Below are 132,904 nucleotides of genomic sequence, written 5' to 3'. Positions count from 1 at the left end.
GCGTCTAAATCCAAGCCTGTGCTGTGGCCACAATGCCACTCCTTCCCAAGGGGGTAAGTTGAGCTGGAGATTCTTGTGGCCATTCTTACAGACCACATCCTCCAGGATCACCAAGAGGTTGAACTTATCTTGAGGAGCACTGATGTTTATATCATGAAGAGTTGAGGAAAGGCACGTTGACCAGCCTGGGAGATAAGAATCAAGAGCCTGAGTTTTTGAAAGTTAAGGGCGGGGGTGGGAGGGGTGCCAGTGGTCGCTGTAGGAATCTGTTTAGGAGGAGATTAAGGAAGGTAATCAAGTCAGAGGTAAAGGCTGGAGCCCTGTCTTGACCCTGGGTTTGCACCGCGGGCATGCCGCTGCTGTATTTAGATTATATATGTATTTGGGAGGCGGAAAGAGGGTGCTGGTGGAGATAGTGGGTGTAAATGCCCCCCAGACTATGCCTTGGAAACGTTTGCAGTAATTCCCAAGATCAGAAGCAACAGAAACGTAAAGCTCAATGAGATTTTTGCAGCGTGTTGCCTTTCAGGATGCCTTTCCGCCCACTGGGGGAGGCCACGGGCAGTAAGACCTCTCTTCCAAATCCCGGCATGGTGACCACAAGTCGTATGTTATCCTGGAACCTTGAGGAAAAACGATCTAAGTCAAGAATAGTCTGCAATGGCATCTTGGGGGAAATGTGCCTGGGGCTAGGTAGGTCTGAAAAAAACGCCCAGGACAGTTGGAAGGTTCAAAAGCCCATTTAGTTAGGAACATTTCAGCAGAAGCCGAACGGCAACATAAGCGTGCAGAACTGTCTTGGTTAATGTGGGGTTGCATGGGGGCTCCTTCTGAGAGTCGCTGCTTCCATCCTTTTCTCCTTACTGTCCTTTTCTCTGCCAGCTCGTCTTCTTTCCTTGTCAGGCAGCGAGTGGCACGCCTGGGCGTCAGGCACAGATGGAACAGAGCTCTCTGCTGTGATCCAGAAATAGTCATGCAAATATCTGGCTGCTGGGGCTTTATATTTTCACCCCCTCCCTTTCCTACTCCTACCCCCACCTCAATTCCTTCTTTAAGGCACCCGATTATTGTGTCCACAGGGATCCAGCCTGGGGCTACTGGGCTGTGCTCACTTCCTGGAGGGACAGCTTCTGGTGGGAGAGAGAAATCTCCCCAGATGCCCTGCGGCTGCAGCCCAGACCCATGGCCTGAGGTCAGACAGGGTTAGGTCCATCTACAGTGTGACACTGTGCCACAGACCTTTACGGCGCCGGCCCCCCTGTGGGGCAATACTGTCGTTTGGGTTTGATGTTCCATATTTGTTTCACTGACACTCCTACCCCTGGCCCACCAGTACTGACTGCTGTCCGGGGCAAGGAGAAGACCACCTACTTGGACTTCACGTTCAAGGTGGGGGTGGGCTACTTCCTCCTGAGCCTGGTGGAGCCGCACCATTTGGGCTCTTTCCCCTCCTTGTGGCCTGCGGCAGGTGCTGCCACTTCTGCGGGTGGCCTGCCCATCCTCCCCTACTCCACTCTGATGAGGACAGGACTGGGCTCCAGGTTCCGTCCCGCTGGTCAGTGGTCGGCCTCAGCCCGACATCCAGCATCGTCCATGAGCCAGCCCAGACCTCCCTTTCCAACCAAGTCGCTCTTTCCCATTCCTGCCACACCAGGACCTGTGCCCCAGACCTTCACCAGATCCCTCCTCCCCTTGGCTCGTGCCCCTCCTGGGGAGCTCCGCCCTGGTAGGCTTCAGAACCAGACTAGCTGGCCCTGCTCGGCCACTTGCGGCTGCGTGACCTTGGGCCAGCCGCTCGGTGTTTCCAGGCTCAATCTCCTACTGTATAGAGAGGGACTCATAATACCACTTTACAAGGTTGTTGTGAGGATTCAACAAGACGATGTGAGGAAAGTGGTGGGCCCCCACCGTTCCTCGGCAGGCGGTGGGTGCCGTTATTATCTATTCTACGATCATGGACTCAAAGCCTACCCTCTTTCTGTGAAGACTTCCTTGACCCCATCTCTCGTCTTTTCCTCCTCAGAGCCCCCATGAGGGTTCCGTCATACTGAGTCACGTGCTGTTTTGCGACTTCCCCTTTGCTGCCATCTCTAGCTGTTACTTAGATCCCCCCTCCTCCTGCCATTTGCCAGCGTCTCCAACTGGTCTTTGCACCCATGACAGACGGGATGGCGAGGGTGTGCTTGGAATAGGGGCTCCCTCGTATATACTGATTTCATTTAGTTCTGACGTCTTCATGCCAGAATTAGGAGTGGGTCCAGACAGGGCATGTCAGAAAACCAGACGGATGGACATTCCTCCACCTCCTTCCACGGCTTGGACCAATTTTAACGATCCTTCAACAGCTAAGTTCTTCCCAAGGTCCAGCTAGAGTCCTGCTTGCTGCAGTGGAAGCTGGCCTCCCTGGGCCTCAGACTGTTGGTGTATAGGTCCTGAGAAGAGAAGGGTCCAGTTGCCTTTTGGGTTATGCTAAGAAGCGTGGGTTCTATTCTGTAGGTTGGGGTTGGGCAAACTATGGCCCTCAGGCCCCATCTGGCCCACCACCTGTTTTGGTAAATTAATTTTTTTTTTATTATTTATTCGACAGAGATAGAGACAGCCAGCGAGAGAGGGAACACAAGCAGGGGGAGTGGGAGAGGAAGAAGCAGGCTCATAGCAGAGGAGCCTGATGTGGGGCTCGATCCCATAACGCCGGGATCACGCCCTGAGCCGAAGGCAGACGCTTAACCGCTGTGCCACCCAGGTGCCCCTGGTAAATTAATTTTTATCGGAACACCGGTCATGCCTACGTGTTTATGTCTTGTCTACCGCTGTTTTTGTGCTACAGTGACGGAGTTGCGTAGTGGAGATGCGCCTAAAGCCTAAAATATCTGCTATCAGGCCCTTCCTGGACAAAGTTTCTGACCCCTGTGCTAGGCCATCTTTGGGAGCCTTTGAAGAATTCCAAGCCAGGGCGTGACGTGATCGCATTTGCGTTTGCGAAGGATCCCTCTGGCAGCCGTCTGGAGGGCAGGCTGGAACGAGGTAGAAGCAGGTGACCGTGAGGGGCTCTTGCAATTGTCCAGCCGACAGCTGACGAGGCCTGAACCAAGGCGATGGGCAGTGGGGTGAACGAGTGGTGCAGACCGGAGAGAGAGTGGAGTAGAGCCAGAAGGACTCGATGCTTGAGTGGGTGGGGGCAGAGGGAGGAGGAGGAGGAGGAAGGAGGGCCGACTGCTGGCTTCACCGAAGGTGAGGGTCACCCACTAAAGGAAGAAGTCGGTGAGGAGGGTTGTACCTTGGGCTCCGGACACGAGTCATTTGGGATATTTGCAAGAGATGGTGAAAGTACCACGCTAGCTCTAGAGTGATGTCCGCCATGGATATTTGAGACTTATCCGTCGTGTGGGAGTGTTTATTGTGGTAAAATATGCATGACAGTCTTTATCGTTTTAACCATTTTTAAGTGTACAATTCAGTGGCATTAAGTTCATTTACGATATTGTACACATATCAACACTCTCCATTTCCAGAACTTTCTCATCATCCCCAATGGAAACACTGTATCCATTAAATAATTACTCCCCATTTCCTCCCTCCCGCAGCCCCTGGTAACCTCTATTCTACTCTCCGTCTCTATGAATTTGCATATTCTATGTACCCCGTGTAAGTGGAATCATACAATATTTGTCCTTCTGTGCCTGACTTCTTTCATTTAGCATAATGTCCTGAAGGTTTGATCACGTATGGCTGAATAATATCCCATTGTATGTAAATGCCATATTTTGTTTATCCATTCACCTGTGGATGGATGGATTCTTTTTTTTTTTAAGATTTTATTTATTTATTTGACAGAGAGAGAGAGACAGCCAGCGAGAGAGGGAACACAAGCAGGGGGAGTGGGAGAGGAAGAAGCAGGCTCATAGCAGAGGAGCCTGATGTGGGGCTCGATCCCAGAACGCCAGGATCACGCCCTGAGCCGACGGCAGACACTTAACCGCTGTGCCACCCAGGCGCCCCGATGGGTTCTTTTTATATTCTTGCACTTCTAGCAAAGACAGTCATATTGCTGATGCCTTAAAGGGTCATTTCAGAGACAACGGGACATTACGTGCCTCCCGAGGAAAGAAGACTGTACCACCTGTGAAGTATTCTTGCCAAAAACGTAAATTCAAATCCCTTCGAGCCTCTAGGTTTATCTACCAATTTATAGGAAATACAGAGACCGGAGAATCATTTTAAACTATGCCATGGGGAGGCAATCAGCAAAGTCCAGACTGTGAAAAATATGCAGAATAAAAGACCTAGTTTCTTCAATAAATAAATTGCAGAGGGAAAAAAGAAAACACACACACACACAAAGATTAAAAGATACTTAAAAGTTATATCAACTAACTGCACTGTGTAGATTTTGATTCAAACAAGCAAGCAGTTTAAAAAACATTTATAGAGACGATTAGAAATTTGAACGTTGATTATTTGATGATATTAAGGAATGACTTTAAAATTATTAGCTGTGACAATGGTATTGTGGCTTCGTTTTTAAAAAATAACCTTATCTTGGGGCACCTGGGTGGCTCAGTCAGTTAAGCGCTGGCTTTTGATTTCATCTCAGGTCATGATCTCAGGGTCATGAGATTGAGCCCTGAATCCCTCTCTCAAATAAATAAATCTTTAAAAAATAAATTAAAAAATTTTTAAATCTTATCTTTTAGAGATAAACACTGAAATCTTTTCAGATGAAATGATATGCTATCTGGGAATTGTTTCAAAACTCTACTGGGTAGGAGAGAGGTTAGTTGAAACAAGCTCTCCTGGGGCGCCTGGGTGCCTCAGTCGGTTAAGCGTCTGCCTTCAGCTCAGGTCATGATCCCAGTGTCCTGGGATCAAGCCCCACATAGGGATCCCTGCTCAGCAGTGAGTCTGTTACTCCCTCTTCCTCTGCTGCCCCTCTGTCTGCTTGCAATCACTCTCTCTCTCTCAAATGAATAAATAAAATCTAAAAAAAAAAATAAAATAAAAAAGAAACAAGCTTTCCATGGGTTGGTAGCTATTAAAGTTGTGTGATGGATACTCGGGGTTTGTTATACGATTTGTTTACTTTCACATGTGTTTGAACTTTCCTCAAATAAAACTTTTTAATGTCATAGCAGAGACGTGCTCCTTTATTTTGGACTAATTTTCGGCAAGTATTCTCTTCTAAGAATTTAGCTTTGAGTTTCCTGGAGAGCATTCTCCACCCACACTTCAAGCTACTACGCAAAGAAATAAAGAATCTGAAGTTAAGAAATGCATTTTGAGGAACAATAGTCAAGGTGTGCCTTTGTCATCTGAGCACGCGGGTCATCAGGCAGATTTGCAATTCTGTGGGCTTTTAATTTTTTTTTTTTAAGATTTTCTTTATTGAGAGAGAGAGCACGTGCACGTGCGCGAGGGGAGGGCAGGGGCAGAGGGAGAGGGAGAAGCAGGCCCCCTGCTCATCAGGGCTCGATCCCAGGACCCTGAGATCATGACTTGAGCCGAGGTCAGATGCTTAACTGACTGAGCCACCCAGGCGCCCCTCCATGGGCTTTTTAAAAAGCGGGCTTGCGTATGTGCAACCCTTTTTGGAGGGTCATGGTGTGGCTGCTTGCCACGTGGCAAGTGTCCTCTTCCCTGCCGTTGGCCGTTTCTCGTAAGCCTCACGATCCCTCTGTGATTACATATTATTATCAGCCCCCATTTTACAGATGAGGAGGTGAAGTTCAGAGAGATTCATAAGGGCTCACATCTGTTAACCATTTACTATGTATCAAGCACTGGGCTAATTGCTTTCAATGAATTCGCTTGTTTTATCCTCGCACACCCGTATGAGGTAGGCACTATTATTATCCCCTTTTTATAGATGAGGAAATTGAGGCTTACAGAGGCTAAGGAATTTGCTAGCAGCTGCTAGACCAAGCGTCCTCTCAGGCTGTGAGGCTCTGAAGCTGCTGTGCTCTCTGCTCCCCCCGGGACCCAGCCCAACGGAGTGGTTCCGAGCAAGCATTCCGGGCTCTGCTGTTTATTGGTCACGTGGCCTTGGGCACATTATTTCTTCGTCCTAAGCCTGGTTTCTAATTTGTAAAATGGGGCGAATAACAGCACCTCCCTAATAGGGCGACCGTGCAGACCAGATGAGACCATGCCTATCAAGGGGTTTAGCCCAGTGCCTGCCCGCATCGTAAGGACTCCACTGATGGCAGCGACTTTTATTATCACCAGGTTTCTCTCGGAGGGGGATCCTTGATTAAAGTCAGATTGCTTTAGAAGCTCAGGAATCTTCTGAAAAAACTGGCCATTCCACAGTCATCTGGGCTATTTTATGCGGACACGGCTCTGACATTTTTCTATGCGGAGGAGAGAGGCGCTTTACTTAGAGGCGGGACAGGGGTTAGTCTGACCTTTGGGAAGTTAAAGACCAAGAGCCGAGAGACCATGAACCAACCAGACACTGTGGGTGTCGCCCTGGTGTTTCAAACCAGCCTGATCCCTGAAACTGCTTCCCGGGTCAGGCTAGAGGAGCTCTTAGGAACCCTCCTTGGTGAGACCCCAGGAGTGCCCTAGATGTGCGCACGCGTAAATAAAACATGCTAATATACTTGTTCGTTCCCTGTCACGTTGTAGGGGAAGGACATGGGCTTTGGAGCCCTGGGAAGCTCAGTTTGAATCCGGACTCTGCCGCTCACAGGCTGTGTAAGTCACGAATCTGTCTGTGCTTTAGTTTCCATAGCTGTGGATTAGGAAAGGTGTGATAATAAAGCAACAGTTGCAGAATGCTTACTATGTGCTCGGCCCTGTTCTTTTTCTATATTAACTCATTTAATTTTTTCAAACTTAAGAAACTTTTTTTTCTAATTTTTTATTTAAGTTCAATTTAGTTAACATAGACTGTATTATTCGTTTCAGGGGCAGAGTTTACTGATTCCTCAGTTGCGTATGACACCCAGTGCGCATATGAAACTTTATTTTCATTTTTTTTTAAAGATTTTGTTTATTTGACACAGAGAGAGCACAAGTAGGGGAAGGGGAGTGGGAGAAGCAGGCTCCAATCCCAGGACCCTAGGATCATGACCTGAGCTGAAGGCAGACACTTAACCGACTAAGCCACCCAGGTGCCCCAAGAAACTATTTTTTTTATTATTATTAACATATAATGTATTATTTGTTTCAGGGGTACAGGTCTGTCATTCATCAGTCTTACACAATACACACAGCTCACCTAACACATACCCTCCCCAATGTCTATCACCCAGCCACCCCATCCCTCCCACCCCGCTCCACTCCAGCAGCCCTCAGTTTGTTTCCTGAGATTAAGAGCTTCTTATGGTTTGTCTCCATCTCTGGTTTCTTCTTGTTTCGTTTTTTCCTCTCTTCCCCTGTGATCCTCTGCCTTGTTTTTCAAATTCCACATATCAGTGAGATCATATGATAATTGTCTTTCTCCGATGGATTTATTTCACTTACCATAACACCCTCTAGTTCCGTCCATGTCATTGCAAATGGTAAGATTGCAATTTTTTGATGGTTGCTTAATATTCCATTGTTTATATACACCACATCTTCTCTATGCATTCATCTGTCGATGGACATCTCGGCTCTTTCCATAGTTTGGCTATTGTGGACATTGCTGCTATGAACATTGGGGTGCAGGTGCCCCTTCGCATCACTACATTTGTAACAAGAAACTATTTTTAAAAGCAATTTTAGGTTTCTAGCAAAGTAGAACCGAAAGCACAGAGTTCTGATATACCTTCTGCCTTCCCATATACCTTCCCACACATACACAGCCTCTCCCGGTATCGACGTCCTACACTAGAGGGGTACGTTTGTTACAACTGAGAAACTGATACTGACACGGCACCCATCACCCAAAGGCTGTAGTTTACATCAGGGTTCACTCTCGGTGTTGCACATTCTATAGGTTTGGACAAGTGTATAATGACAGGTATCCATATTGTATGGTTTCACTGCCCTAAAAATCCTCTGTGTTCTGCCTATTCACCTCTCCCTTCCCCCAGCCCCTGACCACCACCGATCTTTTTACTGTCTCCATAGTTCTGCAGAAACTTTTCCAGAATGTCATAGAGTTGGACTCCTACAGTATGGAGCCTTTTCGGATTGGCTTCTTTCATTTAGTAATAGGTATTTAAGGTTCCTCCTTGTCTTGATAGCACATTTCTTTTTAGTGCTGAATAGTATCCCCTTGCCTGGATCTGCCACAGTTTATCCATTCAGGTATTGAAGGATATCTTGGTTGCCTATATATATATATATATATATATATATATATATATATATGCAGGTTTTCGTGTGGCTGTAAGTTTTCAATTCATTCAGGTAAATAACAAAAAGCGCAATTGCTGGATCATATGCTAAGAGTATGTTCCGTTTTGTAGGAAACTGCCAAAATGTCTTCCAAAGTGACTTGTACCATTTTGCATTCCTAACAGCAAGGAATAAGACTTCCTGGTGCAGACCTCCTGAGAGGTCTGGTGTTGCCAGTGTTCCGGATTTTGGCCATTCTAATAGGCGTGCGGTGGAAGCTCGCTGTCGTTTTAATTTGCATTGCCCTATGACATCCGACACAGAGCATCTTTTCAAATGCTTATTTGCCATCTGTGTCTTCTTTGGTGAGGTGTCTGTTCAAGTCTTCGGCCCATTTTTAAAGAGGATTATTTGTTTTCTATTGTTGAGTGTTAAGAGTTCTTTGGATATTTTGGGCAACAGTCCTTTATCAGATGTGTCTTTTACAAATATTTTCTCCCAGTCTGTGGTTTGTGATCTTTTAGTATTGTCTTTTTCAGAGCAGAAGTTTTTAATTTTTAAGAAGTTCAGCTTATCAATTTTTTCTTTCATGAATCATGCCTTTGGTGTTGTATGTAAAAATCATCACCACAATATCAGCTGTAGCAACATTTTTCTAGATGTGACTCCTGAGGCAAGGGAAATGAAAGCAAAAATAAACTGCTGGGATTACATCAAAATAAAAAGCTTATGCACAGTGAAGGAAATAATCAACAAAACTAAAAGGCAACCTACTGAGCGGGAGAAGATAATTTGCAAACGACATAACCAATAAAGGCTTAGTATCCAAAGTATATAAAGAACTTATACAACTCAACACCAAAAAAAATATAATACAATTCAAAAGTGGGAAGAAGACATGAACAGACATTTCTCCAAAGAAGATGTCCAGATGGCCAACAGACACATGGAAAGATGCTCACCATCACTCATCATCAGGGAAATGCAAATCAAAACCACAATGAGATATCACCTCACACCTCACACCTGCCAGAATGGCTAAAATCAAAACCACAAGAAACAACAAGCATTAGCAAAGATGTGGAGAAAAAGGAACCCTCGTGCACCGTTGGTGGGAGTGCAAACTGGTGCAGCCATTCTAGAAAACAGTATGGTGGTTCCTCAAAAAATTAAAGATAGAATTACCATATGATCCAGTAATTCCACTACTGGGTCTTTACCCAAAGAATATGAAACCACTAATTCGAGAAGATATATGGACCCCCGTGTGTACTGCAGCATTATTTAAATAGCCAAACTATGGAAGCAGCCCAGGTATCCACTGATAGATGAATGGATAAAGAAGAGGTGGTATGTATATACAATGGAATATTATTCAGCCATAAAAAAGAATTAAATTTTGCCATTTGCAACAACGTGGATGGAGCTAGAGAGTACAATGGTAAGCGAAATAAATCAGCCAGAGAAAGACAAATACCGTATGATTTCACTCATATGTGGAATTTAAGAAACAAAGCAAAGAAAAAAAGAAAAAGAGACAAACCAAGAAACAGACTCTTAACTATAGAGAACAAACTGATGGCTACCAGAGCGGGGGGGGGGGGGAGACGGGGGAATAGGTGAAGGTGATTACAAGCATACTTATCGTGATGAGCACTGAGTAATGTACAGAATTGTTGAATCACTACATTGTACACCCAAAACTAAACAGAACACTGTATGTACATATACTGGAATTAAAAAAATAAAAACAAAAATTAAAAAATCATCCCCAAACCCAAGGTCATCTGGGTTCCCATCTATGTTATTTTCTAGCAGTTTTATAGTTTTGTACTTTACATTTAAGTCTATGATCCATTTTAATTTTTGTAAAAGGTGTAAGGTCTGTGTCTAGATTCATTTTCTTGCCTGTGGATATCCAGTTGTTCCAGCACCATTTGTTGAAAAGACTACTCATTTAATTTTCAAAATAAGCTTTGAGGCAGGCACTGTTATTTATCTCTATTTTTCAGATAAGCAAACTGAGGCATAGAGTGGTTTTTATAAATCACCCAGGGTAACACAGCTAGTACTTGACAGGGATTTGAACCCAGGTAGCCTGACTCCAGAGTCCATGCACTCAACCCCTATCTATAGTAATAGTCTCTTTGTCATAGGTCTGTTGTGAGGAGCAGAGATCGTGCCCAGCGCGTGGTAGGTGCTCAGGAAGCAGTAATGAGGGCGCTGTCCAACCCAGCCTTCAAGGTCTCACTCAGTACCATGTTCTCAGAGCAGCTTTATTTCACTCCTCCAGCCAAACCAGCCATCCATCATAGTGCTCTCTTACCCTAGGGATGCCAGCATGGTGTACCCTGCTTACTACAGTCACAGCTCGCTTCCATGGGAGTTCCATCCAGGGGCTCCATGTCTGATTTCTCAGTATCTCCCAGAGCGCGGGGTGCTGTACTGGGCAGCCTCTCCGTAAAAGTTTGTTTAATTGAGTTTGGGTGGCCCGCTATTCCTTTATCCAAAATGCACATCTTGGGTGTGGTCTATTCCTCAGGATCTCTGAGCTCTTACTCAGCTCTTTGCCCCTGAGCCCCCCTGCTCCAACCTTCCCTGATCTGTCAGGTTGCCCCGCCCCCAGCAGAAATTCTCAGTCGGGCTAACTATGGAGGCAGCTGCCTTTCTTCCTGCACCACCCCACTCAGGTTCTCTCACATTCTAGGGTACGGTACTCCAGTATGGACACTGCCTGTAGAAGTGTCCACCTCTCCCTCCCCAAACTCAGGACATAGCACCTATCTTGGAGGTCTGGTCTCTAAACAAGTCTGGCCTCTCCCAGGCCGTCTAAAATCCCTTCTTGGTCGGTAAAGCAGTTCACTGGATGTTTACAGGACATGAGGACCCGGGGCAGACCTCCTTACAAAAAGCTTCTGAAAGGTGTTAATTGTTGGACTCCTTTGGGGAGTGAGTGAGTGTCCCTGAGGGCTGTCTCCTGGGCCCTGGCACACCCCTCAGGCAGCTCGACTTGACCAGCTACACAAGCCCGTGTCCACCTTGGGGAGCACATCCCGCCGGTGCCACCTTGGACTTGCAGGCAGTGCCTGCTTTGGCCCGAGCCATCCGGCACCATCCAGCAGCGCCCTTTGTCCGCCTCCGCAGAGCCGCCCTGGGAAGATGTGCCCAGCAAGACTCAAATGCTTCCCCCGGACAGCCCTGCCCTGGGCAGCACCCTCCTGGACACAGCCCACGGGGTCCAGCGCCGGCCCTGGAAGGAACCTGTTCTATCCGGGCGGGCACCGTGCCGGCCCTGGGCGTGCCCAGCGGCCTCCGGCGCCCCGCGCACACAGGAGCTCCAGGCGGGGCCTCTCGGACGCGGACAGAGCGCTCCCGGAGCAGCGCCCGGTGCCCACATGGCCCGTTCTGGAGGCGCGCCCAGCCGCTGCCAGGAAGGCCGGGCGTTTATCCCCGGAGCCGCCAGCAGGGAGCTCCCTTTCGGCTCGGCTCGCGCGGCTACGGGGGGCGGCGCTGCGCTGCGCCGCGCCGCGCTGCGCTCCTGCCCGGACCGGGCCGGGGCCGCTGGATGCCGCGTCTCCGCTTCTGCTGCCTGCCGGGCGGGCTCCGGCGGCGGGTGAGCGCGGGGCGGCGGGGGCGGCTGCTCGGGGGCGGCCCGGGCCCGCTGGGGCGGCGGGGCGGGCTCGGGCCGGGAAGGCGGGCGGGCGGCGGGGCCCGCCGGCTCCTCCTCCCCCACTGTCCCCTGGAAGCGGCGGCCCGGACTCCCGGCTCCGGTCCCCGGCTGCGCCGCGGAGCTCGGCGCCCAGGAGCGGGGGCCGACCGGGAGGGGCGGGGAGGGGAGCTCTGGCCCCTTTTGCCAGCTCGGGGGCGCACGGAGGCAGGGCAGGGTGGCCCTCGGTTTGGGGGGGGAGTGAGGACTGGGGGGAGCCCAGGTGGCCCCGAGCTGCGGGGTAGAGGCTGCAGCCTCCGGGATAGGGGGCTTCACCGGGCCAGGCCCAGGCCCCCCAGACCGACCGAGCGAGCGAGGCTCCGAGGAAAGCAGCGGGGAAGGCGAGCACCTCCACCGAGCCCTTTATCCCTCCCAGCGGCCTTCACCCTTTCACTGCCAGGCCGACAGCGGGCTCCTCTCAAAGGAGCAGCTGCTAGACAGCTGGCAAAACAATGGAGACCCCGCTTCCCCAGACCCCCTCCCCGGGGACAGAAGATGGGGGTGAGTGAATGGTAGGCTTTGGAGATTAGGGAGTGCTGGCTGGCTGTCCCCTGTGACTGGCTGCTCACCTCACCTTTCCCTGCAAAGGGGTGGGGTGTGTGTGGGAAGGTCGGACAGCCTGCCCCAGGCCTCTGGGAGAGACTGCCCTGACGCCCCGCCCTGCTAACCTGTCATGCCAGTTGTTTCGCCAATGGGAAGGGGAGGTGGTAAGGTTAGCAGCTCCCCACCCCCGTGTTGGGGGGAGCGGGGTGCTGCTTGGTACCAAGCATGGTGAGGAGTGGGTCATGTTCCTGGCTGAGATAAGGCCTGCAGGGACATACCACACATTGGGGCTTTGTTGGGGGCAGGGAGGGGGGATGGGGATGTCACCCTTTTGCAAGGCACATGTGTCCTGCTGATTAGTTAGAAAGGCTGCCAGCCAGAATGAACTGGGCAAGGGGGAGGGGGTGTGTGGATGGGGGTGGGGGAAGGCAGACGGTATGTTTTTCAAGTGGTACTCCTTTTGCCTGGTCACTCGGCCAATAGGGCATGTGTTTGGCAGTGTCCTCTTGGTTTGTGTTTGTGTAGAGAGGCCCGGGACAATACTTCCTGGGAGGAGCTCTCCTGCCTAGAGCCTTCCTGCCCTCAGATGGACCCCCAAAATTATGGAATCCGATTCCCTCCCCCTTCACCTGGCCAATGACTCAGGCTGGTTTGTGTGGGCTCTTTGGTCTTCTGGAGTACCTGGCATGTCTGTGGCTGTGGGGCCTTGTAAATTCCCCCAAGGAGAGTGAACAGTTGTCCGAAGTATGTATGCGGTGGGTCCATGCTGGAAGGGAGGGAAGGTCAACCAGACAGTTAAGAGCAAGATCACCTTAGTGAGACATTGAATCCAGAGGGTCAGGCTGCCTTTCCCTGTACTTATGAGATCTGGAGACCTTTTCTTGGGCAGGTTGGTTTCCTGTTGTCATGGCAATGGGCCAGGCCTTGTCTAGCTTTCCCCACCCTTTTGGTTCAGAAGCTACTTTCTATTTGGGGATATTGAAAGTTGCTCTCCCGAGGTCTCTGGCTTCCTGACAGACCTCACTGGCTCTTTGTCAGTGGCCTGCCGCCTCCTCAGCTTCCCCTCCGTCCTTTTGTGATGAGGGCTTTCCAGGAAGCATCCTCCTAGTTGCTGGACATGACTAATTATATATAGCCTCGGGCGGAGGTGTGCTGTCCATTCGGGGTTGGGGACTTTGGGGTTGGGGCCTCAATTCCAGGAAGACTATGGGGGGAAGCTATTGTATTAGGAGGTTAGGGCAATGAGAAGGGTCGCAGGTGGGGGTGGGAGGGAGAGAATGCCGGTGGTCACTTCCTTTGAAAGCTTTGAACTTGGAACCGTTGAGAACCTGGTGCCTGGCAGCTCTGAGTATCTGGTTTGTTTACGCTCTCCAGGCCTGGCTCAGGTGCCAGGATGTGTGCCTGAGGGCTTCCTCGGGTGCCCCAGGCTCTCCTCAGAAGCCCTCACGTGGATCGTGCCCTTCCTGACTCCTTCCTGGTCCCTCAGCCTCACTCCCCGGCAGTCGGGGCAGCCAGCCTCGTGCCTCGAGCCCCCTTCACCGGCCCTGGAGGCTGCTCATTAAGGGGTGCATGTATCTTCAGAAATTGGGCCCGAAATCTCCAGGGTCCCCCAGAGGCAGGTCCCCGAAGGTGGACTGGGCGGGGCAGAACTGGGGCTAGCGTGAAAGGGAGAATCCACCCTACTCGGGTGGAGCAGGGAGTTGCTGGAACTCAGGAAACCTTGATCCGCACTTGGTGTGTCACAGGTCTCCAGAGCAGCAGGGCTGTTCTTGTTCCTTCAAACCCGAGGTCTGTGCCCAGCCAGACACCCCTCACCTGAAGCGGACGCCACGGACTAGAACTCGATCATCCATGTGAGCCGGGTCCTGCTGGTGGCTCTGGGCCCCAGGCCTTGTCCCAGGCCTCTCCTGGGTTTGGTGGGTAAAGCTGAGGGGCTCTGGCCTGGCGTAAAGGTTCAAGGGTGTGCGAGTGGTTCCCCCAGGACTGGGGCTGGGGGCTTGATGGAGCTTTGAAGTTCTACTTTGAGTCAGGCTCCTGGGTGCTTGAAGATCTGCTCACTCTGCCCCTCTCCCCCCATCACCACTGGTCGCCTGAACTGGAGAGTGGGGTTGGGAGCTGGATTGGGAGGGGTGGGGAGCAGAACTGGAAAGCCTCCACTCCTCTCCCCACCTCACTTTGCTTGAGGTGGGAACTGTGTGGCTTGTAAATTATCCATAGTCCCTTGATGGTTCAAATAGCTTACAGTCAGGCAGCTGTTTAAACCTCGGACCGAGGATTTTACAGGGCCCAGGGCCCTTTCTCTCTGGCAGGTACTTTACCATCACTTACAAGGGATTATTTTCTATTATTCTCGGATATTCAGAGATGTTGGATGATGGGCTCAAGGTCACACAGCAAGTCAGAGACCCAGTGGGATTAGAACCTGCAATTTAGAGTTGAGCACACTATCCAGCAAAGGCAAGGGCTTGGAGCCAAGGCGGAACTCTCAGGCCCACGGAGATTTTATAGTTGAAATAGTTGAGGCCTAGAGAGGGGCCAGGACTCGCTCAAGGTCACACAGAAGGTTGCTGGAGGGGGGGGGCAGTGTTAGCTGAGTTTAGCGCCCAGCCGGCTGCGGCAAACCCCGCGGGAAGCCGAGGAGGTGCACCTGGCAGAGCAGCGGGGCGCCCGGCCGCGCCGCCGGCGCGTCTCCCGCTGCCGTTCCTCCCGGGGCCTGCGGGACCGCTGCGTTCCAGGGGAGACGGTATCGCGGCGGCAGGCGCCGCGGGGCTGCCCCTGCGCCGGCCGGCTGCCTGGAAGTGCTCGGGGCCGCGGCTCCGCGGGAGCGGGAGCCCGCGGGCGGGCCGGCTGATGTCATGTGAGAAGCGTGCAGTCGGAGCGAGCACACCTGGAGCCGGATAAGCTCCGTGTGACCTGGCAGTGAGTCACGGGGTGCTGCGGCGCTCTTAGCACGACCGGCCGGGACGAGGCTCGGCGGCGGCGGCCCGCGTCCCCCTGCGCCACTCGCTGGGGCGGGCCCGGTGCCGTGCGAGCCGCCGCAGGGTCGCCTTTGCAATCCCCGGTGCGGGGCCGCCGCCGAAGAAAGGCCTCTGGGCTGTAGGAAACGGCCGCTTAGGGAGGTCAGAGGCCAAGGGAGAGAGGCCCGCTCTCTTGGGAAAGTATTTCCTTTGTATTTATTTATGAGTGTGGTCTGGGAGTGGGGTGTGGGGGACTGACCCTTTTAAGTGTCCACCCACAGCAGCCAAGTCTGGGCGCCTTGTCTTGGGATTCTAACGTTATAGTTTCCATTTCCTGGGGTTTCTGCTTTGCCAGCTGCAGGGTGACCCATTTAAATCTGTCCCCTCTTAAAGCCACAAGACACTAGTGAGATCTATTTTAACCAAGTCCCCCAATTCACTGAAACTTTTCCGAGGCATGAGACGGCAAATCTTGAACTTACCATTGCAAACTTGGTTTACAGCCTTCATGCTAAAAGGATTGTCAAGGCTTTCTTTTTCTTTCTTTTTAATCTTTAAAAATCGCAAAAGTAACATGCTGGGAAAAGGTTTAATCCTAGGAAGTCTATTAGGCTAAAGTGGCACTACCCCTGTTTGCCCCAACTCCATGAAAACCACGGATAAAATTTTGTAATGGATATTGTAATTATGGATATATATAAAATACATATTTATTATATATTTATATATAATATGTTACATAAATACAATTTAATATAAATATAAAATTTTTTTCTGTAGGAAATAAAGAGCGTATGAAAAAGTAGAAGAAATATGATACATAATCCCTATCTAAAGCCCCTAGGCCTAGATACACATACACACCCCCACCAGCTAAATATTCTCATTGTAAAAAGTTAGAACAATATAGATGAAACACAAATCTGCTTTGACTCTTCTAAAATCCCTGTCTCTTCCCCAAAGCATACATCTTTCTATGCATATGCAAATATTGCACATACATAATGTGCATGGATATATACACACACATATACATAGTTTTAAAAATATGTAAGTATAAAAATTATATATTATCCAGCAACTTGGTTTTTTCACTTAACAGTATAGTATTGAATCTTTCTAGGTCAGTATGTACAAAAATCTCCTTCGTTCTTTTAAATAACTGCCCAGTTCTATAATTTAGCTATTCCCCTAGTGACAGATCTTTATATTGACAGAATTTTGCAATCACAAACAGTGATGCAAAGATTAGCCATGTTTATCGTGTGAGCCTATCTGTAGAGGTCCTATATGTGGAATTGCCCAGCCTAAGAATATGTACATTTAAATATTTTCATAGATACCACCAACTTGCCCTCCTTACACCAATTTATACTCCCAGCAGCATACATGAGCTACCCTGCGTCCTATCTTCTATTTGATTGACGTTATTAATAATGGTAGGTTTTACTAAACTGTGAAGTGAACAACAGTATACCTCTGTGTTCTTTCATGTGTCTGCGGGTATGACTGAGGCTGCATACCTGTTCGTGTCTGTTGGCCATTCGTATTTCTGCAGCTGTGAATTGCGTGTGCTTAGTCTTGGCAGTAGCTACATGGGGCCTCTGGACTTCAGCCCGTGTGATCCGGCCTGACCACGTGCTCACAGAATTGCCTCCACTTCTTTGAGCTGTACTTTGCATATACAGAGGTTCTGCCCAGCATTAAGATTTTATGTTTGGACTTATTTTAGTCACACTTGGACTGCGGTACACACTTCGTCTACCTTATGCTGTCTGCTGTCCCATTTAGATGATAAGAATGTGCCCTGCTGCAGTTGGTACCGTTCTTGAGTGCCTACTCTGGGCTAGGTGTCATATGGAGGGCTTATAGACCAATTTCATTTGGTCCCCATGTCGTATGTGGTAGGGGCTGTTATTATCCCCATTTTACAAGTGGGAAAACAGAGGCACAGAGGTGTGAAGTGACTTCCGAAGATTGCATAGCTATTACCTGGATTTGGTCCCAGGTTTGCTACCTGACATCTGGAAGCCTAAGCTCTTTCATTAGTTTCATTTATCTTTACTTATTTAGTTTATTTTTTTGAGGCAGGCGAGAGGCAGAGAGAGAGGTAGAGAGAGAATCTCAAGCAGGCTCCACACTGGACCCTGAGACTTGACCTGGACACGGGGCTCCATCTCATCACCCCAAGGCCATGATCTGAGCCAAAATCAAGAGTCAGGCACTTAACCAACTGAACCACCCAGACATCAGCATATCTTGCCCCAGATACTTTAGTATACATTTCATTAACCAGACTTTAGTATTTACAGTTCGTTTTTCTTTTAAGTATTTCACGTAATGAAATGCACAAATCTTCACGTGCGCTCTTTGGTAACAGTTGAAAAACGTATATGCCTGTCAACCCAAATCCCTGTGAAGATAATGTAACATGAACATTACTCCAGAAAGTTCCCTCATGCCCTTTTTCAGGCAATTCCCACCCCCACCCCCATCCTCACCATCCAGAGGTAATCGCTGTTCTGATTTTTTTCACCGTAGGTTAGTTTTATCTATACACATCTTCCGTGGCTTACAGTGGCTTTACCTCCTGCTAAATCCATCGTAACTTGAAAGTACCCTAAGTCGAAAATGCATTTAATACACCTAACCTAGCAAACATCATAGGTTAGCCTCGCCTACGTAGCTGAAATGTGCTCAGAACACTACTATTAGCCTACAATTGGGCAGTATCATCTAGCACAAAGCCTATTTTATGATCAGGTGTTGAATATCTCGTGTAATTGATTGCACACTGTACTGAAAGTGAAGCCAGAATGGTATAGCATGGGTCTAGAATGGCTGGAAGTGTATCGGGTGTTTACCCTTGTGATCACGTGGCTGACTGGGAGCTGCGTCTTGCCACCGCCCAGCATCCCGAGAGAAGCCTCCTACTGCATGTTGCTAGGTCAGGAAAGGATCCAAATTCACAATGTGAAATATGGGTTTTACTGGGGCGCCTGGGTGGCACAGCGGTTAAGCATCTGCCTTCGGCTCAGGGCGTGATCCCGGCGTTATGGGATCGAGCCCCACATCAGGCTTCTCCGCTATGAGCCTGCTTCTTCCTCTCCCACTCCCCCTGCTTGTGTTCCGTCTCTCGCTGGCTGTCTCTGTCTCTGTCGAATAAATAAATAAGTAAATCTTTAAAAAAAAAAAAAGAAATATGGGTTTTACTGAATGCAAATTGCTTTCACATATGCATGTCGTAAAGTCGAAAAATTGTTAAGTCGAACCATTATAAGGCAGGGACCATCTGTACTAAAACTTCACGTAGAAAGTACCATACAGTATGTACTCTGTTGTCAGAGCCTTCTTTTGCTGTCACTTGACCTAATGTTTTTGAGATTCATCCCTGTTGTCTCTATCAGTAGTTGCTCCCTTTTTCTTGTCGAGTATGAATATGTAAATTGTTTACAGAAGCAATAAGGCAGCTGAGTTGACCAAGTCGATTGTACTTGATTTGGGGAGCAGCCGGGTCAAGATGATGTAGGTACGTACCCTAATTTATATACATACCTTTCCTCCATGTAAAATTAGGAAAGGCCTCCTGGAGTAGGGTGAGGGGAGAAAGGCAGTGAAGAAGGTCAGAAAACTGTAAGGTTCCCTTCGTGGGAGAGGGTAAGAGATGAAGGGGAACCCAGAATGAAGAGTGGGGAGGTGCTGATGTCATTGCTGCTGGAGTCTTTGGACCCGAGGGCAGGAGAGGCTGAAAGGTCCAAGGTCTACAGGAAGGTGATAGAGCCCTGTGTCCAGCAGGGTGGGCCCTGAGGAGCAGAGGAGCCCCCGCACCCACGCTGGGGGTCTGACCCTGGACACGGAGGTTGCAGGTGGCTCCAGACAGGTAGCACAGGAGAAAAGCCAGGCCACAGCCAGGCAGTTGTAGGGATGACAGCGGGGAAGGGGTACCTTGTGAGCGGTGTGCATGACTATGGCAGGACAGAGGTGACGAGGGGAGGGCTGAAATGGACTAAGTCTCTGAAGGCCCCAGAGTTGGGATGAGAGGGGTAACTTTGGCAGAAAGTTAATAAATAACCTGTGTCCACAAGAGAATTAGATATTTGGAATTTTCGAGCTAGAAGAGACCTAGATCATCCAGTCCAGCCTTGAGCAAAGTGACAGGCTCAAGGTCCCCTAGCAATTCATTGGCAGATCCAGGCCTAGATAGCAGACCCGCTAACCTTCCCGGCCAGCAGCTACCCCCCGCCCCCATGCTGCTGCTGGGGCAGTGACTGTGTGTGGTTCCTGCCCATCGCAATGGCAGTGAGGGGCAAGCTTTTGCCAAAACAGGGATTTCCACTTCTCAGGGACCTTTCCAGCCCAAAGATTCTAGAATTCTGGGGCCTGTTTTCCGTTGATACTGCTCAGACGTCTAGCCCCCGGCAAAGAGCCAGGATTGGGTAAGGATTGCAGAGTAAGAATTGAAGACCAAAAGACGTATCTTGGTGGGATAGTGTGGTAGGCAGTTGGGTTCTCATGGTTGGGCTGAGGCTGAGGCCAAGAGACTCATTTGTCCCCTTCCAGTCCCCAGGGTGGGTTTCTTTCTTCATTTCCCACACAGGAGCCGTCTTCTAAATCAGCTCCTCTTTTTTTTTTAGAGAGAAAGAGAGTGCAAGCATGGGGGTGGGGTGGGTAGGGGGAGAAGAAGAGAGAGAATCTTTAAAAAAATTTTTTTAAAGATTTTATTTATTTGACAGAGAGAGACACAGCGAGAGAGGGAACACAAGCAGGGGGAGCAGCAGAGGGAGAGGGAGAAGCAGGCTTCCCGGTGAGCGGGGAGCCCGACGTGGGGCTCAATCCCAGGACCCTGGGATCATGACCTGAGCTGAAGGCAGACGCTTAACGACTGAGCCACCCAGGTGCCCCAGGAAGAGAGAGAATCTTAAGCAGACTCCGTGCTGAGCCTGGAGCCTGACACAGGGCTCAATCCCATGACCCTGAGATCATGACCTGAGCCGAAATCAAGAGTTGGACGTTTAACCATCTGAGCCACCCAGGCACCCCTAAATCAGCCTTTTAAGACAATGCAGGTAGTAATGGGTGACGGCAGTGACCACCAGAAGATCCCACATGCTGGTATATGGTAGCTCGGTGCCAAACCCCATCAATATTTGGGAGGAAAGAGAGACTCCCCAGGTCACAGTAGAGCCCTGAAGAGAGGGTGCCTGCTGTAAGGTACTCCCCCATCCCCAAATCAGTCCAGACTCAGCTGGACAGGCCTGCCCTGGCTTCGCACTTCCTGGGCCCTAGATTTCCTGTCTTCCTGCTCCCAGGTACTGTGCATGGAGCATTTTAAACCAAAAAGTTCAGAGGGAACTTTGTTTTACTAGGTAGAAATAGGTCAGAAGGGGCAAGGGGTGCCTGTTAGGTCCACAGGGAACTAGTAACTGGGCCAGATTCCCCACCTCTTTGGATATGCTCTACAATTAAAGATTTCTCTAGAATTGCACTGCCCAGTTCAATAAACAGTAGTTGTCGAATACTTGAAATGTAGTTAGTCTGAATTAAGATGTGTACTAAGTGTAAAAATCACACTGGATTTTGAGGACTTAATATGGAAAAGAGAATGTAAAATATCTCTATATTGTTCATGTAGATTACATGACAATATCTTGGATCTATTTATATGAAAGTATATCTTTAAAGCTAATTTCACCTGTTTCTTTTTACCTTTTTTATTGTGACTGCTAGAAAATTTTAAATCACACGTGTGACTTGAATTGTATTTCTGTGAAGAGCATTGCTCTAGGAAGGATATACTGATCTCTCAGGAGCCACGTGGGTCAGGGTCCTGGGTGGGAAGGAGGCAATTAGCCAGGGCCACCAGGATCCTTGGGAGTTCCTGGCCTTGATGTCTTCCTAGGCATTGTATTGGCACTAGGGTTTCCTCTCAGGAGGTTGGGGAGCCTGGAGGGCCTTGCCTGGTCATGGCGGTGGGGTACACAGACAGGAAAGGCCTCTCCAGGGCCTTGCAAAAGGTCGTTGCTGGAAGGAGTGAGCTTGTTTGTCCTGTGTCTTGAACTCGGAGGGGGGGGCCTTCTTGGAGAGAGAAAAAAATTGCACTTAATTTCTAATTAGGTGGTATGGCCTACTTCTCCTCCTCATTCCCTGCTGGTTAGAACTTGTTCCCTGGCTCGCAGCTCCACCCCCACCGGGTCTTTCTCAGTCCTGTCCCCAGTCGGGTGCACGCCGGGGTAGGAGTAGGCTGGCACTATGGGTGCAGGTGGCCCGGAGCTGGCTTGTCTCTCAGGCTGCCACAACTTTCTTCCCGAGGCTATATTTAGTTGTTGGTCTGGGGAAAAGGATATGAGTTTTTCAGGATCCTGTTTATCCAGCAGAACCCACCCCCACCTCTCAGCTGTCTATCCTCTGTTCAGTCTGGAACTTCCCCTTTGCTCTCTGCTTCACTTGGGGCGCCAAGGTCCCAGAAAGAAAACAATATTTGCCGCCGACTAGCTGTGTGACAATTAACATATACTTAATTTCCTGCGGCCTGTTTTCTCATTTGTAGAGATAATGATACCTGCCGTGAAGGGATGCTGTGGGGCTCAAACGAGTGTGTGTAACGCGGCTAGCAAGTGGAAATTATGAAATAAGGGTTGGTGCTTTGAGGTCTTCTGTCAGGCCGTGGCTAAGGCTGCTTCTGTGTACCTTTCCTTCTTCCTTTGTGTTGAATCTTAAGTCAGGCCCCAGGTCGGCTTGATGGCCCCCTCCTGCCAGGAGGCCAGAGCTCCCAGAAGCCACCTCGGTGCACACCTATCAGGGATGAAAGGCGATGACAGACTTTGGAGTTTGCGCTTTCACAACCTTATCGAAACCTCAAGTTTCCTTATTTGTAAAATGGGGGTAATCACAGACCTTCCCGTAGCAGTGTTATGAGGATTAACTTAACAGAGCTGGTATTGTATCAAGCCGAGCACCTGGCACAGAGTAAGCCCGCTCTCAGTGAGGGGGAGCTGTGCTCATGAGTTGGCCTTGTCTGGACTGGAGACACAGGAAGAGGCTCTGCTGGAATAATCTCTCTCTCTCTGCTTCTGTTTGCAGCAGCAAGGTGGGGTACAAGGGCCCTGTGCTAAGCACCCGTGATCCTCTGGGGGTGCCACCCCCAAAAGCAGTACCCCACCATGTTTAACCTAATGAAGAAAGACAAGGACAAAGATGGCGGGCGGAAGGAGAAGAAGGAGAAGAAGGAGAAGAAGGAGCGGATGTCGGCGGCGGAGCTGCGGAGCCTGGAGGAGATGAGCCTGCGTCGCGGCTTCTTCAACCTGAACCGCTCCTCCAAGCGTGAGTCCAAGACACGCCTGGAAATCTCCAACCCCATCCCCATCAAGGTGGCCAGTGGCTCCGACCTGCACCTGACTGACATCGACTCCGACAGCAACAGGGGCAGCGTCATCCTGGACTCCGGCCACCTGAGCACCGCCAGCTCGAGCGATGACCTCAAGGGTGAAGAAGGCAGCTTCCGCGGCTCTGTGCTGCAGCGGGCGGCCAAGTTCGGCTCCCTGGCCAAGCAGAACTCGCAGATGATTGTCAAACGCTTCTCGTTCTCCCAGCGGAGCCGGGATGAGAGCGCCTCAGAAACCTCCACCCCTTCCGAGCACTCTGCGGCCCCGTCCCCGCAGGTGGAAGTGAGGACTCTCGAGGGACAGCTGGCGCAGCATCCCGGCTCAGGCCTCCCTCGGCCAGGGCCCCGGTCCCGAGTCCCTGAGCTGGTGACGAAAAGGTTCCCGGCCGACCTGCGCTTGCCCCCCGTGGTGCCCTTGCCGCCGCCCGCCCTCCGGGAGCTGGAGCTGCAGCGGAGGCCCACTGGAGACTTTGGCTTCTCCCTGCGCCGCACGACCATGCTGGATCGGGGCCCCGAGGGCCAGGTCTACCGAAGGGTGGTTCACTTCGCGGAGCCTGGCGCGGGCACCAAGGACCTGGCCCTGGGGTTGGTGCCGGGTGACCGTCTGGTGGAGATTAATGGGCACAACGTGGAGAGCAAGTCCAGGGATGAGATCGTGGAGATGATCCGGCAGTCTGGGGACAGCGTGCGGCTCAAGGTGCAACCCATTCCAGAGCTCAGCGAGCTGAGCCGGAGCTGGCTGCGGAGTGGCGACGGACCCCGCAGGGAGCCAGCTGATGTGAGTGTCCCCTGGGCAGCCGGGCAGGAGCGGGGATTGGGAATTGTGCTTGGGCGGATGACTGGGGTACCCAGGAGCGGTGAAGTCGTGCCACTCTTGGGCCCCTGGAACAACTTACCTGGCCTGCAGGGAGGAGCCACCTTAGCAGGGGGTGGTCCCTGGTGATACAGGCTTCAGGATACAAGGGTGAAGGGTTTGGGCACCAAGTTACCTGAGCCCTAAATCGGGGCACGGAGGCTCATGCGTGTCCCTTCAGATGAGAGAGAGTCTGGACTACTAGTCCAGCCTGGCATCTGGACACAAATAGAGGATTCCCATGTTATTTAGGCATTAGATTTGAAAGAAAAAATGAATTATTTCAAATCAGGGTTGCTGTGGAACATCTGGGCTGTGTAGCTGTTTTGCTAGCTCTTGGGTAAGATGACTTCAGGACTCCTCTTGCCCTTGAATGAGGAGTTGAATAGGAGGTAAGGTGGCAGAGATAAGCATGGGCCAGATCATGGAGGACCTTGTAAGTCATGATAGGAGTTCAGATTTTTGTCCCAGTGAAACAGGACCATTGTAGCGTTTGAAGCAGGGGAGTGACTGGACCTGATTTATACAGATCACCTGGGCTCTAAGAGTATTTATTACCTCTCCTAGAAGAAGAAAACACCCCGGAAACGTAACAGATATCAAGCCTACAGAAATAGTATGACCCGACTATCCCTGAGACCCCAGCTGTTATCCTGCCCACACAAAACAGCAGTGGAAGGGATGACATAGGAGCAGAAGAGATTTAGATTCTATGCATGAGAAGATCTCCAGGGGGACAGTGATCTCTAACCCCAGGGGTCTTTTGATAGGGTGGCTACGTATCACTTTGGAATCTTCCACCTGGAGACAGAACATGAAGGACAGGTTGGCCCCTGGCCATCCTGTTTTAGGGTTTTAGGATTGCCCGGATCTGGTCCAGTGCATAGGCTGGCCAGGACCGTTCAGCACTAAGTGACTGGCCAGATGTGTCAAAGTCAGAGGTGGGAGGAAATGCTAAGGAAGCAGGCAGAGTCCTGGTGCTAGCTTTCTCCCCGGGAGGGGAAGTCGATGCTCAGATGGTGGCTCAGCCTAGCAGCATGGAGGGCCCAGAGGGCCTGGGAGCGGCAGGGTCAGAGTCTGGTAGGAAGCACTGGAGGTGGGTTCCAGATCTGCCTTTACCCGGGGCCTGGTGGAGGTCAGGTGGTTTTGCTAGTCAGGAAGGAGGGAGCCTGGTGTGGAATCCAGGGAAGGACCTGGACTCATTTGTTCCAGAAACTCACATAGAACACCTACTGTGTGTCAGTCACCAGACTAGACTGAGCTCGGGGAACCGCAGTGTAGAGGGAGTGGTCTTTATCTTAGAACCAAAGCCCATACTATATTGCCATGTCTGTCTACTTTCTCCCAGGCTAACATTATTTTTAACAGAAGGAATTTTCTTCTTCAAGAATGAATCCCCTGGGGGGGTTGTTGCCAGCTCCCGCTGAACCACAGCGCAGGCCTCTGTGGGGCCCTGGGCCTGGCATCCCAGATGCTATTTCGTTTTCTCTTTATAGCCTGGGGATCATCCTGGCATCTCAGATTTCTCAGCCACTCTCCCTTCCCAACAAGCTGCTGCTGCTCTATCTCTGGGGAATGGGATGGTTCGGCTTTGGAGGCCCTGGTAGACGCCACACTACAGCTGGAGCCGGTACCTCTGAAATGCTGGCTGGCTTCAGCCCCCGTGGGGCAAGCCCAGCGCTTCTTCCCCAGGCTGATGCGTAGGGGATCTGGCAGGGGACCCACAGCAAGCTCCAGCCTCGGGAGTCTCTGAGAGCCATCAGAGAACCCTGAGAAGCACAGGGCTGAGCAGCCCCGCATCTTTTCCTCCCTGGCAGGTGGCAGGGACTCAGGCCTCAGCAGAGAGGAGCGGAGTGGGCCCAGCCTCCTGGCCTCCTGGAACAGACCCAGAGCTGGTGTGGGAGTGCTGCGGCCTCCACTGCAGCTCTCATCCTCCATCCCCTCCTCTTCCTCCCGCTCCCACTCCGGCTTCTTTTCTTGGCAGCCGTTCTAAGCTCAGTTCCATGCCAAGAAGAGTCTTCCCACTTACTCAAGGCTCCTGGGCGGGGTACCCTGACAACTCTGGCCCCACGAGGACGGCTCCTGGCGGCCACCCTGCCCATCAGGTCATCCATCAACTGTGTCCACACACTGCCCGTCCCCAGGGAGCTCTGAGGGAACCAGCTGGCCATCTGTTCTCTCTCTGCACACAGATGGGGACCAGGTCTCATGGCTCCTCTCTGTGGCCTCTTTGGAAGGCCCCAGGGAGAGACAACCCCTCGGGTTTCCTTCTCACAGGATGTGTGTCCAAAATGCTTGGCTCACGCCTCCGTGTGTCCCTGTAGCTGCTAGCAGGGTTCTGTTGGGAGTAGGGGTGAGCCACAGTAGGGGGGTAAACAGGGAGCCCCAATAGAAATTGGGAGAAGCAACTCTTCTTCTGCCATCTGTTCCACTCCACTCATTAAACAGACATTCATTGAGCACCAACTGTATGCTAGATCCTGGGAGCCATAGTCCCAGCCTCTAGGAACTCATAGTCTAGCAGAAGAGATGGCCAAGTAGCAGATGATGACAGTGCCGTTTTAGAAGCTCCCCAGCCCGGGGGGCAGGGGGTCGCAGGGAGCACAGAGGAGGGACTTGAAGTATAGTCTGGGGAGAGATCACAGGGAAAGCTGCCATCTGGGTGGGAGATGAATGCAGGGGAGGCAGGAGGAAGGGGAAGGCTGTGAGAGATACATACCAAGACCTAGAGGTTGGAGAGAGAAGGACACATTTGGGGGGAATAAGGCTGGGGGGACAGTGCATGGGGAATGACGATCGAGAGAAGCAGCAGAAGAGGCCAGCAGGGGACAGGTCACGAAGGCCTTTGTGAGCCAGCCTAAGAAATGGGAACTTCGACCAAAGGGCAAGAAGCCGTTTAATCAGGGAGTGATAGGAACAGATATTAGAAAATCTGGCTGCTCGTGGAGAATGCTTTTGGGTGTAGCAAGGGCAGCCATGGGGAAAATAGTGAGGGCCCTGTCATTGTCATCCCAGTGGAATGGAGGTCTGTACTTGGGTAGAGCAGTGGAGATGGGGAGAGATTTCAGACGTGACTGACTGGTGTGTGGGATGGAGGAGAGGAGGGCCAAGTGCGATGCCAGCTTTGCAGGAAGTTGCTGAGTTCCTTCCTTGGCTCCTCAGGGGAAGTGTCTTAGGGTATCTGGTTTTGGATCAGTTACTCTTAAATTGTCTGAAGGCAAAGCATTCCCTGAGTCTGGTGAGATGAAAGGGGGTGTTGGTACAGACAAGGATCTTAAAACCCCAGTTGGATCAAAATGCCTTTCTCCCGCTCCGTGAATCTGAGTGGGAAAGTCAAGGGCCCACTGAGAAGGACGAGGGCCTGGGAGAGAGGAGAGCCAGTCAGTCCTCTCTGTTTGTATCCTCAGCGGGCCCATCGCGGGGAGTAGGGCTGTAGGATGTTTCTGCTAAGCTCAGAAAAGCTCACCTAGCTAATGTGGTTGTCCCCCTGCCGCCAGGAGCCTGGAGAAGCTGCCAGCAGGGGAGCTCCACCCAAAAGCGCTGCTTCCCTGAGCTTCCGCGGTTGTGGTGGGAGGGGCGAGGTGGGGGTTTCCAAGAAGGCACCCACTCTCTGCCCGTCAGGCCTGCTTTCCTGGGCTCTGTGGAGCTGTCAGGCCTTTCCCGGAGATCTGTGATATAGTTTCTTCTCCCTTTGGACCGTGGGGCTTGGACTCAAAGGCTCTAGGGCTACGAGGTTCCTTGAGGGGTTGTCACGTCTGTATAAGCCACCTGCTTATGTAGACTTGTGTAAGCCACCTCTCATAGATTCCCGTAGGTAGTAAATGTCTAGGAAGATGATCGGTACCTTTCCCTCTGCCCGGTCTCTAAAGCCCTCCAGGGAAGGTCATTCTGCTGCTCCCTTGATTAACCCGTCCTGATGTGCTTTCCCACTGTTGCTCCTGGTAAGGTTTTCTTTCTAAGGGGAACGTGTGATGCTTTTGTTCCGACCCTTTCCCTGTAGCCCTGTGTTCAGAGACAGCCAGCTGAAGGAAGGGCTGGGATGCCGGGTGCTCCCTACTTATTCCCAGCATCTCAGGCCTGCAGATGGGAGGACACCAGTGGCCTGAAAGGAGACTGGCAGGTTGGGGTTGCCTGCATTGAGAAGGGCAGGGGCCCCTATGCCAGGAAGCCCTAGACCCCTGGATAGAAGCTGTATGAGCCTCACCAACCTTGTCCCCGGGACCCTGGGACTTACAGGAGTGGGACCTGCAGGATACCAAGGAGAGATGGAAGACTGTCCTGTTCCGGGTCTGCTGGGCCAGCTTCTGAGCAATAGGCGGTCCCTGGGGCTTCGGGTGGTGGTGGAGCTGCTGGGTGCTGCCGGGCTCGGTGTCCTAGAACACCTCTGTTCCTAATGTGACTTTAGAGGATCCTTGGAGGGGTTTTGGGTTTTGTTTGCTTGAAACAAAATTCTGACTTCATTTTGTGCCAAAGCTCTAGGCACTTCTGACGTCAGTCTCACCACGTTGAGAGCTCGGCTTGCGGGCTCAGAGCAGAACCCAAACTCAGTTGTTTTGGTGATGAGGCGGCCAGTGGGTGGGTGTCAAGGGCGTGAGAGCTGGTGGATGAAAGGTCTTTGAGAGCATTTGGGGGGTTCTCTATCCTGGATTAGTGGGGTGTATGGGACCAGCAGGATAGCGTGGTGGACAGGGTCATTTCTATTCCGCTGGGTCTCCCTTCTCCGTCCTCAGAGGCACATTCTGCCTTCTTCCCGATGAGCCGCTAGACGAACTGCAGCCCGAGAGTGCCCTGGCCACCCAGTCTGTGGGTGGTGGGCACGGTGCCCAGGCCACATTGAACTGGGTGTGGGTACATGTCATGGTCATTGGTTGTTTTTGCAGGCACTGCTTGGAGCCCTGGTGTGGGGGCAGGGCCTTGGTTTGAAGTGGCCTGCACTGGCCCCTTCTGGCCCCGGTCAGAGCCCCCCCCCCCCCCCGCCCCCGGGGCCCACACTGCTACCCCTGGCCACCCCAGTCCTCACTCCCTTCTAATCTCTTATTTACGTTGAAATGGTTCTGGAAAATACCAGATATGCAAACACCCAGACTGGGGGTGGGGTGGGGTGGGTGAGGAGTGGGGTGAAGGGGGGTGTGTGGCGGGTGGGAACACAAGTATTTTAAAAATGCTGCAGATCTCTACAGCGTTTCCCAGAAACCACAAGCACGCGGTCCGCCTGCCAGCAGCGCTCCCGCCACCCCAACACCGCTGAGCGGCTGGGCTCTCCTCGCTGGAGCCGGAGGTGGAGAGCAGCGTCGGCGGGGGTGGGGGCTGGTGACCCAGCTGGGGAGGGGGCTCCCCGGCCGCCGGGGCTGCCTGGCGCCTCCATTGTCAGTCCTGGGCAGCGGGTACGGATGAGCCCCAGGCTTCCCGCAGCACTGTGGGCGCCCACCGTGCCAGACGGCGCTGAGGAGGACTGGAGTCTTCGAGGCTCCCCACCTCCTGCTGTGCAGTTTGAGGGGGGTGCAGCTCAGAGTCCTGCGTGGTGTTTGGCAGCCGCTTCTGTTCTGTTAAATACAGGGAACAGTGTCGGCAAAGCTTATTTTTTCAGTTGTTGCCTCTAGTTTGGTTGGGAAACTATTTCCCTAGACCGGGGTCCCCACTGTGGCTGCCTGGATCTCCCGCCACAGGTCCCTCAGAATCAGCACATGACATGCTTCCCGGGCACAGCTCCGGCCGGCCGCTTTGCCTGGACTCGGGGGCAGGGAAGCAGGTGGGGCGTTGGCCCAGGATTCTGTACGGCGCCTGGGGTGGCACATGGCACCTGCGTGCTCCCTAGGTGGTGTTTCATGGATCTGGTAAAGACTTAGTCGAGCAGAAGCGCCGTGGGGGCAGGGCACAAGAGGTGACAGCCGGGCGTGGGGGGCGGGGGGGCGGGATCACGGCAAGCGTGCCCTGTACGTTAGGCACTGCTCTAGCTGTTTCACGTATATGAACTCATTTCGTGGGCCCAGCAGCCCTTTGAAATAGGTGGTGTCATCTTTATTTCACAGATGAAGATAGCGGGTCACAGAGAGCTTAAGGGTAAGTCTGTGGCGGAAGGTTTCAGGGCTATTTAAAGGAACTTGTTGGGAGTTGAACTTCTGGCTTCAGCTCCTTGCCCTTCACGAGTGTGCTGTACCGGGGCGGGGAACACGGTATCCGCGCATCCTTATGAATCCACGGGGCGGCCCGGGCCTAGGTCCTTCTGAGTCCTGCTGCCCCTATCGGCCTCTCCTCCAGAAGGGAAGGGGAAGCAAGGAAGGACTGGCCGTTCTTGCTCTTGCTCTGTGGATGGGGAGCCCACGTGGCAGCAGGTGGGAGCTGGGAGAGGGACTGGGAAGCATGGCCAGGAAAGCCTTAGGAAAAGAGGCAGCATCTGTCTCCGCAGTGTTTGGGGGTGGTCCCTTGGGGGCGGTGCAGGGGCACACTTTGCCCCTTACACGTCTCCCCGGCTAGGCCCTGGAGGGTGAGGATGGTGCCCCTGGCCTGTTTGGCCCTTACTGTCATGCTAGTACAGACCTCTGCAGCACTTGGCATGGCAGGAGCCCCAGAGAGTCACCTCTGACTGAGAACAGGTCCTCTTCTGTCACATGGGGGCTGCACACTGTTGCTTCCTCGTGCACACTGTGGGGAAAAGGTGAGGAGCACAGGCCTGGCAGAGGGCCTCGCAGGGAGTGGGTGTGCAACGAAGAGTTCTCCTTGGCTTCTGCCATTGAGTCCATGCTGTTCCTTATGTCTGTCATGCTTGTCCTTGCCCATCCTCATGCCCTCCTATGCATTGGCCCCAGTTTGAATGTCACTTCCTCGGAGAAGCCTTCCCTGACCCTCCGAGTCATCACCTCCTTCTCCTTCACACATTCATGTTTTAAGTTATCGTACTTCTCCGGCCCTGAGGGCTTCATGATACCTGTTGGATGTTTGCTGAGGGAAAGAAGATGGTTCTCTGGTCAAGAACTGGTTTCCCATTCTCTCTCATGGTTTTCCTCATTTACCTCACTTTTGATTCCTAGAACCCACCCCCCCGAATCGCCTTGGTGACTTGTCTGCAGTACGTGCCCCACCTTCACCCCTGACTCTGCTTCTGTGCCTGGGCACTCGGCAGCCCCCACAGGAATGGAGGAGACGTGGGCTCTAGGCATCCAGGAGCAGGTCGTGGGATGGCCTGCCTCCTGGCCCCGCGCTGGCGTCTTTGGGATGGCACCGGGCTTGGGTGAGAAGCAGATTTGGGGTTATACGGGGTCACACAGTGTGCAGTCCAGGGGACCTGGGAGCAATGTGCTTGTTGTCCTGACTGCGGGTCTCTGAGGGAGGAGGATATGGCCCAGCAGGGCTCACAGCTCCCTCTTTCCTTCGGCTGCTTTCCCGCTTTGCCTGTGTGCTGGAATGTCAGCAGGCTGGGAATTTTCACAGCGAGGATTTTTCCCAGTCAGAGCAACAGATTCCAGCTGGAGCCCGGGGACAGCTCCCACATGGGCAGGGGCTGCCAGAGAGGACCAGGGTACATGCTAGGGCACCCCAACTGCTGAGGCCCCACTCCCATCCTCCACGGGAAATGCAAACATCTGTCTCTCTCCTGGGTCAGGCAGAACCTGGGCTTCTGGAGCTGTGGAGCTCAGGAGAGGCAGTGGGAGGCCTTGGGCACCAGAAACTCCCCCTCAGTGAAGAAAGAACAGGGCTGGCCATATCCCACAGGCCTCACTACCCCCACCCCCGCCCACCATGAGTGAGTCAGGAAGGGGCGCTGCCTTGGATTCCAACCTCAGGTGCGGCTGTGGCTGCCAGACCCAGGTTCTCTGGCCTGTGGGGGCCGCCCAGTCTTGGCAGGAGGTGGCCCTGCTGAGTTTGTCACCCTAATCTGTCCCCTCTCAATGGGCCCCATAATGTCTCCAGGGCCTGGTTCCCTCTCTTAGTGACCCTTCCGGCCTCTGTGCCCTTTGCCCCTTGATCTCAGTTCTGCTGGCCCCTCCCTTCCACTCCCATTTCTGCAAGGAGCTGACTCACTTCCTCTCTCCCTCCCCAGTTTCTCTCACTGCCAGGCCCTATGGCGTACAGGGTACCCACGGGGGGGGGGGGGGGCCGGGAGATTTCTCACAGGGTGCTTCCTAGGCTCTTTTTCTTGGCAGTAAGACTGAGGCTGCCCCTGGCTCTGGGCAGAAGAGGGCTGGGAGATGGGGGGGTAGAGGGGCATGGCTCTGGGGTGTAGGAAGGGCCAGATGTGAATGGCCCTGGAGCCTTAGCACAATCAAGGTGGGATGTCAGGAAGCCTTGAAGAGCACCTGCCCCATGTCACCCTGTTGGCTCGGTTCTGTGGAGGAGAAAGGCTGAAGATGCCATCCCTGTGACCAGGAGGGCTGTGCTTTCTCTAGAACAGAAGACATCTGCAAAGAGATAGATCTCAGCCGAAGTGGCATGGGCTAGAGGCCAAGCAGTGACAGCACTGTCAGGCAGCATGAGACAGTCATGACTCTCCGTGACAGCCAGTTTCATGCCCAGCGTCATCTCCTCATGGAGAAAGTGTCTGCAGATTCCAGCGGCGCCTTCCAGGGCCAGGGTGAGGAGCCCGGTCTGCTACTGTCTCCCCGCTGGTTCTTCCCGCTGGGAGCCCTCATCCTGCCTCTCCTGGCCCCTGCCTCTCTCATCTGTGGACTGCCCTGGTTGCAGAGCCCCTTGCAGAAGCTGGCTTAGAACAATGGAAGGTTTCCTCCCCAAGTGGCTGGCATCATCTGGCTTGCCCTCCTTGGAGCCATCCAGGCTGGGGAAGCCTGAGGGCCTGGCACTTCCAGCACCGGGGACTCAGCTAGAGCTTGGCCTGGCACAGCCTGGGATCCTCCCCGCAGGCAGCCTAGGTTACCCAAAGGGCACAGGCACCGGGTAAGGTCGAGTCCCCAGCTCACTTGGCCATGCATCAAGTTCAACAGATGCTGAAAGGAAACGGGGCCTACTGCCTGAGAAGCCTGGGGGACTGCTGTCGGCTGTATTCCTAGAATCAAGTGACCAGCAAACATTCCTGTTCCCCACTGCACGGGCGGCCTGCCGTGATCCTGAGTTTGGCCTCAGGATTTCTGGACCATGACGGGTGTTTCTTGTTTAAATGAGGTTGGGGTGGCAGGCTGGAATGAGGCCTAGGCGTGACAAAGGTAAGGGGTACCCGCCTGACCACCCCACCCAGAGTACTCTCAGCCTCTCTGGTGGGAGGTCACCACCCCCCACAGGCGCAGGTGCCTGTCTGCGTTCCTCTCCTAGGGCTTCTTTATTGCTGCCTGCCACCACCCGTCACTACCTGGCCTTGTGAGCAGAACCAGGCTCTGTGACAGGACACCCAGTTTGGAAATGGCTTAGGACACATACACACACCCTGCAACATTTAGTCTGGGTGTCTTTGTCTCTCAGACTCTTCCAAAGCATTTCTGCCACCAGCCTTTCGGCCTTCCCCTTCTCTGTCCAGACCGGAGGACTTGGTCTCCAGGGCAGGGCACGGCAGAGTTTTCTGGCTCCCAGCAGGCCTCTGCATCTTCCTTCACACACCGCTTTTCAGGTTTTTCTCCTGTGCCTCTGAAAGAGGGACCCGTGCTATAAAGAGTCCCTTCTTCTTCCTCCCTACTCATTCTCTTCAAAAATCCCCAAACTGCAGATCTTATTGTTGCTATAGGAACAGATGCTTGGCAAATGTGAAGTTGGATGGAAGGGCTGGTTTTGGCTGTAGGAACTGCTTTCGGCTCATTTGGGGAGGAGAAGGAGGAGGCAGGCCGCATAGGCAGAAGGGCCCACACGTCGGAAGATGCGGATGATGATGTTTATGTTGTGAATACATTGGTGCATATTGGGCACAACATGGACGCTGGAGCTGGACTCCTCGGTCCAAAGCCGCACTCTGCTGCTTACTAGCTGTGTGACTTGGGCAAATGATTTAATTTCTCTGTGCCTCACTTTCCTCATCTGTCAAGTAATAATTATACTTTCTTATAAGGTGTTTTTAAGGATTAAATGAATCAATACCCGCCAATCATTTAGCATAGCATTATCCTCATCATTAATCTCTCTGTAAGATGCTGGGAGGTACTTGGTGCCTGGGAGCTTGATGGGCTTTCTGCCTACGAATGCCACAGGCCTGTTAGTGACTCAGCTCTGCTGCTGGGCGGGGTGGGGGGGGGGGGTTGTGCAGGGCACTTTACTCTTGTCCCCAGAATGGTGCTTTTCCCCAAAGGGCCCTCCAGGTGAAGACAGGGAAATAGGCCCAGATTGGTCCCCACGTTTACTCAAGGCCACATGACAGGCTCCGAGTCTGTCCAAACTAGTCCGTAGTTCAATGCATCTTTAAAATTGTGCTCCTTTTCCCATGACTGCCTCCAGTCAGATTCTTGGCCGATGCCAACAACTTTGGAATACCAGGCGTCCTTCTACCTATTTGTTTTCCAGTTGAACAGACTCTGTCCTTTTTTGTGGTCTCTCTACAACATATTTTGTTTCTTCATGCCTGTCTTGCTTCTGGATGAAGGGTAAGCAGGAACTGAGGACAGAATGGAGGCACAGAACAGAGAGGCAACCCCGACCTACCCGTTCTTGGGTCTGTTCTCTGCTCCTTCATCACACATATGAGCTCGCCCGGACACAGATTTCAATTTTCTAAGTACTGTGGCAGAACCTTTCATATGAAGCACCAGTGAGAGACTGGTAGCTGTCAGATCCATGTCCTTCCTGTTCCCTTGTTCCTCCATGGATCCTGGGCTGGGGGAGCTTGTTTGGGCCTCTCTAGCATGGTGAGGCCCGAAGTCCTTTCTCCACCAAGTCCTCCTCCTCTTCTTCCTCATTTGGTTCATAGAGCGAGTGACGCAGGGAGGGGGCCAGTTATGGTCCCCATTGCCCCATGGGCAGAACTCCTGGCATGCTGCTCAGAACGAGGCTTTATTGGCCTTATTTGCCCTTGACAGTTCAGGGTTCTGTTGGGACGTCTCTCTCTGGAGCCCTAACATCAGATGAGTCCAGCAGCGGGTGGTGTGGGGAAGCCCTCAGGCCACTACATTCCAGATGTCTTACCCATGCATGGTCCAGAGACTCTGCAGAAACAAGGAACGATTGTGTGGCACTAAGGGGCTTTCTCCCAGGCCTGGGATGCCTTGGAGTGGGGGCTGGCTTCCATTCAGCTTTGCCTTTTCAGCCCCCTGCATCTGGCTTCTGCTCCCTGTTGTTAAATTGTGGCTCAGTGGTGTCCCCCTCCCCCACTTCTTTCTGAGGCTTGGGGTCATGGCAAGGCACAGGGGGATAGGAGCCCCAGCAGACTCTGGGGCAGGGGGTGGGAGAGAACAGCAGGGGGTCAGGGGCAACACCTGAGGGAGTCTTTGACAAGGATGACCAGGACAACCTGAAAGGGACTGTCTGGATCAGACCTGTCCAATAGGACACTCTGCCAAGATGGAAATGTTCCATAGTCTGTGCTTTCCAACTTGGTAGCCATTAGCCACATATGGCTCTTGAGCACTTGACGTGTGGCCGCCATGACTGAGGAACTGAATCTTAAAAAAAAAAAAAAAATTTTGTTTTTGTTTTAATTTAATCAGAGTATTCCCATTGTTTCGACTTAACATAGATGTAAGTAGCTATACGTGGCTCGTGTCTACCGCATTGAACAGGGCGGCTCCAGACAGCTCTCAGAAAAAAATGGCAGGGTACTCTTGAAGGCTTCTCACCTCTCGCAGCCCCCCTGGTGAGGCTGGGGATGGCGCAAAGCCTCGTCCTCTCTGGCAATTTCTACACTTCACCAGCTCTGGAATCCTGATGCCCCAGGGCCGACAGGTCCCTGGCTGTGTGCCACCACAACTGGGGCAGTGCTTCCCCACCTTGCCAAGCATGTTTTCTGCCCAGCCTTGTAACGCGCAGGTGCTCACACGCCCCAGTGGATTTGGCCAAGGCTGTTAATGTGGAGGCGGTAGGTTGGTAGGAAAAGGAGAAGCTTTGACTTCATCCTTCCTACTTCTATGGAGATTGAGTTTGAGCTTTATTTTTACTTTAAAGGGTTCTAGAAACAGGCCCAGTGAGGGCCTCCAGAGGTGAACACACAGATCCTCAAACATATAATGAGTGTCCAGTGTTTGGAGGAACCCGAGGCTTGTCTAAAGCAGCCTCCCTGACTTGAGAATAAGCACCACGGGTTTCCAGTTCTCACACCCAGGAAGACCTTACTGATGTTTTATTTAAATTCATGTGGCTGACCCTTAAACTGGCTTTCCTTTTTTTCTTCTCTGGAAATAGAAAAGAGTTGTCATTTATGTGAAAAAGAGAACAATAGTTCATTATGCTTATTCTCTCATGTCTGCCAGAGGGGGTTGGGGATGGGAATATTGTGTATGTGGTACATTTGCTAGACTCAGAAGTGAACCAAGTCTGCGTGGGATTTGGGCAGGGGTCTGGAGGGTTTTGTCAAGGCTGGCCCTTGGCTTTGGGCCTTGTGGGAGCTTGGCGAAGCAGAGGCAGTTTGGAAATCCCCAGGGGCCGTGAGGAAATCCCCGCAGATGAGAGTCCTGGGGAGCAGCAGACCTACCGGAGTGGCCGGGATCTGACTCTGAGGGGACAGACTCCTAGTCACCACTTGTGCTCTGTGCCCATGAGATGGTGTGGTGTGACCAGGCTCTGAGCAAACCTTTGGGTGTGCTAAGGCAGGGGCTGGAGGAGTGCCAAGCCCTAAGCCTCAGTGATAGTGACGGTAGTGATCTGGAGCTGCCCCCCTTCCCCAGACTTTCCTAGACTTCTAGTCCCAGACCTCCCCCAGCACAACGGTTTACAGCGTCCCCGGAGTCTTCTGTTTACTCGTGTATTCATTCATTCATCCATTTTATTCCATCAGTAAGCATTTATTGAGTGCCCACTATATGCACGGGCTGTTTGGGGTTTGGGGGATGGAACCGTGATTGAAACAAAGGCGGCGCCGAGCTCCACGCTGCCCCTTCTCGCCGTACCCTTCCAGGATAAAGCGAGAGGCCATCTTGCCGCGGCAGCCCCCTCTGTCTTGAGCTCCCGGGGGACGCCTCTTGGGGGCGTGGCCTGGACGCCTGCCCTGCGGAGGTGAAATCCCGCGGGTTCGGCGGCCCGGGCGGGCGAGAAGGCGGCGGCCGCCCTCTGCCGGGCTCCGGAGGAGCTGCAGGGCGGGTGCGTCCTGTGGCTCCGGGCGCACTGCGCGTGTGCGGGAGCTGGTCCCTCCCTGGCTCCGCCCCTGCGTCTGCCGGCTGGGGGGCTGGGCCAGGAAGGACGGCCGGGGCTTGGACCTGGGGCTGGGTGGGCTCCCAGCTCCCACCCGTCACGACCGGCGACCGCCTCGACGGCAGGAATGTCTGGGCCCAGTCCTGGGCTTGTACTTTTCAACACCTTGAAACGCTGCATGCCCCCTAACTTCCCTAAATAAGGAGTTCTATTAGTGACATTTTATACATTGCAAATTAGTAATAGTACAAGTACTATATGATAAGTATCCATTTGTGGAGACTGTTTATAGACTTTTTTTTAAAGGAGTTTTGATTTAAAGAGGAACTAGAGAGACAAAAAGGGTCAGAGGAGTATTCTTTTAAGATGTTAGGTAGAACGCCAGGCTCAATGTTTTTCAAGCTATCTCCTGAATCAGGCTCCATCTGACATTCCCGTTTTGGATAGTGGCTTCAAACTGTTCTCTTGAAATCTTGACAGCTTGAAACCTTGGAGGCTTTAGATCTTCTTCCCAACTACCACCCCCTCCCCCAACTTCGTGCCCATTTCCCAGCCTCCCCCGTAGCCACCAAGTCTCTGTCTTGCATCACCTTCTCTTCCCCACTGCCAGAATAGGGCAGACCCCTCCCCCATCCTTCCTCTGGCCATCACCTTGACTTCCAATGGTCTTTCAGCTTCCAGCCTCCTTTGCTTCCCAGCATCCTTCTGTTAGATCAGCATTCCTAAAGCGAGGGTTTAATCATGCCCCTTCACTCTCCAGAAACCTCCTAGGACTCCCACTGTTTTCCAGGCAGGAGGCAGAGTGGAAGGAGCAGGGCTCTAGAGTTAGAATGCCTAGAGTTCTAACCCTGGCCTTGCCAGTCACTATCTGTGTGGTTGCAGGCTAGTTACTGAACCTCCGTAAGCCTCAGTTTCCCGAACCACCATTCCTCTTTGGAGCACTCACCTCCCAGGGTTTTGTGAGGAAAACAAGTGGCAAGGTCCCTGACCCGTGGCTAGTGCTCAGAATGTGCCTGCTTTGTCCTTTGGCCACTTACCTCCCTTTTGTCCTCAGGTACCGGCCTTTCAGTTGCAAGTGACAGAGCCCAGCTGACCTGGTTTAAAAAGGAGAAACGTGCCAGGGTCTCAAACATCTGAAACTCGCAGGGGGTAGAACTGGTTATAGGCTCGGCCTTATCTAGCACCCAGGCCTTTTCTGTCCTCAGTTCATCTTCCCTGATGGCTTGGTCCTCAGACAAATGGTGGCAAAATGGCACAGCACCGGGTTCAGGTCTTGTGGGAAAAGAAATGTGACTCTTTCGATAATCCCGAAGTCATTCTATGGCCTTGATACTGATTGGGTCATATTCCTTCCATGAACTAATCCCTGTAGTCCAGGGATATGACACACTCGTGGGCCAGACTCAAGTCACCTGCTGGGGTAGGTCCCCACGGGGACATTGGGGTGCTGTCAGCAGAGGATGGAGGAACGAATCATGGGCAGCTGAAACCACACCTGTCCACTGTGGCATACAGGCCTTCTTGATCTGGCCCCACTGACCTTTCCAGCTTTGTCTCTCATTGTTTACTTGTCTGTGTCCTACACTTCGCGTTTCATGCTTTCCCAACTCCTTGCCTTCTATTATTCTAGTCCTTTACCCTGGAATTCCCTACTCCTTCATCTCCTCATGACAGACTTCCTTCCATCCTTCACCGCCCAGCCCCAAGCTGCCTGTAAGCTGTCTGCCTCATTCCCCAACAGGAAAAGATCTCTGCCTCTGAACTTCCCTAGAACATTATCAGTGCCCCTATTGGAGCGTGGAGCAGATTCTAAGTCAAATTCTAATTCTTTGGGTACATTTGTTATCTCTTCTGCTGGTCTGTGTGTTTGCTGAGGTCAGGGACTGTGTCTGCTTCATCGTGTTTCAGTCGCTCACTCACTCACATGTCAAGCACTGTCTCTGAGCAGGGCCCAGTGTTAGGTGGGTGCAGGCGACACAACCGTGAACAACAGACATACCACCTCTGCCTCAAGCAGCTCATAGTCCAGTTGCGAGGACAGGAAAGGAAGCAGGCCTTGTGCTTCCCTCGAGGTATTACACGTAACTGCTAGAAGCCTTCCGTGTAGCCACCACGCACTCTGCTTAGCCACCCTGCCGGGCCCAGGGCCGGTCACAAAGCTAAGGACCTCTCGCTCACCCCGCACCACCACCAACGTGGGAGAGCAGAGTAGTTAAAGTTGTGACTCTATCTGGATACCCCTTTTTTCCTATTGTGTTCAATCCCCTGTATCTCACGGTACCTTCCAGATGAGTTAGTTAAATCCGGTGGATACTTCCCGAGCGCCTACTATGTGCCTAGTGACTTTAGAATCTAATCCCACCCAGTATCTGTGCGGCTTCCGTTGTGTCTAGCAGAGCACAGCATTGAGTATGAGAAAGGACCACCCTGTGTACGTGCTGATATCTAGGTATAGACAGTGAGGACTGTGGGTTTTGATAATAATTTAATCACTACCTCCAATTTGCCAGGCCTAATGCCAGGTGCCTTATGTGTACTAGCTCTTTAGATTCTCACAACCCCATGAAGTGGGTATGCCATTATAAGGCAAGGAACTCTTAGAAGCTGAGTAACTTTCCCTTAGGTCAGACAGCAAGACAGACACCAAGCTGGGATTGCTGGAATTCAGACCTAGGGGTGCCTGCCTGCGAGTCTGACTGCACTGTGTCACCAGGCCTGCCTTGGGGTCTAGGGAAGGCTTCATAAAGGAGATGACACTGGAGATGGACCTTAACAGATGGGAGGGGTGGGCAAGGAGGAGAGGCATTTATAACAAATGCGCTTGTGGTGATGAGGACTTCAGGAAGATCTGCCCAAGAAAGTGAGAGCAAGGTGTGCTGGGGAGAGGGAGATGGAGGGAGAAAGGGGAAGTGCCAGGAGGCAGGCCCAGGGGGCTGGGGGTGGGCTGGCGCGGAGTGACCGCTCAGCCCCCTGGGGTCATAGGTTGGGCTTACAGAAGACACTGGAAGACACGGGCCAGGCCCTGGGGCAGCAGAGGGACTGTGTGTGTGTGGCTGTGTGTGTGACGCTGAGTGAGTTACCAGGGCCTCAGGTTTCCCCTCTGAATGAAGAGGCCTGCCCTGTCACTGAGGGAAGAAACTGCTTTGGGTGATCTCCATCAGTAACACGAGTCAACTCAGAGACAGAACTGACAGGATCTAGTCGTCTGGATAGAAAAGAGGTGCGGAAACACACATGGTGACTAATAATTCAGAGCGGGACTCTGAGGGTAAAGTGACACCTCGGTCACCCAGAAGTCATCTTCCAGAGCACTGCTGAATGGAAGGTAGGCCTAGAAGGCTCTCAGACAGCCGAAATAGAGGACAGCAAGTCGCAGGTGAGAACCCAGGCCCTCCTCACAGGGGAGTGGCTCTCCGATAGTCGCTTGCTCTGCTCTGGACTCTGTCGTATCAGGCTTGGTTATCTGGTTTTCTAGCCTTTGGCAGAAACTGCTTCTTAGAAGGAAGTGAGACTGTTAGGGACAGGCCTGCTGACAGGCGGAGTGACAGCTGATGGCCTGACGGGAGAGGGGACAAAAGAATTAAAAAGCAGATACACGGACACAAAGGGCATCTGGCCTTCCCCACATGGGCATGGAGTGAGGCCGCAGGTTGACTGCTGTGCCTAGGACAGGGCTGGTGGCCTTTGAGCAAGTGGCCAGGGGCATTGGTAGGACAGGAGCCAGGCTGGGAAGTCCGGAGTCCTCACAGTGGGAATGATGTGCCCCTCAGTACAGGATGGAAACGAGTTGGGTTCAAGAGAGGAAGCTCAGAATTTGACATGTTTGAGATGGGTTCGGAGTGTTTTACGTAGAAGAGACTCTATGAAATGTATATTTTTATGATTTATAAATTAGTCATAGAATTTAGAAAACTACTGAAAATAGAAAATATTTGTCCCTTCAAGAGGGTAGTCTTCAGTTACCTGGAAATTTCCCCCCCTAATGATCGCAGATAGATAATAATAGTTAACACTGTTGAAAACTTTTTTTCCAATAAGTTTATTAAAAACTTTTGTGTTAGACACTGTTCCTAGGGCAAGCACTAATTCATTTAATGCCTCCAATAACCCTACGTGGTAGGTTCTATCATTGCCCCCCTTGTGAAGGTGAAGAAGTCACAGCACAGGGTTCAGTCGTGTAGTTTACCACACGGACAAGCCACAATTGAACCAGGCTGGCTGGACCTGGAAGTCTCACTGTTGACCATGGTACACCATGAATAATTCCTCTAAAGCAGTGGTTCTCAGAATCACCAGGAGGGCGGCTGAAGCACAGGTGCTGGGCCCCATATCCAGCGTTTCTGATTCTGTAGGTCTGGAGGGGGGAGGGGTTGCTGGTCTGCGGACCGCACTTTGAGAACCAAACCCTTTCACTCACTGAGATTTTAGCGGTCACATACTGACCACGCCAAAGAGTCACTGTGGGCAGAACCCTCGTTTTGCAGATGAGGGCCGTGTAAGTCACATGCCCATGGTCGCACAGCTCAGTTCTTCCTTCTTTCCTTCCTTCCTTCCTTCCTTCCTTCCTTCCTTCCTTCCTTCCTTCAGGCACTCAGTGATTTAACAAAGGGACACCTCTGCACCGGGCCTTATGCTGACCTCAAATTGAGCAGTGCTCAGCCTTGGCTACCTATAAGAATCACCTGGGGGGAGCTTTTACGAATCCTAGTGCCCAGGCTTCCCTCCAGGACCAATTAAATCAAAGACAAGGGATAAGGGGTGGGATTCAGGCATCAGTATTTTTGGAGTCCCACGGGAGATTTCAGTCTGCAGCCGAGGTTGGCACCAATGTGTCAAGAAGGCCCTGGGGATGTGAAGATCTCTGACACAGCACATGCCCTGGAAGGGCCAGACGATCTCCCTGGGAAGACACACCAGTCCCTAGAAAGCAGAGGCAGGAGGCCCACATCCTCATGGTCTGTGTGGTGGGGGGAGGCGGCGCTGAGCTTTGGTCCTCTCAGGCAGTGCTTACCAGCCTTTTCTCAGAGAAAGTCATGCTGTTTACATGACCCACTGGGCTCACAAGACTGGCCGGAGTGGCAGGCCTGGGGGTCTCTAGCCACCCTCTTTGGACACAGGTTAGGTGACAGCTCTGTTCCAGGTACCTTCCCACCCCACCCCACCCTTTTTTTTTCCTGGAGAGGAAAAGACAGGCCACCTCCTTTTTTTTCTGCAGAGCTGACAGCTTCTGGGTCAGCTTCAAAAGGCCTGTCTTTTGGCTCCTTCCCACCTGCCCCAAGCGCCCCTTTCAGCCTCTTGTGGGGTCCCCAGCCCCGGTCTGGGCATCCCGTGGTACTCCCTGAAGAGCAGGGCCAGGCTTTCTCTTCACGAGGAGCACTGGCTTTTCACCGGCAGCCCTCGCTCATTGGCCAGACGCCCACGATTTCCTCTGCAGGGCCCAGGCCCACCCACCACACCCTCCTCGGTGCCTGCAGTCTCTGGCCGTGTGGGCCGAGGACATGCACACAGAAAGTGTAGTTGATTCCTCGCATGTCCCCAGTGCATTTCCGGCGAAGCAGCCACAGTGGGCCTCAGACGGATCGTGTGGGTCTCTCTTCCTGCCAGACTTTTCCAGGATGGCTGCACGGCTGCTGTTGGGGCACAGCGTGCAGCAGGCCCTGCATACTGGATTGGATGTGACGTTAGTGGTTTTCTGGGCCTCTGCCGCAGTAATTAGATGGCTGGGGTGAGCTTATGATTTGTGTGTTCTCAAGAACACTGTGCTGTGATTGAGTGCTCATGCATGGTGGTATGCTCGTGTGCGTGTGTGTGTGTGTGTGTGTGTGTGTGTGAACGCGCATGTGCTTGTGCTAATCCTGGCCTGTGGGGCCGGGGGCTGCAGGTCTCAAATTCCTCTGCTATTTTTAGGGGCCATATCAGCTCAGCTGTCCAGGAGCCCGGGTATATGTCAGTAGGAAAGTCCCACCCTCCCTGTCCCTTGCCCCTAACCCTTCAACACCTCCTGCCCCCCACCGTGCCCTCTCTCTCAGTGCCTCCTCTTCCCCTTCCACACATACTGTATTTCCCTCTCCATCCCCGCATACCTGGTACCCGCGGTCCTGGAGGCCACTCAGTGTCTGGGACCGGCTCTGGCCAGGGTTGGGCAGCTCCGCCAGCGGGAGGGGCCTGGGAGAGGGAGGGGAGCAGGGGCGGGGCTGCAGCCAGTGCTATTTTGAGCTGCTAACGGAGCAGCATCGGAGAGGAGACTCCTTGCTCCTGGTTGCTCCAGGCCAGGCCATGCGGGTGAGTGTCCCTCTGACCCCCCACCCCGGAAATGTCCCAGGCTCCTCATGCCGGTTCCTCATTTCCGAAAGGAGGGGCCTTTTTGTTATTTCCCCAGATGTGGCTGAAGGAGGTGGGGGGAGGGAGGTGCCTTGGAGCCCCTCTCTGAGCTTCTTGGTGGGGAGGGAATCCTTCAGCTCAGGCAGCCTTCCAACGCCTCAGAGGCAAGGCCCTCCTGGGCCTGACTCATGACTTTGGGAGTTTGGGAGGGGGCTCCATTTTCTAAAGCTCGGTGTCCTGCGACTGTATCAGCTTGTCCCCAGGCTGTGACACGCCTTCCCCACAGACCATTAGCGCTTGAGGCCTTCATTCCTTGGAACGCTATTTTCTTCTGAGGCCTGGAACCCCAGTACCTCCCGGACCTTAGGAAGTCTTGTTCCTGCTTTGTGTTGCCAGTGTGGCCCTCCTTCGTCCCCGTAAACAAGAAAAAGGCGCTAGAGAGGGGTGGTCCCTTGAGTTGTCAGGGGGACCAAGAGTGGACTCAGCATGGCCTCCTGCATTTCTGTGTGTCAGACCCTTGGAAGGGGCACAGATGGCATCTCGGGGATGCCCTGACTGCGTGTAGGTCTCATTTTCAGCAGAGATCACTCCAGAGGAGTAAGTTCCTTAAAAAAGCAAGTGAGGAGAGACATAGCTGCCTCCCAGTCGTTCCGTTTCTCCCCCACGCCAACCTCTCCCAGCCACCGAGGGTCAGGTTTTCGGTCGTGTCAGCAGTTGGCAGCATGTGGGCTGGCCCAGTGCGAAGGTATACCGAGAGCCCGAGACGTGCCCCAAGCCTGTGTCTCTCCCTGTGCCCCGTCCCAGCCACAAAACTGGCGCCACTGCTGAGGTGTGTGGGGGTAGCTGGGGGTGGGGCCAGAGGGACTCCTCACCCTGCGAGGTGGGTGCTTCCTGGTCGGGTCTCCTCCCCACCCCACCCTACCCAGGGCCCCTGCGCCACCAGGACTAGGTCGAAGATTGGGGGGTGTGCATGATGATGGCGAGGCAGATGGCAAAGGGCCCGGCAGAGGGCCAGCAAGTGTCCCTGGGGAGGGGGGCAGGGAGGGAGGCCTCCAGCAGGTCCCGCTGTTGGAGGAGGAACCCCGGGCCCGTCTGCAACTGCAGTGGCAGCAGGAAGCCATTCCAGTGCACCTGCTTCCTCCGGGCTGGCCGGCAGTGAGTGCAGGCGCTCTGCCGCTTTCTGTTCCGCCCCGGGGGTGGGGGAGGGCTCTCACTGGAGGCTGGACCGAAGGGGCCAGGGTGGCCCTGCCAAGCTCTTCTCCCCCTCCTCCTCTGGCTGGCAGCATGGCCTCAGGCCACTCCCTGCAGAGACTGCTCTGTGCAAAGCCTCTTCGGGTCATGGTAGAAGGGCAGGTCACGTCTGGAAACCCCTGCTTTCTCTCCAAGCTGTTATTCTGGCAGATGATGTCATGGAAGTTCAACCGTGCAGGTGGACCGAGGGAGACGGGGGCAGGGCTTGCTTCCATCCCTTAAAGTGAGCCTGGGAGGTCTTATTGGAGGACAGACCTGGGTGTGAGTTCTAATTTGCCGCTTGCTGCTCTGAGGCCTTGGCCAGGTCATTTCTGAGCTTCCTTTTGCTCATTTGTAAAGTAGCAATCATATTAGTATCTCCGTCAGAGGACAGTTGTGGGAATTAAATGAGATCATGCGTGCAGAGGGTTCAGCACGGTGCCTGGCACTTAGGACATGCTCAGTAAAGGTTAGTTGTTTTACTGTTCTTTCTTCCCTACGCCTTCATCCCCCACGCCCATCCTTAGATAAGTACGTGCTAGGGTGGGACTGGTAGGGAGCGGGTCTCCTGGGAGCTACTCTCTGCGCCTCAGAACGGGAAAGGAGAGGGAGGAGGATTCCATGCCTGTTTCTCCTCCAGACATGTACCAGTGTTGGCAGAGGGAAGAGGTGCCACGTTCCCTAGGTCACAGACAGCAGGATCGCCTCTTTCTCTTCCCCCTTCCCTTGGGGGCTCCCGGTGTGTGGCTATCTGCAGGGACACGGGAGCCTCAACGCATTTTCCCCAGCCTGGGTAGCCCATGCCTGTGGGGAGTCACAGCCTGGTCCAGCCCCTTGAGTGCTGGAAGCCTTCCCAGGCTGAGCATCGATGGGTCCCTCAGCACATTTCTTGGATTTCTCCTCTTTGAGAACAAATGCTTTCAGCTATTATCTCCTCTGCTTTTTCTTTTTTATTGACTATTTAGCCATCTTTACAATAAACAGTAAGTAACAAATACAAAACAAAATAAATACCAAATGTCTCTATTGTGTCTAATTTACGCAGTTTACAAGACTATGATGATCACTGTTTGCATATTATTTACGTCCTAGTTTCTTTGATTGGTATTATTTTAGGTGGAATCTTCCCTATGGTTACAGTGGTCACCTATTTATTAGTTTAAATGGCAACATAACTGTGCATTGGACACAAGTACCATAGCTCACCTACCCCTTCCCTAACGCTAGGCAATTGGGTGGTTTCCAATTTGGGGTTCTTACATAGAGTGCATCTTTAAAAGTCTCTGTATGGGTTTGTGGGATTTTTCTTTTTCTTCCTTGCTTGAAATCAGCTCATTGCTTAGACAGTCCAGAAGATGGGATGGCCAGGGCCAGAGGATGATGAGTTTTATGGCTGTGTTGCTTCCCAAAGAGCTACTCAGCAATTTCAGTGTCCCCGCCCTCCCCTTCCACCCCGTGGCTTTGAGTGTACTATTTATTGTTGCTAAGTTTAGCGAGTGTACCTCCCTTGTGTTCCCCTCATCCCCGGGAATCAGGATTGGCAAATGTTATCCCCTTCGTTTACAGTTGAGGGAAGAGACCAGATGGAAGTGAGAAGTTTGCCAAAGAACCCCCATCGCCACGCTGTCACGCGGCAAATGTTTATTTACTAAGCGCCCACAGTATGATGGGTAACATCGCGTCCTGCCTGTGAGGAAGCCACAGTCCAGGGAACGCTATGGACGCATAAACAGCTCACAGCCTGAACCCCAGTGCTGCCACCAACTGGCTCTGGGGCCCTCGGCAAGGCCTTTGCCTTCTAGAAAGTGGGGTTTCGTGAGGGTGAAATAAGGAGCCTGCCACTGTGCCTGGCTCCTAGTAGGTGTTCAGTGAGCGCTGGTGTCTCTCCCCTTCCCTCCAGAGACGCGGCCAGAGGGGCGCCTATGTGGCGCAGTTCGTTGAGCATCGGACTCTTGGTTTTTTGGCTCAGGTTCTGATCTCAGGGTTGTGAGTTTGAGCCCCACATCAGGCTCCCTGCTCAGCACGGAATCTGCTTAAGTTTCTCTCCCTCCACCCCTCCCCCAACACACACTCTCTCTCTTTCTAAAATAAATTAATCTTAAAAAAAAAAAAAGGGAGACAAGGCCGAAAGTGCCTGAGAGGGTGGTCAGAGAGGTGGTCGGAGCCTCAGAGGGGCAGGATCGTGGTGCGGTCTCCCTTTGTAAGTCTAGAAACTTATCCGGGTACATTGAACACTAGTCAACACCTCACTGTCGATCCACGCTTCAGCTGGATCCAGACCTCTCCAGACCTCCTGAACGTTGACGATGGCACAGTACGTTAGCCGGAATTAAGGACGGCTCAGCCCCTCTGACCTGGCCGAGCCTGGCAGAAGTGGTGGGCCTCTGTGGGAGCTTTGCAGTCAGAGCAACTTGGGTTCAAATCCCAGCTCCACCACTTAATAGCTTTGGGGCCTAATCTCATTCCGAGTCTTTTTCCTCATCAGTAAGATGAGAAGAGCAATAATTCCTATGTCGTGAGGCTGTTGTAAGACTTATATTCAAACATATGTGTTAAATACTTTTGCAGGGCCCATCGCATTGTAGGTGTTCCGTATTCAGTCATGAAGGAGGTTGTCAGAAAGGGCTGAAATCCCTAGAGGGAGCAGGGCAGGGAGGACAGGCCTTGGCCCCCGTGCTGCACGGAGCCGTTCATTCCCAGCTCTGGCAGTGACTGTGGTGGAGACGTCGCCACCATCTTTGGGGCTGAGTTCCTCTCCTGTTCTGTATTGGCTAAACATAGGTTATTCCGCGTCCTAAGCAAATCCTTAAACTCTGTAAAAGCCAGTGATAAGGAAGAGAGGAGAAATAGCCAGGCGATTCCTCACAAAAGCCACAGAGAGAATTTCCTCTGGGGAGAACCCCACACTTGGGTTCAGAGTGATGATATCCCTAAGGAAGGGCTGGGGCAGAGGCTCAGGCCCGGGTGGCCTAGTGTCCCCGCAGCCTGGGAGGCGGGGACCCCTCCCTGCACACACACAAGAACTTGAGCTGGAGATCAAAGACCAGAGGAGTTCGATAATTAAAGTCTAGCGCATGGACCGGATAATAAAATAGGCAAGTCAACAAAGACCATTAAAAATAACTCTCTAATTTTTCCCTGGTCATTCAGGATAAGCAGTAATCAGAGTGAGCCAGTTCTTTCACTTCACTGAATTGAATGGGTTCTTTGGATGAAGCCTCTCCCTAGGTTGAGGCAAATTCTGTCCGTTCCCTCTCAAGAGCACCCGTTCTAATTTCTCACCCATCAATGGGGCGGCTTTACCGTTCTCCAGGCCTCCTGCTCCTGGCGGGTAGTGGCGTGCGGCAGGTAGAAGGCAAAGTTGCCAGAGTCCTGGAGAAACTTTGTTAATGCCAACACAGGCACATACCTTTGGTTCATGGAGTTGAGGGCTAGAGTGCCTCTCCCTACCCAGACCCCGAGGGTACAGACCCGGAAAGGACTGTAGCCATGATCTACCCTAGTCCATCCCCTAATTCTACAGAGAGGCCCAGAGAGGTGAGCTGGCTTATTCAAGGACACACAGCTTCCAGGCGCAGCAAGTTCTATGGTCTGTACCCCACCTCGCCGTCTCTTTCCTCCAATGTTTTATTCCTTGCTCCTCCTCTGATGTCTGAGCTTTGCCATCTGTCTCCCCCACTTCCTCCCTCCTGTCCCCTGTTGCCCACAGTGTTTGTCCCGGCAGGTCGTGGCCTTTAGGAAGACTCCGATTCCCTGAGCGACCCTGCCCACCCCGTGTCTTCTCTGACCCAGGGTGCAGGCTACCTGCGGCGTCATGGCCTTTTCATCAAGGTTCGCCTTCTGGGAGCAAAAGGAAAGTTGGGTCTCAAAATCCTTGTGCTTTTCCTATGTGCTTGGCATGGTGTGTGCAGGCAGGAGTCTGGCTTGTGGGCAAGGGAGCTCTGGGAGCTAGAGAGAGACTGGCGCATGTGTGTGTATTGGGGGGCTGGGGAGAATGACCCGAGGGCCGGTAACTCACTCTTCTCTCTGGATGGGCTTCTGTGCTGAGTCACGCTCTTCCTCTGAGCTCCACGTCTGGTAAGCTGAGCTGCCTTTTGTCTTACTGGTGCCCCTCCAAGTTAACCCCTGCACACCCTTCCCTCCCCCCTGCTGCTCGGACTCACCCCTGGGAACGTGGGCTGCTCTGGGGGGGCCTCTGGGAATGGCTTTGGCTCTGAGGCCTCTGGAACTGGGTCTCCCCATGTCTGGGGTCTGTGGTGAGTAGACGGACAGGAACCAAGAGTTAGGAGCCAGGCCAGCTGGCTGCCTGGGTTCCAGAGGGTGATTCAGGCTGCAGCCCTGGGCGTGCCTTTGTGCGGTGCACAGTCCCTAGCTGGGCAGTGACCTATGACAGACAGAGCCCTTGGTTGGGGGGGGGGGGTGGGGAGGGGCAGTGAGTCAGCCTCAGGCTAAATCCAGAGCTGAGCTCAGAGCCGGGCCTGGTGTCCCAGACATTTCGGGGGGCGGCCAGGGTTGCCCCCAGTGCTTCACCACTGGGCCAGGACGCTTGGGGTCCCCTGCTCGCATCCCTGGAGGGAGGACAGAATTGGAGCTGGTGAGGGACGCGGAGTGGACTTGGAATCTGGGCCATCCCTGAGGCTGAGCTAACGGCACTGCGTGCAGTAATGAGCAAGTCTGTGTGCTTTGTGAATACTTGATGTTCCTCCGACCTGTGTGCGCCGGGGCTAATGCATGGTGTGATCCTGGGGGGCGTGGGGGGTGTGAGTGGTGGGCTTTGGGGGGGGCCGTAGGCGCAGACCTGGACTCCGCCACTCCTCCTCATTCCCTCCCCACCGGCCCCTCCCTTCTCTTTATCCGCTCCAATCCCAGTTCCTAAAGCAGTGGAGTCCACTCTGAGGAATAATTGCCATTTTCCCTCTGTCCGCAACAGTGTGAACTAACTCTGAAGCTTCGGCCCGTTGACAGTAGCTCTATAGACAAGACGCAGCTTGAGAACCGCAGCGGCCACCCTGCTGGTCAGTGCCCTAGGCGCTGCTAATCAGAGCCCAAAAGTAGCCAAGGACCCTGGTTCCAAATGGAGAGTCCCCCCGCCCCCAGGTGGATAATTATTGTGATTCTGGATGAGTTTCTGAGGATCTTTTCCATTAGGAATCAAGGACCCCTGCCAGTGCACCCAGCTCCCCCTACCCCCACCTACTGCCACCTACCCCCACCTACCCCCACCGTGCCTGGAAGGAACGGCACACTGAGGATGGCCCGCGCTGCTCACAGACCTGCCTTTTTCCCATCGTCCTAAGTGACTGGGGAAAGAAGAGAAACGAAATCCATTAGGACTGTCCAAGCTTTCGGACGGAGAGATGCCAGTGAGGGGCGGGCAGAGGGCTCATTCCGACAGAGGCCTGGCCCCTCTAGGACTGGCCCCTGGCAGTCTCAGAACCAAAGCACCTTCAGAGCATCCACATTGTCTGCTCTTTTCCAGATACGTTGTGGTGGCTGCCAGTGTCCCGACTCTGCACCTCCCCTCTGACATAGGCCTGCGAGTGCAGAGGCTGAGGACAGCCCCCTGGCCAGAGTGGCCTGAGCTCAGACATCTTTCCTTCCTCTACACTGTGCCCCAAACTTGGGGTTCCCTCCCTCAGCTGCGTGGTTAGCAGTTTTGTGGGTCTGAGGTTGGCATATGTCTGGCCTCCTGAATCCCTGCCTCTGCCCCATCTCCTGCCTCCAGACGGAGCTCAGCGGTCTGGCTGGGAAGGCATTCGGGCTCTGGGCTGGGGGAAGTCACAGGGACCTAGAAGCAAATTGGAGCCAGCCTGGTAGGAGTCTCCTCCAGCAGGGCCCCCACACTGGGGTCATTCCCTCCTCCTTAGTCACTAGGTCAGGGGACTCTCGTTCAGACCACTTCTCGTCTGAGCCAGGAATGACTCTTGTCGTTTAGCACGAGTTGAGTTGTCTGGCTGTTTCTGTCCACCCTGTAACCAAGGCCATGATGGCACTCTCTTTAAACAGCCCAAGTGGAACACGTGACTGGTGACTGAGGCCAGGGTTTCCCCGCTCCGGGGAGACTATTCATTCTTGAAGTTGTCACTGGACGGTTTTGACTCCAGCACGGGCCAGCAGTCGCTCACGTCCTTCACCCCAGTGTTCCTGAACACGCGGGAACTCTGCCTCCGAGGGAAGAAAGGCCCCTTGGAGGTTTTGCTCCTGTGCTTTTGATGCTGAGTCTCCTGCCCTGACCTGCCAGTGACTTCTTTGTCTGCTCCCTCAGGTTAAAGAGGAGGACAAAACTCTGCCGAAGCCTGGCCCTCCTGGCAAGGAGGAAGGGGCTGTAAGTGCATCTCTGAGCGCCCCCTGTGTGTGTGCCCGGGTGGGGGTGCCCGCCAGCCCTAGCCTAGTCCTCGAGGCAGGTCCCCGGAGCAGGCAGGCGTGGTGGGGTGCCCCTTCCTGTCTGGGGCGGCCAGAGGGGATGCCACCACCGAGGCAGAAAGTGCAGCATGTGTGATGCCAACTTGGGGTGTGCGGAGGAGATGGGAACCCAGAGGCGCTTCGGAGACCTCCCCCAGGCCCCTCACTTTAGTTTTGACCTATAGTTCTTGCTTCCTGAACCTTGGGGGGCCGGAGAGGCCTAGTTGGGCAAACTCTGAGATTGGGAAGCACCAAATGAGAGCTCAGCTGTTGGGACTTTTCGTCCTGCTCTGGGTGGCACAGGACCAGCGCGGGGACGGGTTTCACTGCAGCTGTTCTGTCTCTTCCCAAGACCCCGTCAGCTGCTCGATGTGGGTGACCCAGAGGCCGGCTCTAGCTGCCCAGGGCCCCCAGCTTCTCCCCCAGGTCATTCGCCTTTGAGATAGGGACCCTGAGTAAAGCAGGACTCGTTTCAGGCAAGAGAGAGGAGACAGTTCCAGAATAGCCAGGTCTAAAGGTGCGGAGTTGGTAGAGGACTGCGGTTGGCACAGGGTGTGGGAGTGCCAGGGGATTTGGGCCAGAGCTGGGTCACAAGGCAGCTCCGTGCTTCGTTACCCCGGATGGTGCCTGTCCCAGCTCCCCCACTTCCTTGGATGGAAGGTTCGATCAGCCAGACATTGTGGCTTCCACCTGATCTGTAGTTAATCCTGCAAGGGGAAGTGTTTGAGATATGTGTGGGGGAGGGGCCTCGGAGTATCCAGTTAGTTTGTGAAAAATCACACGTGAAGCGCCTAGAGGACTTCCTGGCACACAGTAAACACTGTACGAGTGTCAGCGGTTACCGTCATCATTACCACCATCTTCAGCTGCGGGGGGATGGGAGGAAGGCCAGGAGGGGGAGAGGGAGGGGCCGGGAGCCTGCGGCTAGGGCCACTAGCCAGCTCCACAGTGCCCTGGCATGCCATGGAGCACTCTTGATCCAAGAGGTTGAGGAAAAGGCACCTTCAAGCCCTTCTCTCCCCACCCCTGCAGCAGAGCTACCCACAGCTGAGGTGACTTGGCTCAGCTCCACTCAGGATGTGAGGCAACCTCTCCCTGTGGCAGCCAGAGGCCTGCCCACTCTGAGCGTCTCTCTGCGTCCAAGCAGAGATGATAGCCAGACTTTCAGGGCCCAGAGCCCAGGTGCGTCCTGGAAGCAAGGTCATTGTTTTGGGGAACAGGGACTCAAACATGGCCCCCGAGTGGCAGGGCATTGCCTGACCAGCAAGGAGCCCCCCCCAGGGTTGACCTTGCTTACCCAGACAATGTGGCTAGCTTTGCAGGAAACTCTGCCCTGCTATTAGCCAGCCTGGCTTTCCCCAGTGGCTGTCCCTTGGGACCGTAGGCAGTTGCCACCAGTGTTGGGGAAGGGTGGGTGCCTCAGGCAAAGTGTGCCAGCGTACTCCAGTCAGGTGCCCAGAGCCTGGGAGGCTGGCTGAGCCAGGGCCCCAGCTCAAGAGCAGAGTAGATCTATGGTCACTTCAGTGCTTGGCCCTCCATGGGCCCCAGCTGCCTCCTCTTCATCCTCTCATCTGTACGCATACTCTGGGGGCTAGGAGGCCTCCAGCCCTGGAGAGGTTTGCAGGAGGAAAACTGCAAAGAGACTGGCAGAAAGCAGGCCAAGGTGGGAGCTTCCCGGGCCCATACTGGTCTCCGTAGCCCCTGAGAGCACGGGTGAGGGGTAGACAATGGCCACAAGCCAGAGGGGCAGGAGGGAAGGAGCTTGGTGCATCCTGGGGCCAGGAATTGCTCCCTGACCACTGGTTTTGCTGGGATGGGTAGGTTTGGGGTCCGACTGCCCAGAAAGCACAGTGAAAGAGCGGGGACCACAGAGGCAGGAAGCCCCAGAATGAGGCCTAGGATGGATGGCAGGACTTGGTGGTTTGGCCTCTCCATGCTCCCTCTCAGGTGTGTTTGGGCTCACCTGGGTTGGTGTTTGGTGGCTGCCCTGATGTAGGCCAGTGACTCTGGGACACCTCAGGGGCCTCCGGGCACATTGTGCTGGCAGCTCACGGCCCTGTGCTAAGGCTGGGGATAGACAGCAGGTAACAGCACTACCTGGCTTGTGCTTTGTGGGGGAGAGAAGCCAGACTTGTAGATGCAGTTGTCCTATCTGGAAAATGGACTGAGGGCTTCCTGGTATAGCCTCTCGGAGTTCTGGATGAATGGAAGGTCTGTCCCAGGGCAAGGTGTGAGGTCGCACCTCTCACTTCGTCTGCACGGGGTGGGCAGGGACTCAAGGGCTGGTGCTAATGTCTGCCTGTATTTGTGTGACTGCAGCCAGAGGGCAGCGCAAAGGACAGCAGTGGCCCATCTAGGAGTCCTCAGCCTCCCACCAGCCCTGTACCCTCAGAGACGTCCCAGAGAGCCAAGAGCCCTGCACCCACACTTGCCATGAATGGCCCGGGGGCTGCCTCCGCAGAAGGCCCAAGTGAGGAGGCCCAGGGCCTGTCCCGGAAGAGAGTGGCAAATGCAGTTAGGAAGGTGGTGAGCAAGGTGCTGCCTGGCGAGGAGCCTGGGAGTGCCAAGGAGCCTTCAAGCAGAGGGGTCAGATCCCCTGAGCACCCAGCTCGAGGCAAGAGGGGAGAAAAGGCGGCACCTGGTCCCAAGCCACCACCTCCTCCACCCCCCCCGCCTCCCCCCGCCCCACCTAAGCCTGACGCAAAGAAGGAGACCGCCAAGGATGAGCTCTCTGTGGGTCTCCGGAGCCTGATGTCTCGGGGCAGGGGCAAGGACCACAAGCCCCGGGGCAGGCAGTCTCCGGGGAAGGGGGAGAAGCCCTCCAGCCAGGAGCCGGGCTCCTTAGGGAAGCCAGGCTCCCCAGCCAAACCTGAAATCCCCGAGAAGCAGTGTTCCCCAGCCCCACCGGAAGAGCTGGCGGCCCCAGGCTCCACCGGCCCGACGTCGAACCCCCCTGGATTGCAGCAGTCCAAGTCACCGGTCCCTGGCGTGCAGCAGGAGGTACCCGAGTGTGTCACTAACCTCCCGTGCCCCTGACCACTCTCGTGTGACGGCCAGGCACCCTCGCAGCCAGCTTCCCCACACCTCGTCAACACTCCCGCACGGCTGAGACGCTGGGCCCGGCCAGGTGCCAATGGCGGAGCTGCATGGCTTTCCTCAACCGGGTGCCAGAGCCCGTGGCGGCCTCTGCGCTGGGACGGGCCCCACTAAGCAGCATGTGGCTGTTCCTCAACACTCTTGTGTGTGGTTGGGGCCTCTTCCCAGGCTGCATGGTGTTGGCTGGAGGCTCCGGATCCCAAGCAGTGGTTCAGAGTCTTAGCAGATCAGTGCTAGGGTAGAGAGAGAATTTCTGGAGTTGGGTGACCCGTGGTCACCTCCCCAGCCACTCACCCTGTGTGGGATCTCAGCAAGGTCCCATCACTGAGCCTTCATCTGCCAAGCAGGGACGGGACAGGTCTCTAGTCCCTTCTCTGAAGCCCTTGGGGCCAGATGTGTTTTGTAAGTTAGTGATTTTTGTATTTTAGAAAGTCCTACATAATAAGCAGCAACCTGTAAGCAAACATAAGTATTTTCACGGCAAAATCTATGACCATTCACACTGCAGGGGGATAGACTACAAACGGGTTTTGCCACCAAAATAGTTGAGAAAGGATCTTTTGTTTGGGGGAGCTTTTGGATTTTGGAATTGCAAACGAGGGATAATCCCAGCTTTGAAGGGCTGCTGTGAAGATGAGGAATGGTACCCACTCTGAGCCCAGTCCCTGGCATGGTGGGTGCTCCACAAATGGTAGCATGGATAGTGATGCTAGTAACGGCAGTTTTAATGCCACCATTGCCATCACTACCTTCTTCAAGCCTGGCCGGCAGTTCCCTCTGGCAGCAGGACTCTTGAGGAGCCCTATGCCTGGGTGGCAAATGTGCACAGTGGGCCCCCTTTGGATCTGGGGCCCCATCTGTCCACAAAGTACCCTCTAGGTGGGACAGGAGGCTGAGAGGCAGAGGGAAGGACCTTGGAAGGTGATGCCTACATGGCTGGTCCTTTGGTCAGGGACAGTCTCTCCAAACTTCCCCATTTTATGGAGACTTCTGAGGCCTCATGAGGTTTGGCAGGGGAGGAGTCAAGTTTCACCACTGTTTCTCCCAGGCTGTTGCATGCTCTTCTGGCTGCAAGGGCAGGGTAGGGAGGAGTGGGGGGTAGGGCACAGCCTAGAGGCCCTCCCTGACTCCTACGTCCTGGGATTCCTAAGGTCCCAGAACCTGCCTTGTTCCCTACTCTGTTCTTCCTGGATTTTGCAGAACTTAGAGAAGAGCAGGCTGCAGACTTCCCGGCCCTGCTGGCCTGCTCTGAATCAGGGAAGTCACCTCCTGGCACCCGGGAGTTGGCAAGGGGCATTTTGGCCTGATGGGCAGGCCATGAGGGAAACGGTCAGCCCCTGAGTAGAACCTGTAAGTAGCCAGAGAGTGTCATGTGCCTGTTCCCGGGCCTGGCTACCCTCCCTCTGGCTCTCTGGCTCTCTCACCAGGGTGGAATTGGGGGCTGAGATGTGCCCTGACCTGGAGTTCACCCACCTGTCACCTGGGCCTGGGGTGGGGGAATAGGGCCATCCCGGTGCTGGAGTGGTTAGGACTATTAGAAGGAAGAACCCCAGAATTTCCAGGCACCTGTTCTTTTTTTCTCATCCGATAAACTTTAAAAACTCACGTTGATGCCTGGCTTGCCTCCCTGACCCTACTTCACTTGCCCACTGGGTCCCAGCAGCTCCCTAAGCCAGAAGCTTGGCATGCTGTGCCCCCACTCCCCCTCACCCCAGGCCAGGACTAATGGTGGTTTAACCTCTAGGCAGGAGCTGCCCCTGAGGTCCGGCTGACCCCCGCAGAGGAGGCCCAGCAGCGGCTTGAGAGGATCTTCACAGCTTCTGTAATGCCACCTCTCGTGTATGGTTCCCCAGGCCCTGGTGCTCCTCCTGGCAGCCAGACTGGGGGTGTCAGGGGGGTGGGGGGGGGCATCCAACTATGGAAGGATGGCCTCATGGCAGTGTGGGGGCCCTCACGTGGCCTTCTCACCTGAAGAAATAAGAGAAGGGCTCTGTGGAGGGTCTGAGCAGTGAGATCTGTCCCTCCAGGGGACCCAGAACCCTGTGCCCATGGGAGGGAACCTCTCTTGGCTGAGGATCCAGCCCCTTCTCTGGCCCCATTCTCTTGCCCTGGAGGACATGGCTTAGTGCCAGGGCCTGGTGGGTGGTGAGGTAGGGAGCTCACTCTCCCCTCTTTTGATACACTGGCTCTTCAGACAGGTTGGGGCCTGTTAACTCCCTGCTTATTCCTTATAGGCCAGGTCCAAGGCCTGACTGACTCCACTTCTCCTTCAGAAAGGTCTTTAAGTAATCGGACAGAGACAGGTCAAGTCTGGCCACAGGGCCTGCCCACAGTCCTTTGGTTCATGGGCAGGTGGACCCAGTGGCGTGGTGCCTCTGCTCGCCATGGGGCGATGTGGCTGTCTGCGAGCGGTGCAGGGCACAGTGGGGGATTGAGGAAGGGGTCCTGGACTTGGGGCTGCTAGTGGTCCTGTTCTATGAGACATGCTCTGTGATGTTGTTCTGCGCAGGGGTGACAGCTCTGAAGGACAGCCTTTGGCACTGGGGGTGGCACCTTTGTGTGTGTTTGGAGACCAGGGACAGCCCCGTTCTGGGGTCTGCTGGCTACAGGGGAGTCAGGTTGACCAATGCCCTGGAGATAAGGCCAGAGCCATGCACGGGGCCAGGCCCTGGTTGTAGGGAGGTGGCCTGACCTGGCAAGCTCATAGAAGAGCTTAGTTCAGGATGCATGGGTTGTCCCACCCAGGGGAGACTGTGGCCAGAGGCAAAGAGGCACACTCCTGCCCAGGCCACAGTGAATGACTTAGCGGAGCGTCTTCTCTGAGACATCTGATGATAACAGGTGTCTCTCCGGCAAGCTGGGCCTCTCCTTCAGGGTCTGGCCTCTCCTGGACAGGGCACAGTTCATCTGCCCATCCTGGCACTTGAGTCCTTCCAACCTCCGCCCTCCATCCTGGGCAGCCAGAGAGAGCCCACCCACCTAGCTCAGAGTACTTGCTGAAGGGAACATGCCAACGGTCTGCTTGTCTTCACCCCTCTCTCTCTCTCTCTCTCTCTCTCTGTTCTTTGCTTACTGCTGGCAGCTGGACCCTGAGGCCGCCTCTCCTGCCCACAGCCAGGTAGGGTGCTCCTGCCCCCCTCAGGAGCCCTCCGCTTCCTCCAGCGACCACCCGCCACCCCTGGTCCGTACCTGGGCTGGCGTCTGTGCTCGGGCCTCGTGCTGGAGTGTAAGGCCTCTTTCCCCTTCTGGCTCCCACCGTGTGTCTGGGGGGGTCCTTGGAAGAGGCAGTGCCAGAAGTTTGAGATGGGGCAGTTCTGTGTCAGGCCCCTGGGGAGTGTCTAGACGGGGTGTCACCACTCGAGTTTGGCCTTGTGGCACATGGTTTTTAACCACTGGAGCCCAAGGGCCTGGCAAGAGTTCTGGTTTCTAAGTGTTTCGATTCTGCTCACTCTGGGTAGAGAAAGCTGAAAGGCTGAGCCGCTCTCACCTCCCCACCCTCCTTCCCTAGCCTGAAGATGTGGCATTCTCTGGCTCCACCTGCTGGCCAGTGTGGGAAACCTATCTTTGAATTCATTCTAAAGGATTGATTCTAGGCCAGGACCCTTTGATTTCCCCTCGTTTGTTAGGTTCCAAACACCTGACCCACAAAACGTGTCCATTCAAGACAAAGGTTTTCACCTGTATCATGTGATTTGAGAAAAAAACAATGTGGTTTTTTTACAAAGTTACATTTCTTCAAATAATAAAGAAATTAGCTTTTTTTAATTTTAATTTTTATTTTATTTAAGATTATTTATTTTAGAGAGAAAGAGTGGAGCGAGAGTGAGAGAGCACAAGCAGGGCCAGGGGCAGAGGAAGAAGCAGGCTCCCCGATGAGTGGGAAGCCCGACGCAGGGCTCGATCCCAGGACTCTGGGGTCACGACCCAGGCGGAAGGCAGATGCCTAACCGCTGAGCCACCCAGACACCCACCCCCGTTTTTTTTTTTTAATGTCTTCATTTAACAATTTAAAATGTTGCCAGCCCCATAGCGATCGTCCTGTTTGAAGGGTGGTTTCACTGGTCATGATTCCCAGAGCCCGGGGACCACGTGTAGTCCAGGTTTCTCTCTTGAGCAGGGAAGGGCCATCAGCAAGGGAGAGGGAGTTACCTGAAGCCCGGATCCAACCTGGGAACAGAACCCGGGTCTCTCTTTCTTTTGGCTCCAAGAAATGTGACAAAGAAAAGACTTACTATGCTTCCTTGTCCTTCCCGATCCCCCACCCAGAGGCTCAGTGACACAAAGCAGTGTCTGCGCCTCGGCCTCAGGTCCCCTCTCAGAGACTGACGGTAGCTCGCGGCCACTCCAGTGCCCATCCACGTGGCACGCAAGCCTTTGCTGTGCCCTTCCCCGCCCCCCCTCACGTATCTGGCCATGCTGTTTCATGCCCTTGTGTGGCCTTCTCCTGTCCTTCCGAGGAGGCCTGAAGGAGGAGTGGGGAGGCTGGTACACATCCAGTGCAGCGTCCTCTGGGGGGAAGGCCGGGCCGAGGCTAGGACTCAGGACGCACACACCACGTTGTAGCCCAGAGTCCTCCGTAGACACTTCTCTCCTCAGGTCTTGAGGAAGCGCCCTTTCCCAGCTTGGTGAAGGAGGGCCTGTTAGTCGGCTGAAGGCAGAAGCTGGGCATGAGAGGTCACAGTAGCCGTGGGCGGCGGCCCAGCGGGCAGTGTGTGGGCTCAGGACACCGACCCTGTGGGCTCCGTGGGGAGGTGGGGAAGAGGGTGGCTGAAGGTAGAACCTGGTTTGCTTTCTTGTGGTCTGGTCTCTTCTGGGCTCGAGTTCTGAGTGTCCCCGTCTTCCAGATCCTCAAGGCTGGCATGGTCCCTAACTGTGTCCTCGTCCTCAGGGCTCCTCAGGACCACCCCCATTCCCTGCTTCCCCACCTTCTTCCTCTGACACCTCGATGTCTCCTGTTCTGTATCTCCCCCCCACTATCCCCCTTACCCAGTGGCTCATCTGGAAGCACTTCCCCTCACGTGTCTCCTCTCTCCTGACTCTGTTTCCAGAGCAAGGACTGACTATGTATCCCCCCCCCCACCCCGATAGGTGAAGACAGAAGAGCAGATTGCCGCTGAGGAGGCCTGGTATGAGACAGAGAAGGTGTGGCTGGTCCATAAGGAAGGCTTCTCACTGGGTGAGTCTGGGGAGACCCAGGGGACAAATGCCTGGGCCTCTCAGTTTTCAGGGCTGGGTGTGCCATCTGGGTCCGGTGAGGCCTGGGTGGTGAGTGAGGAGAGGTCAGGGACATAGTGGGGAGGAGGCAAGATCACAAAGGGCCCGAAGAGGGTGGCCAAGGTTCCCAGGCTTTTGTGTCTGATGGTCTGTCCCCGCTCTGTAGGCAGTCAGCTCAAATCTGAGGAGCTCAGCGCGCCAGAAGGGAAGGTGCGCGTGAAGCTAGACCACGACGGTGCCATCTTGGATGTGGATGAGGACGATGTGGAGAAGGTTTGCAGGTGGAGGGCACAGGAAGTAGGCTGGGCAGGACAGGCCTGTCCACTGGCAGGGCGGGCAGGTTCTGCTTCTTCAGTGCCTGCCCGCCTGTCCTGTCACACAGGCTAATGCTCCCTCCTGCGACCGTCTAGAAGATCTGGCTTCGCTGGTATACCTCAATGAGTCCAGCGTCCTCCACACGCTGCGCCAGCGCTATGGTGCCAGCCTGCTGCACACGTACGCCGGCCCCAGCCTGCTCGTCCTCAGCCCCCGCGGGGCCCCCGCTGTGTACTCTGAGAAGGTGCGGCGACCCCGGGCTACCATGCTGCCTCGTGGACCCAGCCGTGTACTGCCTACCCCACCTTCCCTGGCTCTGCCCTTTCCCCTTGGCTTCCCGCTGGGCTCCTGTCCACTCTCGCAGTTGACCTTGGGAAGAGGAGTCATTTCAGGGGGTGGGAACAGGAGGCCCTCCACCTAACCTCTAACAGAGGCCAGGATTGGGCTAGAATCTGCATTTCCATGCATGGCCTCGGCCCTCCTGCAGTGAAAGGCCCACAAAGGTGGACCTTGGGAGTAAGGGGTGTCCAAGTGGGACCAGCTAAGAGCCTTACCCCTCCCCTCCATCTTCCTCCCCCTCCCCCCCAAGGTGATGCACATGTTCAAGGGGTGTCGGCGGGAGGACATGGCGCCCCACATCTATGCCGTGGCCCAGACCGCGTACAGGGCAATGCTGATGAGCCGCCAGGACCAGTCTGTCATCCTCCTGGGAGGCAGCGGCAGCGGCAAGACCACCAGCTGCCAGCATCTGGTGCAGTACCTGGCCACCATCGCGGGCACCAGTGGGAACAAGGTGTTCTCCGGTGAGATAGGACTCCTGGAAAACCTGAGAGGGGGTGGGGATGGAAGTGCCTCGTAGGTGCTGCCCTTTTTCTCCCTGGCTTCTCTGTGCCCCTCAAAACCCCTCTGTCCCGGCCAATCTGGTAGGAGTAACTCCGAGCCTGCGTGCTGGCGGAATAGGCCTGCACTGGGTGTCTGGAGGCTTTCCTGATGGCCCCGGCCTGTCTTTTGCAGTGGAGAAGTGGCAGGCTCTGTACAGCCTTCTGGAAGCCTTTGGGAACAGCCCCACCATCATGAACGGCAACGCTACCCGCTTCTCCCAGATCCTCTCCCTGGACTTCGACCAAGCTGGCCAGGTGGCCTCAGCCTCCATCCAGGTGAGGGACCTTCAGGGTAGTAAGAGATCAGCTGCCTGGATTCAGGCCCTAGAAACTAGGCTCTCTCCTGTGCCTCATTTTCCTGGGATTCTACCCCAACAAAATGGACCCTGTCTCTAGCAGGGCTGGTTGGCTCCACTCTGGACCTTCACCTTTCTGCCCCCCCCCCCAACCGTGTCTTCTGTCCCCCAAGCCTTCTGCGCCCCCTGCCTCCTGCCCTGGCTGGGGCATGGCTCAGCTTCCTGCACACCCCTGGGGTTGGCCGCACCCTACTTCTGGGGCCCTGGCCCTGTGTTCAGGGGCTTCTCTCAGGCTAATTTCACCCAGGTTAAGACTGACTTGTCAGTAAAGTAAGGTCCAGCCGAGGCTGGTCCCCTCGCAGGCTAGATGAAACATCTCACTACGAAGGGCCCAGCTCCCTAAGAAGTCTGTGCCGGGGGCCTGGGCAGGGCAGCAGGGCCCCTCCGGGAGCTGGGCCCGTCTTCTTCCTCCTGGCGCTGGCCTCTGGTGGGGAGTGAGCGGTAGCCGCTTGTTCCCAGGGGCCCAGTTCTTTCTGGTGTGGGGTGGGAGGAGCTTGACCCGGCAACACCCTCTTTGCCCATACCCTCCCGTGCTGTAGACGATGCTTCTGGAGAAGCTGCGTGTGGCTCGACGCCCAGCGGGTGAGGCCACGTTCAATGTCTTCTACTATCTGCTGGCCTGTGGGGATGGCACCCTCAGGTGAGATGGGGCCAAGGAAATTGGGGGGGGGGGTGCTCTGGACTCCAGCTCACCGATGGCTCTTGGGTCTCGTCATCTGGTTGCATCCCATCCCGTCTGTTTATCGTATGCTTGCCACATATGAGGCTCCAAGGTGACGGGACAGTGAGCTGACGGGAGCTCCCAAGCCCCAGGCATAGAATTGACCCTCCGGTGTCCCCAGGGCCTTGCTAGGACCTCTGCTATCCCCGAAACCAGGTCCGCAGAGGAAAGCAGGGCAAGATGCGGGTGCTCGGGGACTTGCCTGTAGTCGCACAGCTAGTGTGGGGCTGAGCGGTTGTTGGAGTCCACGCTGGAGCCGAAAGCCCCGAGCCTTTTTCAGCACCCTCCAGGCTGGCCCTCCCTGCTCCCTAGCATGGTTCGTCTGCCAGGCTCTTCCGTTTGGACCTTCAGACTTGCTGTCTTTGTTCTGTGGGAAAAGGATAAATGATAAGGCCGAGCAAGCAGCCCTGGGGTATCATCCTCCTTAGCTCTTCTTGTCTCTGAGAGCATGGTCTCTGTCCTGGCTTGACTCACGCTGCCCTCTTTCAGGGGTCTGGCTGACACTCTCACCGGAGCATCTCCGGTGACCTGTCCTAGGGAGGCTAGTGCTCTGATCAGGCGTCCAGGCCAATTAGGGAAGGCAGCGGCGGCTGGCCTGATAGCAGGGTATGATGGGCAGACAAAACTCAGAGTCTGGAAGCTGGATCCATCTGTCTCCACCCTGGTAGGGAGATGGCCCTTGGCATGGGGACCAAGCACTGTGCTGATGCCTCATTTGTACCCCTAGGACAGAGCTCCACTTGAACCACTTGGCAGAGAACAATGTGTTTGGGATTGTGCCACTGGCCAAGGTGAGGGGCCTGTGGGGCCGGGGTTGGCAGTCCTGGGCCTTGGGAGCAGGGGCCGCTTCAAGCGGCCTGGAGCGCCCCCTGGGAGGAGCAGGATCCTGGCTCTAGCTGGGCGGCTCTCCCTAGCCTCTCCCTCCCTGAGGGCCCAGCAGCATGGGGGTATGCCAGCAGGGACAGCCCCTCCGAGATGCAGTGCCAGCGTGCCCGTCTGTCCCTGCAGCCGGAGGAGAAGCAGAAGGCGGCTCAGCAGTTCAGTAAGCTGCAGACCGCCATGAAGGTGTTGGGCATCTCCCCAGATGAACAGAAAGCCTGCTGGCTCATCCTGGCCGCCATCTACCACCTGGGGGCTGCAGGCGCCACCAAAGGTAACGTGCAATGGGTCCCAACAGCGCAGCTTATCGCCCCGGAGAGCTTGTGGAGGCCCTGCCGCTCCGTTCGTCCTCACCCAGCACAGACCTCTCTCTTAGCAGACACCCCTCTGTTGTTTGTGCCTCTTCCCAGTCCCCCACCTCAGAGAAGGCTCCGAGCACCCGGAGAAGCATCTCTGCCCCGGCCTTGGACGGCAGTGATGCCGAGAACTGTGAAGAGCAGGGGGGCGGTGGTTCGGAGGCTGAGGGGGAAGAAAAAGGTCTAACTCAGAGCAGTCCCCCTGAAATAACTCTCCTTCTTATTCCCTTCCTGACAGAGGCCCCCGAGGAGCAAGCGGGTAACTGACCTTGGCCCCTCCCTGGGGGGTAGAGGCCACCTTGTCCCGTCTTGGTGCTGACCCCGGGCTCTCTCTGGGGACTGGGCTTGTTCTGTCCGAGTGGAGGGGACTGGCCTGGGAGAAGCCCCTGGTTGAGGGTGGAGAGGGCGCCTGCTGGCCGTGAGGCTTCTCAGCATCCCAGGCCTAGCTGCTCCGACTCGTTTTGCCTCCATATCCTGGGACCCCTCAGGATGCCCTCCGTGGGGCTTAGACGGGGTAGGGTGGGCTTGCCGTCTTGCGGCTTTCCGAGGCCAGTTTTCCTGCCTTCACTTCACGGATTTGGTAGCAGGCGTCTCTTCCTCTTGCATGGCAGGGTGGAGACCACTAGGGGGCAGCAGGCACCGTGGTAACAAATGGGCTGCAGCTTCTGCACTTGGGACTTGGGGGCTTGTGGATGGCTGGAGCTTGGTCTGGCTTGGAAGAGCTCTGCTGCCTTCCTCTGAGATTCCGTGGATGGGTGGGCACTCGGAGCACCTCTTCACCCCTTCCTCCCCTTTCTCAGAGGGATGCTGCCTCTGAACAGCGCCTTGGGCCTTGACTTCCTCTTCCCCTGGGATGGGAAGGGCTCCAGGCTGCTCAGCAGGAGCGAGGAAGACTGGTGGGTGGGCGGGTGGGCGCCGGGAGGAGCAGGTGTCAGGTTCCTTACAGTCCCAGCAGGTTGCATCCCCGCCAAAGAGGAAGCAGGCTCAGAGTTAAGGAAGTTGTCTCCAGACTGTGTAGGTGGGCCTGCGGGTAGGCGTGCGGCTGTGTCTTGAGAAAGTTCTTTCCCTCTGAGGAGGTGACGAGACCAGGTTCCCTATAACCCTGTACTCTGTCCGCCAGCGGACAGATCTGGGTGTGTCAGCTCAGGGACCTTGTTGAGCAGGCTCTGTTACCTCGTCAGAGCTTCCAGTATGTTCCAAAGGATGTGTGTATGTGTGCACATGTGCGGGTGTGTACATGTGTGGTGTCTTCGTAGGTCTGTGTGTGTGTGTGTGTGTGTGTGTGAGCGTGATGACATCCGTAGACATACTCCTTTGAGATTGTGTGTGTGCGCTTGTGTATATTTTTGCATCTCTGAGTCTGAATGTGGCTCCGTTTTCTCGCCTGCTCATCCTCACAAACCACCCCCCCACACACGCCCCTCCACAGTCCCTTCCCGTGGGCCTGGCGGGCTCACTTGATGACTGTTTGCTAACACGCTGTTTTTCTTTGCATGCTGCATGCTGGTCCTTTGCCTTACAGAAGCTGCCGAAGGTAAAACCTTGTTTCTTGTTAGCTTTCCCTAATTGCTGTGATTAGACACATGTTGGCTGAGGCGCGTCTGTCTGCGTGGGCTGTTCCCTTCCCCCCCGCGGCTTCTTCCACTTCCCCACTGTTGGGCCATGGGTGGGTGTGGGTGTTGGTGGTCTCCCCTGGCAGACGCCTGGAGGTAAGGGAGAGGGTCCTGATGTATTCACGGAAGGGGGAGGCACTAGAACTCTCTCGTGATGTGGCCCCCATGGGTGCAAGTGGTTCTTGTGCTCATCACAGGGGGGCTGGCTCATCCTCTGACTGTCCTCCCCCAAGCGGGCACCCCTGAGGCCAAGCCCTCTAGAAGAGATGTTCAGAGCTGCCTGCGTGCCCTCTGGTGGCAGCGGTGTGGAGTTCCCTCCTCTTTTAGGACCTGTTCGTTCTCTCTCCGGCCTGCAAGGGACACAGGAAGTGCTGGCAGCCTCTGGCTGTCCCTGTTTTGCCTAAAGCCCTTCTGGTGTCATCAGGGCTGGTTTTAACACCAGAAGATGCTCACTCCCCAGTTCTTGGCCATGGGAGCCAAAGGGCGTAGCGGTCACCAAGTGGACTAAGGAGAAAGACCCAAGATGCCAGATCCTTTTTTTTCTACCCCATAGCTGGGCGCAAGCAGTTTGCCCGCCACGAGTGGGCCCAGAAGGCCGCATACCTGTTGGGCTGCAGCCTGGAGGAGCTGTCCTCGGCCATCTTCAAGCACCAGCACAAGGGCGGCACGCTGCAGCGCTCCACCTCCTTCCGCCAAGGCCCCGAGGAGAGCAGCCTGGGAGACGGCACAGGTGCCCGGAGCCCCTTGGCTGATGGCTGTGATTGGGAGGCCCCATCAGGCCTTGTTGCTGTCTGCTCTGGCATGGGGAGACTGCTGGGGTGAATAGATGCTTCCATCAGAGGGAGAGGCCCAGCCCCAGGGCCCCATGCTGACTTGACCTTGGGTAGCTAGAAAGCACACACCCCACCCCCATGGGCATCCCCAGGGGGCCAGAGGTAGAGCTGATGCTCTTGCCCCGCAGGCCCCAAACTGAGTGCCCTGGAGTGCTTAGAGGGCATGGCGTCTGGCCTCTACAGTGAGCTCTTCACCCTTCTCGTCTCCCTGGTGAACAGGTGAGTGCCAGGCAGGGCCCAGGAGCTGACCAGCCTCCTGCCGTGACAAAGGGGGAGTTGATGCCTCAGTGCTGGTGGGATCGCTGAGACAGCGCCATTCTCCACCAGCAGAGGGCTCACTGTCCTCACGGGTGAGGAAAGGCACGTCCTCCCCATCAGGGTCCTGGGCACCTAGGCAGGGATGGAGATTTGGCTTGGGGCAGAACGGGGCTGCCTGGGTACCACGGGCAGACCCGTGGGGCCTGTTCGGCGGTACTGCCCTGGCCAGCCCTGACCCAGGCTCTTCCTGTGAAGGGCTCTCAAGTCCAGCCAGCACTCACTCTGCTCTATGATGATTGTGGACACGCCGGGCTTCCAGAACCCTGAGCAGGGTGGATCCGCCCGCGGAGCCTCCTTTGAGGAACTGTGCCACAACTACGCCCAGGACCGGCTGCAGAGACTCTTCCACGAGCGCACCTTTGTGCAGGAGTTAGAAAGATACAAGGAGGTAGCACTTGACCTTGCCTCTGCCTTGCCCACCCCCTGGCCCCTGCCCCCCAGCCTCAGCTTCCTGGCTCCCACAGGGAGGACATCTGTGGAGAGGGAAGACCCCACCTTCCCCGTGGGTGGCTCCCTTCCCTGCTTTTGCTCTTTGTCATTTCTGTCTCCCTGTGCATCCCGGAGTAGTAGTCTTGTCCTGCCCCAGACTACATCCTTACTTTGCAGAGAGTTTGCTGTCCAAGAAGCTGCAGATGCATTCGGGGCCCCTGAGAGCCCCTCCTTGCCCGCCCTCAAGGCGCCCACTAGGCCCCGTGAATTGCCACCACGCAGTTCCTGCCTCCATGGGGGTCGGGCCCGGCCTTCCCTGGTTCCCTGGCTCCTGATCTGTTAAGATGGTGATTGATTATGTAGGGCCCCTCCATAAAAGAGTGTCCCGGATGGGACAAGATGTAGAAATCCTACCTCATGGGCAGGTAAGATGAATGAACTAGGGAGGATATTTATCTTGGATGAGAGAAGATTCAGGAAGCAAATGACAGCTGTCTGCAGGTGTTTCAAGGATGATTGTGTGAAGTTGAGAGTAGGCTTACTCCGCGTCGTCTCGTCAGCTGGTGCAAGTAACAGGAATAGGGGACCTTCACTCAGGGTTACAGAAGGTTAAACGAATTTTAGCTGTCCAAAAAGGCCACGTGGTGCCTTGGGAGGTGGTGAACTTTTGTTCCTAGGGGCTGCTGGAGGGGAGGAGCTCCTGAGAGGGAAGGAAGGGTGGACTTGCTAGCCCAGCGCCCCCTCCTGGCCTTCACATAGGGCTGCACCCCTCGAGTGGCCAGTGCTCACTACCTCTCTGCCTTCCCTCCTAGGAGAACATTGAGCTGGCATTTGACGACTTGGAGCCAGCTGTGGGTGATTCTGTGGCAGCTGTGGACCAAGCCTCCCATCAGTCCCTGGTAGGAATTCCAGCGAGGGCCTGGGCTGACCCTCTCTCCCCTTGTCTGTCCCTTGGCCTCAGTCGAGCCCTCGCTGTGTAAGCTGCTGCTGCTCGGCTGCTCTGGCCGGGGAGGGGGCACTTCCTTCTGCCCTAGTGCAGTGCCAGCCCCAGCCCCCAGGGGTCCAAGCGGGGGCGGGGGAGGGGGCACACCTGCTCCCTCCTCTTCAGGCCCTGTCCTGTGCCTGGCTGAGCCCCACATGTGTCTGCCAGGAGCCCTGTTGTCTCCTCCTTGATGGTGAGGGCTGGGCTGGACCCAGAGGACATAGTCATTCCTCCTGCTGTCCCCAAGAGACTGGTGCAGCCAAGCAGAGCGGGCGAGGAGTCTGTGCAAATAGGGAATGTATGCCTCGCTCTAAATGTGAGCCCTCACGCCTCAACCTTAGGGACAGGCTCTGTCACACTTTGGGCGAGGATCTTGGGCACTTTGCTGCCTGGGGGCCTGGCTGGCCTGGTGAGCACTTGGCATTTGCTGATTGTCTTCAGTTAGGGAAGTTTCAGAAGGCACTTTACTAGACAATTGGCATTTTTGCTAGGCTGTTGCTCCCCTCCTCTGCTTTGACCCCGGCCTCCTCCTCTTCCCTCTTCCTTGTGGGCAGGCCCTGCTGTGCTAGCAAGGGGGTGGGGCCCCGGGGAGAGTGAGTGTCCCCCTTAGGACAAGTACTTAAGTGCCCAAGTTCCATGTGCCCCCAGGGAAGCTGGCTTTTCTTTTCCTGACACCTGGTTCCCATGCCGGCCTCCATTGAGAGCCTTTGCCATTCCCAGGAGATGTGGGGCAGTCAGTCTGTGTGGCCAAGGAGGGGCAGTGTGTCAGATAGTGTGTTCGGATGGGACTTGGCTATCGCTTCCCTTCTTTGCTCTCCCTGTCTGATGGACCTTGGCATCTCTGGGGACAGGGGCCCCTCGGTGCTGAGCCTGCCACTCACTGTCCAGTGGTTTCATTGCCCAGTCCTGCCATGGAGCCCCAGCCACTCTGAAACCTTAGCTCCCCCTCCGTCCTTGGCCACATTCTGCTTCCTCCTGGTAGTCACACTGACTCCCTTGGACAGCCGTGGGGTGGGGGGAGATGCAGGCAGCTGGGTGAAATGAAAGGGAAAATGGCACTTTTCTTACTTCGCTTGTTCCCCCAGTCCCAAAAAGCCAGGCAAGAATGGAGTGTAGGAAAGGTTTCAGCCTTCTTGCTCAAGGAAGTCTTGGAAATGCCATGGAAAAGGTACCTTCAGACCAGAAACAGCCACAGGCCTGGTTTGTGTGGCCCGCATAGGGTGTTAGAAATCAGAATTCTCTTGAAAAGCTGGAGGGTTTCCCAACGCTAGGCCAGCGTTCTTCCAGAACAGCGGTTGGCTGCAGCTGATGGACGGCCCTTCCCTGTGGATGGGGACACGTGCTATGCTGTCATCCCGACTCGGCCCGTTCCAGCTGTTACATCTCCTAAGCCACCAGCCTTACGATTTCGGCACTTGAGTTTCTGACCCTGCAGGAGTCCCACCTGCCGTGCTCGGAGCCCTCTCTGGGATGCCCCCACAGGAGGACCAGGGTTAACCCCACAGCCATCGCTGGTTGAGAGCTTGCTTTGGGCCATGCCCCCTGCCCGGGGCCTTCCAGACTTTATCTCGTCTAATCTGCCTGGGAGGTGATGCCCAGGGAGCGAGGGCACCATGGGCTCACCCAAGGCCCTTGTGACTTCTCAGAGGATGAGGGTGGTTCACGGAAAGCCTTCAGCCTTTGGTGACTTGGGACACAATTCCTAGGAAGGAGATTTTGCTGTGGGCTTCTCTCTCTAACCTCTGTCCGGCTCCCTCTTTCCCCTTGCTGCCCAGCTGCCGCACAAGGTGTCAGCTGCGAGTGGCAGGAGCCGCGGTGCGCGTGCGTATGTGTAGCAAGTTTATAGTGCGTGGCTGGGCCAGGGCTCCGTGGGACACCGTGGCTTTTCTTCGCTTCTCCACAGGTCCGCTCGCTGGCACGCACCGACCAGGCGAGGGGCCTGCTGTGGCTTTTGGAAGAGGAGGCGCTGGTGCCAGGGGCCACCGAGGACGCCCTCCTGGAGCGGCTTTTCTCCTACTATGGCCCCCAGGAGGGTGACAAAGAAGGTACTTGTTTCCCCCGGAGGGCTCCCTTGCTTCCTTTCCAGGGGACCCACCTATATGGGTCTAGAAGGTACTGCCTGGAAGGGCTCACTGAGTCCCTGGGCTTTTTTGGGGCCTGTGCCCTGATGATCTGAACCTTCCTACTCCCACACTCAGGCCAAAGCGCCCTCCTGCGCAGCAGCAAGCCGCACCATTTTCTGCTGGGCCACAGCCATGGTACCAACTGGGTCGAGTACGACGTGGCAGGCTGGCTGAGCTACACCAAACAGAACCCGGCCACCCAGAACGCCCCCCGGCTCCTGCAGGACTCCCAGAAGTAAGAGCACCGCTCACCCTGCCCACGTCCCATCCCCGGGGCTGGCTTTGGGCTTCCTGGTCTCAGAGACCCCCTCACCATCAGGGTGGATAGCCTCTGTTCCCTGAGAGGGGACAGCCAAGGCCAGTCGGTCTTGAGGGCCCGGGGGTGGCCTCCTGGAGTAGAAGTGGGATGGACATGGTCGGAGGGACCTATAGTTTGAAATTCGAATGGCACTTCCACGTTCTTCATAGAAGGCAGGAGTAACAAAAACAAACAAATGAACGAACAAACAAAAGACTTAAAAAATGGGGCGCCTGGCTGGCTTAGTCAGAAGAGCGTGCAGCTCTTGATCTCAGGGTTGTGAGTTCAAGCCCCATATTGGGTGTAGAGATTACTAAAAAAGTAAAATAAAATAAGATACAAATAAAAAACTTTAAAAGAAGGCAGGAATAGCCTTAGAAACCCCTCAGTCACATAAGGCCTGTCATCCATTTGTTTATTTAGCAGATAATTATTGAGTGCCTGCTCTTTTAGATACGTGACAGATGACAGTAAATAAAACAAAACTCCCTGCCCAGTTGGGGGCCGGGGGCTGGGGGACAGCTAACAACCAGTAGATGTCATACACAGATGATGTGGTATGGTAGGGAGTGTTGGGCTCAATCTGTCCTGGCACCCTGGACCTCTGCCCTCCCTGGTGATGGAGAAGAGAAGGTCGCACTTCTGCCCCCTGTGCCCCACACTGGTTTACTCTTCTTCCTGTTTGTAGATTTCCCTGCAGTTTCTCTCTAGGGTGTGGGGCATGCAGCCCCAGGCCAGATAAGCCAGGCCCCTGGCCGTGGCAATACGAGGGATTTGGGGGTGTCCTAGGAACTGGGAGGACACCCTCTAGTAGTCTCTCAAAGTGACTTCTTTCCCTCCTTCGCCCTTCCACCTCTGGTAGGAAAATCATCAGCAACCTGTTTCTGGGTCGGGCAGGCAGCGCCACGGTGCTGTCAGGCTCCATCGCGGGCTTGGAGGGTGGCTCACAGCTGGCGCTGCGCCGGGCCACCAGCATGCGGAAGACCTTCACGACGGGCATGGCGGCTGTCAAGAAGAAGTCACTGTGCATCCAGATTAAGCTGCAGGTGGTGAGTGTGCCTGCCCAGGCGCCAGGGCCCTCTCGGGGCTCCTCTGGCCATTCTGGGCACACCAGGTTGCCCGGTACCCACTCAGCATCCCCCTCTGACTCGCTCGCCACTGGTGGGTCCTCTGTTCAGTGCTGCTGCCCGAGTGGCCCCCGGGCCTCATGAGGGTGGAGTTGTCCAGGCTTGGCATGTCTCGGCCAGCAGCGGGACACCTGCCGTCCTGTGAGGAGCAGAGATGCTGTCCTGGGCACGGGCCAGGCCATCAGAATCCACTGAGGCCTGTCCCTTTCCCCTTGGCAGGACGCCCTCATTGACACCATCAGGAAATCAAAGCTGCACTTCGTCCACTGCTTCCTGCCCGTAGCAGAGGGCTGGGCCGGGGAGCCCCGTTCCGCATCCTCCCGCCGCGTCAGCAGCAGCAGCGAGCTGGACCTGCCCTCGGGCGACCACTGCGAGGCCGGGCTCCTGCAGCTGGACGTGCCCCTGCTCCGCGCGCAGCTCCGGGGCTCCCGCCTGCTGGACGCCATGCGCATGTTCCGCCAAGGTGGGGCCTCCTTCCCTCTCGACTCTGCCTCTGTTTTCTGGCGCCGTTCCTGCCCCTCCCCACCTTCCAAATGGGACCCAAATGGGTGCTGCTCCCCTCCTGTCTCTGCACTGGCCCTAGACCTCTTGTCTGCTCTGGTGCCTGCTCTGTGCGGCTCTCTCCAGCCCCGTCTGTTCCTTTCTCTTTCTTTCCTCCTGGCTGACTCCCTTCTTCCTCCTCTCCCTCTGTATTCCGTCCTGTCCATCCCCTCCCCGCCCTGCCCCACGGGCCCTGTCCGCACAGCTCCCTCTCCCCCCTTCCCTGCTCTGCCCCCAGCAGCAGACCTGTGCCCACCTCGCGCCATCTGCTCAGTGGCTCTGACTACCTCCGAGAGCGGGCCGGGCCGTAGCCCCCAATGAGAAATGAGGTGCTAAATCTTTCTGAGGTACTTAAAATTCCCAAGAAAGGCCAGCCAGACCCTTTTTATGGACCCATCTGGAGGAGGGATTGAAAAGGGTGAGAGTAATAGCACAGTTGACCCTTGACCAACTCGGGTTTGAACTGTGTGGTCCATTCATGTGCGGGCTTTTTGTAGTACAGTACGATGGACGTATTTTCTCGTCCTTCTGCCTTCCTGGATGACATTTGCTTTCCTCCGGCTTGCTTCACTGCAACGATACCGTGTTTCCGACCCATCACATACAGTAACGGTTCGTCAACTGTTTACGTTATCAGTAAGGCTTCCGGTCAACAGTAGGCTATTAGTCATTGAGTTTTTGGGGGGAGTTAAAAGTTATATTTGGATTTTCGACTGCATGGGGTGCAACTTATGTTGTTCAAGGGTCAACTGCTCCATGTCGTTAGAGCATTTATGGTATACCAGGCACCGTTCTGAACCCATCATACACGTTACTCGTTTAATCCTCACAACAATCTCATGAGATGTTGGTACTATTACCGTCCCCAGATGAGGAGACTGAGGCTCAGAGAGGTTAAGTAGCTTGCCCAAGGTCACACAGCTCATGAGTGGCAGAGCGAGATTCGACCCACGTGGACCAGCTTCCGAGTTCATGCCTCTCGAGTAGGGTTTCATTTGCCTGAGAAGTTATGGGCTGCCAGATCTCTGCCCTTTTTTCCTTTGCTAGAACTGGCAGGGTCCCACCTGCCCATAAGGTCCCCTTGAGGCAACCCCATGGACACCATCACTTTTCCTTAGCAGCCAAAGCCACAAAACAGGCTCCCTGCCCTGCTCGAAATAAATCATCGATCTGTCCCCACGTCTTGATATGGAGTTGGTGTTTATTATTTCAAAACCAGATTGTTACCGCTCTGAACCAAAATCAATGTGCTTTACTCAAACAAGCAGATCGATGAGGCCAGCAGCAGCAGCAGGCCCCCCCTCCCCTCGCCCAGCCCCCAGCCACCATCGATAGTGCTGATGATTAATTAAGATGCCAGGCATCCAGACCTGCTATCCTGGCCCATCAATTTAATTGCAATTCAGATACAATCAATAGCTTACTTTGTCTTGGCCCCTCAGCGGCCCCCGCCTCCTGTTTCAATTATCGGGCACATGCATCAGCCTCATCTCCCAGTTGGAGGGTTTCCCGGAGCTAGCGAGGCCGGTGTAGCAGAGCGAGCCCCCGACGGGCTCTCAAGAGCCCGGGTTTGGAGTCCAGCTCTGCCTCCAGCTGCAGCCTTTGTGACCTTGAGCAAGCCCGTCGGTCCACCTCCTCGGCCTCAGTTCCCATGCCTGGAAGATGCGTTGGATCTGGCCTAAGACCACTTTCCGGTTTGAAATTCTGTGAATGTGTATGAGTGGGTCGCTCAGTCCTCTCCCGCGGGCTCTGGCGCCCTCAGGTGGCTCAGGGTGACTTCCTACCAGCCACCATCCTGACCTTGCTCCAAACCAGAAGCCATCTGACCCTTGTCCTGGCCTCAAGCCTACACAGTAGGGAGGTCTGTACTAGAGGTAATGCTCTTCAGGGGAAGGAAATCTAGAAGTCTTTAGGTCAGCCGGCCTAGGGCTCAAGGTCAGGATGGGAGCAGGAAGGGCACCCTTTCTGTACCCTGCTTCAGGGGACTGAGGAAAGGAAGGAGCATTTTACTGAACACCCACCACAGGAGCCAAGCCATGCTTTCCACATATTTTCTCATTCAAACCCCATGACTACCGTGCAAGGTAAGCAGCAGGTCCCCCCTTGAAAGATGAGGAAAGCAAGAGTCAGAGATGTTGAGTGACTCGTCCAAGGTCACATGGTGCCAAGAGCCAGGGCCAGGATTCCACCCCCAAGCCCGTGCACTTTTCCTCTCGGCTACTCTCTGTGGCCCAATTTTCTTTTTCCGTGTTAAGTCCTGAAGACATTGTTCTCTCTGGGTATAGCAGAGTCATAGACCTGGAGGAAAGCATCTTTCTTCTCCATAGCTTCGCTTCCAAGTGGGCAGCTGTCCCCTCTTCGCACACCTCACTGACAAGGTGCCTGCTCCCCTCTAAAGGAATCCATTCCCGTTGTAACCTTGCAGTTCCAGCTGGAGGGCAGCCCCCCCCTCCCGCACCCCTGCCTCTTCCCTCTCCACCCTCCTTTCCCAGGCCTGCCTCAGCCTCAGGCTGTCCTCCCCCAGCAGCTTCTGCCCCTTCCGGTGACTGTCCCCGCGTGGGACCTGGGCACAAACGGCCATCTGGCATGCTGGGAGCAGACAGAGCACCGCCAGACATGGCTCTGGGCTGCCCTCTCTCTAGGTTACCCTGACCACATGGTGTTTTCCGAGTTCCGCCGCCGTTTCGACGTCCTGGCCCCACACCTGACCAAGAAGCATGGGCGCAACTACATCGTGGTGGATGAAAGGCGGGTAGGTCTGGGCCCCAGAGCCCTACCAGACCCCTTCCTTCTGGTCAGACCCCTCCAAGCAGCTGCCCCTTGTCCCCTAGAGAGAGCCAGAGCCTTTGCTCCAGCTCCTGGTTTTGGCTGCCCAGGGCCAGCACAGGGGCGTGTGGCAGCCAGGGGAGAAGGGATCCTGGCGGTCGCCTAGAGGAATCAGAAAAGACCCACCCACTTTGGAGGCCAGAGTTGGGGGTGTCCGCTCTCTGGTGAGCTGGTCCTCTAAGAGCCTCCCAGGTGGCAGATAAGAACTAGTGTTCTGGGTGTTACCACCGGTAGCCCCTGGGCCCTTCGGCCTTAACTCCCACATCAGGGATGGTTCCTGCAGCAAGAAGCTGTCCAGGGGTGGGGCAAGCATCCCTCCTCGGGGCAAGAGTGATACGGCAAGGCCTCCTGGAGCCAGGGTAAGCCGAAGGCTCCCGGGCCCCTTGTCAGTGCAGGCTGCTGAACGCAGGGCTGTCACCTAGGCTGTCACCCCCAGAGGCAGCTCCTCAGGGAGCCAGAGGGCTCCTTGAGCAGAGGAAGCCTCCTTCCCTGTGCTCCGGCCTCAGATGCCAGGCCTGACTCTGAAGGCATCTCAGACCTTAGGATGGCTTCCCTAAGAGGGAGAATGCTCTGCAGAATGGGCCAGAAAGCCCCCCTCCCCTTGCCTCCTGAGTCACAGACCCACATTCACGGAGGCCTCGAATCCTTCCCTCCATCCAGGACCTGCCAGTGTCCTGGGCAACCTTGGTGTGCGTGTAGATGGCCCACCCCCTTCTCTCTGACCTCTGACCTTTATTCCAGCCTCCCACTCACGGCTACACCCAGGACCTCGTCACCCCTGGGAATACTTCACCTCGGAAATCTTAAATTCCAACATGGCCTTCCCTGCCCACAGCCTCCTAACCTGTGCATCTCACTTCTCTCCTCCTCTCGGGACACCTGCTCTTTGACTTTGTTGAGACCTCTCATTTCTGGACCCCACTGTATTTTCTCTGCTCTGTCCATTCCCTTCTGACTTTCTTTTCCACTCAGCCTCAATGCCATGGTCCTGCCCTCCGGTCATTTGACCTCCATCACCCTCAGCTCTCCTGCGCCTCCCATGGCACCTGCCCTGCCCAACCCCCATGCTGAAGTGCCAGCCTCCGGGCATCTGCCTTCCTCAGTTTAGGGTTCCCAAGGGCTAGGGGAGAAAAATATACAACCGGGTGGACTTGAAGTCCTACCAGTTCATGGTCTCCAGCCTCAACTGGGCTCTTGATGTGGCCTAGCAGGTTTTTCATATGCCCCACCCCTCCCTGGTCCCTATTCCAAGCTCCTTCCCTGCTGTTCGGTTCTCTTTCTCCTCCAGTCCTCCGCTCCCCTGCCTTCCCAGGTCATCTCCCCAGCAATTGGCCTTGCCTCTAAACGGTAATAAAATTGAGGCTCCAACTTCCTCCTCTGCCTTCTGTACGCTTCTGTTCGGGTGCCTGCTTCCTCAGCACTCCTGTCTGGGGTAGGAGAGGTGTCCCTCCCCTCGTCCAGTCCCTTCCTCCTGTGCTTTGGAATCCATTCCCGGAGGCCTGCTCCATCTGCACTAACCGTTCTCTCTCCCATTCCTTCAGCCTCTCCTCCACTGGCTCTCTCCACTCAGTGGGGAAACACCCTGCAGATAGTGTGCTCGGAAAGGAGCTTCTATCAACCTTCCCTCACCCCGGACTATGGTCTGTCGCTCGCCTGCCCCCACCCTGCCACTGCCCCCCATCCCTTCACCCTCGGCCGTCTGGATCCCGGCCCTGACACCTTGGGCCGGGTCTTCTGTCGCCCATCGCCCTCCACGTAGCCGGAGCTCATGGCCACTTTACTGTGCTTGGCAACATCTGACTCTCTTGACAGCTCTGTTCTCTGCTGCCGCCCCTGGCTTTGCCTTTGTCCCTCTGAGCATCCTTTCTGCCACCTGCCCCTGAAGTACAGGTCTCTCTCTTCCTTACAGCGCTGTCCTTGGCCGTGTGTGCTTTCTAGTCTACGGCCTCTTCCTGGCCAACCTCATTCACACCCATCACTTCAATTACCATGTAGGTGTTGACAACTCCCAAATCAATACCTGTAACCCAGGCCTCTCTCCTGAACCTCAGGCGTGCATTTCTATCTGGCTCTTTCTGGACTTTTCTACCTGCATGCCTTACAGCACCTCAAACTCAGCACGTTCAGACCACACTGATTCCGTCCCCTCCCCAGCCGACTCTAGCTCTTCCATTTCCGACCTTGGAGAGTGGCACCGTTTTCTGTTAGCTACTTAAGTCGGAAACCTCCACCCGGTGTCCCTAGATTCCTCCCTGTCGTCTGCCGCGCCCCCTCGCACCCGCAGGTGCAAGGCTCTATCGTCTCCAGCATTTCCACCTCTTTCTACCCTTCGGGCTCTAGCCTCCTCTCCTGTGAATTCCTGCAGTAGCTGCCTGAGGGGGTCTCCGTCCATTCTCCCCACACCCACCCCCACGTGCCAGCAGGGTTCGCTGGAAAACGCAAATGCGCCCCTGCCCCCCTGACCAAACCCTCCAGGGGCTCTCGGTGCACACAGGCGCCCCCCCTTTGGCTACTGCCACCTTTCTAGTTGTACCCTAACCGCCCTACCCCCTTCCCTCCTCAACTACCAGGTTTCCTCAGCGCGTTCTCTTGTCTTGTGCTTCCGTGCCTTTGCTCGCGCTCGTCCTTCTTCCCAAAATGCCCTCTCCCCGACTTCCGCTAATTCTTCCTTGTAACTGAAGACTCCGCGCGAGCTACACCTCACCTCCTCCAGGATGCCTCCCGTGGTCCCGTGTCTGACTTAGGCGCCTCCTCCTCTGTGTACTTCACTAATTCACCTGTCTCACTCCCCAGCAAGAGAACTTACTGCTCTCATGGTCATCCTTACGTCCCCAGAATCTAATCGAGAGCCCGACACTGCGGAAGCCCACCGAAAGCGTTTGTTGAATGAGTAACGGACTGCCTCAGTGGAGGCCGGGGCAGGACTCGTGCCTGGGCGAAGCCCCGCACAGAGACGGGGGCGGCCCTGGCCTCCCTGACAGAGGCCTCTCTCTGCAGGCGGTGGAGGAGCTGCTGGAGTCCTTGGACCTGGAAAAGAGCAGCTGCTGCCTGGGCCTGAGCCGGGTGAGTGAGCGGTCGCTAAAGGAGGGCGGTTGGGCCCGGCCCGCACTCTCTGGTCGCCCTCGTCCCAATGGCTGGCCCTCCCCCCCTGCAGCAAACTCGACTTCCCTCCCTCTGAATAACCGACTCGTTCAGAGCCCTGAACACCCCTGTGACGTCAGGAGGGGGAGTGGGTTGGAAGGTGGCCCTGAACTTGGCCTGAATCCCGGTGTGGGGAGTGGGGAAGACAGAAGGGAGGAAAGCTGGACAAAGCAGGAAGGCAGCAGGCAGAGTACTCCAGAGGCCCCCCACCCCAGGGCTGCCGGGGCCCCAGAAGAGCAAGCAGGACGCGGTGAGGCCGTGCTGCCACCACCTGCCCACAAGCCCAATTCCTCACCTGAATGGAACGTGGTGTCTGAAAGACAGGCACGCCCGGGCCCGGGTGCCGGTCTGCCGCGTCACTCCATGCCAGAGGGTCAGGCGAGCGTCCCTCCCACGGGCAGGAGCCCCGCTTGCCTCTCTCTCCTCAGACTGGGAGGCTTGACGGGTGGCGTCCACGTATGTGCTCCAAGGGCCGTGGTGGGAGGGAGGGCGTTTGGAAGCCAGCGAGGGGGTTCTGAACCTCTCCACCTGTCAGCAGGGAGGGAGGGAGCTCCGTGTGCCGGGGCTTCGTGGGCAGTATGAGGCGGACGTGGATGCTTGCAAAAAAGGGCTTGGTGTTGCTTGTCCCCTCTGTTCTCTCGGCTCTGTCTCCTGAGTCACAGTCCTGCCCCTTCGCTTTCCCACCCCCTGGCTGTATCTTTGTCTCTGATGGTTTTCCCTGTTCCTTTTGGCCCTGGCAGTTCCTGGCTCTGTCTTTTTCAGGTTCTTGCCTTGTTCTCTGTGTCTTCTGTGGTCTCCTTCTGTCTCATTTTTCTGGTTTTGGTTTCTTGCTGTGTCTGACTCACCCTCTCCCCATCGCCAGCTATCTCTCAGCTCAGGGGCTGCCAGCCGAGCTTCCTCCCCGGGAAGCCTGCGGCCAGAGGCTTCGCTTCCCTCCCGGTCTCCCGGGCAGGCTCCTGCCCCTCGGGGGTTGGGCTGCTGCTGGCGTCGGGATGGCACCTTCTCCAAGGCATGTTGTGGGCAGAGAGGGCCTGTACCAGCTAGTGCTCTTCCCAGCTCCCATCTCAGACCCTCTGCCTCATCCCAGCTGCCTGGCCGAGGCCGAGGCCGGCGAGCCCCAGGGCCCACTCACGCCCAGAGGGAAGTTAGGGGCAAAGTTGGATGTTTGCTTGCCTCTGACTTGGGAGAGAAATGTCAGGGCGTCTAGGCTGTGGTGGGACCGGGTGGTGAGCAGAGATTCTGGGTGTTCGTCACACTGCTTCCGAGGAGAGGGTCGCAGTCAGAGCCCACGGGACCCTGAGGGCCCAGTCAGGGTCTTAGAGGACCTTGAGAGGCTCCTGATACTGTCTGTAAATTTGTATGGGTGAGTCTGTTGGGGAAGGAGAGGGCCCTGTGCTTTCACTCAGTACTCAAAAGGACTCCTAACCCCACGAATGTACAGCGTCTCGAACGAGGTCTCAGGCTCCCCGCCCCAGTCCTGAGGCCATCTTTTCTCTTCTCATCATGAGAACTGAGAATGGGAGCCACTCTCCAGCCCCTAACCCACCACCTCCCGTCTTCTGCCTCAGTCAGACCAGCTATGTGCCCTGACCACTAGCCCCTATGTCCGCCTCCTGGGGGACTTGGCTATTCCCCACCCCCTGGGGGAATCTCAGGCTCACACATTGTGAGAAATCAAGGCTCAGGTGGGGCTTGAGGCCCATGGGAGATCCCAGGCACTCAGCGCCAAGCGTGGGCTTTGGGGAAGCAAGCGTGGCTCAGGACCGAGCTGGCTTTCTCCTACGCCAGCCCCAGGGGACTGGGTTTCTGTGGAGTCGCCAGAGGCAAAGCTTTCTCAGCAGAAAACGAGGCCTTCTCTCCACTTCTTCCCTGAAGGGAGGCCTGGGGATACTGTACATATTGGTTTTGAGTGTTTCCTGCGCTCTTTGCCCCATAGAAGGGAATTTTCTGTGTTCTGGGCAAGGTGGAGGTGGGCACATACCTAGGTGTCTCTCTGCCATCTGTAAGGATCCCAGAGTCTCTTCTCACTTGTATATTTCCCCCTCTTCTCATAGCAGAGAACACTCTACCCAGCCCCAGTGCAGAGCACCAAAGAGTGAGAGGAAATGCTGGCTGTGGGGGTGCCCAGCTGGTTCCTCTCCTGTCTGCCCTCCAGCCCCCAAACCTGTAGGACAGGTCCCTTGATTGGGCCAGCCCCCGCCCACCCCCCTGGCTTTTTCATGAGCTGAAACCTGGGTGTGTGTGTGGGGGTGGGATGCTGGCACATGAAAGAGGAGGCTGTCTGAGAGGAGACAGAGTGGGGAGGGGGCCCCACCCTTTCTCTGCGCACAGCTTCTGGACCTTTCTCTCCTTTTTTTTTTTTTTTTTTTAAGATTTTTATTTATTTATTCGACAGAGATAGAGACAGCCAGCGAGAGAGGGAACACAAGCAGAGGGAGTGGGAGAGGAAGAAGCAGGCTCATAGCAGAGGAGCCTGATGTGGGGCTCGATCCCATAACGCCAGGATCACGCCCTGAGCCGAAGGCAGACGCTTAACCGCTGTGCCACCCAGGCGCCCCTGGACCTTTCTCTCCTTACACACATTCACCACCATCCACTTGGCCTGCTCCCAGGCAGCTGGCACCTGCAGTTGGGCCCTCTGGTGGGCTGTGGGCACAGGGGCATGGACGGTGTTGCTGGCAGTCCTGGGGGAAGAATCCGCCATCGATGTTGCTGAGGGGTGTCCTGTCCCCGTTTGACTGTGGCTGCTTTATTTCCTTCTTGTCCCAGATACCTTCCCTTTGACTTCCCTCTCCTTTTATCTCTCTTTGAAGTCAGATTTCCCACCTTACTCCTCCTCTTCCGGAAAAACCTCCCCAGCGCCGCCCCCCCCCCCCCGCCTGGCCCTCCTCCCTCAGCCTTCCTGGGGCCTCTTCTTGCTCCTTTCCTCCTCGCCTGTTCCCTTGGATTTTCAGGTGCTTCCAGGGCCAAGGGCCACCTCCCAGGCCTGCTGGTGCCCTGTGCCCTCAGCCCATCTCCTGCCTTCATCTGGCCTGCTTCTCCACAGGTGTTCTTCCGGGCCGGCACTTTGGCTCGGCTGGAGGAGCAGCGGGATGAGCAAACAAGCAGGAACCTAACCCTGTTCCAGGCGGCCTGCAGGGGCTACCTGGCCCGCCAGCACTTCAAGAAGAAAAAGGTGCTGTTCCAGGGGCGGCTCTGTCCTACTCCCCAGCCTAGATGGCAGAACAGGGTTCCTGGAGTGGGGTGGGGGTTCAAGGGAACATGCTGGGGCAGGAGGCTGGTCTTGGGACTATGAGTTACCGTCACCTGGGGGAGAAGAAGCAGGGGCCTCCCGGGGCCACCATGCCCTGGGCCAGGGTGGGGAATGGGCAGCTCCTTGGTGCCAGCGAGCGCGCTGGTTATGCCCAGCAGTGGGGCCGTGGGGCCTGGTCCTGGGGCTGGGGGTGGGGGGCAGCGCCTAGGCGAAGGTGGGCTCTGGATCATAGGCTGCTCCATGAAGATTAAGGAGCTGTGTCAGCGACTCCTTTTCTTATTAGCAAGTCCATAAAACAGCCAGCACCACCGCCTCTTGTGTTTCAGCAAGATTAGGTTTTATAGCACATCTAGGCCAGGGTGCTGGAAATAATCAGGCAGCAAATAAAGCAGATGAAATTATTCCTAATGACGGCAGAGCGGTTAGTGCCCAGTGCGGTGCTCGCTGGGCCAGGCTCTCTGCCTCCCACTCTCCGAGGGATGAGGAGAGGCTGGGAGTGAGGGCTGGGTGGCATAGGGAGTGTTTGAACCAGGTCAGGTGGCCGGAGGAGCAGGGTGGGGTCCTGGTCGGGCTTGGGACTAAGAGCCCTGCTGTGCACCACCCCTCCCCCCAACTTAGATCCAGGACCTGGCCATTCGCTGTGTGCAGAAGAACATCAAGAAGAACAAAGGGGTGAAGGACTGGGCCTGGTGGAAACTCTTTACCACTGTGCGGCCCCTCATCGAGGTACAGCTGTCCGAGGAGCAGATCCGGAACAAAGACGTACGTAACAGCTCCGGAAGGGCCAAGTCGATGGAAAAGGACTAGTTCATCCATGTGGGCAAAAGTCTTGCCAGCTTGTCTTGGGCTCCCAAGTGCTCTTTATTTAGTCCAGAGAGCTGACATCCTTGAACGATGCCCGTCAAACAGAAGGCATCCCTCTGGGGTGCTGGCTAAGCGGCTGGGTAGCCTCTTGGTATAAAATCTCCGGCACCCTCAGCATCTGGGGAAGAGTCTAGGGATAGGAGACCCAGGGAGGCAGTGGCTTCCTTGTGTCCCGGCCCGAGCTTCACCGGCTTCATTCACCCCAACGGTGCAGATGCCAGGCCCCAACCTCTCGCGGAGCCTCCGGCTCACTCTGCCCTCTTCACCGCACCCTAGGAGGAGATCCAGCAGCTTCGGAGCAAGCTCGAGAAGGTGGAGAAGGAGCGGAATGAACTTCGGCTCAACAATGACCGGCTGGAGACCCGGGTGAGTGACTCCTAGCGCCAGGCCAACTGGGCCACCGTGCAGGGTGCCAGGCCCAGGACACCCCCCCCACCGGGTTCCAGCTGAGTGAGGCAGGCATTTCAACTGGTGACGACTCCCTCCCCCCAACCCCAGATCTCAGAGCTGACATCGGAGCTGACAGATGAACGTAACACGGGAGAGTCCGCCTCCCAGCTGCTGGACGCGGAGACCGCGGAGAGGCTCCGAGCCGAGAAGGAGATGGAGGAGCTGCAGGTGAGGGCCGGGCCAGGCGGAGACAGCCGTGCTAGTGGCCACCACGCTCTGGTGTCCGTCTGCTCCCACAGGGACAGCTGGCCCGGCACCCCTGTCCACCCAGGGTGAGCACGTGCCCGTGGTCTGCGTGGCTCAGGGCCGTAGCTGGTCCTGAGTGAGGGACTGGGATGGCGGCCTCACAAGCCTCCCTCTGCAGACCCAGTACGATGCGCTGAAGAAGCAGATGGAGGTGATGGAGATGGAGGTGATGGAGGCCCGCCTCATCCGGGCAGCGGAGATCAATGGGGAGGTGGACGATGATGACACAGGTGGGTCTGAGGCCAGAGGGGCCCAGCAGGGCCTGAGCGGGAAGCTCGGATACCCCCCCCCCCTCAGGCAGCCGCAGCCCTGGCCCCGGCCCATCTCCCTTCTGTAGGCTGGTACAAGGCTAAGTAGAGGGGCCAGCGAATGCAGGGGATTGTCATGGAGGGCTGCGAGAGCCGTGGTAGGGACAGGGTCTAAGGGCCATGGTCCAGTGGTCCCTGGGGAGAGGACAGCACACATAGCCACACACCCTCTCTCGTCTTTTCCTGGCTTGGGAAGAAGCCGTCATTTCAGAGACCTTTCTGAGTCCCTCTGGCTGATGCCACCTGCTGCCCCTCCCTGGCCTATCCTTCTTCCCCTCCGCCCGCCCATTCTCCGGGACTCACAGCAGCTCAGTTGGCCCTTGTCTGCCCCACCCCCACAGGCGGCGAGTGGCGCCTGAAGTACGAGCGAGCCATGCGGGAGGTAGACTTCACCAAGAAGCGGCTCCAGCAGGAGTTCGAGGACAAGCTGGAGGTGGAGCAGCAGAACAAGAGGCAGCTGGAAAGGCGGGTGAGGCTGGTAGAAGGAGTGGAGGCTGGGCCAGGAGCGGCTTGGTGCCCTGTGGAGCCGGGCATGCCCTGGGAGCACGGGGGAGGGGTTGGTGGGTTAGCCTCTTGGGGGCTGGGGATGCCCAAGGGCAAACTGTTCAAGTGTGTTCGGTTCCCCGACTCCATCTGTCACCCTTGGATCTCTCCCTCGCTCGCCCCCCCTTCTCCTCCCCTTCTCCACCCATGCTTCCGGGCCTTTCCCTGGCTGTGACCCTGCACCCCGTCTGCGCCCTAGCTCGGGGACCTGCAGGCCGACAGTGACGAGAGCCAGCGGGCTCTGCAGCAGCTCAAGAAGAAGAGCCAGCGGCTGACGGCCGAGCTGCAGGACACCAAGCTGCACCTGGAGGGCCAGCAGGTCCGCAACCATGAGCTGGAGAAGAAGCAGAGGAGGTGGGTGGGTCCCTGCCCCGGACCTTGAGACTTCCTAGAGCAGCCCCAGACAGGGCCCTCTGCCTCCCCCTCCAGGGAGGAGAGAAGAAAGCAGGGCCTGAATTTGGTGGGGCGGCCTTGACTGCATAGTCCCTTGTCCTGGAACGGGAACAGGTCTCACTCCTGACCTCTGAGGAGCACTCAGGCCCCATCCCCACTGCAGGCCTGCTCAGGCCTCGGCTCCCAGACACGCTTCCCGCGGCATGTGCCCGTCACCCTGCATGGGCCCAGCAAGGACGAAGCTCCCACCAGGCCCCGTGCAGAAAGCACCCGTGCCCCTCCCTGCCCCTTGCCCCCACCCGGCTCCCCATGTCTCGCTTGCCTCAGCCACACAAACACACTCTCCTGACTAATGTTGTTGAACTGCCGTGCCACTTCCATCTCATTATGGTAATGACACGAGGGGGGGGAGCCCTCACAGGATCAAATCCAATCTAAATTAATTTCTCTGGCTGGGGATGGGAATGGGACGCCTTTATTAGGAACACTGGGGAACCCACACACCCTGGGAACAGCAGGGTGCCCCAGGGAGTGGGAAGAGCGCCTGGTTCCCCTCTGCAGGGGAGGGCTTCTCGTAGAGGCCCCGGGTGCCTTCGTGAAGGGACAGCCCTGCACCCACAACCCTGGGGGATGAGCAGGGCAGAGCCAAGTCCTTCCAGTGACCCCATGTTACCCTCGGCCTCCTGGCACTCTGCTGGCCTCCCAGCTGGGTGCCGCCTGCAGAGGGTGAGGGGAACCAGGAGATCTTACTCCTCCCTCCCAGCACCGTGCCTCTCCACCTTTACGCCCACCCTCCCATTCACTAGAAGCAGGCACCCTTAGTGGGACCTCTCTCCCAAGCCCCCCGCCCCTCCATGGCAGTGCCAGCCCCGCCTAGTTACCATCTTGCCACACTCCCTGCCAGGCAACTTACTAGGTTTCATGTCAGCTGCCCGGAAGTTTGCTTACCTTTTTTTTGATGTGGGTTGGGTTGGGGGTAGTATTTCAGTGTTGGAAGGGAAACTTATTAGCTATTCGGGGAAGGTGTTAAGAGGAATTTGAGCAATTTGCTCCTTATTTAGAGTCACTGGGTGGGGAAATAGGAGGCTGGGAGGTAGAGGAGCCAAGAAAGATCCCCTGACTGTGAACTGTGCCCGCGGACTGGGCACGGCCAGGCTGCTCGCTTCCTGGCCGGGGGTGAGGGGTGGGGGAGGGGGCTCCTGGTGTGACACAGGTACTGCTGGGCTGCGTTGGCCTGGCCAGGGGCTGGCACCCAGAAGAGAGGGAGACAGAGATCATCGGAAGTGGCCAAGTGGAACCACGAAAAGTAACTTAGATGAGGCAGGGCATCCATTTCTATTCCGGTGCCCACTCTGCCCTCACCCTGGTCCCACATTCTTTGATCTGTTAAAATGGAAAAGGTCAAGACAATGACGGAGGAGATTCTGTCCACCTCTTCCCCAGAAGCCGTCTGTGGGCCCCTCCTCGGCTCACCTGGTATAAGGGCTCCTTAGACCCACTCAGTGAAATGCCCCCCATCCCAGACCAGGTGGCCAGCCGGGCCACCACAGCCTTTGATCCTGGATGTCACCTCACCGCTGTCCCCCACTTCCAGGCTGTATGTGAAGTCCCCCTCTGCTTGTGTCCTGTCTGTATCCGTGGCCCCACTTCCTGGCAGCCTCTGGGTGCTGGTGACCCAGACTCTCGCCTGTCCTGGTGGAATCACCTTGGCCGTCCCTGCTCCCTCACAGGTTCGACAGTGAGCTCTCGCAGGCGCACGAGGAGGCCCAGCGGGAGAAGCTGCAGCGGGAGAAGCTGCAGCGGGAGAAGGACGCGCTCCTTGCCGAGGCCTTCAGCCTGAAGCAGCAACTGGAGGTGCGTGGGCCACCCGCCATCCATGCCCCGTCCCCCCACCCCACAGGCAAGAGCTGGTCCCAGGCCACCCTCATCTTCTCTTTTGCTCCAGGAAAAAGACATGGACATTGCCGGATTCACCCAGAAGGTTGTCTCCCTGGAGGCCGAGCTCCAGGACATTTCTTCCCAAGAATCTAAGGATGAGGCCTCTCTGGCCAAGGTCAAGAAACAGCTCCGGGACCTGGAGGCCAAAGTCAAGGATCAGGAAGAGGAGCTAGATGAGCAGGCGGGGACCATCCAGATGCTGGAGCAGGTGCCGCAGGGTCTGGCCGAGGGGGCACCTCCATCCCCACGCTAACCCAGGGGGTGGCCAGAGAGGGGCAAGTTCCCACGTGCAGTCACTCATTCGTTCCCTTACTTACAAAATGGTGAGTGAGCACCTGATCTGTGCCAGCACAGTGTGAAAATAATGAAGTTTCCGTGCGGCTTTCCACAAGAACAAATCTCGATTGAGCTCTAGTGGTGAGGGGCTCTCAGCATGCCCTCAGCCGGAAGGCCACGAGCCCACCCGGCCTGCCGCTGAGCCACTGTGCCAGTTCAGAGAGCTAGAGCCTGAAGGCCAAATGGAGAAGCTGCCAAACTGTCCCCACCTCTGGCAGCCTGCTCTGGGCCGGTGTCAGGCATCTAGTGAGGGGGTTTGGCTGTGCTGGAGAAGCCGGCTGCCACAGGAGCAGGGTGGGAGCTCCGGGAAGTGCTGACAGAGATACTCCCTGCTCCCAAGTCCAGGGAGAGCTGCCCATTGGGGGGCAGGGGGCAGGGGGCAGCGGTTTGGGTGCTGCTCCGAAAAGAACCTGGTCCCTCCCCGCAACCACCTCCAGGCCAAGCTCCGTCTGGAGATGGAGATGGAGCGCATGAGACAGACCCATTCCAAGGAGGTGGAAAGTCGGGATGAGGAGGTGGAGGAGGCCCGGCAGTCGTGTCAGAAGAAGGTAAGGCAGCGGGCACTCAGCGTGTCCAGTACGCACCCTGCCTTTAGAGTAAGGGGATTTCTGTCTCCCTCCCTTAGCCACACTATCACCCATTGCCATTCTGGACTCTGGGTTCCTGGCCTTGGCTGGGATGTGTGCCCTCAGGGACTCTAGAGAAAGTGTGGTCCTTTGAGGGACGCATGCTCGCTGCTTTCTGGACGGCCGGCTAGGCTGGCCCAGCAGGGCCTGCCCACTCTGGAACGAAGCCTCCCACTCTGGCGTGGGGCTGCGCTGCACGGCCTGCCGTCCCTCCTCCCCCTCCCAGGCTGCTTTGAAACCCTGGGAACTTCGAATTTGGGGTGTGACCCCCCTGGGGTCTGCTCAGCCTGCCCCACAGTTTTCCCGGGGTGGGGGGATCCAGAGGGAAGAGGCCCGGCTGGCACCGGCCCCTGAAAGGACCGACGGGCCTCTGTCCCCATGGCCCTCCAGTTGAAACAAATGGAAGTGCAGCTTGAGGAGGAATACGAGGATAAGCAGAAGGTGCTGCGAGAGAAGCGGGAACTGGAGAGCAAGCTCGCCACGCTGAGTGACCAGGTGAGCAGAGCCTGCTGGCGGGCCCGGCCTCGGCGACGTGAATCTCAGGGATACAAAGCTGGCAGAGGTGGGGGTGGTGGGCTCTGGGGAGCCCACTGTCAGCACATGTAGGATGGGGGTCGTTACCACACATAGCACTCCCAGGCTTCTCTCACTGGCTGGCCTGACCCAGCACTTCCTCTGTTGTTGTGTGTTGGGGGGGCTCTGAGAATGAGGGCGGGGTGAACAGCAGGCGCGGGGAAGACAGCAAAAGGCTCTGTGGTGGAGGCCAGAGCCCCAGCTTCTGCTGTGCACCCAGGTGAGCCAGCGGGACCTGGAGTCTGAGAAGCGGCTCCGGAAGGACCTGAAGCGCACCAAGGCCCTGCTGGCGGACGCCCAGATCATGCTGGACCACCTGAAGACCAACGCGCCCAGCAAGAGGGAGATCGCCCAGCTAAAGAACCAGGTATCTGGACAGAGAGGAGGTGGTCAGCTCCAAGGGGCAGCCATGCTTATGGTTTTAGTTCTTTCTCTCCCTTCCTTCCCCTCTCAGGGATTCTTGAGTCCTTGAGAAGGAAGATAACAGGGGAGGGGGAGAAGCCACTCATAGCCATAGACTCCTAGGATCTGTGCATGCCAGATGGCATGACTGCCAAGCCCCAGGATGGCGTGGATGGGTCCCCGCACCCTCCATTCCTGCCCCGGGAGACGCCTGCGCAGGCAGCCCCAACAGGCCGCGGCCCCAGGCGTCTGAAGTGAACAGAGCACCTGGGCTCCTTCTCCCCTGCGAGCACCCTGTCCTGCCCTCCTGCCCCCCCGGGCCTGGCTGACCTCTCTCCCTGGGGCGGGGGCGGCCCTGTGTCCAGCTCGAGGAGTCCGAGTTCACCTGTGCTGCAGCCGTGAAAGCGCGGAAAGCAATGGAGGTGGAGATAGAAGACCTGCACCTGCAGATTGACGACATCGCCAAAGCCAAGACGGCGGTGAGGAGCGGGGGTGTGCGGGCCTGGCTCCGGGGACCGAGGGAGAGTAGAGCGGGGTGAATGGGGGCCCTTCTCCAACCCGCTCCCTTCACACCAAGGCTTTTGGCAGTGAGAGTGGGCCTCCCCTCCTTCGCCTCTCCCCACTCAGAGCAGAGGCCCAGGAGGAGGGCAAGGTGGCAGCGGGAGCCAGCAAGGGCGCATCTCCCTGTTTAACCCCCTGCCTGTGGGAGCTTGGCCGCAGGCCCCGACACCATCAATAAAGGCAGCTAATATGGCTGAGGGATGTAAACAGGTGCCGGGAGATTAGCCGAAGCACCGATAAGAGGATGGGATGGCTCGGGTTCCCTCCCCTTCCCCTGGCCAGCCCACTGACAAGCCCAAGCGGCAGCTAATTAGAGCTCTTATTTAATGCTTCCCTTTTAATTCCCTACCTCTCCCACGGCCCATTCATCGGCCAGGAGTGCATTACTGGGATGCAGACACCAGTACCTCCTTGGGCGGGGAATGGGGCAGCGGGGAGGCTGGGCTTGGCTCTGGGCTCCATGCCCCCTCCCCAGCTGGTCACCCGTCTGCTGAGAGTTGCCAATCTCCCGGGCTTGATTTATCTCTGTGACATTTGTGCTCCTCAGCAGTTTTCAGGTGAGTAATTCAAATTCTTTAATTGTGTTAAAAAAGGCTGTTATAAAATTACCATTTTATTTAAATCCGAGTTAATAAATTTCTTGGCGGAGGCTTCCCCAGCTCCCCACAGCCCGGTAACAAGATGGATGGGGCCGAGAAGGAGCCAACGCAGTCATTTTGGTTTGGAATTACAGGCTAATAGATTCATTCATTTCCTGAAGCTGCTGTTGGCTGTCTCCTTCCCTCCCCCCAGGAGCGGACTGGCCAGGGCGCAGGCCGTCCCAGGGGAGATGAGAATCCAAGCCAAGAGAGCCTGGCACATTCGAGGGGTCCTTCCCCGAGGCCTGAAGGGGGCAGAGTGCATGCAGGTTAGGGCCTAGACTGCTGGTGCCAGGACGATGGGTCATTTGTTCTGGGCAGACCTTTTCTGCTTTCTCATTAGCCTTTAAAGAGCTGCCAGGAAGCAGCTGTCATTTAGCCCAGGGTCTGCCTGTGCGGTGAAGACAGCCTTCCCTCAGCTCCCTGAGCGTCGCCGGCCTGGACCGCACTCCAGTGGCTGGGCCCGGCCCCGTCGTCACCCCCTTCCCATGGGAGGTGGCGTGGGGACGTTCAGACTTGCTGCCCGGTGCCATCCGGCACTCGAGGCCTGATGCCCTCTGATCTGTCTTGCGTCCATCCAGCTGGAGGAGCAGCTGAGCCGCCTTCAGCGCGAGAAGAACGAGGTCCAGAGCCGGCTGGAGGAGGACCAGGAGGACATGAACGAGCTGATGAAGAAGCACAAGGCGGCCGTGGCTCAGGTGCCCACCACGCCCCGCCTGCAGACGCTGTCCCCGTGGGCCTCTTCAGAGGCCCGCACGCCGCTTCTTTTGGGAGCGGCGGGCCACGGCCTCGACACAGTGTGGCGTGCGGTGTGGCGGGCTGGGGCTTGTGGTCGCCGGGATCCTGCTTCAGCACTCCCTCCTTTCCCAGGCCTCGCGGGACTTAGCACAGATGAATGATCTCCAGGCTCAGCTAGAAGAAGCCAACAAGCAGAAGCAAGAGCTGCAGGAGAAGGTGGGGACCAGGGTCTCCCTTGGGAGAAAGAGGGTGTGGGGTCGCTGCACGTGGGGACGAACCCCCGAGCTCATAGGACAGGAGGCGCCCCCCTCAGTCCTCAGTAATCACAGAGCGCGTGAACGCATGTGCAGGCCGGGGCTTGGAGCCAGCTCCCCATCGTAGACATTTTGGCTTCAGCTGCCTCACTTCACATTTCTATTCCCTCTCTGTCCTTGGCTTTTTCCTTTCTCTCCAAAGGGCAAAATCTGCCAGTGGTGGGCCAGGTGAGGAATGCCTCTGGCTCGGGGCCCCATCCTTCCACCTCCCCTGTGCATCCCTCTCTCCTTCCCTGCCTCAGCCTTCTGGTCACCGTGGTGATCTTGCCAGCCCAGACTCTGCCCCCTCCCTTCAGGGCTCAGTTCTTTCTTCTCTTCCTGCCCTTGCCCTCAGCTCCAAGCCCTCCAGAGCCAAGTGGAGTTCCTGGAACAGTCCATGGTGGACAAGTCCCTGGTGAGCAGGCAGGAAGCTAAGATCCGGGAGCTGGAGACCCGCCTGGAGTTCGAAAGGACCCAAGTGAAGAGGCTGGAGGTGGGTGCACCCTCGTCCTGGTCCGCAGCCGAGAGCAGGGCAGAGCCGCCCCAGCGGCTGGAGCCACGCATGCGCAGCAGCACTGGGCAGGCCGCGGCCGCTCCTCAGAGGCCCCTGCCAAGCTGCCAGGCCAGCTGACGGGGCGGGTGCCTTCCCCCTGCCCGCCCCGCCTGCTCTCTGGGCACCGTGGAGCCAGCCTGCTTTACATTCTGTTTCCGTGCTTGCTTTCTGCCAAGGGACCAGAGCAGCTTAGCTTTTTGTCTTCATATTTTCCTCCACCATGAGCTCCCCCCACCGGTCCCCTCACTCGCTCTCCGGCAGGGTCATAAATATGCAGCGGATGGCGCCACTTCTGTGAGGGCTGAAGTCTGTTCTCTCATCTCACCGCTCGCTCGCTCTCTCCCTTCCCTTTTTTATTGCCTCTTTTCCTCACTTCTTCCCACCCTTCCTGTCTCTGCTTTTTCTCCTCTGTCTTTGCTTGTCCCCATGTCTGCCCCCTTCTTTCCTGTCCCTTTGCATTGCTCCTTCTCAGCCTCTCCCCGCTTCTTCCGTTCTCCTCATCCCCTCCCTCTTCTCCCTCTGCTCTTCGTTCTTGCCTCTGACGCTTCTCCTGTTCCTGCTCACCCCTCTTCTGCCCTGTCTTGTTCTTCCTCCCCCCCCCCCCCCCCGTAATCTCCACGGTCCAAATGCAGTCCTCGCTCCCGTCTCCCGAAGCCAGCATGCGCAGCCCCGCCCTCTCCGGTGGAGCAGGTAGGAAGAAAGAGGCAGGCAGAATTGTCTCAGGGTGAACGCTCCTCTCGCCCTGTTTTTAAGCTCTCCTCCCGCTCGACCTGGTGCATGTGTGTAAGCACCGACAGTTCTCCGTGAGGACTGTGGTCACGGGTGTGCGTGCTGAAGAGCAGCCCTGCCGCCCCCCCAGCAGCCCCTGGGGCCACAGAGCAGTCACCAGGGCAGGGATGGGAACAGGTGGCTATGGGGCTGGCAGCGGGCGTTGAGAGGGCATCAGTCCCCTTGACCTCGGAAGAGAATATGGCGGAACCTCCCAAGACAAGGTCCCGGTCTTCAGGAGAGCCAGGGAGAGTTAGGGGAGACTTAGTAATGTTCCTGTTCTACCCACCACAACCCCAGAACGGTCGGTAATATTTTGATCCCCATTTTGCATGCAGGAAGGGTCAAGGAGTTTGCCTCTGGTCAGAGCCATCAAGGGGCTGAAGAAGCCATCGGTCTGGTGGCTCTGGGGCAGATCTGTGCACTTGTCTTCTTCTGGGCCACCGTCCCTTTCCTCAGCTGTCTCTGTATCCCTTCTGCTCAGAAAGGCAGTATTGTGGTTTAGAACGTTAAACACAGAACATTAAACACAAACGAATAGCCCTTGGAGATCGTGTTGTTACTTTAGAGACACAGAGGCTGGGGGGCCCAGAGGTGGAGACCCCATGGCCAATTGGCAGTCGAACCAGAAGCAGGTCCTTCCCTCACACCCTGCCCCAACCTCCAGGACACTTCTCGCCTACGGCCTGGTAGGTAAATACGTGTTCCAAGGTTCTGGAGGAAGAGAGATGCATCAGGCTTAGAGGGAGGGCTGTGTGCTTAGAATCTGATGACTCTTTTAGTCTCCTAATCCAGGAACTCTCAACGAACCATTTACCTCTGAGCACAGGCTCTAGCTTCTGGAGCTGCTGGGCTCAGGGTGTCTGAGGGAAGCCCGGCTGAGGGAAGCACCTCTGGGGGGTGAGGCTGAGGAAGAAGTCACAAAGCAAGTAGACTGGCAGCTCTTGGGGGGGTGACACAGGCGGTCCGTATGGGTAGGCCCAGGCTCTAGCCAGAGCCCTCCTCCAGCCTTGGTGGTGATGATGATGGCACCTCTCATCGTCCCAGTAGCCTTCATATACCTGACCTTTTTCAATCTTTAAAAAACCGTGAGGGAGTAGGTGTTATTCTCCCATTTTATAGAAAGGCAAAGGAAGCCTCTTCAGAGGGCTTTCATTCTTGCCCACCGGCTAGTGAGTGGTGGTGCCAGAGCTCAGAGTCAGAGCCACACCCCTGTCTCGGCTCACTGACGGGCCTCCCTGCCCCACCTCCCGTCCAGAGCCTGGCCGGCCGGCTCAAAGAGAACATGGAGAAGCTGACCGAGGAGCGGGATCAGCGCACTGCAGCTGAGAACCGGGAGAAGGAGCAAAACAAGAGGCTACAGCGGCAGCTCCGGGACACCAAGGAGGAGATGGGCGAGCTCGCCAGGAAGGAGGCCGAGGCGAGCCGCAAGAAGCACGAACTGGTAATGCACCCCAGCCCACGGGGCCCAAAGCAGGCAGCTGGCTCAGTGGCTGTTATGCACACACACACACACACACACACACACACACACCCCAGGCCCGGGGCGGGGGGGCAGTGGGCCACAAAGGACCCAGAGTTTAGATCATTGGAAGGAAGAGGAACATGTCAAGAAGACGGTCCAGGAAGTCCCAAAGGCAGGCCAGAGGGCCAAGGTGGGGGTACCCTAGTGTCCATCGGGCGAGCCCAGGCTTGCTGCAGCCTCCACAGAGCTCCTCCCTGGCTGGGAGAGACTTGAAGCAGGCTTTTTCTGGAGCACCTGGATGAGAGACTAGCCCTCTGGTGAACCGGACTGCCCACTCTGCCTCCTAGGAGCTGGATCTGGAGAGCCTGGAGGCTGCTAACCAGAGCCTGCAGGCCGATCTAAAACTGGCATTCAAGCGCATTGGGGACCTGCAGGCCGCCATCGAGGATGAGATGGAGAGCGATGAGAATGAGGACCTCATCACCAGGTGAGGGGGCTTCTGTGGCAGCGGCGGCCCGCACCAAGGCCCTCTGACCACCTCTGGAGCAGGCCACGAGGTAGAACAACTGTCACCTCTGTCTCCCTGCCACTGAGCCACCAGCCCACCTTTCCCTCATCGCCAGACCCCAGCACGGACCCTGTCCTGTAGCGACCAAGGGCAGGTCAAGTGCCGCCTGGGTGAGATGCCCTCCCTCTTCCTCCCCGTCCTCCCTCCCCAGGCCTCCCGGGAATCTGGCTCTCCAGCTCTGCCCGTTCACGATGAGTTATTCCCCCGTTTAGCTGCATTTCCGATGGTGCCTGCCCCACTCTGGGGAAAGCAGAGATTTAAGGCCTGTGGTGCCTTGTTACCATGCCAGAGATTTTCTCTCATAAAACCCACCCAGGGAATGGTTCAGGAGAGAGAGAGAGAGAGAGAGAGATTTGTAGTCTGAGGCTGAGGAGGAAGTCACAAGGCAGGTAGACCGGCAGCTCTGGGGGGTGAGGTTCGGGCCCTGGAGAAGCTTCCAAGGCTGCCGTGGGCAGAACCCCGGCCCCCCAGACCTGCCCCCTTCCCGCGTGAGTGCTGGTGCCCCATCCCGCAGGCAGATCCTAGCCTGCACAGGGAGCCTGCTGCTTTGGGGCAGGAGAACGGCGCCCCAGGGCAACCCAGACCTGCCTCTGAGAACACTGTCACTCACGCCACCCCCCAGCTGGTCTCAGCCAGTCAGAACCATCTCTTGCTGAAGAAAAAGGGGTCTGCAGCAGAGAGGTCCACCTTGGTTTGCCCACTGATTTTTCGATCTTCTTCTGGCCCCTTGCCCACCATTTTCTTTCTGTTTCCAGTTTGCAGGACATGGTGACAAAGTATCAGAAAAGAAAGAATAAACCGTGAGGACTGGAGCGCACACGCTCTCTGCCTCTCCCGTGGTGTCTAACCGCCCCTAACACTGGCTCCCACCCAGGGCCCCTGCTGCATGCCGCACGTGGACACAGCCTCTCACACCTTCTCCAAGCTAGTCTCACGCTAACACTGCTGACTCTGTCCTGAGGAGAGGCAAGGCGAGGGGCTGGGCCCTGCGTCGGAGGTAGAGGGCAGGCAGCGGGGCGTGCTCCCCCAGGAAGGCTCAGGCTGGCCCTGCCGCCCTGGGTGAGCAGGATGGGGGCTCCCGCAGAAAAGAGAGCTCAGCCTCAGTCGGCCTTCCTGAGCTCCAGCCCTCTTCTCCCTCAGAAAGCAGGCATAGCTGCCTCGCCAGCCTATTTCCCTGGGGGGGAGTCTGATTGGGCTGGATTTGTCCACGCCCTGGGGCTCCTTTGGAGCCTGAGCCGGGCCTAAAGAAGCGGGTCTGTTTCAATTTGAAAAGGTGCCCCGCCTTCCTGTGGCAGACAAGGGTGCAAGGCGTGGGGCATCTAGCAGTGCCTTGTTCGGAGAAGGCATCCAGCCAGCTCCTTGCGGGCTGCTCTGCAGCGGCAGGCGAAGGGAACCCAGCCAGATGTGTTTACCCTGCTCCCCGCGGGCACCTGGGGCAGAGGGAGGCCCCGGGCATTTGCTGTCTGTCAGGGGGCGGGGAGCCCAGGAAATCCACCCGCTCTCTTCGATTCCTTCTTTCTGGGTGGGAGCTGGACGGCGGGTGCTGGTGCGCAGGCCTTGAGGCGGATCAGAGTGATCCTCCGTCAAGTTCGTCAGGGCTGTTTGTTCGGAGGTTGTTTTTTCTAGCGTGGCATTGGATTTCCTCCCCCTTCTCTCTCTTGCCTGGCAGGCCTCCTCCCCTGGCCGGGATGGGCTGGCGGCCGCGCAGAGGACTCCGTGAGAGCTAATGATAAATGTAATAGTGTGTAACAGTGATAGAGGGCCGCTGGAGCCCGGTTGTCACACACAATTAATATCCCCCGCCATTCTGTCTCCGTTTGTTTGTTCCCCCGCGATTCGGCTCCCAGTTAACTAATAGCACATGAGCCTGGACATAAATTGTATTTGACTCGGGGTTTAATTCCGACCATTTAAAATTTCAACTGCCCCCTGAGCCTGCCTACCCCTGGAGTTTGTTTACGGGCCTGATTATTTAAGGAGAAGAACCTAAACACCACCTATATGCTTGAAACTAAAGGGAAGGCAAGGGCAGGCTGGCCCGTGGCTCCACCCATTTCGGGCTCTGAATGGAAGGAGGAAAATTCATATTCTGGGTCCACGACTGTCTGTCCCCCGTGTGTTCCAGCCCTGCCATCCTTGGGCTGGAGGAGCTTGGAGGGCTGATAAAATGCGCATTTAAGATCATCTTCTAAACCCTTGCCAGGCACGGGCACGTGCGCGCAAGGACGCGCGTGCGCCCACACAGGCACGCACACACACAGGTGTGCTCGCACGCAGGCGCGCTGGGGCCCGTGCAGGCCTCGCCACAGTCCCGCTGATGGCAGAGGTGGCGTGGCTCCGTGCTCAGCAGCTCTGGGCCCCAGCTCCAAGTTATCGAGCGAGCAAGTAAGTGCGCTAAGGCGAGCAGAAAAATAATGTTTCGATTTACTTAGAGATACAGTTGTTATTGCCATAACCTTAATGAAAGCAGTAAACAGTGCAGTAGTAAGGGAGATTTATACAGAAACACTTTTAACATGTAGACATAGATTTTGCGATGCATACAGCACCTCCTTTCTAAAGGCAATCAATATGGTTATGAACGGTGGTGATAAATTACAGGCTCTGAAGCTAGAGAAGGAGGTTTTTTGCACGGGTGTATAAATCAGGTGGTATTGGCGTTCCATGGGGCCCGTGCACCATAGTAAATCTGCCAGGCTCGGACAGGCACGGGGCTTGCATTAGCGGTTTCGGGGCTGTCTGCTAAACTCCTGTTTACCCAGGGCATCAGCCAGCCTCGTCTTTGTTATAATTCTGTATTTGATGGAAGCCATAAAATATGCCTCTTTGTTCCCCTCCCAACGGGTCATGCTCTCTCACAGTCCCCAGAACAGAGTCTGGTGATTTCCTCTGTGTGTGCGTGTGTGTACACACGTGCATGCACACACACACACACACACACACACACACACACACACACACCTGTGTGGCTATTTATTCAAGAACATAATTCAGGAATGGGACTGCTCCTGTTGACACAGATGAAAGGAAATTTATATCAAGGAGAAATCCTTAGCATATCCATAGCAAGGGAATGTGGGAGCAGACATTTTGCAGAATTCTAGAAGCATTCTCACTCAGAAGCTGTCCCTAAGCCCTCGCTGCTTTGTAAAGGAGTCACCATGACTCCTGCCTCAGAATCTGACTCCTTTGGGCTTTTCTGCAAGTGGAGAGGGCTCGGGGCGGCTTGGCCAGACTCACAACTGGGGAGCAAGAGCTGGAGGCTGCCTGCGGGAAGGAAGAGGAGACTTGGAGAGACAGAGCCATTGTCTGGCACTTTCTGGGCTCAAGTGGATCCCCAAGAGACAGTTTGAATCCCAGAGCCGTTGCCAGCATCTCAGGAAATGCGGATGCCCCCTCCTCGTCCTTCTCTGTTTCTTAAGGGCCAGGGAACTGCAGGGTGGGTCTGTGATCTGGCCTGTTGTGCTCAGGTTAGCGCCCCCATCCGCTGAGGGGCCTTCAGTTCAAGCTAACCTGAGGGCACACCGATGCCCTTTTGTTGTGTGGCCTGCGGCCGCCAGGCTGACTCTCACAGCAAAGGCGTGGGAGATGGCAGCTGCTGTGGCCACACTTCCGGGAGTGGGCAGGCAAGAAACGGCATAGGCCTCAGGGAGTAGCTGTAGGGCCTAGGACTCGTCTTTTTAACCAGCGGCCATTTAGCCGGAACTCATAAATGGATGGTTTCCCTGTCATCCTCGTTGGATTTGTTTGGCTCAATAGCAGCCTGTCACGGAAAGTAGAATGGGAGGTGCTTCCCTACTCCTCAGGGTCCTCTTGGTGGCTGTCTTGAGTGTGGCCTGCTGAGTGGGGCAGGGTCCTCGTGAATGGGGCGCCCCATCTAACCTCTCTTGTTCTCCTCCCTGACTCACTGATGTGCATGCCACCCCGCATCCCACCCACCTGAGACAAACCTGCCGCCCCTTCAGCGCTCCCTACTGCGCCTCGGGTGAGCTCTTCCTCCCCCGCCTTGCCTACCTTTCTGCTCCTCATCCACAGCGAGGGGGACTCCGATGTGGACTCCGAGCTGGAGGACCGGGTCGACGGGGTCAAGTCATGGTTGTCGAAAAACAAGGGGCCTTCCAAGGCAGCTTCCGATGACGGCAGCTTGAAGAGTTCCAGGTGAGCGCATGGCCTTGAGCTGGGAGGAAAAGCCCCCTCGTGCATCAGGGATAAAGGAGCAGTGCCTCAATCCCAGAGAGGCCAGGCCTCATGCTGCCGGCCTCTCTTGCCTGGCACGTGTATACGGGGCCCAGGCGTGCCCCCAGCATGTGGAGTGAGTGCAGGAGGCTCAGTATCTTCTTAGTCAGGGTCTGTGGCGCCCTTGTTTTTCCCAGGTAATGCTTTCCTGCTGGGCTCAGGGCTTTGGTTTGCTGGAGGTTTGACTTCGTCCCCACTTACTCATTCAGCAAATGTTGATCGAACCACCAGAAAGTTTGGGCCCCGGAATCAAGACTGGAATGGGGCATAAGGAGTCTCTGGACCCCACAGCCCTAGACAGGGCTGGCTTGGGCTGGCTCTGGACCTCCAAAAGCTTAATGAGACTAGCAGCAGAGAAGGCACTGGTTCCCCTGAATCCCCTATCACAGCCACATTTCTCTTTCTTTGCCCATTCTCTCCTTCCTGTGATCTTTTCACCATGTCCCCTCACGGCCCCCCCATGCTTCTTGCTCACACCCGTCTACTGCAGGAACTCGTTCCCCCCTTGTCCGGCTAAGTCAGTCTTCCGATCATACAGACAGCTCCCCCTGAAACCCAGCTCCATTGTCCCCATCCCTCACTTCCCGGCCAGCGTGGCAGCAGGGAGGGCCAGCCTCTCCTCTGTGCCAGTGCCTCCTGCTGGCTCCCCTGCCTCCCAACTCAGAACCATCCTGATCTGCCCCCCCCCAGGGCACACCCTTCCCCACCCCCCTCCCAGAGTTGGTGGGCAGGCTCTGTCAACAAGTAATCCGCCCCCCCACTCCCCTGAGGCCCCTTCCCAAGGCCAGCCTCTCACCACCAGTACCCAGCGGCCCCCTCTAATTGGTTTAATTTATTCAGCCAAACAACATTTTGTTACCACAGATAATGCCGCCTTCCCCGCCCCAATGCCGTTCACCACGGCATGGCACAAGGCTCCAGGTAGTTGACAATGAAATAAATTGAACTAAACGTTTTAGAGGGGGAAAAGTGATGAAATAGAACAATGGTCTAATTTACATGACATTCTCCATGAAGCTATTTTCACTGACGCAAATTATTTTGCTTCATTTCCTCCGATGCTCTCACTGCCACTTTGCAGGGGTGCTGCTGGCTGCTCCCTTTGCCTCCTGTCTCCTCCCTCCCCCTGTGTCTTTATTCTCTGGGTTTCATGCAGGCTCCTCTCTCTCTCTCTCTCTCTCTTTCTCTCATTCTGTCTGTGCTGCCTCTAATCCACTGCCGGTTCTCTCTTCCTGGCCTCACCTCCCTCCCCTAGAACCGCCCTCAACACCTCTGGGAAAGAGGGCAAGGGGGTGGAGGAGAGGCCGGCCTCAGTGCTGAGCTCCCTGAGCTACCGGAAACGGCTCACCCTGAAGGACTCCATCGGGGGCACCGGGGACGAGGACTCGCTCTTCACCACCCTGAGCGAGCGGGCGGCCTCCCCCGAGAGGCCCCCCCGGAAGACCCGCACGGGCCCCAGGGAGGAGCTGGATGAAAGCGCCTCCACGGTCTCCGAGGCCCCGAGCCGCCAGGGCCGGGGGCTAGAGAAGCGATGGGGCTCAGACTTCGACCGGGCCTCCACAGTCTCTGCCCCCACCAGCCGGGCCTCCTCGGCCACACGGCGTGGCTCTGGTGAGGACGGGGCCCGCTCGTCCATGAGCTTCTCGCTCTCGGGCTCCCCCAGTTCCCGGCGCAGCACCTCCCGGCTCGATACCCTGTCCAGGACCCTCAGTCCTTCCTTGAGCCGGGTCTCGGGCCTGGGCCAGGATAGCCCCGATTCCCGCCTGTCCCTGGGCCAGAGCTGCCTGGATGCGTGGGATGACGGAGCCAGTGTGGCCTTGAGCGAGGCCCACTCCCAGTACAGCCACCCGTCGCTGGCCCGCAGTCTGTCGGTGCCACCGCGGCCACGCGTCTCGGCCTCTGCCACGGATGAGCCTCTTGGCTCCGGCGTCCGCCCCGTCAGCCGTCACTCCTACCTGGACCCCGACCTGGAGGCTGCCATCAACGAGGTCTTGAGCTACAAACCCGCCACGTTCCAGAGGAGCAGCCTGGAGCCCGACTCCGAGGACGACGACCGGAAGAGCATCCACAGTGTCCGCAGCGCCCAGCTGGACCTCCCGGCGCGCACGGCCGGCCTCCGCCGCTCAGCCTCCGCCGCCGACGTGTCCCGGGCCCGCAGCAGCCGCAAGAGCCGGAGCAGGAGACGGAGCAGCTCCAGCTCCAGCTCCAGCTCCAGCTCCGAGGATTCCTCGGAGCACAAGCGGCGGAAGAAGGGGCGCTCGCGAAAGAGCAAGAAGAAGTCCAAATCCAGACGAAAGAGAACGGAGACCGAATCGGAGTCCTCGTCGACCTCCAGCGGCTCCACCGTGTCGGGCCACAGCCGCTCGAGCGTGAAGAAGGGCCCCGCTGCGGGAGAGGAGGCGGCGGGGCAGGCCGGCCGGCGGTCTCGGCAGTCTCGGAAGGAGGAGAAGCAGCGCAAGAAGGAGGTGGACAGCCTGATGATGCGGTACCTGTACCGGCCCGAGAGCGACTAGTGCAGTAGGTGGCACCGGCGTGCCGCATGGAGTGTGCCGCGCGGTGTGAACTAACGTGCGCCCCCCACCGGCCGCCGCGCACGCCTCTCCTTCCGTCCTGTGGGCGCGCCTGGCCTCAGCGAGCTCACTGGCCGCCTTGGAGAGTGCGGCCGGCCAGTCCTGAGCCCCGCATCCCGGCGACTGAGCCTCCTGAGGACGGTCGGTCACACTCATTAAGTCCATACCGAGGGCCGGGGGCCGCCCTAGATATTCGCCACACTGTGGTCACCTAATCCTCATACTAACTCCATAGCAGAGGCCTGATGGGCCCCACTTTATAGGAGAGAAAGCTGAGGCCGGGGGAGGTGAAGTCCCTTGCCAAGGTCACACAGTTGGGAAGTACCCTTGCTGGGATCTGAATGGAGTCTGTTCAGCGTGCCCTTGACCGTGCCACCAAATGGCCCAAGGCAGAGCACAGGGGGGAGATGTTTACCGTGTGTGCCTGGCAGCACCCATATGGGAGCTTTGGTCCATGGCCCCAACAGGCTGGTCTTGGGAAAGGGCTCTCGCTGCCCCCCGGGTGTGAGTTGGTGCGTTAGTGGCCTTCATCTATTAGGAGGCCTTTGGCTCAGCTCTCCCCTGCCCTGCAGAGCCACCTTCCTCCCTGGCGCACATCTCAAGCCTCAGAGTGCAAGGCTCACAGGGCCGCAGCCCCCACAGTACCACACCCTCCATCAAACCCCGAGATGCCTGACTCCCTCCCCACCCCTCCCACCTGAAGCCCACACATGGGCGTCACCTCATCTCAGCGCATCTTAAAAAGTTATAATGAATAGAAATTAGCAGCTGCTGACTGACAGCCCCCTCCTGGCTCCCCTGCCTCCCCCAGCCTTCTCTCTGTGGGAAGGGAGATCTAGCAGTTAGGCCCTTTATGCCCACACCCCCATCTCAGAAGAAAGGCAAAGCCTGACTCATTGGAATCCCATTGTTGCCAGTTTCCCCGGTGGGTGGTGACATTTGGATCGCCCTGGTTATGTGAAGCTGTTTTCAGCATGGTACCTCCCAGGGCAAGCTTGCTGCTTCCCAGGAGGTATGACCCCAGAGTGCAGCCCCCTGGGGCACGGGCACTGCATGAACTAACACATACCTGTCGCATGCTTGTGGGCCTCTCGTGCCGTGGACCACCCGAGCAGGGACACTGACTTGGCGGAGTGCTATCCGAAGGGACCAGTTATGTTTTAAGAAATGGATGGGTAGGAGTGAATGTTACCTGCAGCTATTTGGAGATGGGGGATAGAATGGGATTAGGGGGATGGTGGGGGAAGGGTGGAATTTGAACCCAGACCAGGCTCACGGCCATCTCAGACTCCTCGACCCGGAGCCCAAGGGCTTAGCACTGCTCTGTCGCTTCCCCCATGTGGCAGATGGTTGCAGGGTGCTCCGGGAAGAGCAGGAAGCATCTCGGTTGCACTGGGGAACTGTTGTCAGCCCCACAGTGAGAAAAGACAGGAGTCAAATATTTTCTACCCCCTCAGCAGCCCTGCTGAGTGCGCTGCCCCCCCAGCACAGGAAGTCAGTGATAGGCCAGGCCCTTCTTAAGAGGGTGAGACGCATGGGCCTAGCCAGGCTCTCCCACGCTGCCCAGCAACTGATGTATTTCTTTTTTTTTTTTTTTTTTAAGATTTTATTTATTTATTTATTTATTTGAGAAAGAGAGAGACAGCCAACGAGGGAGGGAACACAGGCAGGGGGAGTGGGAGAGGAAGAAGCAGGCTCCCAGCAGAGGAGCCAGATGTGGGGCTCGATCCCAGAACTCCAGGATCACGCCCTGAGCCGAAGGCAGACGCTTAACGACTGAGCCACCCAGGCGCCCCTATTTATTTATTTTTAAGATTTTATTTATTTGAGAGAGAGAGGCAGCACAAGCTGAGGGAGAGGCAGAGGGAAAGAGAAGCAGGCACCCTGCAGAGCAGGGAGCCTCATGAGGGGCTGGATCCTAGGACCCTGGGATCACGCCCTGAGCTGAAGGCAGACGCTTAACGACTGAGCCACCCAGGCGCCCCGCAACTGATGTATTTCAGACCCAGTGCTCTCAGCCCAACATCACCCTTGACCCTACGACCAGCAAGAACAAAAACACACAAAGCCTATTTCTTCCCCCAGCCGCCTGCACAGTTCCTCTTGTCCACCAGGAAAACAGGAGTAGTCCTGAAACCCTACACACCACCACCGAGGAGGATTGGATTCACGGCAGGGAAAGTGGGCACCAAGCCAGAAGCTGGCCAGCCAATACCAAGCCGGCAAGAGAAGGGCCAGGGAAGGGAGGACCTGGCCGGGCTCAGCACAAACTGGCTTTGGGTAGTTCAATTGCCAAGCATGGGGCCAGGGGCAGAGCGGTGGCTTAGCTTCCCATCTGGCGATGGGACCAGTGCGAATTCAGAAGGCGAACTCATCCATAGCAGAGGCAATGGGAGGGTGCTGCCACCCTGGGCTCCCCCAGCAGGAGTTAGCTTACACACCACATTGTTTGTGACAGCGTTGCACAGGAGACACTGGCTCGTGGAGAAGAAGCTTTTTGAACAATTAGGTTAAAATGTTCAAATTGCCAGCCCTGACTCTTGCCCTGGGGAGGGGGCTAGCTGCCTGCTGTTGACCCTACAGCTGTGCCACCGGAGGCCACAGAGGAGCCTGGCTTGTAGCACACCCAGCTAGAAGCAAGGTTATCTTGCAGCTCCGCCGAGCAGGGGAGAGGAGCGTGGAGTTGGCCCCCCTCTCTGGCTACCTCTGCCACTTGCCCAGCACCCGGATGGAGCAGTGTCGGAACCTGGCTGTCATTTATCCAGGCGTCTGTCTGCTTGGCAGGCACAGGAATGTGGGCGTGAGGGCCGCAGCCCAACTCAGGAGAGGCGCGGGAATGGAAAAGAAAAAGAGCTCAGGCCGGCCCTACCCCGCAGTGCCCTGTCTGCATCTGGGTCCCAGTCCTGACATCTGCCTTGCCCCCTATCTGCCCCCAAAATAACCCTACTGCTTTTCTACAAAGTCAGTCCTTCCTTTGCCCAGCAGCAGACCTTAGTACTTGGGTGCCCAGAAATTCTGTCCAAAAATTGAAAATAAAACCAGGCTCCCACTAATTTAGGATTCAAACAACCCAAAAGCTAAAATAACCCCAATTTTTTCTATGTTGCACAGTCATCATTGAGCTTTATAATTTTGTCCCCGAGACACCCTAGAGTCCTTAAGTGCCTTTGGCCCATCAAAGTAAGACTCATTTATGTTCAGTCTAGTTTGTATTAAATGTGTTTTGTGCTATTCTGATTCCTTTAAAAATGGTAATTCATTCATGAGAAATATGATAACTATTAACCAGACTGCCCCATTCCCGAACCATTCTGCATAATTGAACATGTATTCTATCAGGCTCTTCCTTCTCCCCAGGGAGACAGAGAGAGAGAGACCTATCTTTACACACCCCCTGGGCTCTCACCCAAGCCAGCGGGGGAGCATTCAGGTTTGGTCGTATTTTCTCTTCAGGTCATCCAATCTAGCAGCAGGGTGGAGTCAGCAAAAGGCTTTGAGGTCTGAGAGTCCAGTTCGAATCTACGTACTGGCTGTGTGACCTTGAGCGCGAGGCTTCCTCTCTGTGAACCAGCTTCCTGGTGACGTTCCATAGGGTTGTCGTGAAGAGTAAGATGCATGCCAGAGTGCCCGGGCCAGTGTCTCACACACAGGAAGTAGTCCATAGCCAAAGCCTTTCTTCCCAGTACAGTTGGAAAAGCTAAGAATGTGGGTCTTTCTTGCAGAACCCTGTTTCCGCCTCTTTTGGTTTGGGGATAGAAGAACTTCGAAGGGGCCAGTACACAAGGTCTGCCCTCAGATTCTTAAAGCAGAGCCGGGGGCAGAGGGATCACGGAATTCCTGTTTACCCCAGGGAAGCTCTCTAGGGTCTGGAAGCAGAGCTGTGTCCCTGGGAGCACGCTGGGCAGGGATTCTGGGTGCAGGGCACTGGTCGGGGGAGCCACTCTGGGCTGCATTTTGTTCAGAGTGTTGAAACTCCGGCGCACCTGAAGCCGCAGAGGCAGTGGAGGTGGGAGGGGCAGGGGCAGGCGGCTCAAAGGCTTTGGGAAAGAAAGAAAAAAGGTGCCTGGACCCGGAGGTTTCCCTCCTTGCTCGATGCTGTGAGCCTGCCCCGTCCAGGGGATAATGTTCCTTCACATCCCGGTGAGGGGAAGCTGGAGGCTCTCCGTGGCCTGAGGGAAACTCCGCACGGTTGGGTTATGGTAGCAAGAAAGGGACGACTGTGCCACCCTGAAGCAGAGGTCAGCCAGTCCCTACATCCTGAGCCTCCTTTCCTTGTGGCGAGTAGATGACGCCATGGTCAAGGGCAGAAATTCTCACGGGCCTTAGGAAAACAATGAGGAGAAAGGGTTAAGGTCTGGGAGTAGCCAGCGGGGAAAGCCCCTCCCTCCTGGAAGGAACTCCGTTTAGGAATGTGGTTACCCGAGGGCTGCCGTTGTAGCCTGGTCGTCGCCAGACCGCCAGTTTTCTAGAGTGTGGTCCAGGGACCACCTGCGTCAGGACCTTCTGGGGAAGAATTGAAAATGCAGAATTCCTTGGCTCTGCCCAAAAGCTGACAAATCAGAATTTCTTGGGGGAAGGACGCAGGAGTCTGTAGCCAGTTCTCAGGCATCCTCAAGGTTGAGACCCAGGGCTCTATAGCCTTGCTTTCCAGGGGGTTTCAGAAGTTTTCAGAATCAAGACAGTGTGCTTCTGTCTCTCACCACTCTGCGTATCTTCTCGGGAAGTGATGGATTGCATTTACCTCTCAATCTGTGGCTTTTGGGGACTGCTGAGACGGGGCTTTGGGAGCTGCCCCAGACCCAAAGGCGTTGGCGCTGAAGGTCAAGAGCGCCGTTTGGCTGCCCTCCCGTGACCTTGCTCCTCTCTCCCCGCAGCCCTACCAGCTACTGGAAGTCCCTTCCCCCTGACCGGTCCGATGATGAGCACGACCCTCTGGACAGCGCCTCCAGGCCGCGGTATTCCCGTAACTATCTGAGTGACAGCGACACAGAGGCCAAACCGACAGAGACCAACGCATAGCCCAGGGGAGTGGTCTGTACCTCTTGCACCCATCGGCCACCGCTGCCACGGCGCTTCTCCCAGGAAATGGAGGGGCGCAGGTCTCCCCCACCTGACTGCTGATCTGCATGGGAAACACCCGGCCCCCTTGGGTCTGGGGGGCTTTCCAAGCTGTGGGTGTCTGACATCTCCACGTAGAAGAGGTGCGGGGAGGGGGAGAGGAGTTTCTGAAAAGAGAACTTTTTGCTCCTTCTGCCTCCAAAAGGCCACACTCTGTGGGCAGTGGCAGGGGGCTCGCCACTGCATGGAGCCAGCAAGCTGACCTCCATCTCAGCCCCCTGCTCAGGGACGGTGGACAGATTGCCTGCTGGGACACTCTAGGTTGCTGGGTCCATGGGGAGGAGTCGGGGGCAGGAACAGCCATTCCTCCCCCCCTGGCTTGGGGCGAGGGCTTTCTCTTCTCAGTGCCTGCTGTCTTTTTACTTTTAATTTAAATACCCAACCTCGCCATCACAGCTGCATCCCTGAGAGTGGGAGGGGGCTGTGGTGGCAGCTGGGGTTTGTGGAATGAGTAGGGGAATCTCATCTCCATCTTCACTCCTCGGAAAGCAGTCCTTTCTCTGCGCAGCTGGAGAGACCGGTGAGCGGAGCTGGGGCCAGATTCTTCAGTCAGCTTGGGGAGGGGCTCTCAGGTGCTTCTGGGTATAGGGTGAGCCAGCCGACACAGACAGGGGTACATATGTGCCATCCTGCACTCTCAGCCCTCACCCCTCTCTGTGTCATCAGTGTGTTAAGTGCAATGACCTATTTAAGACTAAACCCATTTCACCTACACCAATTCGGGGCCTATCGAAGCACTGCCTCCCTGCCGCTCTGTCCAAGTTGCCCAGACCACAGGCCCAACTGGTGAGGGAAGGCCACGGGTTGAGGGCTTGTGATCAGAAAAACTGAGGATGGGGGTTTGGTCAGTATTGACGTGTATTAGACACAAGCCCTCACCTGTGTCCTGAGCCAGAGTCATTTTTCTTCTTCCAGTTGCCCTGCCCCCACACACTTACCCTAGACATGACAACGTGTAGCCCCACAGTCCCAGCCCCCACCCTAAAGGTCATCCAGCCAACACCACCAGACTTGGGGGCCCGAGGGCAGTGCCTGGTGCCGCTCCCATCCGCTGTCCCCTCTCCCCTTCTCCCCTGCAATTGGTTTGTACTCATTGGGCTGTGCTCTCTCTTCCCTGTTTACCTGATGTATGGAAATAAATGTCCTTTTTCTCCTGGCTCTGCCAATTTTCCTGCCTGTTTCTTCAGGCTCAGGTAAAGTTCTGGGTGGTCCCTGGGGAGCAGAATCAGGATTCCGGTGGAGACCTGGGGAAGTGCCCGGGTCTCTGGCCTACTCCCACACCAGACCAGTGCCACTCAGAGTTTTGGAAGGCCATTTGAGTCAGGCAAAAGTAGTAGGACGAGAAGATTGTCAAGGAAGACAAACCCCACCTTTTATTTTTTAAGAGCCTGTGAACTGTAATCAGGCAGAGCCATCCTCGCTCTATCGTCCGTCTCCTGGCCTCCACTCAGAAATGTTGAAGTCCCTCTGATTATTAAATCTCACCAATTACAGGATTTTTTTTTTTTTTTGAGGGATGTAAGTCCTTTTTTTTTCTTTTTTTTTTAAGATTTTATTTATTTATTTGACAGAGAGAGAGACAGCCAGCGAGAGAGAGAACAGAAGCAGGGGGAGTGGGAGAGGAAGAAGCAGGCTCATAGCAGAGGAGCCCGATGTGGGACTCGATCCCGGAATGCCGGGATCATGCCCTGAGCCGAAGGCAGACGCTTAACGACTGCGCCACCCAGGCGCCCCCCAAATATGACTTTTTGATCAAAACATGGCAAAACTCTCTTCGGCCCCCAGCCCCACTGGCCACAGGGCAGGTTGAGTAGGCTGGGAGTTCTGGCTTCTCTGCCCTGCTCAGTCTCTGCCTTCATGCTTCAGTCCACACTTGGTCTACTCACTGACAGCTAAGAGGCAGCTCTTGCAGAAGGGCAAAAAAACAAATGACTCCTCCTCCTCCTTTACCTTCTGTAATGTGACCAGTTATAATCCCTGCACACATGAAGTTTCTTTTATAGCTGGTCAATCAGGCTCCCCTGGTTTGTACAGGTGGGCAGAAAAAGGTATCAGACAGCCCTAATGCCAAGTCTCTGGTGACGTCAGCTGCCCAGAAAGGGTCAAGAAAGGGAAGGAGGGAGGAAAGTCCCCCAGAATGAGTGGGAGAGGAGTGTAAAATGGATCCATCTTGAATGAAAGAGACTTCCTCTCTCCACTGCCCGCCCCCCCCCAACTCGGTTGAGTAGAGAAGATAATAAAAGTAAAATTACTTTTTTTTTTTAACTGCTGGCTTCTCATGTTCATCTTTTACTCGTGCTTTCAGATAGGTAGGTGCATTTTCTGTTCCTCCCAGGAACTAGTGTGACAATGTCCCTCGCATCTGCAGACAAGATCCCAACTCTGTTGACCCACACTGACCCACTGTTAACTGGAAAGACCATTATCAGTATGTACTGATCCCCCAGCAGTCTGGGGCAGAGGGCTTTGTTCAAGTCAGAAAGGTCATGTTATTCATTGATTCAGTCACTGGACAGTCAAGTATTTCATAACAGCCTGCTATGGCCTAGGCGCTGTTCTAAGTGCTGGGGACTGATGAGTTTCCTTCCTTCGTAAAGCAGAGATTCTAGTCGAGAAGGTAGACATACAAAATAGGTACTGCACCTACTAATATGTGCAAGCTTTGGGTGAGTAAAGAGGTGTAAATCATAGTGTTTGTCATCTAAGGGCTCGTGGTTTGGGGCAGACCCATGTGGAAATAATTACATGAGACATAACAGAAGGAGAAAGAAGTTGCTTTGTGCATATTATGGGGGGAGACTGAGGGGGTGGGTTTCAGGTGGAGGAGGATGAGAAGGCTTCTAAAAGGAGTTGGTATTTTGAGCTGGGGCTTGAAGAAAGGCTAGCACTTCCACAGGTGTACTGGAAAAAAGAAGAGTTTAAGCAAAGGTCCTGAGGCAAGGAAAGATGGGTGGTGGTAGGGATCTCCACGGAGATCCATCTAAGGAAGCGGACATAGCCTCACATGACCAACACTTCAAGTTGCAGCAAAGCCCCTTGGCCGGGGTGCTAGGCTCCAGGCTGGGAAGGAGGCGATTCCCTCAGCACCAGCTCCTCAGGGGAGTCCAGGAGCCTGTGGGGCCATCAAAGCCCAACTTCGTTTTGGGCGCGCCTTCAGAGCTCTGTCAGCTCCTGCCCTCACCTGTACACTCACGGCAGCTCTGGTCCCTAAGATGTAAGTGAGTCTCGCAAGACAGGCAGCAAATCTGTCCCTGCGCCAGGCTCAGAGCTGCCTTGACGGATTCTCCTCTCTAATCTCAGACCCTCAGGACTGCTCTGACTCCCGGATGAGAGGTGAGGACCAAAGCCCTGTGAGGCTCCCCATGATGCCCAGTCTGTGCCCAGAGACAACAGCGGCCCCCAGTGACTCCTGAACTACCTCCTTTTGTCCTGTGTCCTCTTAGCAGTTTATCCTAGTTGTCCCCCCCATGCCCCGCCCCCATGCCTGGTGGCACAGACACTTAGCGATTTGCTCCTTAATTGTCCCCCAGCTAGGCTGCGCAGATGCCGCTCTTTAATCTCTCCTGATAAATGAATCGCGCCGCTCCTTTAATCATATGTTCATATCCAAGCCAATTTGAATCAATTTGGCAGTGAGCGTGTTGCTAGAGATGCCATGACTGCTGCTTTCCCCTCAGGGCCCCAGAGCCAGCCCGTCTGCTGTCCTCATCCTCAGAGAAGAGCCCAGGGGGCCCATTGCAGAAAGGATCTCCTACCTGAACAGTGGGGACTTTTCAAAGTCAATCATTCATTCCTGTTCTCCATGCTGGGCCCTGTGGGACTGGAGGGAGCTGGGTTTCCAAGGGCCTCGCGGGTGGGAAGGAGGGGACTGAGTCCACCCACAGCCTTCCTTGGTCACTGAACAAAGGGCCCCATTGTCATCCCTGGGAGGAAGTGCTGCCTTAAATCGAACCGTAATCCTTCCTGTTCCCCTTTCATTTCCTCTGAGCTGGTTCTCAGGGAAGCTGGAACTCTTCTCACCTTCTACATAGCAACACGTTCCAGACCAGCCCACGGTAATTTGTCTTTGCCTGCTGTGGCTCCTGGCTGCCACCCCCGGCTCCTCTCATCTTTCCCCAGCAAGTATTCTATTCTAACCACCCCCACCCTGGTGGGCAGTCCCGGACCTTGGTAATGCACCAAGTTTTGCTGCTTTGGGGGCTGCTGCTTCTGCACCTGGAGTCCTGTCCACGTGCCGGGCTGTAGTGAAAACAAAAAAAAAGGAGACAAAACCTGCTCTACTGAGCACTCCTGCCCCCCAACACCGAGACCTTCCAGAAGGGGCTTAATCTCCCGGGCTCAGTTTCCTCGACTGTAAAACAAGGTGATAGTGCTGGCAAGAAGCTTTTGGCTCCTAAATTAGAAGGGAGCCCCTCCCTGCTGCCCGCAGAACCTCCCTCCGCCACCCCTTCATCGCCCTCCGTAAGGAGCCCCAGGGACCCGCGGGCGGAGCGAGCGGGGCTGCGAGGGGCCGGTGCTGGGGAGGGGACGTCGTCTCCCGGTGGGAGTCTGTCTGTCTGTCTGGGGTTGGGTCCGCCCAGCAGCCCGGTTGCGCCTCCCCGTCCTCTATGTGTCCTCTCGGTTCTCCCAGCGGGCTGTGCCAGTCCAGGCAGGCGCCCTCCCCTTCCCGGGGAGCCCTGTATTAGCATATTCATGTTACATTTGCATGACCTGGGCCCCGCCCCCAACTGGAGGGTCTGCCCGCACCTCTGGGAGGCCCACTGCCCTCCAAAGGTTCTTAAGCAGTTGAGTGGGGCCAGAGCCCATCGGCCTAGCCCTTCAAGGATTCCCTCTGAGTGAGGACCGGTCTCCTCACTCAGCAACCCGGCAATACTGTCTTCCCGCCTTTCTGAGTGCTCTTGGAGGTCCTTGGCAGAGGCTGGGAATGGCGGAGTGTCCTTTCTGGGCTGTCATTAGTGACCCGGGGATGAGGAGGATGACAAAGTCAACAATATTCCCATTTTGCTGAGCACCTACTTACTATGTTCCCATTTACTATGTCTCTAACCCTTATCACAACCATGCAGCGTTCTCTCCCTGAGGCTCAAAGAGGTGAGGTGTGTCCTAACAGGGTCCTCAGCTTGGTTCCAGCAAAGGGCCAGGAGTCTCCCAGCTCTTCTGGCTTTGTCAGGGGATAAAGGGAGATGGGAGAGTGCCAAGAATCATTGTCACGATCCTCGTCTCTATTCGCCGGGTGCCTGGTATTCACCAAAGCTTGGCCTAAGTAAGGAAACACGTCTTGGCATTTTGGGGGGAAATGTCAACCTTACATTTCTGTTGCTCCTTACAATTTTCAGAGCATCCTCCATACATTATCACATTTTGTGCTTCATGCATATGGTGCCAACAGTATGAGTAACAGCTCCACATGGCCCGGAATGCATATATTAAGCTATATTCACCTCAGTCTAATTTCATTACAGTATAACGGAAAAATTCAGACCATTCTCTGGGATTTGATCCGGGAGGAGTGATTTCCAGAGCAATAGTCATTTTGGAGTTAACAAGGATGCTAGATTTGTTTAGAAGGAATTTCACAGAGAAATTGAGTCTTTTGTAGTGTAAACCCCGTGATGGGTCATATACATAAAGGGAGATTCCAAAAAGGATGTGTGCTTTGCAATTGAAGTCAGTGACATAAATCTCCCAGTGGAATACTTAAACGTGCAGATAGAATTTGCTTTAGATATCAGAAGTCAGCAATGACAGTTTTACAAAAAAAAAAAAAAAAAAAAACTCAAAAAGGATATTAAGGTTCAACACTATCCAGGCAAATTATATTTGAGGTGGCTTAAGAGTCAAAGAGTTTCCACATTTTAATAAATTTTTATATGTTTTGTGCCACATCTACGATCTGACTAGATTAGGAAAAGAAGCAAATGGATTTCGGGAAAAGAGGACGCTAGGGAATTTGAAAGCAGAGAATCAAAAAAGAAGGAGTTTAAACACACACACACACACACACACACATTTTGGTACAAGAAAAGGCAGCCAATAGCCTTGGAAACATTATGTCTTTGAAAGACAGGTCAGTGATGGTAATCAGGCAGATACAAAAGTGTATGCCATGAAATAGGCCTCATGGCTCATATTTAGTCCCGGGGACGGGCAGGTGGCAGTTGCGGGTTGGCACCTTTGCTTGAGGGCTGCTTCCAGGCCCCAGAGGAGTACTATCCTCAGGAGAGCAAGGAAGAGTTACCCCAGTGAGTGGCACTGCCCTGGACGTTTCTGCCCTAGAAGCACAGAACTCGTGGCCTGCCTTTGAGAGCCCTCGAGCTCATCTGGGAAGTTGCTCTTTCCAGTAGCCACATACTGAGCCAACTGGGCGAGACTGAATAGCCAATAAGGAGCTTCTGCTCCCAGGAACTGGCAAAATAAGCCCAGAGAACCAACTAGAAAGTGAGACGGTCTTAAGCTCTGTGAATGGGTTCTTAAGGGAACATGGGCCTATGACAAAGGTACATGTGAAAACACAGATAAATAAACATTAGAAGGGACCTTAAAAATTAGAAATAGCTTGGGCACCTGGGTGGCTCAGTCTGCTGAGTATCTGCCTTCGGCTCAGGTTGTGATCCCAGGGTCCTAGGATCGAGCCCCATGTCAGGCTCCCTGCTTCTCCCTCTCCCTCTGCCCTTCCACCTGTTTGTGCTCTCTCTCTCTCAAGTAAATAAAGTCTTTTTAAAAATTATGTTTATTTGAGGATGTGGGTTATAGATGTATCTGTGCTTATAAAGTTTTCAGACCTTTTTTTAAAGTCAGTACAGATGTATGTCTGTGCCAAACACCGAAGGAGGCCCCAGATTGTCATATTAGTGTGATTTTAAGGAGTAGTTTCTTTCCTGGCATTTCATAGATAGAAATAGTAGCCGAGGTAGGGGGGTGGAAACCAATGTGGCAAAGCTGCTTAGAAACTGCTTAGATCCCTTGCTCCAGGAAAGCCGTTTTTAAAGCTGCAGGCATCTCTTGGCACGGCTGAGAGTGGAAGCTGGAAGAGGAGCAGATTGGAGGGTGGAACCTGAACAGGGTATTTAGGGGCGAGGAAGGCGGGGGGAGCATCTAGACGGGCCCTCCGGTGCAGCCTGGAGCCCGGCAGGTGACAGGCTTAGGCAAGGAGACTCTTGTACTCTTGTGGGTGAAGGGACTGGTGCAGTGGGGTGAGGAGAAGCCAAGAGTCAAAAGGTCATTTAGGATATTTGTGTCACGGTTGTATACCTTTTTTTTTTTTTTTAAAGATCTCTGCGGGTGGACATGGTTCAGTGGCCAGACATTGTGCCTGGCGGATGGATTTGTGCTTCTGATATCTGACTCCATCTAAGAAGGTTTAGCCCCTTAAGGAAAAACTATTTTTGCCGTTGCAGAGAGTCAAGTGACTAGTGAGTTCTCGAAAAGGAGAAGGTATAGGCATTCTAGAAGGGGACGCCTGGGGGTTCGGGCATCGCAGAAGATCCAGGAGGAGTAAGTCCCCTGGGGCTGGGGGTGAGCGTCCTCTCCCTCCCCGCCCCCACTCCTTGCTCCCCAGCAGAAATCAGCTACAAATCTCAGCTTGTTGGGAACAGATGGCCTTGGCTGACGAATAAGCCACCGCAGGCTGCTCCACCTGTTCTCGGGCTGGAATAATCAGCTCGAGACAAACATCGGCGCTGAAATAACTCATGGCAGCGGGTGATGCGCAGACACAGATTCCAAAAATCTCTTAAATAGACCCCCTCCAAGTCTCTCCCCTCCCCAGCCCCTAGAGGCCATCAGGGAATGGTAATGGAGCGGAGAAGACAGATCGAACCCCAAACTGAGCCTGATGCGGAACTGGTGCCGCGGGGTGGGGGTGGGGGCCTGGGCGGGGGCGGAGCTGAGTTCTGCGTGGGACGGGCGCGGGGTGGGGTGGGGGGCCTCGTTCTCTTGCGCTGGGCACGAAGTTATTTCGCAAGAGCACGTGGAGAGCTGTGGAGAGCGTGGGAATGGTCCGTCCATGTCAGGGACTAATGTGAGGAGATCCCACCAGTCTCGGATAGCAGAGAACTGAAAATTTGGGATTCATTTGAATTGTTCATTAAAGGAGTGATATGCAAATGAGACCAAGCTACCGCGAATCTCTCGGCAGCTCAGACAGCTCCGCCAGCAGCCGCTGAGGGTGGGTGCCCGGGTGCCCATACTTCTGTGGATGTGCGTTGCCTCCCCTCACCTCCTTGATGAAGTCAGCTGGGCTGATGTTCCCTGGCAGAGCCAGATGAGCCCGTCGGGGGAGTGACAGCGCAGGGAAGCAGTGGTGACGGCGGTGGGGGAAGGGGGGGTGCTGAGATGGGGGTCCAGCTCCCGTGGAGTCAGTCAGGAGAGGGCGGGGATGGAGCGATTGGAGCGAAGCTGACTTCTTGCTCTGGGTGCCTCGGGCAGGCGGCTCCCCTTGGTCCAGCAACCAACCCCAACCCCCCACACCTTGGGGCACAGAGCATGGGGACTCAGAGTCCCCAGAGGCTGTGCTGGCTGGGGAAGAAGCCTGAGAGCCTCCCACCCCCAACTGCATCTCTAACTGCCAGGTACCATTTCCCCCAAGTGGTTTCTGCAGCTCTGCCAGTGGTCAGGACCCTCACCTATCATTTAGCGTTTAGAGAACAAACCTGTTCTCCTTGAAGCCAGTCGTGCTCACAGAGGTGTCATGGCAGCCCCCTTCCTGCTGAGTGCCTGGCTCTGTGGTTCTCACCCTGGTGCATATTAGAAACACTGAAGGATGGGGCATCTGGGTGGCTCTTTGGTTAAGCCTCAGACTCTTGATTTCCGCCCAGATCATGATCTCAGGGTGGAGAGATGGAGCCCCATGATGGGCTCTGCACTGAGCATAGAGCCTTCTTAAGATTCTCTCTTACCCTCTGACCCTCCCCCACTGCTCACACACTCTCTCTCTCTCCCTCATTCTCTCTCTCTGGAAGAGAGAAAGAGAGAGAGAGAAAGAGAAAGAAAAGAAAAGAGAAGAAAAGGAAAGAAAGAAGAAAGAAAGAAAGAAAGAAAGAAAGAAAGAAAGAAAGAAAGAAAGAGGCTCAAGGAACTCCCTTTATTATGTTTCATATACAAAAAGTAAAAAGAATAAAATAATGAACTTCTTTGGCTATCAAGCAGCTTCCACAATTATCAGCACTAAGCAAATCTTACTTCATCTACTCCTCCACCCACTTTCCCATTCTCTTCACTGGATTATTTTGAAGTAGATCCCAGATACGATATCACTTTCTTAAGAAATACTTTAGTGTCTATCCCTCAAAGAAAAGAAAATGACTCTAGGGGCGCCTGGCTGGCTCAAGTTGGTTGAGTGGCCAACTCTTGGTTTTGGCTCCAGTAGTGATCTCAGGGTCCTGGGATCGAGCCCCACATCAGGCTCCTGTGCTAGGAGCCTGCTTCTTCCTCTCCCACTCCCCCTGCTTTTGTTCCCTGTCTCGCTGGCTGTCTCTGTCAAATAAATAAAACAAAATCTTTAAAAAAAAAAATGTAATCACAATACTCTTACCACACCTAAATAATCAATAACTTAATAGCAAATATCCAGTCAATGTTGAGATTTCTCTGATTTTATTTTACATATTAATAATTATATTTTTAATATATATATTAATATATATATAATTTTAAAAGTTTGTCCAAATTAGGATCCAAAGAACATTGAGGAGCTTTTTTAAAAATACTGTGCTTAAGGGCCTTCTTATTCAGGGATTCCAATTTAATTGGTCTTGGGTGGGTCCCAAGCACATATTTTTAAAGCTCCCTAGGTAGTTTCAATGTGCAGCCAGGCTCGAGAAGTGCTCTACCTTTCCCCCTACTCGTCCCCTGCCAGCCCCTCCTCGCCTAGGCTTTCAGTGCCTCTGCCCGCCTCTAGCCGGGAGCCCGGGCAGCTCCCACAGCAGCTGGCGCTCTCATGCCTACCCAGATGCGTGGAGGGCTGCCCACCTTCTCCGGCCTTCTCCTTCAGAGGGGGGCTCGAACTCTCTGCGGGCCTTCCTTTTCCCGACAAATTCACATACCATGTGTGCCTATGCCTATCTTGTTCTCCCTTAATATGCTTGGTGCCTGTTCTTACCTTGTAAGCATAGATTTTTTTTTTTTTTTTTTTGCGTGAAAATAGGAAAATTTCTGCCTTGGGAAAAAATAAGAACTTCCCTGGGGGCTGTACCATTGGGCTGCTCCAGTGGCTCGAGGCCACAATGGAGCCTGTCTGGGGCTTAGCAGCAAATATAAAGAAAACCGGGGATTGAATGGGACTTGAACCCAGCGCATTTCAGGGAATCTGAGAAACTCTTCCTTCCAGAAGATAGCGGCCCCAGGAGCCTTTTAGAGAATTATGCCCAGGTCCCTAGCTCGCCGCTGTCCGCCTGCCTTCCCGAGGCTGCTGCTTGTGTTCTTCCCCTACCCTCCACTCCGCCTGCCTTTTGGACTCATTCCTCCCTCCTGTGTCCCCCACTCCATGCCTCACTGAATGTTGGTGAAACAAATCTAGTCTAAAATAATGAGCAATCAACTACCCTGATGCTTGGGGCAGGCTGGGCAGGGGCTGGGGGAAGGGGTAGGGAGCTGAATCATTTATAAAGCTTAATAAAGATGCAGATGAGCACGCTGCCTAGGAGCCCCAGAGCTGGGCTTATTCATTATTCAAAGTTATGTAAATGCCACTGGGTCCTACATGTTAGAATCCTGCCCCCTGTCTCTGCTGCTTCGCCAAGCCTGACTGAGCCAGCCCACTTGTGCCTCCCCTCCCCCTCCCTGCCCCTACCTCCCTAGAGGCTTACATTTGCCCTGCCATAGGCCTGGGTCCAGAAACCCATTTACCCTACCTCAAGAGTAATAAAAATCCCAGATCTCCTCTCTAGCCAGAAGTCTTCCAGAGGTTTATGGGGAGGCCCTGGCCTTCAGGAAAGCCTGCATAGGCCCAGATGGCTGGGCTTCTCACTGCTAAAGATTTCCAAGGACAGGGTACCATATGTACGTCCTTCAGTATCTCACAAATCTACTTGGTGGGATGGATTTCCTGAGGTCTAACCTCAATCCCTCTTGTTGCCCTGGAAGCCCACCATTGAAATACAATATCCCTTAAGCAAATTCTCTTTAACCACCTTTCTGAAAAGTAAAACTCAAGAATCAAGTCGCCCCTGCTTACTGTCTCCAGACTAACTCGACCTTTTACGTTTTTAGACGGTTGAACCTCCCCCTTCCAAGTCATACACTCCTCAAGCTCTTAAGCCTGTCCCGGGTACCAAAGTCCATGAGAATTATAGTATGCTAGCACCAGCTACACGTCCCCTCTTTTCCAGGCCATGATTACTGACTCGTGCTCCGTAACTGCCTAGGTCTTAGGGCTCAGGTCTTTCCTCTGACTCTGCCCTCTCTGTGCCAGTCTTTCCCTTTCCCCCCATCCCTCCCTAGCTTTTCAGTTTGGTGAGGCTGAGAGATGAAGAACTGGGTCACAGTCTCAATGGCATCGATTGCTTCTGCTTTTCCTTCTCTTCTGGACTGGCTTTCTTCCCTCCCCACCCCCAACCTATTTTTAGCCTGCCTCTGTTTTCCTTAGTCTGGTTGGCAACCATGCCGGCCTCTTTCCCTTCTCTGCCCTTATCTCTCCCCTGCAGCCTGTGCAGACCCTAGCTGCCCTTCCAGAGGTCTCTCATTGCCTGCCTGATGCAGTGTGATTTTCCTCCATCTTGAAGATATGTCGGGTCTGCGTGAAAGAGGGTGCCTGGCCATGCTCAAGCAGGAGGGAAGCAGGGAGATAATGTTGGTGGGTCTGTTTTGGCAAATCCTTCAGTGTTTCTAAAACCCTCAGGTTGTCTCCCCACCCCCACCCCACCCCACCCCCCACCTCCTACAAAGGCATTTCCTCTCCTCTGCACCTACATCCCCTCTTCTCCTCTAGGACCCCACCCCAACCCCAATAAGAAATGCTCTTGGCCATTCTGGACCAGTTTCCTCTGGCTTTGGGGGTGGGCAACATCCCTGGAGATCTTTACCTGCCTTCTTGGCCTGCATATTCACAGTCTCTTCTTCTCCAGTTCCTTTTTCTCTCCACTCCTCCCCGACCTCATCCCTCCCACACACACCCCTTCCTACTCCCACATACCCCTGCTGCCCCCCTCCCCCTTGCACTCGGTTTCTAGGACACACCAGTTCAGGCAGGGCTTGTCAGCATCCCCCACTTGTCCTTTCTCAGCCTCTTCTAGACATTGGTCCCCTCCTTTACTGTCACCAGCAAGCTGAATAAGACTGGATATTTTGGAAGGGGAGCTGCAGCTGGCTGGGGGAGGAGGGCCGCACTGGGAGAAGCAGAGGCAGAGGGAACCACGGGCAGGCAGCCGTTGAACGAGAGAGAGAGGTTCCCAACACCCTTTCTCCCCAACTTTGCCAGCCTTGGAAATGGCAGGATCCTATGCTGATCTCTCTCTGTACCCCATTTTTCTGTCTCTCAATAATAACACAATACCTCACTTTACAGTTGACCACATTCTCCTATATGTATCCAGATCTCTGCATGGTGCTCTCTCTCTCCTCCAGGGGCTGCTCCAATGCCCCTCCCCACTGAGTCCCCGGCACCCCCAGACCACCATCACCACCGTGGCAGAGGGCAGCCCTCCCCCAGCATCTCTGTCTTCCCTGCCCTGCTCTTTTTCCCAACGCACTTGTCACCTTCCAAATTAGGATATAATTTACTTATACATATTGTTTGTATGTCTTCTCACTGGACTGGGTGAACACCAGAAGAGCAAAGATTTTGTTCACAGATATATCCACAATGCCTAGCACGGTCCCCAGCACATAGCAGAATTTCAATAAATATTTGTGGATTGGATAAATGATATCTCATTCGATCCCCACACACTCTTGAAAGTTGGTCAGTATTATTATTCCTATTTTTTTAATTGTGGTAAAATATACATAACATGAAATATACTATTTTAATCATTTTCAAGTGTAACAGTTTCGTGGCATTAAGTATGTTCTCTCTCTCTCTTTTTTTAAAGATTTATTTATTTATTTATTTATTTATTTATTTATTTGGGCAGGGGGGCGGTGCAGAGGGCAAGGGAGAGAGAGTCTTAAGCAGACTCCCCGCTGAGCACGGAGCCAGACTCTGAAGATCATCTCCGGACTCTGAGATCACAACCTGAGCCGAAACCGAGCGGGACGCCTAAGTGCGCCACACAGGCGCCCCTAAGTACCCTCTCTTAAACCATGTTTGTGTTTGTGATGTGATTAAAACATGGTGCTGTGAAACTGATGTGGGAGACAAAGGCAGAAGAACAATTATTAAATTTCCTTACTATCTGCAGCCCACTGACAAGTTCTTGAAACAGGCAGAGTGACCTTCCTCCAGGGACTCAGCTGCCTCGATGTTAATACTTCCCTAAGGGCACAAGGCAATCTTCGCCCGACCCGCAGGATCCTGTAAGTCTTCCTTAACAATTCTAATTCCTTTGGAAACTTCCTTTATCTCTACCACCACCCAAGAAACATGGTGGCAATCATCCCCCAAGCATGTGGCCCACCGATATACATCTGGAGGGTCTCGTGACTGAGGGTTTACTAAACAGTAATCAATGACCTTCCCCAACAGTAGCTGCCCGCCCCCTCCCCCCAGGATGCTGGAAACCTTGCTTCCAAAATACCTGGCAGGCTTACACCATCCCTAAACCCCTCCCAACTTGAAAGTATATAATGGGCCAGTCCTCAGGACCCCAGTGCAGCTCTTGCTGCCCACGGGTCCTGTCCCCGTGCTTTAATTAAGCCACCTTTTTGCACCAAAGATGCCTCAAGAATTCTATCTTGGCCATCAGCTCCGAGCCCTACCGTCTTTCCCACGTCATCCAAACCATCACCACCATCCATCTGCAGAACACTTTTATCTTCCCAAACTGAAGCCCTGTGTCCATTAAACACTAACGCCTCATCCCTCGCCCATCCCCCAGCCCCTGGAGGCAACCATTCCACCGCCTGTCCCTGTGAATCGGACTGCTGTCAGTACGTCACGTGAGTGGAATCCTCCAGTGTCTGTCCTTTTGCGTCTGGCTTATTTCACTTAGCGTCGTGGCTTCAAGGCTCGTCCATGTTATTATTCTGACTTTGCAGATGTGATTATTCTCACTTTGTGGAGGCTGAGGTCCGGGGGACCCTCTGAGAGCACCCGAGACACAGACCCGGCGGGGGGCTGAGGAGGCGGGCTGGCTTTTACAACCCCCTGGAGAAATCAGTGCTGATCCATGTGCCTAGGCCTAGAGGCAATTTCCTCTGTGTTGTCTTTCCTTTGGGGATATTTTCACTCTTATTCCCATTTCCCACTCTTCCCGCTCAGGGCCTCCTTCTAACATTTCCGCCCCAGCGGGTCCCAGGGTTTCTCTCCCCGGAGCAGGCAATCTCTTAGGTCCGATGGCCTGGTCTGGAGATGCTCCTGCAGGGTGTGCACGGGGCACATTCAGCCCAGTCCCTGTTTACACCCCTCAACCCTCCACCCGCCCTGGGGTAGTTACGAGCCTGTTCCCCTCTAAAGCAATTAGTGCAAGGAGGCCAGCCGACTCGGCGCTAATGCCATTTCATTAAGTGGGAGCAATCCTAATGATAATAAAATGGCACATTTAACATTCAAACATTGAACAGGGTTTCTAAGCGAGTGTGTCTCTCTCTTCCTTTCTGGTACAACAGCTTCATCTTCATAAGGACCTGACAATACACCCTAATGAGAGACTGGGGGGCTAAGCATCTTTACAGAGCCAGAGAGAGGATGAGAACCAGACAAAGAATCCAGGGAGAGAGGGTGCAGGGCACTGAGGAGATAAAGACCCAAGGATTCCTAGGGTCATGGACTCTGTGGCGCTGATTGAGAATGAAAGTCTCCAAGAAATAAGGTCGCACGGGGGATAAAGCCCACTGCAGACTTCAATGCAATGCAGCTATTCATGTATTTGCTTGCTCAACACATTCTTTCAACAAACAGTTATTGTGCACCCAAGGTGAGCCAGATTTTATGGGGGTTTGTGATGGAGGGTGGCTCTGGTCTTAGGAAAAGGAACTCCAAGGGCGATAGCGATCTACAAATCATCCTGTTTACTCCGCCCCCCCACCCCGGGCACCTTTAGTCAAATCTACCCCAAGTTTATCAATTGTCTCAGCGAAGAGAATTGTAACAACTGCTTGGGTCCCCTGAGCCAGTCCCTAGGTGTCCTCCTTATTGAGACATCCATCTCAAAGGTCCCTGCTACTCGGGGATGGTACAATATCTGGTTGACCTTCCGGAAGCAAAAAAGTAGTGGGACTGGGGAGCTGGCCAGGGAAAGAAGGTCGATTCAATCATCCAGTGTTGACAGGGGATTCAAGAAAGGCAGGAGAATAGGATGACATTTAATAGCCAGAGGGCTTTATTCCCAGCTCCTGTGCACACAAGGGAGGCCGCTGGCCAGGGGTCAAAGGTGGGCTTTGCCCAGGTTAGGGAAGCGGCTCATTCGAAAAGGTGTCAAGTCATAAGATGGCGTTAATTTCATGCTTAATTCATACAGGATCTTCCCCACAACAGGGGAGAGCTTGAATCCATGTCCTAGGGAAAGGAGAGCAGGTGGTCAGGCATCCTCAGGGACAGCGCCTGGGGTCCCTGGATGTCTACTACCCTGTTCCCAAATAGGGCTAACTCTCTTCTTGGTCTGCATCCCAAAGCTGGAAGTTGCCTCCCACCAGAAGTAGCTCTTCTTCTCTGTTTGCACGCCCAGCCCCTTTACACACTCAAGTCTAGGCTTTGGCCAGCCAAGAGCCTACGTAGAAGACGCCATTTTGCCTGGCACTGAGATAGGTCGGCTTTAAGGCACATCCTCCCCTGCTCAGGCTCACCAGAGAATCCAGCACCAATGACAATGTTGTCATACTTCGGGTGGCAATCAAGAATGAAGTGCTCGTCGGGGGTGTTCTAGAAAGAAACAATCACACTTTTGTCCTTTGAGGAGAGAAGGAGGAGGAAGAACGGCAGCTCAGAGGGGAGGGGATGAGGCTGGATTGCTTTCCAGAAAGAATGGGAATGGGGCACAGGAATGCTTTCTGCATGCCAGCGCCCCCTCCGGGGATGACAGTCTTTCTCATTTGTCCATCTGCCTCTCTGCTCATCCAGAGCCATGAACACAGTAGGTGCTCAGTGAATGCGTGTAAACTAACTTTAGCCAAGATGCCTCAGGCCCTGGTGACATCTGTCTCTTCTCTTCGTCCCTAAGGCCTATTCAACTAGAACATCTTGCCAAAAAATCTTTTAGAGCTCTTCTGGGAAACATAGCGAGGGGCTGCCAGGCATAAGCCTAGTTTGCTAATGAAAAGGAATATGAATAACCTCTAATGGGCCCTCTCGGGGAGAGGTGAACGGACCCACAGAGAGCAGCTTGTTCCTTTCAAGTCACATCCCAGGTCAGGGGTCAAACAGAAGCGAGCCGGAGCCGCGCAGGCTCTGTGTGTCTCCTTCCCCTGTTCCCCGGGCAGGAGAGGGCCGGCCTGGCGGCTGCCCACACCCTCACCGTGTACAGGCAGCGCTCCACCACGGCGGGCTGCGGCTCCAGGTCAGGTAAGCGATCTCTGACAAAGCGGCTCAGGATCCCGATGTCTTGGATGTCTGAGCATGCTTCGGGGCAGTCCCGCGCCTCAGGATCTGCATCGTTGCCGTGGTGATAGCAGACCTAGCTCCCAATCAGAGCAGAGTGAGCTGCGAGGGGCCGGCCCTCCCGCGCACCCACCCAGCCCAGGGAGCAGGCTCGCACACAGAGTGCCCCCATCCATCATCCCAGCCTTCCCGAGTCCTGACAGATGCCATTTGTTGCCACATGAGATTGCCTTAGCTGTTCCTTCTACCCCCACCCCCAGAACCCCATGTTTGCAAAGGAAAGGCTTCCTTTGCTGGGCCTCGGATCGGGTGGGGTTCTTGCATTGCAAATAGCGAATAGGGACGAATTCTCCTGCTCCTGCTGCTGGGGGATCCCAGGAATCTATGGAAAAGGAAGTTAGAGCAGCTGCCCCAAATCTGCAGGGAGCGGAGGGGGGGCCCTACTGGCTCTCTCTGGGCTTTTCCACTCACCTTCATCAGCCCTGGGTACTCCCCGGAGGGCAGCCCATAGATGTGGTGGGGAGCCGCGCTGAGGCCCAGGCCCAGGAAACAAGGAAAGGCCCGGGACACACCATAGCTTCCAGGAACCTTCTCTCGCCAGTAACACACATTGATCCGCAGGGTCTTGAAGCCGAAAGAGGAAGTGGGAGATGAAGGGGAAAGGCCGTGAAACTCTACAGACAGCGAGAACAGTTTCTTCTGAGGTCCCTGGCTCTTGAATACAAGCCTGCATGCGCCCCTTAACTCGTCCATCCTGTTTCACCCAATTCTCACGTCGTCGGTCTGTTCCATTTTGGTATGAGGTACAAAGATCTCTGCATCCCTGTCTCTTCCCCCAGTCTCAGTCTCCCATTGCTGCACCCAGCCCGACTTCTCTCCCTCTCTCTCTCCAGCACTTCATAATGCCTCAGATTTAGTGAGTTCCTGAGGGCTTTCTATTGATTCTATAATTTAATTCTCCAACAGCCCTGTCCCCATTTTACACATTACGAAACTGAGGCTCACGAGGGGAACTAATTGGCCCAAGTTCATCCACCAGCAAGTGGCAGATCCGGGACTCAAACTCGAGTCTGTCTGACTCCCAGGTGTCTTCTCTTAAGCACCAACTCTCAGGCTTCTAACCCCCCCTTACCTGGAGAGGCAGCTCCATTCCCAGGGGTCGGAGGAGCCGGTTGGTCCAAGGACCCGCCGTGATAATCAGGCTTTTGGCTCGGTAGGTCCTGGAGGCACTTCTCACTGTGACGGGTCGCCCTGGTTTTATGTCCGTCACCTTCTCTCCATCACACACTAGGCCTCCGAGACGTCGAATTGCACCCTGAAAGGGCAGCGGCAGGGAAGGGCAAATGAGATAGTTGCGTGGTTCACCCTGGTAAACAACGAGTCCTTCACTTCGGGAAGAAAAGAGAGCGCAGACTGCAGGCCTCCTGTCCCCCATGGACAAGGCCTAGCGGGGTATATCAACTGCCCCGTCCAGAAGGTCAAGAACAAGGCCAGCGGGGCGAAGGCTTTCACCGGCCCGGGAGGCTGGGGACGGCCTACTGGAACCACCCCGGGCGCTGCATCGCCCCAAACGCCACGCATCCTACCTGGAGGGCTCTGAGGGCCCGGTCTGCATAGAGAACCCCTCCAGACTTGTCCAAGAGCCCCACTTCTCCCCTGGCCAGCCGAACATTGGGGAAACGTTGCTTCAGTTCCTCAGCTGAAAGACACTGGTGTTCCACCCCCTGTCGAGACAAAGTAGCCTGGATGGTCTTTAATTCTGAATTCTCCTTCATCCCCAGCAGCAGTAGCCCTGTCTGCCTGTAAAAAAAGAAAAAGAGAAAAGAAAAAAAAAAAGAAAAGAAAGGCATATGGGTGAGGGTACGAGTCAGGACCCTGGGCCGTTCTCTCTCATTCTTCTGCAAGGGTCCCAACAAGCAGGGTCCCAACCTCATGTTCAAAGAACGGGTAAAGTCAGGGGCGCGAGGCCGACTCAGTCAGTAGAGCATGTGACTCTTGATCTTAGGTTGGTGAGTTCAAGCCCCACACTGGGTGTGGAGCCTACTTAAAAAGAAAAAAGTATGGGGGCGCCTGGTGGCTCAGTCAGTTGGGTGTCCAACTCTTGGTTTAGGTCAGGTCGTGATCTCATGGGTCATGGATCGAGCCTGCATGGGGCTCTGAGCTCAGTGGGGAATCTGCTGGAGATTCTCTCCCTCTGCCCCTCCCCCCACTCATGCTCAAGTGAGCTCTCCGTCTCTTTCAAATAAATCAATCAATCTTAAAAAATTTTAAAAGATTAAAAAATAAAGAATAAATAAAAAGAACTGGTAAAGTCATCTCAGTGCTGTTGTTAGGGTGGCAGTCCGTAGCACTGATCTGGCTGCCAGCCCGTGGCAGTCCGTAGTACTGATCTGGCTGCCAGCCCATGCCCAAGTCGGCCCCCGGCTCTCACTTCCGGTTTGCTTGTCCCTGGCATTTCTCAGGATCCATCCGCCCTTGAGGGCAGACATCGGAAATCCTCTTAATGCTACACCTCGAAAGTGGTAGGTGTTTCTTCCTCTTCCTCCATCCCCTGACCCACTCACTGTTCTGATCTTGATTCCGTATCCTCTTTCCCCCCTAGTCTACCGCCCTGCTCTTGCTTTCCTTTTGTCCCTTTCCCTCTCATATCCTGTGTTGTCCCTTGCTGCACATCTCTCGGTTCCTCCTCAGAGGCTGCCCGTTTTGTGGAAAGGATCCTAAATTGAGAGACCTGGCTCTGGGTCCAGTCCTGGCAGACCCCTTGTGACGTTGCTCTGGTGGCGCACTGCTCCAGGCCCCAGATTCCTCTGTAATGCAAGCCTGCTGGACTATTGGGGCTCCCGCTCCGACCCTGGGGCATAGGGACCTGGCGTGGGCCATTTTTTCGTTGCTACAGCGACTGGGGGTGGCTCCTCGCATTTAGTGGGCTGAACCTGCAATGCTCGCGAAGATCCACCCCCCCAATGCCACAGTGCCCTCATGCAGAAACACTGGTAGGTGGTCTCTGAGGGTTCCAGCAATTAATTCAGCGATTCTATGGTTTCGTTCCTCCCTGTACTTCCCTTTCTGCTTCCTACTCTCTAGGGGAGGGAAAGCTGTTTCTCTTTAATACTTCCCGTCTCTCTGTCACAAGAGACCAGAGCTGATCTAACTTTCGGTGGGAACGGATCTGAACAATGGAAGGGTCACTTTGGCCCTTGGGACCATTGCTGCGGTCCCTCTGCCTTTCAGCAGCTGCGGTGACCAGTATCAGCCGGGTACACCCCCCAGGTACTGTGTATAAAGCTCGTAATAGCCAGTAATGGAGTCTCATGGATATTACATGCTTCCAAATCCCGCATTATCTGGTTGGGGGGATTAAAGAGAAGATTGGGAGGGGGTAGGGACACAGCAGGCCCTGGGGCCGGTGTCAGTACACAGAGCCGCGCAGCATGCCCAATCCATTTGCCATGGCCCCCGCCTCCCCAGCATTTAGCACCGGGGAGAAAGAATGAGTGCCTCTGCGTCTTCAAAGCTTCGCAGAGGAAAGATGCTGTTGAATCCCCACTAGCCAGCAAGGTCCTTTCCCTGTGGCCCCAAAAGGACTTCAGATTGGTTCTCAGGTCGTGAAAACTTGCCTAGTACACTTCTCGGCCTAGAGGATCATTAAGAAGTCACGCAAGTATATGATCTTGAGCCCTTTCTACCGCATGCGGTTGTGGCTGGGTGGGATTCTGGGGGAAGACCTGGCTTAACCCTTACATCAGCAGTTATCACGTCAGATCCCCGGCTCAGGAATCCCAGAGCATTGTATTCCGACCCCTGCTGCAGTACACGGACCGTGGTCTCCCGTGTACCCTGCCATTTACCTACTTCCCTTCCACCCTTCCTCCCTTCCTCTCTCTCTCCCTTCCTTCCTTCGTTCTTTCCTTGAAGTAAGAACTCCTCTTACAGGAAGGCACTGTATGGGGAAAACAAACTCATGCCAAGACAACAGGCAAATCTGCCGAATTATGAAATGCTGAGTGATGTTCTAATTCCCAAGCCACCCTGTGGTGGTTGAAGCGGGAGCTCCCATCCCTCGGAGTAATCAGTGAGCTGATTCTGCCGGTGAATGTAATTGTGCCGATTGTAATCATTTTGCTCCAGCTCTCTGCCCCTGTGGCATTTATTTCTTAGCCCAGATATTGATCTAACAGTGGGAAATTTTCCATCTGAATTTGTGATGCTGGACCCTCCCCTAGTCCGAAGATGCGTTTGGGAAATTCTCATTTTCCGTGGATCACAGCTGAGCTATTTGGCCTGAGGGAAACCGTGCACTGCTGGAGAAATGCCTCGGATTGGAGAGAGATTTTTGACCATTATGAGCAAATCGGAAATAAATGTAAAACACTGCCTGCAAATGCAAAGGCCTGTCATTATGGGAGATAGGTGAGAGGCTCCTGTGGGAAATGCTTAGAGAATTGGAAATCAGTCAGTCAAAACCAGGATCAGAGAATGGGCCTCTTCCCCCAGTATGAAGATAGAGGACTTCCATGGGCAGATTGAAAATAAGCACTTATTATTTTCTTAATGGCTTCTCCTAGATCCCAATAAACAGACCGCTCATGCTGCATCAATTTCTCACCCCGGTGCTCTGGGCCCCCCTCTGCTCTTTTTCGGCTCAGACCTAGGCTACAAAGTTTGGGGAGGAGAGGAATGAGAAGAGACAAGGCCATCACAAAAAAGAAAGAAGAAAGAAAGAAAGAAAGAAAGAAAGAAAGAAAGAAAGAAAGAAAGAAAGAAAAGAAAAGAAAAGAAAGAAAAAGGAAAAAAAACGTCCAGGAAATGCCTGGTCAGGGCTGGCCTAGAAAGAAAGCTCCTTGAGGCGAGACTGGGTTGTCCGGGACCCTGGAAAGAGTGCAGCTCCCAGCTCCCAGCCGCCGCTGTCAGCTGAGCGCAGAGCAGGTGGTATGAACAGCGCCTTCCCCCAGCCCGAGCTGGATCTGCCTCTAGGAAGAGGTAATCGAAGAATCCTCCCGAGGGTCTTGTTGACTCCTCTAGCTGACTAAAGCCTCCGACATGATGTAAGGAGCCGGTGATCAGGGATTTCCATCCCTTACTACAGCAGGACAGGAGGCCGGATGGCGCAGGGAGGCATCTGGAACGGCAGACAGCCCTCCCTGCGCCCGCCGCCTCCCATCCCAGGCTCCCACTTCCCCCTGTCGGGGTTCAAAGTGCCAGTCAAGCCGGCTCCCAGAGTCACCTTGGGGAAGGGACTCAGTAATGGCTGCTGTCTTTGTTGGTTTTGGAGGAGCTCTTGGCTTTCATCTTCCGCTCAGTGGGCCGAGGTGGAATTGGTTAACAAAGACTGCTCCGGGGAGGGGACGCGGCTGACAAGCCAGACACTTCACAGACACAGGAAGCAGCAGCTGCGGAGGGGGCCGCCAGGTTCTGCCAGCAGCTGTACTGCCTAGGGCTGTGATCTTGTCTGATACTGTCAGCTAAGCAGGGGCAGCCCGGGTCAGGAGCTGGATATTAGGACTCAAAGGGAGAAGGCGGGGCAAGTGAGAGGGGGGCCCCAGAGCTGGGATTTGCTGGTGGTATCAGCGTCCTGGAGGTACCCATCACAAAAGACTCAGACCTTGTGATCTGACACACGTGTCGTCTGTACCCGGAATCTGTGCAAATATCCTGCGCCCACTCAGGTTTAGTATGCCACCGTCCCGGGAAGAGGCAGAACAGAATAAAAGGAATCGGACAGCCACCTTAACGACAGCTCCCGGACGTGTCTGTCTGTTTTTTATCACCATCAAATAGCATTAAGTAAATACGTTTAGTATCTATCAGTTAGATGATGGTGTTGTGCTGGTTCTCCCAGAAGAACCTAGGAGAGTAAGAACCACAGAGATGATGAATCATTTAGAAAATCAGAATCAAGAACAAAAGTGAAAAGAATTAGAATGGAAAGTATCGGTTCTGCGTCCCTAAGTCAAAGAACCAAATAAATGAGTGTGTCCGAGTAAATCAGGTTAGCCGTAAGAAAGGACTTGATGATGATGATAATAGTAACAATGGCAACACCTAGCACTCTGTAGAACTCGAAAGAATTTCCATAGCATGTTCACTTTACTCATTTTTCATAATTGGGGAAGTGAGGCATCAGAATGGTCTTTGAAGAGGGTCTAAGATATGTTCCTGTCTTTAAGTATACATTAGTAGGGACGCCTGGGTGGCTCAGTTGGTTAAGAATCTGCCTTTGGCTCAGGTCATGATCCCGGGGTCCTGGGATCGAGCCCCGCGTCAGGCTCCCTGCTCAGCGGGGAGCCTGCTTCTCCCTTCCCTCTGCTGCTCCCCCTGCTTGTTCTCTCACTCTCTCTGTCAAAGAAATAAAATCTTTAAAAAATAAAAATAAATATACATTAGCAGTCTTTCGGCCCAGGATGATTTAGACATCAATTTGTTTGGACAGAGGGTATGGACAAGGTCATCAGTCTGTGGTATCTTCTAAACCAGGGGCCAGCAAACTATGACCCAGGAACCAGATCAGGTCTACCATCTATTTTTGTTTGTCACACAAACCAAGATGATTTTTTATATTTTTTTAGTGGCTGATAAAAAACGAAAGACTAATATTTCATGACCTGAAAAGTGTATGAAATTTCAGCATTCATGAATAAAGTTTTATTGGCACACAACCGTGCTCGTTTATCTATGTATCTATCATCTTGGCGTCTCTCACACTACAATGGCAGAGTTGGGTAACTGGCAGAGTTGAAGATTTACAACAGAGACCATATGGCCTGCAAAGTCTAAAATACTATGTGGCCATTCTGGAGAAAGCTCGCCAAGCCCTGTTCTACACTAACTAAGAATGTGGTAAGCTTGCAATTTGCACTAAGAGGTTAAGACCCTGACTACGCAGTAGCAACCCTCTCATAAGGTTGTGGGGAGAATTAAATTAGTTAACATGTATTGAATACTTTTTTTTTTACAATTTTATTTATTTATTTGAGAGAGACAGAGATAGTGACAGAGAGCACGAGCTGGAAGGAGAGGGAGAAGCAGGCTCCCTACTGAGCCGGGAGCCTGATGCGGGACTCGATCTCAGGACCTCGGGATCATGGCCAGAGCCGAAGGCAGATGCTTAACCGACTGAGCCACCCAGGTGCCCTGTACTGAGTACTTTGAAAACAGCCTTAGTTTCTTACCAAGAGCACTAAATACGAGATGAAGGTGATAATGGTGATGATGATGGATTGTCAGGTGCCACTCTAAGCCCTTCACAGACTCATCCTCACGACGGCCCCTTGAAATAGACACCCCTCCTCTACAGGTGAGAAAACTGAGTCTCACAGTGGTTCAACAGCTTGCTCCAAACCACACAGCTAGATGTGTCAGAGCTGACATGTGGAGCCAGGTCCACCTGGTCCCAAAGCCCTTCCAAATTCCTGTCCTCCTGCCAAGAGGAGGACTGTGAGATTATGAGAATGTTCTACCCACGCTTTCCTCTCCCTTGCTCCAGCAGCCATTCTCCTTGATGTCCATGGTCGCTGCATCCCACCTGTCTCCTCTTGCCCTTCTTCCCCCCTGTGCAATGGAGATAGCATACAGCTGGCACAGAATGGGTAGAAAGAGCTGCCATTTATCTAAAGGTGCTAGGCTCTGTGCCAAAAACTTCATGAGAGTCTCATTTAAGGGGCACCTGGGTGGCTCAGTCGGTTAAGCACCCGACTTTTGATTTCGGCTCAGGTCATGATCTCAGGGTTGTGAGATGGAGCCCCACATCGGGCTCCATGCTGGGCGGGAGCCTGCTTGAGATTCTCTCTCTTCCTCTCCCTCTGCCCCTCCCCCTCTTCCTCTCTTAAAAAAAAAAAGTCTCATTTAATCCCCCACAAAGCCCTCTGAGGAAAAAATGAGTGACAGAGAGGTACAGAAACTTTCCCAATGTCACACAGCCAGTAAGAGGTAGAGCACAAAGTCAAGTTCAAGCCTGTCTCCAGAATCATGTCCCCTCTGTAAGATTCCAGGCACATCTCGCAATTACCTCCTTGTGCTGGGAAGAAGTGTGCCCTCCAAGGCCTCAGCACTTCTTTTAGTACCAGAAACTCAGCAGTATTCACAGATGGCTGACAGAGAGGGGTCCCTTTGCCAGGCCACCCTTCAGCAAGACATGCTCCTTTATTTGGGTGCTGGGTGCATTAGCTGCCTCTGGAATAAATCTGTAATTAGCTGTCCTAGCTGTATTTGCATAATGGATTTCACTTTGTTCTTAAGTTAATGGTGTTTTTGCAACAGAACAGTAACCTCTTGGTTCCTGGCCATTAAAATAACTGCCACCCTGGAGGATAGAGCCGTGGTTTTGTAGAAAGTTCAGGTAAGAGCCACAGAGAAGGTGGGAAGGGACATGGGGTGGGTGGTTAAAGTTCTCTGTGCACCGTGGACTGTCTGCCTTCTTCCCCATGAGCGTTTGGAAGGTCAGTGGAGGTTGGGGGGACCGAGGAGTCTTAAGGGTTAGAGAGCCATGGGGACAGCAGAGATCCCTAGCAAGCAACGGGGCCTGAAGAGGACACCTAGAGGGAGAGGCCTCCAGAGAGAATGAAGTAGATTATAGGGGTCGCTCTGGGGGAGAGGACCCAGCGTGGAAGATTAGGATATTAGCAGGAATATAAAGAACCAAGATGGCAGCCTCCTCCTTTATTTTAATCCCTGCCCTAAAAGAGTCTCGGATGGCTCCATGGAGATGCAGATATGAATTCCCACTCTGGGCATCTGCTCCCAGTGTCTTTTCAGCCGTCTTCCCAACACACCCTCTGCTGGCCTTGGACACGTGCTCGGAACCCAGTGCTGGAACTCAGAGCCGCGCCAGGAGCCAGCTGGAGCGATGGCGCCATCAGGCCAATGAGCAGAATGCTCCCATGTGTCTGGCAAGTCCCCAGACCCTGTGTCCCTCCACTGCATTTCAAGCGTTCATGGCACTGCCCCCCTCACCTACTCAAAGCACCTCCAGGCACCGGGCCCCACAAGTCAAGGAATTCCCCCACCCGCCAACCTGTGTAACTGGGTTCCAGCCTCGTGCTCCAGCTGGGCGCATATCTGGTAGCACTCCTCCATCATCTGGGTGTAAAAGTCTTCGGGGTACGCCCTCCGGATTATCCGGCTCTGCCCATGGGAGCTTCCTCGGGAGTGTGGTAGAAAAAACTGGAAACGGAGAACAAGAGAGACAATTGAGGCTGCTGCCCCTTGCACTGCCCCTTCCCCCATAGGAGTTAGCTCGTCACGTGTTGTCAAGCAGGAGCGCTTCATCTTCAAATATTTCCATACATTCTCTCTTTACGGCCAAGTTATTGATTTGGCGGCGAGCATAGAACTTCTTCAGTAGCAATAACTCAGCCTCCCTTTTGGTAACGTTACTCACATCCCAAACGGGCTTTGGATCCCCTCCCCAGCTGGTTTCCTAGAGAAGCATAATTAGAAAGAACCTTTGAGATCATTCCAGTCTAGCCCCCTTCGTTTTTGTTTTTGTTTTTTTTTTTTTCAAAATTTTATTTAAATTCTAGTTAGTTAACATATGGTGTAATATTGGTTTCAGGAGTAGAACTTAGTGATTCATCACTTACATGTAACACCCAGCGCTCATCACAAGTGTGCTCCTTAATCCCCATCATCCACTTAGCCCAACCCCTGCCCACCTCCCTCCAGCAACCCTCAGTTTGTTCTCCATCGTTAAGAGTCTCTTATGGTTTGTTTCCCTCTCTTTTTTCCCCCTTCCCATATGTTCATCTCTTTTGTATCTTAAATTCCACATATGAGTGAACTCATATGGTATTTGTCTTTCTCTGACTGATTGATCTCAGTTAGCATAATACACTCTAGCTCCATCCCCGTCATTGCAAATGGCAAGATTTCAATTTTTTGATGGCTGAGTAATATTCCATTGTGTACATATACCACTCATCAGCTGATGGGCCCTTGGGCTCTCTCCAGTTTGGCTATTGTTGATCTTGCTGCTATGAACATCGGGGGGCATGTTCCTCTTTGCATCTGTATTTTTGTATCCTTTGGGTAAATACCCAGCAGTGCAATTGCTGGATCATAGGGTAGCTCTATTTTTAACTTTTTGAGAAACCTCCAGGCTGTTTTCCATTGCCCCCTTCATTTTCCGGACAAGGAAACTGATGTTTTTTCTCTATGGCTTCTGATCACTCGGGATGAGGGAACCACCTTGGGATTTAGCAAAAGATGGAGAGTTTCCTGCAAGGTTAGACCAGGAATCCCTTAGGCTTTGAGAAAACTGATAGAGAAATGAAAAAGGTTTCTAACGTATCCAGTTCATTACCAAGAAGAGTAAGCCAAAACCCACCTGGATAGCTGTAGGCAGGATGGGAGGATAGAAGCCTTTGGAAAGTGGTCTGCGTGGACCTACCCTGGGAAGGATCCTGGAGGTACACAGCCCTCCCACACACATACACATGTGCAGTGGTCACTGTAGACTGCACTGCGTGGGGTCACCTTTTCCATAAGGACAAATAAGACCTAAGTCTTATTTCCTGTGTATCAAACAATAAGGCTGCTATTAATCAGACAAACAGAAAAAACAGAAGGCTCTGCTGGGTTTCAGGGTGAGAGGCCAGGAACACTCAGGGAAGAATCCTACCTCTTAGGCTTACAAATCAGCCTTTCCCTCTTGGTAAAATTATTTTTACTTAAGGTTACCCAAAGCAGAACTGATTATTTTTCTGGGCCGGATCAAACATTTTGGCACAGAAGAAACCGAGTGGCAGGAAGGAAGAGAACAGGACCTGGGATACTTCTTGATCAAGGGCAGGAAACCGGGAGGCAGTAGGAGGAAATGTGCCTAGAAACCCAATGTGGGTCTTAGGGAGGGTGGATCTTTTTTTTCATTGTCATGAAACACACCAGGCAGCAAAGCGGCAAATCACACAAAATTTGACGGTCAGACCTTTTGGCCTCACCCCAAAGCCTGCTGGCTCTGGAAACTTCTCTCCAGAGGAGGAGGAAGGGACAGTCCCTAAAGTGGGGAGTGCAGAGGGGACACAGTACCTGCTCCAGCAGGATGACCCTCTTCCTCTGTTTGGCCAGGTGGTATGCCGTGAAGCAGCCTTGGATGCCTGCCCCGATCACAATGGCATCACAGAGATCATTCTGAGCAGCCATGATGCCCGCTTAGCCCTACAGCTGCAAAGCCCACTGACAGAGGAGAAAGCAAGCAAAAGTAGGCTCTGGGCTAAAGGAGGAGGAGTAGGGCAAAGTCCAGCCTGGCCAGCATTCCCACAATCCCCTGGGCTGCGTCCTTCTCCCCACTCCTCCCTCCCCGCAAAGCCCGGCCTAGGGCTCAGCCCCCCTCCTCCCCTGCAGAGCAGAACTGGGTAGTCTGATTTCTGAGGTTTAGCCCAGCTCAGCTGCCAGCCTCACCCTTGTATCCCTCTAGCTTTCTATTCTTGGCTCAATTATTGTCATGCAAATGGCTCCTTCCTATGCCACCTTCCTGTCTCATTATGATCTTTGTCTCGGGACTTCGGCCCTGGAATTTCAATGCCTCCTAGACCAAGCTGGGCACCGGGAATGCTGCCTCCCCCTGCTGGCTTCCCTCCCTTCAGCCTGATTTCCTTTGGAGATTCTAAAGGGCCCGAGCTAAGAAGTTGGCACTCTGCCCAGGGTAAGGCCCACCTCCCTGGCGGGTGGCGAGGTCATGGGGGGAGACGCAGGGAACAATCGGGAGGGCAGTTTTGTGATTATGAAATTATTCTCAGCGTGTTTTACTTCCATTTTTTACAAAAGAGAAGAAATTATCACGAAAGAATGGAAAGGCCGGAGTGAGAGGAGGAGCCTTCTCCTGAGGCACAGAGGGGGCACCAGGCACCAGCCCGGGGCAGGGAGGGTCGCCTGGTAGTGAGCATGCCCTCTGTGCCAGGCCATGTACTGAGCAAGCATCACTAC

At 54.9% G+C, this 132,904-nt stretch overlaps 3 protein-coding genes across 23 annotated transcripts; 1 reads left to right on the top strand and 2 right to left on the bottom strand.

Annotated features, from left to right (window-relative positions):
• Positions 1-11,440: 11,440 nt before the first annotated feature.
• On the bottom strand, positions 11,441-18,074 carry LOC113268831 (basic proline-rich protein-like). The gene is made up of 4 exons (XM_026517392.1): positions 18,059-18,074; positions 15,402-15,624; positions 14,330-14,455; positions 11,441-12,122 (listed from the first exon to the last, which is right to left on the bottom strand). Exons 1-4 carry the CDS (start codon positions 18,072-18,074, stop codon positions 11,441-11,443), a joined length of 1,047 nt encoding a protein of 348 aa, XP_026373177.1.
• MYO18A (myosin XVIIIA) lies at positions 11,755-105,512 on the top strand. Of its 21 annotated transcripts, XM_057317820.1 has the most exons (45): positions 43,108-43,196; positions 48,190-48,319; positions 50,732-50,790; positions 53,187-53,867; positions 55,708-55,785; positions 57,046-57,081; positions 59,052-59,139; positions 59,344-59,450; positions 59,560-59,736; positions 60,082-60,295; positions 60,507-60,649; positions 61,269-61,369; positions 62,178-62,241; positions 62,459-62,603; positions 64,852-65,028; positions 65,260-65,350; positions 65,645-65,837; positions 66,691-66,777; positions 68,764-68,905; positions 69,059-69,218; positions 70,144-70,330; positions 70,628-70,871; positions 73,591-73,700; positions 76,772-76,837; positions 79,962-80,090; positions 80,787-80,930; positions 81,309-81,398; positions 81,531-81,650; positions 81,847-81,958; positions 82,378-82,505; positions 82,779-82,933; positions 84,703-84,826; positions 84,918-85,118; positions 85,684-85,794; positions 86,263-86,367; positions 86,666-86,812; positions 87,213-87,326; positions 88,628-88,744; positions 88,917-89,000; positions 89,433-89,570; positions 91,657-91,842; positions 92,211-92,350; positions 93,187-93,231; positions 96,467-96,589; positions 97,923-99,182. In XM_057317820.1, the coding sequence occupies exons 2-45, from the start codon at positions 48,280-48,282 to the stop codon at positions 99,178-99,180; spliced, it is 7,161 nt and encodes a 2,386-aa protein (XP_057173803.1). In that variant the 5' UTR covers positions 43,108-43,196; positions 48,190-48,279; the 3' UTR covers positions 99,181-99,182. The 21 variants fall into 21 exon arrangements, with proteins under 21 accessions (XP_057173812.1, XP_057173799.1, XP_048079465.1 ...); XM_044390764.3 differs by lacking the exons at positions 43,108-43,196; positions 48,190-48,319 and adding an exon at positions 48,905-49,059 and having other exon boundaries at positions 50,731-50,790; XM_057317821.1 differs by lacking the exons at positions 43,108-43,196; positions 48,190-48,319 and adding an exon at positions 49,089-49,137 and having other exon boundaries at positions 50,731-50,790.
• Positions 105,513-119,748: 14,236 nt separating this feature from the next.
• On the bottom strand, positions 119,749-132,185 carry PIPOX (pipecolic acid and sarcosine oxidase). The gene is made up of 8 exons (XM_026517742.4): positions 132,008-132,185; positions 129,996-130,144; positions 122,572-122,785; positions 122,118-122,300; positions 121,457-121,609; positions 120,903-121,061; positions 120,235-120,310; positions 119,749-119,947 (listed from the first exon to the last, which is right to left on the bottom strand). Exons 1-8 carry the CDS (start codon positions 132,119-132,121, stop codon positions 119,817-119,819), a joined length of 1,179 nt encoding a protein of 392 aa, XP_026373527.2. The 5' UTR covers positions 132,122-132,185; the 3' UTR covers positions 119,749-119,816.
• Between the last annotated feature and the right edge of the window lie 719 nt (positions 132,186-132,904).

The sequence above is a fragment of the Ursus arctos genome, unplaced genomic scaffold (genome assembly GCF_023065955.2).
Source record: "Ursus arctos isolate Adak ecotype North America unplaced genomic scaffold, UrsArc2.0 scaffold_24, whole genome shotgun sequence".
NCBI classification, from domain to species: domain Eukaryota; kingdom Metazoa; phylum Chordata; class Mammalia; order Carnivora; family Ursidae; genus Ursus; species Ursus arctos.
This window is presented reverse-complemented; position numbering and strand designations above follow the sequence as displayed.

Bases quoted from the DNA above. Each gene is read 5' to 3' on its own strand.
- MYO18A (XM_057317816.1), top strand. From the start codon at position 22,632: ATGTTTAACCTAATGAAGAAAGACAAGGACAAAGATGGCGGGCGGAAG. The intron at 60,650-61,268 runs GTGAGGGACCTT...CCCGTGCTGTAG, and splicing joins TGGCCTCAGCCTCCATCCAG to ACGATGCTTCTGGAGAAGCT. The intron at 82,506-82,778 runs GTGAGGCTGGTA...TCTGCGCCCTAG, and splicing joins AGAGGCAGCTGGAAAGGCGG to CTCGGGGACCTGCAGGCCGA.
- LOC113268831 (XM_026517392.1), bottom strand. The intron at 14,456-15,401 runs GTGTGCTCGCTC...CCTTTACGCCAG, and splicing joins CGGAGCTTATCCGGCTCCAG to GCCAGAGCCCCTCAGCTTTA. The intron at 12,123-14,329 runs GTGAGGGGTGTC...TGCGCCCCCGAG, and splicing joins GTCCGTGGCGTCCGCTTCAG to CTGGCAAAAGGGGCCAGAGC.
- PIPOX (XM_026517742.4), bottom strand. From the start codon at position 132,121: ATGGCTGCTCAGAATGATCTCTGTGATGCCATTGTGATCGGGGCAGGC. The intron at 122,301-122,571 runs GTAGGATGCGTG...CTGCCCTTTCAG, and splicing joins GGGCCCTCAGAGCCCTCCAG to GGTGCAATTCGACGTCTCGG. The intron at 121,062-121,456 runs GTGAGTGGAAAA...ATTGGGAGCTAG, and splicing joins AGTACCCAGGGCTGATGAAG to GTCTGCTATCACCACGGCAA.